We start from the raw sequence: 122,962 nt of genomic DNA, 5'->3' as shown, positions 1-122,962 counted from the left end.
TTTGTAACATCCAACCTAAGATCCAGTGTAATACTTTTTCTTCACCATCTGCACAATAGTACTTGTTACTCATTGAACGTTTAAGGATAACGCCAGATATAGTAGAGATAATGAACGTGAAGATCAATCGACACGATAAGATACAAAGGGACCAGAATTCAAGTTCCAACATTGTTTATATTAAGTTAAATGAGTTGAAAATGACACATGGAATTTTTATGACGAATTATTCAATTAGTTACGACGTCAGTGTGAAACGACATGCAGCGCAACAACGTACAGTGCGGTCCCCCTGTGCTGTAGTGTACTGTATTTATTTTTAGGATCAGACAGGAATGCTCAGTTGTTCTTTCCTGCTATAATCAGACAAAGTTCAGTGATATTTTTTCTTTCATTTTCAGCAGATGTTAACTTGGCTTCACATGCCACTGTAGCCATGATGTAATCTCCTGCTTGGCAAATGGGGAATGAAAATTTCACTTGGTTGTCCCCTGCTGTATTTGTACGATCCGACGATCACTACAGCTTTTCTTCCATGAGGTAAAGTGGAATTATAAGTTTCCATCAGTTTTATTTTTCAATCATAATTTATTTAAATTTCACTTTCCTTCTATCCATTCTAAATTCACATAGGAACACAAAAACAGCCAAGTGCAAAACTGTTATTGACCCCTTCACTACAGGGCTGCCACTTTCAATGCCTGTATTTTATTTAGCTAATACCAGACGATTTTATTTAGCTCAGAGGGGACCCCATACACAAGGGTTTAAAATCTGTTACTGTACTATACAGTACTGTACTATCAACATTTGAATCATTACATTGCATACAGGGTAATCCCCTCGGTTCACCCAACTGTGTATGGGTTCTTAACTTTAGAGGTGAAGTGCAAGCAGTCAAATCTAGTGTTGGCCACACTGCCTCTTTTTGTACTGTACCAAAGAGGCAGTGTGGATACAATACACACAGCCTCTAATGGATTTTTAGGCCTATAGGATTTAAAACTGTGCATGTACTCTGTTGATACCACATATGACACAGGGGTACCAGTGTAGTTTTCAAGTGAATTCATTCTTATATCTCACAAGTTACAAGGATTACGTCCAAGCAGACTGGCCCTTACCCACGAAGAAAGAAAGAAAACTTTTCGATATACACCATGTTTATGTTTAAAAAATATAGCATCGTGAATTTTACATGTGACTGGGAAAAAATCAAGAAAAATACAATTCATAACAAAGACCCAACAAAAACATACAGTACTGTATTTGATGAAATACTTGTAGTTGTCGGGCCATTCATCTAATACACGTATTTATCTGAATGTAAACTACTGTCAGTACTAATGGGTTGACTGAATGACGGAAAGGTGTATCACGATCTGAGGTCACTGATGTCGAGCGTTAGCAGTCAAGTTTGCAAAAAAAAAAAATTATATACAGTACTATATATATATATATATATATATATATATATATATATATATATATATATATATATATATATATATATATATATATATATATATATATATATATATATTGTATGAAAATATACGGGATTCCGGGAATTTGAAAACAATAATAACGTGTAGGAAGAGATTGGGCAAAGATTAGAGTGAAGGGCAGGCATGTCACGAGTCTCTGTAGGCTACAGTACAAGTATAACCGAGAATCTATTCTCTTGAATCCCCTATAGTAGGAACTGTTCCTATGCACTTCGTTTATCTAAATTGGCGATGGAACGGAGCAGTAATATGACGTTTACTGTTTTTGGATGAAAATTTCAAAGTAAATAAATCACATGTCCTTTTAAACCTGTAACAGATATGAGATGGTCTTTGTTATTGTTGAGAAGAAATTAAAGTTTGTGGTATGTGAGGGTTAACCTCAGTCATTCATTTTGTTTTAATTCACAGCTTTTGGTTTATCTTTAATATTATATTAGTCTGAACGTTTTTTTATCGTTAATTCTATGTTTATTCTAATTTATTTGCAGTCGATTTGTGGTAGAAAGTACATGATCTGTTTAATAGTGCAAAAGACTGGTTACGTGAGGTATACAGTAACAAGAAAATAGATGACATGCAAAATTAGAGTGAACAATTAGCAAATGGATGAAACGGAAAGAACACTGAATGATATAGATCAGACTTTAAGAGTATAATGTTAGGAAAATTAAATAAATGCATGGTGAGTGAAAGCAATTTTTTGATAAGAAAAGTTGAATAATAGACAGCAACAGAAAGTAAAACGGGAAAGGAAGCAGGGCAGAGAAAGAACAACATTCTGAGAAATATGTTCCTCATAGGCCCATACTCAAGCTCATATAAGGAACATATGGAAAAAGTGCCTGTAATTAAGACAACATAAATACACAGATCACAGACTTTTAAATTTTCAAGTAAAGCGTGTTTTATGTGCGTATTGAGCAAGTGGTTTCGACAGGACACGGACTGGCTGGAGTAAGATTTCGTGTACAATTACAGGGTTCCCGATGTATGTATAGTAACGCCACTAGTTCGCTCGTTTCAGTACCGATTGTTGTCCAGCAATTAATGAATATATGAATACATAGGCCTGAGACATTTGTTCAGAATATTCGTATCATGATTCAGAATTTCAGATTTGAGTATCATAGGTGCAGAAGTCGACTTGTGAAAGAGACCTAGGGGTACTTGTAAGCCCGGACCTACGGTCTAGAAAACAGTGCGTTAATGTGCGAAATAAGCCAAATAGAGTGTTAGGTTTTATATCTAGAAGTGTAAGTAATAAGAGTGCAGAGGTCTTATTGCAACTATATCTTGCGCTAGTCAGGCCGCACCTCGATTATACGGTTCAGTTCTGGTGCCCCTATTATAGATTGGATATCAATTCACTGGAGTCGGTGCAGCGAAGAATGACGAAAATGATTCCGGGACTTAGAAACCTTCCATATCAGGATAGGTTAAAGAAACTAAACTTGCATTCCCTAGAAAGACGAAGAGTGCGGGGAGATATGATAGAAGTATTTAAGTGGGTGAAAAGAATCAATAAAGGAGATATAGATAAAGTTCTTATAGTATCCGAGCAGAATAGGACTCGTAGCAACGGATTTAAGTTGGATAAGTTTAGGAGGGAGATAGGAAGGAACTGGTTCACAAATAGGGTGGTGGGCGAGTGGAACAAGCTTAGCAACTTTATAGTAAGTGCTGGAACGCTGAAAAGTTTTAAAAGGAGGCTAGATAGATTCATGGATGATAGAGAGTGGTTGTAACTCTTGACAGGAGCTGCCATGCACAGGCCAACCAGCCTAATGCAGACTCCTTATTTTCTTATGTTCTTATATCTCTAAGGGAGGGCAAGTAGGTGGTTAGGTAAGTGAAAGGAATGGCTTTGGATTTTCATGCAAATATAATACCCTGTGTATATATATTTTTTCAACAATTGAGATCTTGTTCTTGGTATATAAGAGGCACTCCTGCGAATAAACAAGCAATCACACCCTCTGGCAAGAAAGAAAACGATAATTTCTCCGATATAGAGAAAACGGGAATGTAAGATCAATAGGTAAGAATGAGTCAGTGTGTCTGTGTTCGGGGTGGCAGTAGCTCCTCCGTTCCCAGCCATGGCTGTCGACTTCACAGCCACGTACAAGGTGTTGGTAATTGGCGATGTGAACGTAGGAAAGACGTGCCTAGTCCACAGGTTTTGTGACGAAAGGTACTATGACACATATATCTCCACAGTTGGTAAGTATAAACGGGAAAAGTCCCTCGGTGTAAATTGCATTATGCACAATTACGTCGGATCTGCACTGACTTAGGGTAAACTTGAGAGAGTTAATTATCTTCTGTGTTACAGTAGCTCTTAAGAGCTAGGAAAGAGATAGGAAAGGTTTATACGGGGGTGGAACTTAAGACTGTAGTTAGAGGTTGGCAAAGAACGAAAACAATTGGCAAACGATATGTTACTCGAACTGAATTCTTATTGATCAAACTTATCAAAGATCTGGGTTTTTGCAGCGAAGAATATATAAATAACAAAATTTATTTATCTAATCACTGTTTTACAACTGTGTTATTATAATACGTGTAAGAGTACAAAGAATAATCTATCGTTATGCCTCCTTTCATTGTTTATCATCTAAACAACACATTGCATTGCCAGAAATTTATTCTGCAGTTTTTATATCGGTAGTTCAAGATTCTGAGTACAAAACGAGTCAACAAATGTTATTGTGTGAGGTAAGGAAAAGGAAAAGTAGGTAGTTTAATGGGCATGGTATTGGTGAAGATTCAGGTACCGGTGATACACACTTTAATACTCCGACTGAGAGAGTTGAAGAGTTCAAGTAATAAGAAAAAATCACAAAGAGATGTTGTAGGAAAACGGTGTAGCTAGAGTTCGCCAGCTGGTGTAAAAGCCATTCAGCTGGTGAAATATGACCGCAAACGTTGGGAGTGACAGCAAGGTAAATATTGACCTGATATAGGGGCTGCCCCATAACCACCAGCTGCTGTAGCTGCTGGTGCTAGTAAGTGCTGCTGTTATTTCTAGGGGGTACTGCTGCTAGCGCTAGGAGGTGCTGCAGTAGCCAGTGCTAAGAGGCGATGTTGCTATTGTTTGGTGGTACTGCTAGCCCTGGAAAATATCGCCAGTACTGGGAGGGGCTGCTGCTGAGGTACTGTTGTTGGTAGCTGCTGCTTCTAACACTGGGAGGTGTTGGTGTTAGTACCAGGAGGTGTTGGTCCTTGTGCTGGGAGGTGTTGGTCCTTGTGCTGGGAGGTGTTGGTCCTTGTGCTGGGAGGTGCTACTGGTAGTTTTGTTAGGGGTTCCAATAGAACTCTGTGCACTGCGAATCTGACAGTGTGTTATTTTGTGCAGGGTGGTGATGACGTTCCAGGGAGCATAAAATAAGCTCAAAAATCTAATGACAGAAGCTGAATTCAGGTCCCCAGAGACCCCCCCTAAGGAGCATCAAAACAACACTAAAATTAAATTATAAGGTGTTATACGAGACGCCAGTACCACCCTCTATGTAACCCACCACCGGTTACTATTTTCTTGCTTATCACTATCAAAAATAACTCTTCTTGAAATTCCTGGTTTTAGAAGGCAGTGGTGTTCCTACTAGCAATAGGAGGGGGGGGGGGAGTTGATGTTAAGAGTTGATTGGTAGTGCCGTTAGTATTGCCAGGTACTACTGCTAGTGTTAGGTATTGCGGCTGTTGTTACTGCTAGTGTTAGGAGGTGTTGCTGCTGGTGTTGGAAGGTGTTGCTGCTAGTGTTAGGAGGTGTTGGTGTTGGGAGGTGTTGCTGCTAGTGTTGGGAGGTGTTGCTGCTAGTGTTGGGAGGTGTTGCTGCTAGTGTTGGGAGGTGTTGCTGCTAGTGTTAGGAGGTGTTGCTGCTGGTGTTGGGAGGTGTTGCTGCTAGTGTTGGAAGGTGTGTCGTCTGCTGCTAGTGTTACAAAGTGCGTCGTCTGCTACTAGTATTGGAAGTGCTAGTGTTGGTTGTGCGTCTTTTGCTGCAACTAGTGTTCGGAAGTGTCGCTGCTGTTGTCTTTGTTAGGAGTTGTTACTGGTGGTAAATATTGCTCTTGACAGTGTTGAGGTGATTTTGTTGTTACTGCTAGCCTTGAGAAATGCTTCAGTTTAGGTTGAGAAACAGTTCTGCTAGTTGGGAGAGCCACCACTACTTGTACAAGAGTTTGGAAGTGGTGTGTTAGTTGGACTCATATAAGTAGATTTTGACACCAGAGGGACATGCCACTTTTTGTTGGCACAGTTGGGTATTACGCTCTTTGCTAACACCTAGAGGTGCTGTGGCTTCCTCATGTTAGTAGAAGTGCTGCACTTTCTGGTAGAACAAAGAGATGCTATTGTTCATTCTAGCACCAAGCTTTTATTCTTTTGGTAGAAATGTGATATTTTGCTTTTGTTGTATGTTCAGGGAGGTTCTTCTGTTACTACCTCTGGAAAGGGATGTTGTAGGTGCTGAACACGATGCTTCCTTCAGCACTGAGAGGCCCTGCTGTTAGCTCTAGACTGTGTTGATTTTTTACTAGTACTAGGAGGTGGTGGTGTTAGCACTAGACTGTGTGTCTTCTAGTATCACTGAAAGGTGCCGCTGCTAGACCTGGGCAGTGTTGATACTTCAGTAAACATTGTGAAGTGTTGTTGCTGTTAAGACTGGGAAGTTCTTTCACTAGATTTAAAAAATTTCTTATGCTGGCACAGGACAGTACTGACGCTGCTGCTATCGCTACCACTAGAATATGTTGCTATGCTGCCGCTGCTAACACTAGAATGTACTACTGATACTGCTAGCACTAGGATATGCTATAGTTGTCATTAATGCTAGAAAGTGCTGCGAATTGTACTAGCACTGTAGTCTACATTCAGAGATGTAAATTGTATGTGACTGGAGAGAAGGAAGAGGACAGAGTTCCTTAAAGTGTGAGGAATGAAGATGGAGAAGTGGCATGAATGACGTGTTGTGTCTAGGACTGAAAGGATAAGGAAATGTTGGTCTTCATGTTCACTGACCATGGAAACGACAGTAAAAAAATGAGAAAGGAGAAAGTAAAGAGACAGGTTTTTAGATATGAATGGAATATAAGGAGGAAATAAGAGACGGTTTATTGATGAGGCAAGAATCATTAAGATAACACATGTAGTATATTGTTTTAAAAGTACAGTATCATGTAGGAGCGTCAGCGTAGTATTATATTGTAAAGACGGACGTGGGGGTTATTGTAAAGGATATTATTTTTTTTTTAGAAAGTAAGATATTAAAGAACGCTCAAAAGGGAAACACTGGATGGTCTTTTGTTATAGTTAGACCGATGATATTGACACTTAGTGGCTGGTATAATAGAGATGTTGTCGAGTGGAAAATGTGGAGGCTGTAGGAAATAATCTTGTTTGCAGGAGGCATTAAGAGAGTGTGGCTAAATGACAGTGAATGTAAGTAGGCTGTGTGTGTATGTGTGTGTGTGTGTGTGCCCACCCCGCTGAGCTATGGTATGGTTGTTGTGATACCGGAGCGGAGAAGAGCCGAGGGTGTGGTAGGGTGTGGAAGTGTTCTTGGGATGGATCAGTTGGTTTTACGCCCAGAAAGATTCACCAGTTGTGGGTCTTGAGTGAAGATTAAATTCTGGTTTAGAGAGAAGATTAATTGTTTTGTGATGCTTTATGTTTCTCCTTGGCACGGGTAATGGTTTGGTTTGATTAACAGTAGGTGAAATAAGCTGGGGTTTCTAGTGCTTATTAGGTCCGTCAAGACTGATTGTGTAATAATAATAATAATAAATATTTACATGAGGATAAAGTAGAGAGATTAGGTTAATATTTATGTTGTTGTAAAAGGCAGAATATTTTATTTGTTCTTGCAAAACTGTCGCCATTTGTATATCATGTACAAATCATTAAAAATAAAATGCTACACTGTATTCATAAGTTAAGTATCTTTTAATTTTGACGTCGTATTCAGACTGCCGTAGCCGAAAGGTAGCCAATGTGAATTAAGTACAGTATTATTCATTTCTAGCATACACTTCGACGGAGGAAGTTTTCAAATGTGTTGGTGAAAGCATTTTTATTTTTTTTTTTTACGGGTATTAGCCCACCCGGGCACAGGTCACTGACCCACATCGGGGCCTGGGGGGCGAAAATGTAATAATAATAATTCATAGTAAATAAATTTTATAATAAAAAATAAATAAAATAAAATAATAAAAAATAATGATAATAATAATAATAATAATAATACTAATACTAATAATAATAATAATGATAATAAAGAACCACAAAGAAATACAAAAATGAAAAAAAAGATCAAAAGTGAGAAACAATATATGTATATTGTGTTGTCAATAGTAAGAGAAACAATTGAGACCCTGCAATTGTGAGTAAATGAGGCAGAAAGTCAGATCAGCAACCTGGGACTTGGTCACATATGGCAGCAGGGTCTACCATTAGACAACACATTATGCTTCCAATATCTTCCCAGGCGGTAGTACCTCCCTGTTGATAGCTGCCTACTACCTAGCATACAATATAGTGCCAATATTTCTTTGTTTATATACAGTTTATGGTTAAAGGCAGTTTACGAATTCGAAGTATTGAAGTCAATCCTAATGTCTTTGGTAATTTATATGTACTGAAAACGTCATCCAAATATTTCACGGACAAATATATTCACATGTAATATTTATGTATATATGTAAATTGTAAAATTTTAAATAAATGATAAAAAAGAAAACGTCATCAGCATAGTATCTTTTTTTTTAGTTATATTTTGTTCTTTTATCAGATAGGATGAGCTGGCAAAGGAGGGAATAAGATTAATTAACTATACAAGGAAGTAAATAAACGGAAAACCGAAATTAGTTGGAGGTTGAATTCACGTTACGAAACTCAGTTATCATACGTATCTTCTCTGCCCTCTTAAATTACCTCATTAACTCTAAATTACTAATTACTCCGTCTCCCTTTCTCTCTCATTCGTATACTAATAACATCTCTTTGTATCTGTCTGTATGTTAGCATTAAAACTCAAAGTGACGGGAAAATATCATAAAAGTCATACATTTAATTTTGATTTAGTTGATATGAAAATAAAAATCATGAACTAATTAACATTAATTATAAATGACTAATTATTTCTAATGTTCAGCTCATATAATTAATTATTTATGCATGCATCAAGATAATCAGTTGTTTGTACGTTAGCCAGCGGGACTATGTGCTGCAATAAATTATGCTCTCAAAAAATATTAGCACATTTCCCTCGTGGAGATTATAGAAAATTTAATATTATTTAATCTCATAATTTTTGAGACTACCATAAAAATTCTATCATAAGTTTAAGCTAATTATCCAATCAGGGCCGTCGTTTGCATGAGTGTATGTATGTCACTGCGTTGTTTACTTGGTTATTTAACTAAGGGAACCGGTTTAGTGTTTATTGTTTAGTGCAGTACTAGTCTTAAGTAAACACATCGAGCAAATGTATTTTAATTTTCACCGTGGCCGCATGAGGGCGTAAACCTTATGTACCGGTATTTGTCAAATTGCTTCTGTGGTAGGCAACATTTGTACTGAATCAAAGACTACGTAATTAATTAAGCATAATGTTCCATTCTCTTAGAGCGTATCCCGGATTATGTTCCTTGGCTTAAAGCTTGATAGGCAAGATTCTCTCTCTTATGTCGTAAAAGGAAATGACACAGTAAAATACACACAAAATGGTGCAGAGCTATGGTAAGGAGTTGCCAGGAGGCGAGTGGGAAAAAAGTCACAAAGTCAGTGTTAGATAGGTAAGGTTAGGTGACTTTTTTCCCCTTGATTTGTTCAGACATTAGTATATGGTGCGCGGTGTTATTGTTCTCACTACTGGGAACATCTCGCTGGCAGGTAGTGAGGGAAATGAAGTTACGAGTGAGGGAGGTTGAGGACTCCCGCCCACTTCTACCCCACTAATCCCCTCCTCCTCCTCCTCCCAGTGGAAGTTCTGTTGTATTTGTTCATTTTGCACTCGTGGGCTTCTTTATATCCTCTGGCTCATTGGGGGGGGTCTTAGGAGGCACCCGGACTAATACAAAGCCTCGGACTTTGAACCCTTGACATACTCGGGAATAACGCCCCCGCCCGCCCTTCCTTTGAACTAATATTCTGAATGTGCTGCTCTGACAGGGTTATAGAAGGACATAAAGGGAAGGAGGGTTGGGATTACGATGTATAAGAAATGAGACTATTCGAATTTTTTCTGTATTCTACGGTGAGGTTTACTTTACATGAGGTTCCCTATGAGTAAAATTTAAATGTTTCAAGTCCTAAGTTATCTTAATTTAGAAGAGCTGGCTTTTAATATTAGTGTTTGATGCGACTACCGAGGTATGATTCAGCTCAAGGTCAAACGGGCATTAAATTTTGGTGACGTTGAGTAAAACGTCAGCGTCATAGATCAAAGTCAGGCGTTGACCTTTGACAAAACATCAAAAACTACTGGACTGAATTTGATGATATCTGGAGGATGAAGGTCACAGCATAAAGTAGGCGTTCTGTACCTGGTGGAGGCTTACACGTCGAGGAGAAACTTGCTAGTTACCTGACAGTTAAATAAAACATATGACTACCAAGAATTACCGGTAGTCAAAGGATTGTACACGTGGGATTTACCTTTTAATTCTATTTTTGTATTAAAGAAATTTTTTCGTTTGTAGTTTTGTGTTCACGATTTCGGTCATAGCAACAGTAATCGTAAAACGTCATGTATCACTCGCTGTATTGCTACCTCGTACTTTACCTCGAGTATTATAACATTATCTTTTGTCTACCACACTTCTGCCCAAAAAACAATAACTTCACTCATGATTCTGCGTAGAATTTCATGAAATGAGTACAAATTCTCCCCATTATGCCGTGACTGTGTAAATCATGGCAGCACTTGTGATCCCGCGCGTTCTAACCCATGTCGTGCACGCCTGAAGTAATTGAGGTCTCCCATGCAAAATCCTACCCTGTGTGCAGTTGTGAGGTAGCGCTGGGGAGCTTTACAAAAGGTTCCTGTATGGATTTGTTGACTTGACACGTTTCATGCATTTATAGTGGAATTCCGTGTATTTACATATATACACACAATCGTATATGCAATTTTGTATATCTACACATACGCTCTACAGTATATACATATATATTGTATGTGTTTCAACTGAACTAACATAAGATTTGTATACGTAATGATTTGCTTAACTTATCAACAACTTTAATCGTACATATGGTAAATGTTGGATATTTTGAAAGATAAGATCCGTTTATGTCCAACGTTACGAGTTACAAGAATAGTCACACCATTATTAAAACGTTGTCAATAATTCGGATAGGATTTTCGTGTATTGGTTTGGTTTATTATCAGTGATTCGTGTATTGGTTTGGTTTATTATCAGTGATTCGTGTATTGGTTTGGTTTATTATCAGTGATTCGTGTATTGGTTTGGTTTATTATCAGTGATTCGTGTATTGGTTTGGTTTATTATCAGTGACTCGTGTATTGGTTTGGTTTATTATCAGTGACTCGTGTATTGGTTTGGTTTATTATCAGTGACTCGTGTATTGGTTTGGTTTATTATCAGTGATTGGTGTAATTTTCAGAAGGGAAATATTTAACCCTACACCTGGTTTAAGTTTTAATGACAGTGACACAGTGAATGTAAGTTTATTGTAAATCAGCATTTATCGTTCTTGCCTAAAACTAAACCATTACCCGTAAGTTAACCCGAGGTAAGGCTAGGTTATAATGAACGATACCTACATTATCATTATTAAAGATTCAGGTAACGCCCATAATTTTAATTTTTATATTAATAACATGATATCGTGCCGAAAAAATTAAACGGGTAATGTTTTTTTCTTCATATTTTTAACAGAAAATTACGTAACCTGTCGAATATGCCTTTGAGGTTTTTCTTAGTGCTGTCGACGTCAAACTAGGCTTCTGTGCTAAATCAGCCGCGTCAATAGAATATGTATAGGCCTACTGTGTTGTGTTAAAGATTTTCATTTAGGGGGAAGTTTTGCATTGACTCCCATATGTGTCCAGGTTTATATTAATGGCGTATTTCAACACACCCTCAAAAAATATCGCAACACTCAACCACGTTTTTAAAAATTAACTAGAATGTAGAAGCGACTGCATAAAGCAGGTGGGGGGTTGACGTCAGCTGAAGGAGCAAAAGAGATTTTTTTTTTTCAACTGAGGAGTAAAATGGAGCGTAGAATCGTAGTCCATTGTCTGCCTGTTTAGTGTATCGATTTCTGAACCATAACTCAGGTGCCCATGAAGTGATCAAGGCGATGTAGCACAGGTACCTTGTCCCCTGCAATGTGAAGGTCTCTCTCTATTGATTTTGGGGGCTTCACTAGGTCACTGTACACGGGGTTATTGTTGCTTAAACCAGAACTTTAGTTGGTGAGTCATAAACTGGGCGTCCCATATACTGAGGAACAGAATATCACTAGATTACTTCGCCTCCTGGGAGAAAGAGTTCCTTCATAAATCTGGTGTTACTTGACATGCCGTTTCCGATCTCTTTTGAAAGTAGAGTCTGTATAAATTCAAGCTTTAGTTCGTTAGATTAAACTTAATGCATTTGTCGTAAAGTAAAAACATTTGGTTGGACGTTGATTAGTTCACTAGTTTTCCATATAAATAGACGTTTTGGCAACCACCAGACTGAGTGAGGCTGAAGAGATAGGTCTAGACTGTACTCAGTGCCCTTTCAGTTTTCGTGACATTGTTTCATGTTACTGTATTTTAGCCTAATAGGGTTTTTTACATTGAATTGTTTGATTTTCATTTATATATTTACATCAGATAAAAACGATGAAACAGTTTGACTTCAATGAAAATTCTTCGATTCCCTCTGATGACGTCATAAGAGTTCGTAAAGGTTGTCAGCTAGTTATTTTTAAACGAAATTTACACCCAAAGTATGCCACATATATTTATCTATTATTTTGTATCAATTTTATAGAAAAATACAACAACAATACAAAAAAAAAATGGAACTGCAGTTGACCTTTAAGTTCTACATTAATATTCCTTGCTGTGTTTCCGCTCACGAGTCATACCCAAACTTTTTCCTTTTTTTATATTCTGTTTATTATTTATATACAGTATACTTCTTAACTGTGTCGCTTTAGTGTTACGGAATGAGGAAATTTGGAGACGTTATTCCTGCATCTTAAGGAAATCTTAGGCAAAGTTTTAATAACATTTCAATCTAATTTGTTAAGGAACTGGAGACTAACTTAATAAAATCTTATGGCGGAAGTGTAAAAAGAAATATCCCATGAATTTTGTTTTATTTATTTATTTGCCATTATGTTCACCTCGAGAGTGAATAAAAACAACTGGTGTGTTTTATTTTGCTTGACGTGCCCAGATTCATGTTTTAATTAACACTGATACTAACGACGTCGAGTAAGATGATCGGTTCCATATTTACTATATATAATGAACCCCCCCCCCCATCAGATTTCACCTTGCTCCTGTGAACCTGCATTTTGTTAATCGCTTTTGTTTAACTTTTGAATTTGTTTTCTTGTTATCTTAACTTTTATTACTAAAAGTTTCAACCCGATGGACTGAAGGTAACACACAAATTCGTGGTCATACACCGTGAACCGTAATTTCAAACACAATAGAATTAACACACCTCATATTTAATGTTATGTGATGTATTAATGCTTTCAAAACTGGATTAAATTCTGCGTATGTAAAACAGAATATATTTTACATTCCTCACCAGGAGACTATTTCACTAGTCTTTCATGTTATTGGTGAATTTGATGCTGATACGAGATCTGTTATTATTAGTACAGTCTGTCATGTTTGACCGTCATAGAAAACGTAAATCATGTTGAAACTTCATGTTGGTATTTCATTATTATTTCACATGTAAAATATACGGTAAATAATTTGATATTATAGTCGAACGAATATGTAACATTCATAGCCAACAGTAGCTTCCTAAATCAATCCTTTTAATATTACATTTGAATTATGAGAATGAATTCATATTTCAACAGTATTTGCTAACATATTAAATGTGTTGTACTCATATAGGAAACATGTAAATATGAATATCGAATTATATATGTATGTCTCCTAGTTACAAATGCATGATAAATATTGCGTATTGTCGTTAAAAGAAAGTTATGAGCTAATTCCTGGACAATATGTTTGGTTGATGAAGTGAGGGTTTTATATATTAGTAAGTTAATTATATGATACTCTAGGTTATTACGTCAGCTGTAAAACTATTAAAATTTGAGGAAATTATATGCGAGTCTACAGATTATGAAGGCAGGTGCAATTATTGTATATAGAAAGGTGCTGTATATATTTCACATTCAAATTTCAAAGTCAGATATAAGATGATAAATCAGATATACATGTATATAAACTTTTAAGTCATGATACAGTATACATATACTGTTTGTATGTGTCCCTTTGTTGACGAGTCAGATATCTGCATTTACCTGGGTCGATATAAATAAATCCGGGTCACACAACCAGATGTTCTTAAATACTAAAGATAGACAACTAATTATGTGGATTAAATCTTGTCAGTTTGTCTTTAGGGTGACGCCACATATTCGTATGTGTCTCAGTTAGTAAACATAATATTAGTCTTCAAATATCAACTGAATTTATGGCTCAGTGTTACCATGTCTATGTCCGTGAGAGTGTCAGTGCCCTTTCTTTTAATGCCTGAGAACGATATATATAGTGAGACATATTCTAGCATCAGGTACAATAACATTTAAAGGTCAAAGGAGTCTTTTTCTTCTTCTTGAAATAATACTGTACATGGGAAAATGTGCATGACAGCGACAGAACAAAGCTCCAGGCTGTCGACACCTGTCCTACACCCCGCGGAGGAAAACATCAATTTGAGGAAGTTAGGAGGTGTCTATTATGACCTACACCTGAAGTGTTGCAAGTGTGTAGTACCACTAGTGTGTGTCACCTCCCCGTCCCTCTCTTCTTTATGTTGTTAACTCCAAAAGAAAATGTATTTTATTTTTCTTAATATATATAGTGGGGTTAATTTTTTTTAAGGCTGCTCCATAATTTTTAATTATTATATAACCCATGAACATTAAGTGACAAAGGATAGTTTTTTTCATGTGGTGTTAATTTTTATACTCGGGTGAACTGTGAACTTTGGTGCTAGTTAGCTGCAGTGCCCTGACGAGGCTGTGTGGTAGACCAACTTAGTGCTTTTACCAACAAAACACTTACGCACTAATTACGTATCAATGTACACGATACATGCACTCAAGCACCTATCTAGTTAGGGATGTTGTCTTCATGATAGGGTTTATTATACGTATTTCCTCGAAGCGTAGAAGCAGGTTGTTTACCCTCACACACTTCAGATTGACTTAAGTGTGTGAGGGGGAATTCTTATATCACTGTTGGGACCATACTTCACCTTGTAATGTGTTCGTAGACGACTTTCTGCTCTTTTGAGAATATACGCCTCTCTCTCTCTCTCTCTCTCTCTCTCTCAGTAGTGCCATGGGTGAAATGGGAAGATGAAGGTTTAGGAGAAGTGAAAATTCAAGGAAAATAAAGGAATACGAGAGGAAGGAAGGGAGGGGAGAGAAAATTAAAAATAGCCGTGTGGAAAGGAATTGATGAGACAGGCAAGGAAGGGGAAGATTGGACCAAAAAGAAGGAAAATAAGACTAAAGAGGGTGGAAGAAAAGGAGGATGATGGAAGGAGATAGAGGCAACAGGTAAAGAGACATGGAGAGAAGGGAGAAGGAAGTAAGAATTGGGTGAATGGAAGTACAGGTAAGAAAGACTAGAAGAGTGGATAATGAGAAGGAAGGAAGTAAGGAATGAAGGAAATAAGAGTGTGGTTGGAGGGAAGGACAGGTAAGAGATTTGGTGGGAGGGAGGGAGAGACGGAGGGAGAGGGAGGGAGGAAGGGAGGGAGGGAGGGAGGGAGGGAGGGAGGGATCACGGGAAGGGAAGGGAGGTGAGCTCTTAAACCTGACCTACGGAAACAAAATATTACCGTCGTAGTACTGGAGAGGTCCAGGAGGTGATGCACTGTAGCCCACACACACACCTACACTATGAATGACACACACACACACACACACACACACACACACTATGATGACTGGCAATATGTCTTACCTATCCACTAAGGTGTGTCTTTACAACATGTCTACCTGTCAAAAAGCCATTTGTATCTTGCTGTCTGTCTGTCTGTCTGTCTGTCTGTCTGTCTGTCTGTCTGTCTATTATATATAAAAAAATATATTAAAAAAAACAGATAAAACAAAACAAAACACAATATAGAAAACATACAACAGCGGGTAACCATTACAGCAACAAATGAAACAAGGCAATTGAAGACTAAATTATAGTTAAGATACGTAGGTCCATAAGAGGCACTGAGCTTCACTTAGGTGAGGGAGAGAGGGAGAGAGGGAGGGAGAGGGAGGGAGAGTTGGTGAGGGAGAGAGGAGGGAGGGAGAGTAGGTAGGTGAGGGAGGGAGGAAGTAGTCGAGGTGAGGAGGGAGGAGGGAGTAGTCGGTGGGGGAGGGAGAGAGTTGGTGAGGAGGGAGGGAGGGAGGGAGAGTAGTAGGTGAGGAGGGAGGAGAGTAGTCAGTGAGGAGGAGGAGAGTGTGTGAGGAGGGAGGGAGAGTGTGTGAGGGAGGGGGAGGGAGAGAGAGTAGTCAGTGAGGGGGAGAGTGTGAGGGAGGGAGGGAGGAGAGTAGTCAGTGAGGGGAGTGGGCAGGTGGGGAGAGAGGAGGAGGAGGAGTGGTGAAGTGGGTGAAGGAGGGAGGTAGTCGGTGGGGGAGGGAGGGAGAGTAGTCGGTGAGGGAGGGAGGGAGAGTAGGTGAGGAGGGAGGAGAGTAGGTGAGGAGGGAGGAGGTGTGTGAGGGAGGGAGGGAGGGAGTAGTCAGTGAGGGGGGAGGGAGGAGGAGTGGTGGTAGGTGAAGGAGGAGGGAGGAGGAGAGTGAGTAGCGGTGGCGAGGGAGGTAGTAGGCAAGAGAGGGAGGGAGGGAGGGAGGGAGAGTAATAGGTGAAGGAGGTAGGGGGGCAGGGAGTGTAACAGGTAAGGGAGGGAGGAAGGGAGACTAGTAGGCGTGGGAGGGAGGGAAGGAGTGTAGCAAGTGAGGGAGGGAGTATTAAGGGAGAGAAGCAGTGTTAAGGGAGGGAAACAGCATATTTAAGCAGGGAGAAATATGTGTCCAAGCAGGTAGAGACACACTGTAACCAGCCAGGGAGGATGAGAGGATAGGGAGGAAGGGGGAAAGGAATGCAGGAAGGATAGAAGGGAGTGGGATAAAAATGAGAGAGAGAGAGAGAGAGAGAGAGAGAGAGAGAGAGAGAGAGAGAGAGAGAGAGAGAGAGAGAGAGGACCCATCAAGCGAAACACATACAAGAAACACCAAGATCTATCGCTCGTTGCAGGTAAAGAAGGTGTGGTAGTTCTTGAGGCTATCATTCACAACACGATGGCCGCTCACCTGTCACACTCATATTATTTTTAACACCTCCCTAAAATTTATTTATTATTTATATAAACGATAATAATCTATCATATCTGCCCTAAAAAAGAAAGAAGATAAATTTATGTTAAGTTTACAAGGTATTAAATAGCTTCTGTAGGTAAATACAATGGAGAGGTGATAATTGAATGGGTCTTATTTTAGGCTCACAATATGGGGGTGGGGAGAGGGGGCGAGGGGGGGAGTGGTAATGATGTAATTGTGGTGGGGTGGTGGGGGGGTGGGGGGGGTATTGTTAGGGTAGTATTTTTTCGTACTTATTTTGACACTATTGTTGCTAAGATGAATATTGAACTGACTTTTATTTAGTATATGTGTGTGTGTGTGTGTGTGTGTGTGTGTGTGTGTGTGTGTGTGTGTGTTGAAGGGAAGAAGGAGAGAGTGTTCTTTACACCTGTACTAAGATCAACACCTGTTATAGCTAGTACTTCACACCTGGTACTAAGATAAACACCTGTAACATGCTACACCTCGCCTCTGTACAAGTGACTATCTCTATCCTCTAATTCTGTGTTGAGAGAGAGAGAGAGAGAGAGAGAGAGAGAGAGAGAGAGAGAGAGAGAGAGAGAGAGAGAGAGAGAGGCTTAGTGTTAGCTGTATGTTTACCATGGTGCTGTGTTGAGTGGGTGTGGGTGGGCGGTAGGGTGGTGTGTGGATGAGTGGGTGGGTGGGTGGTGAGTGGATGGATGTTATGTGGATTGATTGTCGTGTATTAAAATTCAATAACAGTATTCTACATCCTCATCTCTTCCTCCTTCCTTCACCTCCTCTTTGTCTGTTTTCTCCTATCTCCTCCTTTCTCTCCCCTCCCTCCCCTCCACTCACTCCACCGCCCCCAAAAAAGTTAAGTTGCTTTTTGTTCAACAGATGATTATGAACCTGGTTTGAATACATGTAATTAGTTTTCAGTACAAATACGAATAAATTAATTTACCTGTACTTTTACCTGTAATTTTACCTGTAGTCTTGTTGTTTCTGAATATTGTTGTATATGTTAATTAATGTTATGGTATGAGTGAGAGAGATGGGTTATGTGTGTGTGTGTGTGTGTGTGTGTGTGTGTGTTGACCTGCAGATGACCTGGGTTGGCTGGATGGGGGACAGTATTAAGCGAGGGTGAGGCGCTTAAGGGAGTCCTAAACATCTTCACTACATCACCACCAGAGGGAGTAATAAGCGGAGTCTTGAACCTTCACCCCAACATCAAACTTCAGGGAATAAAAGTTATACCGTGGATTATTTTATCCCTGATGTATAAATAGTAATAAATTCTACCAATGTTGTATTTATTTATTAGAGTAATGATGACGTTGACTAATTTACTGTATATACATGGAGATCTATTACCCCTAAAAGGCCATTTCTAAACTAATGTATTCAGGGAGTGGTCATTTGCCCTGAGGTACGCGGGGTCAAATACTTTCTTTCTTTGATTATTTTTTTTTTACACTGATTATTTCCGAGTCTACCTAGAGCATATTATACAGTCTCTCGTTAAGTATTGGTCCAAGCTAAGGTGTAGAGAGCGCTGGTTTACCTTATTTTAAACACACACACACACACACACACACACACATATTGGCAGATTTAAACCAAAACATTACTGCAAAATATTTAGGCCAAGTATTGTTTATCGTCTTCCCCCGTCCCTCCTTCCTTCCCTCCTTCCCTCCTTCCTTCCCTCCTAGACTCAGGTGCACCGCTGGGTCTCTTAACTTATCCTCAGCCAGATTCCCCAAATAATTTACGATAAACATTATGATCAGAAAATTATCCTAACATCTTGTGATAATGTTTCTCTTCAATAGTTGGGTCGTTCATTTTGATAGCTGATACGCGCGAACATCGTGACGCTAGATTGAAGTGGGTTAAAGAGGGTGATAGTTCCGGTCTTCTCTAAGTAAACAAAACAATCAAAAGATGCCTTAGATTGATGGTCAATTTTGTCATGAACTCTACAGGAAGGTTTGAGTGTTGGTGGTTATGGGGAATCTGTTTAATGTTGAAGTAAATAGGTCAAAGGTCACGGTCAAATGGCTGGTATTTGTGTCTTGTGTTGGTCAGCTTTTTACACTACTACTGATAGGGACTTGAGTACACCAAGCCGCCGGTGATAATTCTGGGAGAGCCAAGATTCCCCGAAGTAGTTCCCGACATTTGGAGCTGTAACTCGTGTGGCTGTGTCTGTTAGAGACTGGAGGTACACATACATGTACACCTGTGCAAACTTAAAGCCACAGTGACAGGGAGAGGGACCCATGTGGGACAGGCAACACGGCGGCTGTATTATCAATTTACATCCTATTGTTGTGTTAACACTCGCTGGACGGAGGGAATTTTCTCATGTTGTATTCATGGCTTGATCACTGTACACTTAGGCTCAATTATTGTCCAGCTGTACGGATAATGCCTCGGTATTCTTAGAACATCCGGGACTTAAAGGGATCAAGGAATTAGTGGAACACATCCGAGATGATAAACGCCTTCCCTCGGTTCATACTTAAGACGACGGGATATTACACCCCTCCTTCCCTCCCCACCTTCCCCTGCGCTCCCCAGGTCGTGGTGTAGACAGTTTAGCATCATATCCTCGATTGATTTTTTCATAAATACAAAGTTTTGGGGGTTTAAGAGTGCACGCCACACGTACTTTATAAATACCCTTTATTATTTATCTACATTCCCAAATTTTCGTAAGACACAAGTAAGTGAGGGTGAGTGTGGGGAGGGCAACGGTAGGTATATGTGACCCAGAGTTAACGAAGCTTTAGATGAAGTTAGTGGAAAGGGTCACTCAGCTCCCGTTCTATAGGTTAATACAATCAAGACTAATAATGACCACCAGGACACACAATTTCTCGTGTCCAGGGGGTGTGTGTGTCCAAGGAGGTGTGTATGTCCAGGGGGTGTGTGTCCAAGGGGGTGTCTGTCCAGGGGTGTATGTCCAGGGGTGTGTGTCCAAGGGGTGTATGGGGGTGTATGTCCAGGGGTGTTAATTTAAGCCCGGGAACAACTGACCCACTACACAGGGATGTCCAGCACAACACCTTCAAGACCCCACCCAGGTCAAGAGGTTCAGTGTTTTACCCTCTTCGTGTGGTGGTGGTGTACTGTTCCAGAGAGAAGAAACGGCTCCTTGTTTTGTTCTTGGAAAGGAGGTGATGGGGGGAGGGACGTGGGTTGATGTGTGGGGAGAGGGACGTGGGGTTGATGTGTGGGGGAGAGGGACGTGGGTTGATGTGTGGGGGAGAGGGAAATTGATGTGTGGGGAGAGGACGTGGGTTGGATGTGGGGAGAGGACTTGGGTTGATGTGTGGGGAGAGGGACGTGGTTTGGTGTGGGGGAGGGGGGAGAGGGACGTGGGTTAATGTGTGGGGAGAGGGACGTGGGGTTGATGTGTGGGGAGAGGGACGTGGGTTGATGTGTGTGGGGAGAGGGACGTGGGTTGATGTGTGGGGGAGGGACGTGGGTTGTGTGTGTGGGGAGGGGATGTGTGGGGAGAGGGACGTGGGTTGATGTGTGGGGAGAGGGAATGTGTGGGTTGATGTGGGGAGAGGGACGTGGGTTGATGTGTGGGGAGAGGGACGTGGGGTTGATGTGTGGGGGAGAGGGACGTGGGTTGATGTGTGGGGAGAGGGACGTGGGTTGATGTGTGGGGAGAGGGACGGGTTGATGTGTGGGGAGAGGGACGTGGGTTGATGTGGGGGAGAGGGACGGGGTTGATGTGTGGGGGAGAGGGACGTGGGTTGATGTGTGGGGAGAGGACGTGGTTGATGTGGATGTGTGGGGAGAGGGACGGGGTTGTTGTGTGGAGAGAGACGTGGTTTGTTGTGTGGGGAGGGGGGAGAGGGACGTGGGGTTGATGTGTGGAGAGGGACGTGGTTTGTCGTGTGGGGGAGAGGGACGTGGTTTGTTGTGTGGGGGAGGGGGGGAGAGGGACGTGGGTTGATGTGTGGGGGAGAGGGACGTGGATGGTGGTCTGCCAGAGCACTGAGGTCAGCAACCTCAGAGTTGTGGAGGTGAAACAAGGTTAGACTAGGTTAGGTTAGACTAGGTTAGGTTAGACTAGGTTAGGCTAGACTAGGCTAGGCTAGACTAGGTTAGGCTAGACTAGGTTAGGCTAGACTAGGCTAGGTTAGGTTAGGTTAGGTTAGGTTAGGTTAGGCCAGGTCGGCTAAAATTACAGAGATAAATTTTAAGCAATAATATACACAGCCTCTTAGTGACTGGTTAGTTTAAACTACTCCAGTGTTGTGATATATCATAAAGATGTATCGCAGAACTCAACAACAACAACAACATGCCTTAACTTAACTAATATCGGTTTAATGACAAATTACAAGAACGGAGTTAATATTAAGACGGAATATTCAACTACCAACCGTTGCCTTGGTGATCAAATGTATCGTACTCAATTGTGATGATCTTAATAACAGTTTAAAGTTAATGGTAGTAAACTGTTTGTTGTTCTGGTGAAGTCTTATCAAGCGGAGTTTTGATGATTTTATATTAAGTTTAGCAGACGACATGTTAAATAATGCTTAATATTTAACAAAGTATTATTAGTCTCTCCTGACCTGGCATAATTAAATGGAGGTCGAAGTCCTTTAAATAAACCCTAGATACACGTAGTATATATCCTTTATGTAGTAATATGTAGCTAATAAATACACACTATAAATTATTGCTTAAAATACATGTTCTGTGCACTTGTATACTAATAAATCACATGGTAACTTTGTTTTAAATGACAAGACAATTTATAATCACAAAATTCAATGTCTGTTTGATAATAGAAAGCATTGTATTGTACCTGTGGGATAGTTTGATCACGTCAAGATGTGTTTAACTTTACATGATGTCACCAGGTCATCTTTAGTAAAGCTTCATCTCATTAAGTAACAAAGAGTAATGATAAATCAGTCTTAAGCTGCGTCAACATGGGATGGTGGGAGGAGGCTGGATACTGTGCCCCTATTATAGAATGGATATAAATTCACTAGAGTCGGTGCAGCGAAGAATGACAAAAATGATTCAGGGACTTAGAAACCTTCCATATCAGGATAGGTTAAAGAAACTTAACTTGCATTCCCTAGAAAGACGAAGAGTGCGGGGAGATATGATAGAAGTATTTAAGTGGGTGAAAGGAATCAATAAAGGGGATATAGATAAAGTTCTTATAATATCCGAGCAGGATAGGACTCGGAGCAACGGATTCAAGTTGGATAAGTTTAGGTTTAGGAGGGAGATAGGAAGGAAACTGGTTCACAAATAGGGTGGTGGACGAGTGGAACAAGCTTAGCAACTTTGTAGTAAGTGCGGGAACTCTGGAAAGTTTCAAAAGGAGGCTAGATAGATTCATGGATGATAGAGAATGGTAGTAACTCTCGACAGGAGCTGCCATGCACAGGCCAACCGGCCTATTGCAGACTCCTTATTTTCTTATGTTCTTATGTTCTTCTTATTAGTTGGCCAAGTTAACAAAACACATTTACACCTGTATATTTTTAATTAAAGCTTTGGACCACCTGTAGATTAAATAACCTAACCTTACCTTAATTATACACCTGTCAACAACTCACCATTATACACCTCTGTTGAACCATGCAAAAACGTATCTCCGTAAGTGTGTGTGTGGCTGTCAGTCAAGGATGGTCTCCAAAGATGATCTATTTCTGAATTTCCATATTTGGCGTTGAGTACAGCGCGAGAACTTAGTAGAGTCAACAGGAGGGACAGTGTGGCCAGGCGTACATATTTTTAAACCTAAGTAAAGAGTTGTAGAGCACATCTGGGTTCACACGTACTGCCTGCCATAGTAAGTTTAGGACTAACAAACAAACGGAAGCGCTTTATCTGGGGGGGTCTCTGTTGTTATTCTTGTAACTTGTGTTTGTCGTGATAAACTAAAGTGATAATTCTGTTTAAACTCCAACTCTACTGTTATGAATGTTTATCCAAATTGTAACTCTGGGCTCTATACTCTATCATCTTAATCTGCTACGTGGATGTCTGGTAATGTCTCGAAGGTCAAACAACACATTTGTAAACATGGTTACCTATCCATTGCGTCCATTTTAATATAATGTATTTCTGCGTTTCGGTAACTATAGGATCTTTCAGCACGTCTTCTCGGAGGGGAGGGGAAGGGGGAGAGTAGGACCCGCTAGCTTGAGTGACCAGCAGACAGGGTACAAGAAATGTCCTCTGACCTGAACACAAACGGTCATAAGGCTTCAACATTCCCACCTGTGTCCCTGCTACGTGTTGGCGTGGATAGTGGTGGAGATCCTCTTGTCTGGCGTCTCGTTAAATTAATCCAACTTTTTTAGCTTTATCCTAACTACGGTAATTAATACATTGATGGTAAAATTAACTTTATTTCATCCGTGTATCAAGAATTTATTGTACTTTTTTAAAAAATTTAGTTTTGTGTTTATATTGTGAAACATAGGTTATTAACTAGATTACCTGTAGAAATATGTAATGTAATCTACGATACTTTGATATAATTTGTTGTTATTACTTTGTTTAATACTTTGCTATCAATAGTTTTATGATAAATTCGTCAACTTTGTTTATATAACTTTGCTTCAGTCTTATTTGTACAACTTTTCTACCCACAACCCGTTACTTTCTTACTATTATTACTTTTGCTTATCTAACTTTGATTCAACTTTCTGTAATCTTTTTGTCAACTTTCCTTGTTTTTACTTGTAGTCGACTTTCATTAGGTAACTTTTTTCTCCAAACTGTCTGTATCTGTCAGCTGTGATTGTTCTCGTAATGCTTTCTTTAAATTTCTCCGCACAAACACAGACTCGTTCAGTGTATCAAGACAAACGTTTTCTCTCTATTAATTTTATCTTCCTTATTTTGTTTTCATCACCAATGTTTCTCCTCACCAAACGTTTTCCTCCACAAACGTTAACTTCACAAACGTTTTCCTTCACAAACGTTTACAATGACAAACATTTTCCTTCAGTTTTTCTTGTTGGTTCCTGTCGGCGGAGGAACTAGGTCAAATAGGCGTGGTTTGAACCCTAATTGGTTTTTAAAAGTTTTATAATTAGTTACCGAATGTGTGTTTCTCCCACCCCAAGCCCCGTGTGTGTGTGTGTGTGTGAGGGCGTGTGTGTGAGTGCGTGTGTGTGAGGGCGTGTGTGTGAGGGCGTGTTTGTGAGGGCGTGTGTGAGCGTGTGTGAGTGTGTGAGCGTGTGTGTGCGTGTTTGTGTTTGAGTCCACTTGTATTTGTCAGTCATCTTCTTGCAGGTACACACACACACACACACACACACACACACACACAAACGCATACCTGTCACGTGGCTTAAACGATGACCACGGCTGTAGGTTAAGGCTGTTAGCTAAAGGTTAAAGCTCTCAGTTGGCGGTTAAGACTCTCAGCTGGAGGTTAAGACTTTCAGCTGAGGCTAAAGCTCTCACCTAAACGTTAAAGTTCTCAGCTCGCTGTTAAGGCTCTCTCTCAGCTGGAAGTTAAGGCTCTCAGCTGGAAGATAAAGCTCTCAGCTGGCGGTTAAGGCTCTCAGCAGTATTCAGCTGTTTGTCAAGACCTAGGTGAAGAGGCCAGTCAGTGCTGTCAGCGGGAGATCAATACTTACAGGTCAAGGATATGAGCTGTAGTCAAGACCCAGTTATAGGTCAAGGCTATGTAGTCAAGATTCAGTTATAGGTCAAGGTTCTGAGCTGGTGGTTAAGAAGGGTGACCAGGCCCCCTCACCCTCCCCTCTCCCCCTCACCCCCCTCTCACCCCCCTCACCCCCCCTCACCCCCCCTCCTAGACATGGGGCGCGGGTTGTTCACCATGAGTGAGTGAGAGAGGTCTGGGAGGCACATATACCTCACTTCCTACTGTGCCTCACTCCTCCTTCCTCACTTCTCCTTCCTCACTCCTCCTGCCTCACTCCTCCTTCCTCACTCCTCCTTCCTCACTTCCTCACCTTCCCTTCCTCACTCCTCCTTCCCCACTCTCCTTCCTCTACTCCTTCCTCACCTCCCTCACTCCCTCCTTCCCCTCACTCCCTCCTTCCTCACCTCCCTACCTCCTTCCTACTCTCTCCTTCCCTCTTCCTCTTCCATCTATTTTTCCTTCTTCCTCCTTATCCTCCTATCATATCATCATCATCATCATCATCATCATCACATCATCATCATCATCATCATCATCATCATCATCATCATCATCATCGTCATCTCTGCATTTATTATTATTCATATATTTCTCCTTTACTATATTTTTCCACTCTTCTCTTCTTTGTCCTCCTCCTCCTCCTCCTCCCCCTCCTCCTCCTCCTCCTCTTCCTTCTTCTTCCTCCTCCTCCTCCTCCTCCTCCTCCTCCTCCTCCTCCTCTTCCTTCTTCCCTTTTCGTTATCATGTTTCTTATCTCCCACCATAATGCCACGTCTCTCCTCTCCTCTTCCACTCAGCACCTTCCCACTCATCACCCACTCGCTCTTCTTCCGCCCCTCTCCAGAAAACACATTCCCACTCACCTCCTCTCCGCTAACACCCTCTCACTCACCTCCCACTCGCCTCCTCTCCCACTCAACACCTTCCCACTCACCTCCCACTCGCACTAACACCTCCCACTCACCTCTCCCACTAACACCTTCCCATTCACCTCCTTTCCTATCTAACTCCTCTTCTAATCTCCAAACTACCTTCTTTCATCTTTCTTACTCCCTCCCTCTCCCCCCCTCCTCCCCTCCCTCCTCCTCCCTCCTCCTCCCTTCTACCTCCTGACTTCCCACACGTACCTCTTCTTCCTCCTGACCTCCTCCTCCTGACCCCTTCCTCCTCCTCCTGACCTCATTCTCTACCTCCCTGATCCCTTCTGTCCTGACTCTCTCTCCATCTATCTTCTGTCCCCTTCCTCCTCCTGACCCCTTCTTCCTCCTGACCTCTTCTCCATCTATCTCCTGTCCCCTTCCTCCTCCTGACCCCTTCTTCCTCTTGACCTCTTCCTCATCTACCTACCTGACCACTTCCTCCTCCTGACCTCTTCCCATCTACCTCCTGACCTCCTACACTCACCGGCTTCCTATAATTGATTAAGACACGCCCCTCTGCGTCAGGGTGTTCCTCCCCACCAGCACTATACACACGCAGGACATACAGGGGTGTTCCAGGAAAATGTCTCTTGTTGATAATGTCCTTGTGTGTGTGAACGTGTGTCTTGCATTCACTTCCTTGTGTGTTTGTGTGAGAGAGAGAGAGAGAGAGAGAGAGAGAGAGAGAGAGAGAGAGAGTGTTTGCCTTGTGTCCATTTCCTTGTGTGTGAACGTTTGTTGTGTGTGTGTGTGTGAACGTTTGTCGTGTGTGTGTGCGTGTGTGTATGAACGTTTATCTTACGTTCAATTCCTTGTGTGTGTGTGTGTGTGTGAACGTTTGTCTTGTGTTCAATTCCTTGTGTGTATGTAAACGTTTGTGCTGTGTTCAATTCCTTTTGTGTATGTGAACGTTTGTTTTAGTGTTCATTTCCTTCCAGTAGTGTACTTAAATAACACGCCTAACTTTTAAGAGATTTTTTGGGGGGTGCTTCTGTGTATACTGTTCAGTCGTAAGGAATATATCAAACAGAACACTCGCATTCGGGTTTATATACAAATATATACATATAAACTCATGCTTGGAGGCACGTATATGCGTATAAACACACACACACACACACACACACACACACACACACACACACACACACACACACACACACACACACACACACACACACACACACACACACACACTAATCACATTTGGGAATGCCGACTTCGCCAGTCCCGTGATGCCTTGGGGAGCACTGAGAGCTTGTGCTGGGTTAGTGAGCCTGAGCAGTCTCTCTCTCTCTCTCTCTCTCTCTCTCTCTCTCTCTCTCTCTCTCTCTCTTTCTCTTGCAGTTCAGTTTATGCATTTTATTTATTCATGGGTTATAAAAATACAGGAAAAGACTTGACCCTCACGCCCTCTCTGTTACTACTTTTACGTGGCAGAGAGAGAGAGAGGGAGAGAGAGAGAGAGAGAGAGAGAGAGAGAGAGAGAGAGAGAGAGAGGGGACACATGTGCCTTAATCGGTCAAGAGGTCTCCCTTAGTCACTTCAACTAAGAGCTTCTAACCAGGAAGAAGGAGTCTACATCATCCACGCCCTTCTTTCTTCCTCCTTAATATATCTTCCTTCTTAATATATCTTCCTTATTCTCTCTTTATCTCGAGTTACTTACCTTCTTAAAGTAATATTTCCTATCTTGTGTCTTCCTTGCTGTTGTTGGGAAGACTATCACTATTTCATCCAGCCTATGTCCTTGTAATGCTGTATAATTGCAATCTTGTTTTCGTGTAAAGGGATGATAAACTTTTATTCAGTGTAAAGCATTTTTTTTCATTTAATATTATCATGCCTCTTTCATCACCGGGGTCTGTTGTGTGGCTTCTGCTAAGGTATGTTATCGTACAGCCACTGCACAGTCTCAAGGTTCTGAGATTCACGAGTCTGGCCAACCACCGGTGACAAGGGACAAAATCTCCCCCGCGGGAAGACTAACTTTCTTAAACTAACTTGACTCACACACATACACTTATTGTTAAGATGTTTTAAAAATGAGGAGCCAATATGAGACGCGTTGTTTTGAGTTTAAAAAGACAAACCAATATCCGAAGTTCGTTGTTTTGTGTTGAAAGGAAACAAACCGAACTGAGATGTATTATTTTCGCCGTTAAAAAGACCTCGGCAATCAGAGGTCCAACGATCGGAGTTGTAAGGAAGTCAACATATAATGATACACCAGTTTAACTATTTCATACTGTCGTAAATAAATATTAATACAATAATAATCAACCCAACTGGAGATGTATTATAGATAACGCCTGTATGTTAGTTTAAACTAGTGTAAGATCTCACCACCAAATGTCGAGGCCAGGTGTGTAGTGGTGGGCCATAATCCCCAACCCTCAGACCTGATGATACCACCTTAATAGACTGACGAAGGAGTTAGTAAAGATCTCAGAGTTAGAAGAATATTGCCTTGTGGATCCTCATACAGGTAAAGGTTTCCAGGTGTGGATATATAGTGATTGTATTAATAAAGTATGTGGATGTATTGACGTCTGCCTCAGGGTCATTGAGTAGCTTGTCAGTCCGATTAAAATCACTGGCGAGGAGGAGGAGGAAGGGGGAAGAGGAGCAGGAGGAGGAGGAGGAAGAAGAAGAGGAGCAGGAGGAGGAAGAGGAAGAAGAAGAGGAGCAGGAGGAGGAAGAAGGGGAGGGGGTAGGAGATGGAGGAAGGTAAGCAGGAGGAAGAAGAGGAAAGTTTGGCATTTGAAGGACATTTTTACCTATTTTGACGTTGCCATGAAAGGAGATTGATGGCGAAGATGATGATTGGCTAAGACAGTCTTGTTTGGGAGGATAAATGAACCCGTGGACAACATTTTCAAGGGCATCGGGGCCAACTTAAGCGTGTCAGAGGCAACTTAACTGCGCCAGAAGCAGATTTAAACGTGTCAGAACCAAATTTAAGCTTGTCAGAGGCACCTTAAGCGTGTCAGAGGCAACTTTAAGTGCGCCAGAAGCAACTTAAGCTTGTCAGAGGCAACTTTAAGCTTGACAGTGGCAACTTCAGCTCGCCAAAAGCAAATTTAAGCTTCTCAGGGGCAACTTTAAGCGTGTCAGAGGCAACTTAATCCTGCCGATGGAACTTTTAACCATCTCGGTGTCGTCATGGTAAACTTTTAACATTTCAGGGAAAACCTAGACTCGTTTACCTCGCCCTTATGGACCCGTGTGTGTGTGTGTGTGTGTGTGTGTGTGTGTGTGTGTGTGTGTGTGTGTGTGTGTGTGTGACCAATTATATATGCATACCAAGGCCACATCTGAATGAATTAACGTAGCGTGAGTATACTGAACCTCTCTCTCTCTCTCTCTCTCTCTCTCTCTCTCTGCGTGAGTGAGTGTCATCAAGGGCATCACATCCTCGCTGTTGTGTGTTGTTGGCTGGTGAGGTCATGAGAGGCAGGAAGGAGGTCAGCTGATGATGTAGGTGAAATATAACAATATCCCTCCTCCTAGTGACAGGCCTGGCACTTGACGTTATTAGGGACCTGCCACGCTTTGCCATAAACAGATGAAATGTACCGGGAATTTTCCCCCCATACACTCATCATTCTGTAACTTAATGTAACTTGCTGACAAAACCTATGACCCTTCAGGCTCTTACGTCCTTAATGCACGAGTCATAAAGGCAACCATGAACTTAGCATGCTTCCCAGATGGGCGCTGTAAACACTTCTGCGCTTCACCTTGCACAGGATGTAAGGGGGTGCCCAATAAACTAGTCCCTTCCGGGGTAATCTAATCTAAAAAAAATCTAACAATAAATAAGAAATAACGAAAGAAAATGTAGACGAGTTGAAAATAATAACTCAGGTTTCAGAGGATTAATTCTATAAGAGAGACAAAGAATTAATTATACTGGTTTGTTTATTGAATCAGCTGATGAGTTGTGTGTTTATGCTAGTATGAATAATGGTGAATAATGGTCTTTAATAAATTTCCGAAAGAGTTATCATGTCTTCCTGCAGTTTAATCCTGAATGACTTACATAAAATAAATACTGTATCGACCCACGTATAAGATATCCTCACTATACAGGCTAATAACGTTCTCTTACTAAATAATTCACTCTGGGTTAATATTCAGTGTTCCATGAGCCAAGTTTATTGCTCACTAATTCATGTCTTGGGGGAAGCGAGTCTGGGTAAAGGCTGTCTGTTTAAAGTAATGAGAAGCTAAAAATATCTGTGTTGTATGGTTATCTTGTGTGTGTGTGTGTGTGTGTGTGTGTGAGAGAGCTTGAAGAGAGGAAGGCAAGCAGACAGTCAGTCAGACAGCGAACATGGGGAGGGAGTGGGGGGGGAGGGGTGTGGGGCTTCAGGCAGCAAGCAGACAAGGAAACAAGAAAACAGTCAGACAAGCAAGCAGGAAGGAAGGCGGGGAGACAATAGCCCCCTCTTCCCCCTTACCGCCCTCCCTCCCCCCTCAATCCCTCCCTCCCTCCACCCCCCTCCAACCCCTCCAGCTGGGCGGCGACTGTGACCTGTATGTGATCCAAAGTGGAGGTAACTTAAGGTGGATATAGTCCCTTCTCGTGTCCAGCTCAACCCCCCAGAGAACCCCAACTAACCCTAACCCCCACCTAAACTTTCCTCTCACGCTGGGTGGACAAGGGGCCGCACAATTTCTCGGATTGTGGGACCTCTCTGATGGCAGGATTCCCCCACAGTTGCATCAAGTTACTGGCTGCCACGGGTGACTCTCCCAACCAGCCAGCCCTCTCCTACACACGAGGCCCATGGAGACTATAGGGAGGAGAGGAGTCATGCTATAGGGAGGAGAGGAGTCATGCTATAGGGAGGAGAGGAGTCATGCTATAGGGAGGAGAGGGATCATGCTATAGGGAGGAGAGGGATCATGCTATAGGGAGGAGAGGGATCATGCTATAGGGAGGAGAGGAGTCATGCTATAGGGAGGAGAGGAATCGTGCTATAGGGAGGAGAGGAATCATGCTATAGGGAGAAGAGGAGTCATGCTATAGGCAGGAGAGGAGTCATGGTATAGGGAGGAGAGGAGTCATGGTATAGGGAGGAGAGGAATCCTGCTCTAGGAGAGGAGTCACGTTAAAATGTATATGTAAATAAATAAATTTACTAATAACTCAGTAACAGAGATAAAAAAATATACCAAAATAATATAAATCTGGTGTATATAAACTTGACACAATTTAAATAGACGATTTATAAAGAAATACGAATATGGGAATAATTTAATAGACTCGAGGAAGATAAACGTAATTTATCTCATCAGTATAAATATATATGTAAATTATTCAACATTATCCAGATATTTACGAGTGAATGAGTGATAATAGAGACATCCGGTTAACGTTCCTATATTTAACCTCTCGTGGATAATGTGTGTAAGAGGTCTTGGATAATTTAACTTAAAGAATGAGTTTATTTATCCAGTGAAGTCATAAACATTTGAGGGATAAGTGTATGGCTTCTGTTTATAAGGACCATAACTATAATATATAATTTGATATAAGTTTAGTTAGTTGGGTCGTTATATAAGGTTTGTTTTGATTATAGGGCGAAATATATAGTAATGTTTAGTAAGGTTGTAGAGTGTAAGTAAGAGTTTAGTTCATTAGTTGTTTTTGATTCATATGTATTGATTAGTTTTTGTCTTAGGAATTTGTTTACGTTGATTGATTGTTTTTTTTTGCTTGTTTGTCTTTCCATACAGACTATTATTTTTTTTTTGACGAGTGGGGAGGGGAGGGGGGTGGATGGGGTGGTGTAGGTTGGGGGTGGTGTAGGTTGGGGGGTGGTAATGGATGGCGTATATTTTTTCCAGGGATAAACAAGACACTCGTACGTGACCTTTATGGGAAAAAATCTCCCAGACGTGTCACAGTATTAAAGGGACTCAGGTAGGAGACAGGTGTTAAAACTCAGGTGTGTCATAGGGTTTGGAGACAATTAGGCCTCCTCTCACCTGGACATACCCTTCTAGGACTCTACCTGTATACTGTATCTACCTAATTCCTGGAACCTTGTTGATCCATCTGTGTTTGATTTTTGGACGTAGGAGTAAGATTACAGATTAACTTTACGTAGTTTCATTACATTAAAGTTACCAGGTTTAATTTTTCTTGTGAGGTGTTGTGTTACCTCGCGGAGTCTTGTGATGCACTACGTTATAATTTTACTTAACTAATAACTTTAAAGTTAATTTGGGTTAATATGTTTTATTTTTCTTGGGGATTTAGAATACATCAGCTCATGGGGTCTCGCTTATCCCGGGGAAAACTCGCTGAGTGGGTTGGGTGAGCGCGGGAGGAGTCACGCTGCCGTCGCCAGTATGTCTGTGGCGTGGCGCCTGATGCCAGCCATCCAATCAAAATATTATCTCCTCTGGCAATGTTTATTGATTGACCAACTACCCTAATCCATTTTAACTTCTTGAATTAGCTGCGTCGTGTCGTTAAGTTCTAAAAGGAAGCTTTAATACAGTGAAGGAATCCTGTTGTTGAAATAAATAGAACGTCAGGTGCATGTACAGTAAGTAGGTGTGGAGGCTATTGGTGTGTGGAGGTGCGCATGAGCCGGAGAGTTACCCGCGTCCACTGGCCTCTGAGACACTGTCAGCAGTCTCCTAGAGGCAGAAGCAGACCGCCAAAGACACAGTTGGTTTAGGGGTCTAGAAGATCACCCTGGGACCTAGATACTGCTAGAATTAATGACTAGAAAAGTAGATGAATTGGTGTAACTCACTGATGGGTAGAAAAAGAAGTCCATGATAACAAACAGACAATACGTACTACGATTTGATGACAAAACTCAAGTTCAAGACATGACTGTGTCTTTGCAACTGCACTTCTGGCCACCACTGCAGTGCTACTACACACACTTCTATCGACAAGTGTGAGAAGACCGAAGAGTAGTATACTGTATTTTGTATTGACGGATAGAGTACTGTATTTATGTTGTAATATTGATGAATAAAAACAAGACCAGATAGATATATAAAATTCCAATATTATCACTACAATGACTCACTCGTATCAACAACATATATTTATAAAGTTACATTTCAATCTATGAACGACAGACAGAAGAGACAGGGATGAAGCAACATTCTAACCTTGACTGTTGGGTCATAAAGCAACGATGCATCAAGAAAAAAGCTTCTGGATCTAGAACCATCGTACCATTTATTTATATATTTATTTATTTATTTTTGCTGTAATTCATTATTCTTGGTGAAGTGTTCAGTTATGTTGGAGAGTAAATAACCTTTAAAATTATTATGTCATCCTTGAATGGCGTCTCGTGAGCAACAACACAGTGACGTCACCAACTCCGTCATGAGCGGGGGGAAAAAAGTGGAACAATTTGCTCGGTCGTTGAACTAATATCTCCGCCCCCACACACCAGCTGACTCTCGTTACTGTGCTGATTATATTTCACACTAGTCATGATTTTATATACACAAATATATCCCTGTATACAGTATATTATTACATACATACATATACGGTATATATTTGGATACGTGACACCCAAATAACATGCATAATAGCCACTAGCCTAACTTAAACTAGGAGCCCATTCTATAAGGCTCTCACTTGGCCACTCAAATACTCATGAGACATCCGACCCATTCTAACATTTTCAAGGAACATTCTTTAGTACCTAAATCCCAGAGACAACATTCACTCAACCTCACAAATCAACACGAGTTTCAAATTATAACACACTGTATACAAACTTTTCACATAACATACTTAGTTTATGAAGAGTTAAGTATATTAAATGAATATACCGTAGTTATATGCAGTTTTGACTCGTGTGTTGATGATGTTGTTAGTGAGCTTAGCGGCAGGTGTTAGGTTAGGTTATCTGAGACGTTTTTTAATGGTTTGTTGGTGATATTGCCCGTTCCTCACGTTTAGAGGCCTTGGGTTCGAGCCTTGTTTAGTGGAGGATGTGTGTGTGTGTGTGTGTGTGTGTGTGTGTGTGTTATGGTGACATGGTATTCTTTGTCATATAATATCATGGTAGTTAGGGCATCAATGGTGTGGATGATGGTGTGGTTGTGTTGGTTGGGGTCACAAGTATAGTGTGGCTTTTATCACTACTGATATGACTGTACAGGTTGAGTGGGAATGTGATGTCAAGGTGTGGTTGTCACGAGTTCACTGACTTGGTGAGAACATCCAATCATGGTGTGGCTGTGGATTGTGGGCATGGGATGGGTGAAGGGACAGATGGATGTGTGGACATGGTGTGGCTGCTGTGAGAGGAGACATGGAGGTGAAAGGGGTGTGTGGGCATGGTGTGGCCGCGGTGATGAAAGACACAGAGGTGGAGAGGTGTGGACATGGTGTGGTCGCGGTGAGGGGAGACACGGGGTGGCGCCAGAGAGCAACGTGGCTATCGACCGTCGCTAATTCCCCTCGGACCATCGCGCCAAAATAAGCGAAAATAGTCTTTTTTTATACCATGGTAACGATGATAATAATACCGCCATTATGTGGTGTAGGGGAGAGGTGAGGTCAGAGGTCAGGAGGAGGAGGGGAGAGGGGGAGAGGTCAGGGTGAGGAGGAGAGGGTGAAGGGAGAGGTCAGGAGTGGAGAGGAGGTCAGGGGAAAGGAGGTCAGGGGAGAGGTGGAGGGATGAAGGAGAGGTGAGGGTGAGGGGGGAGGTGAGGGGTGAGGGGAGAGGTGAGGTCAGGAGGAGGAGAGAGGGTGGAGAGGAGAGAGAGGTCAGGGGGAGAGGAGAGGTCAGGGTGAGGGGAGAGGTCAAGGTGAGGGGAGAGGTCAGGTAGGTCAGGGTGAGGGAGAAAGGTCACACACACACACACAGCCTCAGGGTGTTGGTGTCAGATAAAGGTATATTCTAACAATGCAAGTCACTGTTACTGAGAGATACTGAATAAACACAAAGACTTTCTTGACATGTTGATGGTCACTGTGTGTGTTGTGTGTGTGTGTGTGTGTGTTGTGTGTGTGTGTGTGTTTTAATTTTCTATTTTGATGTTCTTTTCTCACTTGTAATACACAGGTAAACGCTTTAGTGGGGGTGAGCCAGACGCTTGATTGCTTACGTGTGTTATTTGAAGTGGCAAGTATCCGCCGTCAGACTACTGCTACCAGGCCCACCAGCATCACCCAGCGTGCGGGGGTGTATAAACTTAATGAACTTTATATACGAAGGAAAGAGGAAGGGAAGGAGGGGAGGGAGGGATAGGAAGGAGGGAGGGTGGTTGGAGGATAGGAGGGAGGGTGGACAGGAAGGAGGAAGAATAGAAGGGTGTGATGGAGGGTAGTCGAGGGTGGATAGGAGAGTAACGAGGGAGAGAAGAAGAGGAGAGAGAAAGGAAGCAATTGCCATTCAGGAGCTGTTCTCGAGGCAAGAGCTTCTTCTCCTTCTTCGTGTTTATTCTCCACTCCACTTCCATCTCAGCTCAGGGTGAAACGGCAACTAGAATCGTAGGTGTTTCTCGTAGCAGATGACTCACTAGATTGCTTTCAGACTTTTGGCAATAGACTTTTGGCAATAGTCCTCTCTCTCTCTCTACCTTGGGGTAGGGGTGGGGGTGGTGGGTGGGTGATGGTGGGGGTGGGTGATGATGGAGGTACGTGATGGGGTGAGTGTCAGAGGATGGGTGATGGGGTGGATGATGGAGGTACGTGATGGGGTGAGTGATGGGTGATGGGGGTGGATGATGGAGGTACGTGATGGGGTGAGTGTCAGAGTGGTGGGTGATGGGGGTGGATGATGGAGGTACGTGATGGGGTGAGTGTCAGAGTGATGGGTGATGGGGGTGGATGATGGAGGTGCAGAAAAGTGACCTATCTGTTTTGGTGTTTTGATAGAATTTGTAATGAGAAGGAAGACTTGGTTGATGCCTAGTATAACCTTTCAGTAATATAAGTGTTTTCTATAAGTCTTTTCATATATTCCTCCATCCTAAACGACACAAGATTTATTATAAAATATTTGAATTGGGAACGAAGTGGTCCATTGGCCGAGTGGATATAACACTCACTAAAGTATACCAAGGGTCGCTGGTTCGATCCCCGGATACTTCTAGTCTACCTACCTGTAAATTTGCACCTAACTTTACAATTGATGGAGTGAAGGTTATCGAGTACAGTACTTTTCTTCTTGTGTATCAGAGATTTAGTATAATGTGTTGTATTTAAATTTATTTACCTGGTTTACCTGATAAGCATTAATAATTAAGAGATCTCATTTATCTTTCCTTATCTATCAACTAGAGTTCATTATAAACCATTACACATTCTCTTATTTAAACTGTAATTCATTTTGTATTCATATGGTTTAGAAGTTTAATATATTGTATCTCATTTTGTTTCACAGTAATGTATAATAATTGTTACAGAATGTCTTACGTTAAGTTGAATTTGTAATTTTACCTTTTTGCTGAGTTAAGATACTGAGTGGCTTATTAACACGACCGTTTACTTCCAGGTATAGACTTCAAGCAAAAAATAGTGAACTTAGACGGCGTTCCTATCAAGCTACAAATCTGGTACGTAACAGACAAAGAGACAGATAGACAGGCATGCAGACAGACAAAAGAGAGAGAGAGAGAGAGAGAGGGGTAAGGAGAGTGAGGGGAGAGAGAGTGGAGGGGGGGGGGGTGCAACATTATCTTTAAAGGTATTGAAGACTCTAGACCAGGTATGATGCTCCCGGGGTGATCAGCTGGTGTCTGAGAACTTAAGGAAACTCCCGCTGATGAAGGCTGTAGGTGAGTTACGGCAGAATTTAACCTCAGCTTACACTACCATGCAAGCTGCTGATGTTATGAAGTACAGATAACCTTAATGAAACTTACAAAACCAGCTTAGTAAGTTGTGTTAGGTGAAAATGAAGGAATGTATTGTGTATTTGTTACCTCTTGGGGGCCCTTTTTGTCCTCCTGGGCCCCTAAATGGGTTCTTCAGGTTTAGGGGTCCCTTGATCTTTTGAGGGGCCTTCCGGGACCATCAGCTTTGAGGCCTCTTAACCTTTTGGGGCCCTTGTATCTCCTCAGCCTACCCTCCCCTCCTCCCCCTCCCCCTCCTATCCTTGGACCCATTAGCTTTGAGTCCTTCAGATCGTAACCCCACTTTGCTTCCTGATGTGGTTGTCATTCTCTTCACTTCCTCTCTCTCTCCTCTTCCCCTCCTCTCTCCCGTTCCTCTTTCCCGTTCCTCTCTCCCGTTCCTCTCCCACTCCTCTCCTCTCCCCTCTCTCTCCCTCCCTTCCCCTCCTCTCTCCCGTTCCTCTCCCCCTCCTCTCCCCCTCCTCTCTCCCGTTCCTCTCCCACTCCTCTCCCTTTCCTCTCTCTCCCTTTCCTCTCTCTCCCTTTCCTCCTTCGTTAGGGCGTCTTAAACCAACCTCCAGGGCCACCAACACCAGCAGTAGTCTAAATACGCTAATTACCTCCCCGCTGTGCAAATCTCTCTCAGTCCTTTGGTTAGATTTATGAAGAGACCACAAGACCGAATTAAAATAGTCATAGACGTTGTATTAAAAAAAAATGAATAAAAGATTAAGAAAAAGACGAATGTTATGAGGGTGGATTTTTTTTATTATCGTTCAGTGGTGTTAAATGTTCTTGTATATGTGGTTACTGTTTGGATCGGTTAGTCTCCAGGTCTACACCACACACACACACAGGTAAGAGGGGGCGTCACTGGTCAACACTATACCTGGGTTACCTTCATGAGTTATGGACGTTCACCTTTCTCTCTACACCACTGGTCGGTAGTCTGATCTAGGTGAGAGTTGGAGGAAGGAAACCCGGATGTTAAAAAGTCTCAACAAAATCAATAGGATATAATGATAAACAAAACTTATGTCATGTAATAAAAAATAAAACATTAAGTCTGTTTACCATCCTTCTCTACCTCCTCTTCCTTCTCCACCTCTTCCTTCTCCCCTCTTCTTCTTCCCCTCCTCTTCTTCCCCTTTTCGTCTTACCTCTCCTCTTCCTCCTTATCAATAGCAAGTCTACGGATTTGGCGCACCCTCATTCAACTACCCTTCTCCTCTTCCCCCTCCTCCCCTCCTTCTCCTCCTCCCCTCCTTCTCCTCCTCCCCTCCTCCCTTCCTCCCTCTCCTCCTCCTCCTCCCTCTCCTCATCCTCCCCCCTCTCCCCCCCCCACGTTTCCTCACCCCTCCTCCCCCTTCTCATCTTCCCACACCAGACACCCGAAGTGTTATAACTTGGCCTCAGGGGAACGAGACTCTTAGGCTTCAATAAATCGATCCAGCTACTGAAGGAGGAGTACAGAGACGTTTAGAACACCTGTTTATATGATAAGAAACAGACAGATAAACGAACTCACAAACCTCAAGAAAATCATAATGTGACAAAAAAAAGTTTCGTCTTCCCAGGAAATATAAGATTAATAGATAATTCGATGTTAGCAGTTTATTATATTACAAATTATTTCATCAAAACTTCTGTATTACCAAGGTATATTTTATCATAGACGAGAGTTTTTACTTGTAGTGGACACGACGGCAGGAGAAGAACTGAAGTTAAGATGATGTGTTGTGTCGAGTATATTGTTCTCAAACGACCACTGACTCTACACGGTTTTGAATCAGGGACACAGCGGGGGAGGAACGGTTCAGGACGCTCACCACCGCTTACTACCGTGGTGCCCAGGGTATTGTTCTTGTTTATGATGTTACCAACCTCGACTCCTTCAACCACCTCTCCTATTGGCTGAGAAATATTGAAGAGGTGAGTATCTGCTGCTTTAATCATTTCACCAATTGATAATAAAAAAATAACCTTAACATAATTTTTGATAACTGGTAGAATTTCAAGTTATTTTTTCTAATTTCAACGCTGTGATATTTTTTCTATTAGTTTTTATGTCAGAGTTCTCTTATTGATGTTATTTAATCTCATATCTTCCTTCTATTTGTGTTGTTGTTTGTAAATAAAAGGCTTGTTATAGAATGCGTCGCCAGAGGTGGTGAAGGTGTTGGCAGGTAACAAGTGTGAGGTGAACAATCAGCAGCGGGCCGTTGATAAGGAGAGAGGGCAGAAGGTGGGTATGTTTGGCTCTGTTACACCTCTACCACCCCAGCCACACCTCTACCACCCCAGCCACACCTCTACCGCCCCAGCCACACCTCTATTACCACTACAATCCCAGACACAACCTCTACGACCACACTCCCAATCCAGCCACACCTTTACCATCACACTGCCACCCCAGCCACACCTCTACCACCACACTCCTCTACCACACCGTCATTACCCCCTTCCCATCAATGTGTTTTTAAATATATGAACATTTTGGAAAACTGTGGCTAAATGCTCCACAAGACTAGAGTGAATATTTTTGTTTTCCTTGACTCCTGCAAAATCAATATGAATACAATTACCGTTTACAATTAAGGTTTACAATTAATATTTACAATTAATATTCACAATTAAGGTTTACAATTAAGGCTCGCAATTAACTTTACTGTCTTAGCAATGTTATTAAAGAAAAATATGATTTTGAGTTCGTAACCGTTACAGTTGGCGGAGAGCTTTGATATGCCATTGTTCGAGGTGTCCTGTCGGGGAGACGTGATGGTTCAGGACACCTTCCTCACACTAGCTCGGCTCATAAGAGACTTGAGGCAAAGACGGGTATGTTTATTAACCTCTTACTCAACATTTTTTATCTTATGAGCTTCTCTAACGTTGTCTCTTGATTGTTTTCATGTAATTCATTATCCACTGTTTCAGGATGTTAGTTTTGGTGTAAAATGTATGTAATATAAGGCTGATTGTTTAATATCAATTATAATTATATGATATTTATTCATACAAATCATGAAATTATCTTTTACTTGTATTTATTCTGTATTTAAGCTCTCGTGATCTTTTTTTCTTTCCTTCCACACATTTAATTCTCTTTCACAGTTGTCTACGTAACAAATGTCCTTAACGGTTACCAGTTTAGCACCAGGAACAACATTCTTTCTATAACTTACTCGTTAATTTTCCCTGATTCGCCCGGATGGAGGGTAGGGCTAGTGCACGACCATTCCTCGGGGCCTAGGATACCCACCCGCAGCTCCCTACTAAATATCAGTTCTCTATCTTCAAAACTGTGGACATGGGTAAGGAACACACACACATACGACGCTGTGACTGCTTAAGAAAGATATAGCCTGTCAAGTGACGTTCTAAGCTGCCAGGGAGCGTGCCAAGGAAGCCTATAAAGTTTATTTTTTTATTTTTTATTTTATTTTTTTATTTTTTTTACGGGTATTAGCCCACCCGGGCACAGATCACTGACCCACATCGGGGCCTGGGGGGCGAAAATGTAATAATAATAATACTAATAATACTAATACTAATTCATAGTAAGTAGAATTTATAATAAAAAATACAAAATTATAAAATAATAATAACAAGACTGTAATGATAAAGAAATACAAAAATGAAAATAAAATAAAAAGTGAGAAACAATATATGTATGTTGTGTTGTCAATAGTAAGAGAAACAATTGAGACCCTGCAATTGTGTCTAAATGAGGCAGAAAGTCAGATCAGCAACCTGGGACTTGGTCACAATTTTCGTGATGCCATATGGCAGCAGGGTCTACCATTAGACAACACATTATGCCTCCAATATCTTCCTAGGCGGTAGTACCTCCCTGTTTTGTACCCACTATGCTGTATACAGTATGTTAAAATTTTGCCCCTCACGGTGTCAAGGTTTGTTCTCCCCACTAAAAACTTTCTTATACCGTGAAATAGAAATGTTATGAATACCTACAGTATAATAATCTGAGTGACCAAGTTGGTGTTGCCTTGTGTCAGGGTAATAAAAAGCTCTTACCTCACACTAGGACACTGTATCACCCATGTTCAGGGATAAATGCAGACCAACAATAGGCACAAACGGAAAAGATCCCTCACCGTAACTCAAGCCAACAATGACTTGTAGGCTGTCCCCACCCTCTTGTTTGTTATTGCCTCTGATGTAACTTAATATAGTATTGACTAGTTATGTACATCTAAATATAAAAAAATCGATTACAATTATTTTTTATTTAAGCATAGTAAAAAAAAAAAGTTATTTTGATAAATCACTTTACTAATTACTTTTTAGAAGATTTTATTTATATCGTAAACCCAAGAAGTGTTGCTAGGTTATATAATGAATTTTTTTTCGACAAACTAGAGTAATGAGAGGCGGGGGATGAGATAACCATTAGAAAGTATTGTACAAATTACCGGTAGATAGTTGGGTAGTTTTCTGCTGGGTGAAAGGTTTCAACCAATCACAAAGCTGCTATGTGTTGCCACATTTGATCTCTTTCTTTATGGTCTTGGCTCTCGGTCACAGTGTTCTCGGAAGGTGCGTGAGGGAAGCATGTGCGTTCGTGATGTGGCAATGCAATCGAAAGTTTTATTCGGGGATATTGTTGGAGATTTATATATAGCGAATACAGTGAATATAATGAATGAATCCCTAGCGTTAGATAACCCATTTAACATTTGTTGATGATAAGGGCATTGACGAAACAAGAAGCAATGTTCAAGGTTAAAAGAAAGCTTCCAACAGTAAGCCATGTTGGTCACGTGTGTACTGTGTACGTCAGAACATAATTCCTGGAGCACAGATCTTATATTTTTCCCGCGCTCTGGTGGATCCAAGAACAGGACCTGGAAATAGGTGAGTACAACATTGGAACCTGTCGTAGTGTGTCGGCCGTAGTTCGAGTGTTACAGCGTTTGACATTGTGAACATAGGTCTCTACATTGACCTTGGTTACAACCGACCCGCTTGGTCCGAGCCCACCACCACGTCCACAAAAAACGCAAAAATTACACCATGACGCTTCAAAAAGCTGCTTTAATTAGTACCAGATATCAAAATAAGTACTTCGTTTAATATGGGGCGGATCCCCCCGGCTAGGAAGTTAGGTAATGTTAGGTCGGTTTCTTTGGTTGGTTAGGTCAGATTCTATTAGGTAATAGGAACTGTCGCCTCTAAAATACTGTGATAAACAACCGTCCAACACTTCCTGGGTTAAAAAAAAATATATACTCGGTGAAAGAATGTTATAATGGAGTGTAATTTAAGGCATTAACAAGCAATTCCACTGATGACTTTGCCAAATTGCTACAAGCATCCGGTAACGTGTCTGAATGTAAAATTTTCCATGCTGGGCGTGTGGCACCTCGTAATGACCTACAGTATAAGAGGGCCTGGAAGCGGCTCGTGGTGCTTCAGCCTATAGATGAACTACTGTACTCCGTATAGAACAGCTTAACAACCCGAGCTGCTAGCATTTCCATTGTGACCTAAGTTAGCAAATCTCATCATACTGTAGATTGGGCGATGGAAAGTTTTTGGCAAAGGTGCGCTCTGAATGGGTTATTAAGAAGCAAAATGTACTCTTGTATTTAACGGGCGAGACTGGGAACTTGTCGAAGAACCAGATGCTGCTACATTATATAAAATGACCCAAACTAACCTACCTAACTCAGCCTATTGAAACATGAGCTTCACCGTAACATTATTCTTTGATTTAGGTTAAGTTAGGTAAGTTAGTTTGGTTCATTTTAAGAATGATAAATCATGTAATACAAGATTAACAAGCAAAATAATAAGTCTTAATACTAAAATAATATTAACTGTCAGGAATTTTGGAATATTGGTTTTTGGCATCACAAAAATTGTGACCAAGTCCCAGGTTGCTGATCTGACTTTCTGCCTCATTTGCATACAATTGCAGGGTCTCAATTGTTTCTCTTACTTTTGACAACACAACATACATATACAGTACTGTATTGTTTCTCACTATTGGTCATTTTTTTAATTTTGTATTTCTTTATGGTTCTTTATTATTATTATTATTATTATTATTATTATTATTATTATATTTTGAATTGAGTTTTTTATATTACAATTTATTTACTATGAATTAATAATAATAATTATTATTATTATTATTATTATTATTATTATTATTATTATTATTATTATTATTATTATTACGACTACATTTTCGCCCCCCAGGCCCCGCTGTGGGTCAGTGACCTGTGCCCGGGTGGGCTAATACCCGTAAAACAAAAAAAATGAACGGCCGACGTTGCATCCTGTCTCAATAATACATGGTATAACTCCAGTGTTCTCTTACACCACCATAAGATGTGGCCAAAACATTGTCCCAACTGAACTGTACCTGTGTATTAACACCAGTGACAACACACAGGCAGGTTTAGGCAGCCCTACCCTGAAATATAACACTGCATGTGTGTTTTTTTTAGCTCGGATGGTGAAATATAATTTTGGACCACTGGGCTGGTGTTGACTTTACGCCATGGTGGCTTCAATAGTTGTTGGGACGTTCATGCTTTTATTAAGTCTTGGTATAAACTTAAATGGACTTATTCTCGGTTCATAGAAGTTACTAGAACTAGTGGTTGGGAAGTCAACGGATAGTCTCCATCGCCCGAGGGATGATGAAGGTGTGACGGCTAAATTCGCAGGAAAATGTCTTGGGCCTAAAATTGATTTATCTGGTAAGCTATAAATTATATGACCCTGTGCTGTCAAAACGTTAGAGCAATAAACAGCTCCTGCTGTCTCCTTGGCTTCTTTCCACCATCTCTATTGCCATAATTGATTGTATTTGGTAAACTTATTATTTCATTACGAAGTACTGTACTGTCTTATTAAACATGGTAATTAAACAAGTCATTAGAACTTTAGAAGATAGGAATTTCACCTCCCGCTAATATGATTCCTTTCTTATTACTCATTCGAGCTGTACACTTAATATAAGCACATTGGTTTTTTTCGTCCGAATAGCTATTACAGGAACATAATATTATAATGAACTTAATACTGTATTCTAATACTCTATTTAGTATAAATGTTTGCAATTATATTTACCAATATCGCGATACTTTTTGCGACATTAACAACTCTTCTTTGGTAATGACGTTGGTGACAGGAGGGTATGCTAGTCCCCCTTCTGGTTAATGCTAAGCAGGAAAACTTTAGAACTAAATAGGCTTCTCTCGACAGGCGAGTTTGTTCGAGGAGCGAGAACGGCAGAACGAAAATGTCAAGTTGGAAGCGGACCAGAAGGGCGAAAATGGAGCTTCAGCCTGTGCGTCCTGCTGAGCCTTGAAACTGTGGGCGTGTTGCTAAGACACCTTCACGTTCACCCGTGTGTGTCCCCCCCCTCCCTCCCTGATACCTACACCTGTGTCCTGCTCAGCTTTCCACACCTACCATCATTGACCTGCACCTGTAATCTCACTTTTAAAAGCTGGGAGTAAAGAGCACTAACATGTATAGAAAGTGATCTCAATGGATGTTAAATTGTCTAAGAGGGAGATAGACTGTCCCCAAAATGTAGATAAGGAAATAAATAAGAAGGAAGATACGGAAATGTAAGAACGTGAAGAACGGACACAGAAGCAGCAATTAATATTAAGGTAAATGAAGACGGAATGACAGAATGCAATCAGTGTACCTCAAGTAGATTTATGACAATGAAAGAAACTTTGTTTTTAGTTTTAATCATAATTTCTCCGTGTAAATAAGCCTATAGGTGGTGTTTAAATGTTAATGGTAACACAAGCACTGCTTTTAAAAGATTTAGATGAATGTATGGGATGGAAGGGGTTTTAGACTGTCAAATATGTATTACAATATGTAGTCAGTACACGTTTCACTGGCTGCTAAATTTATAAATTGTAGACAGCACAGTATTGTCTCGTATGCGTGCATTATTCATTCCTTAAATTTTGTCACATGTGTTTACGACCACTGATGCAGAAAAACTTAAAATCGAATCTTTGAGCACCAAGCATATAGCGATTTCTTGCAAACTGTACAGGGGACGAGAAGCTACAATGGTAAAAGAAAATTACCAAATACCTTACCAGTTAGTTAAATTTCTTCTCCATTATATATCAAAGTTATCACATATAAACTTCATGATATAAGATATGTATATAAGATATGCTATATACATCTGTCTCTCCCCAGAAACTCCCTTGCTAATTTGACCATAGTATGCGAGAAGGTGTCGAGACGAACCACTGAGACGATTAAATAATAAGGAATCAAGAGGTGTTGTTGCCTACTCGTCACATCCTTCGCGTAGAACAGAAATAAAGATTGTTGGTACAGGTGTTGGTGGTGGACAGTGTTGATGGGCGGAGGCGAACATACACACGCTTACAGTTCAAGGCCCATTAACTTCAAGCATCCTGTAACCGATTCAGAAGTTCGTACGTTAATTACTAGACCACACACACTTCCCAGTCATTTAATATTTGAGACAGACATTGTGGCATCCAAAAGAAAAACCTAACTCAATAGTTTTTAAAATAATTTCATTTGGTTTATCACTTAATTAAAATTATAAGGCATGAGAGTGGTCACAGTAGTCTAGAATTCCCTGCGTTTGTAGCGTAGCAGAGCATTTATCTATATAGGTTTGGGAGGAAGGATGGTGAAGAGCTGGCAAATGTGTGTTTGTATACCAGTTCTACCTTAGTGTTAATCTCAAATGTTGAGGCTAATAATATATTTTTAAAAATATTTTCATTGTTTTTAATGCCATTTGTTTTTAATGTTATTAGCAATGCTATTGTTATTATTGTAATGAGATTATTACGGTTTATTTTGATTATTTTGTCGGCACTTTTGCATCTTCGTAACAATGCAATATGACTATAATTACATAAGGAGGGTTAAACAAAAGCAATTTATTTTTTCTCATACTCTTGGTGATCGAATGTGAACTTTGACATGGGCGTACTAAAATGTTTTCTTAAATCTGCTTATAAGAATATGGTAGAAATTTATTTCCCTTATCAAGATTAGCCATCCATCAGGTATTCACTAATTATAATTAATCACAAATTCAATGGAGGTTACCCATTATTACAACAGATAAAGTAACATGTGATAATAATACACAATTGTGAATAAATGTGAGAGGTGAGCCTGAGGGATGTGTTCAGCGTGTTTCCAGTATATCATTACAAAATTATATATAAGTACATTCCCAATTTTTAGGAAATGGAGTCGAGTGTAACAGTATAGCTTTAATGTTTCAGCACACTAAATTACGTTGTTTACATGCTTGTATAGACAGGTACTGTTTGTTAATTCATATTTGCCTCATTAGATATTAAGAAACATATGACTGCTTACTGACAGCATTTAAAGTGCACAAATGAATGTCTACTTAGCAACACATATAAGAGAAGACTTGCAGCATAGCTCCTCTCACTTTTAACTACACATTAAAATTTCCATCTCCATTCACTCAGCAATTACTATAAAGATCGCCGTTAACACTATTGGTTAATTTATGGCATATTTGATATGTGTAACTTCCGTTAATTTACAGCTGACAGTCTACTTTTTTCATTCACTGCATGTTGATGCATACATAATCTTCAATAAATACTTAAGTAATTGATACATTTCCACATAGTATAGTTGGTAAGGTCGTGTTGTAAGATCAAGCGAAGATTCGAGAGTCCAACAAGAATTACCGGTGTGTCGTAGTGTGAATTACTATGATTGGGTCGTGTGGCTCATGTCCCATACGCAGAAGTTTCAAGCTCTCATGAATACCCGGGATAGTCATACACACTATGACGATATGAGCAATACTGTCTGGAAATATTGCCACTTACTGTAATCGTGTTCTAGTATTCACAATAAGACGGCACTGCATGCTACCATGGTGATGCATAAGAGTATAGACATTTAAGGTGTGAGAGTTCCCATTTTCACGTGATTTATGTGTGCTGAATATAATCTCTTTTTTTGTATAATAATATAAAGGGTAAAATCATTTATATTATATTATTTTCAGGGAATATGTATACATATACTATACTATACGGAGGAGACATGGGTGGTCCGATCCAACCCAGGGAGGGATACAGTTCCAAAAATAATCTGCTTGAAATAGGCGGGTACTGGTATTTGCACTGTGAACCTGTTAAAATAAGAACTAAACCTATTGACAGTCAGTACAAAGACGTCATCTGTTAATGGCTTTAATAATTACAAATCAGGTTTTTATTAATGGACGTGTCTGTTGCTTTATTTTAATACTACGAGTACACGGCATCAGGCGACCTATGTTGTGGTTCACCAGGATCATAGTGTTATGTACAATAGGAGTTCAGTTGTTTTATTAAAAATAATATTGATAATGGGTTAAATTTGTTGTATTAGAAGAATATGAAGATATTTTTATTATGTACAGAATTTAAAATCTATTTCTTGTTTGAATGAATTCTAATGTATGTTAAACCCAGCCATGTACATTTACCGGTATTTTCTTTTTATGATGGTAAGGTGGACTAAGGATGATGCTGAGGTACCCTGCCAGAGGGAGTTTTATACGGTGTCGTGTGGACAAGAATATGTTTTTGTTGATAGGAAAATGCTCATGCTTAATGAAGATGAGAGAACTTTTTTAAAACCTCAAGTGAATTTTACATTTGTGGTGTCACAATGATAAGTTGTGGACTAATTGATTAGGCTACTCGTATACTTGAGGAGGGTTGGACACTTCTAATACACACTTAACAGAATCACTGAAAGCCTATTTCACTTCAGCTCTGAACTTCTCTTTGCATTGTACAATGCATTACGATTTTCTTTTGTATAAGATGGTATATTATACCTATGCTACTGTGCTTTCAATTTATTGTGCTGGAGTCTGGAATGCAACTGAATTTTTGAGACAATATTAATATAGTATTTTTACTATGTAATTTTTGGTGATGTAGTAGACGTGTCAGTAAAATGTAAAAACTGATTTACAACAGATGCATCAGTTGAGTCCTCCATAATATGATGTATGTCAGAGGGCTCAATAATGGTGCATTTCACAAACCTGTGCCCTTCTGAGAGGGACTCTTGTCTCATTGGAAGTCATTTCCCTTGCCTCATTTCCTTCCTGTACAGTACAGGATCGAATACCCTTGCCTCATTATATTCCTGCAGAGCAAAGGATGGGGAATCCTTGCCTCATTATAAACTCCTTACAAAATATATGTGATGTATTATTCCTGAAGTAAGTTAGCACATGTTCATTTCATTTCTGTGATATTTTTTTATATACAGTGTGACCCTGCTATAGAGCAACCTACTTAAAAGCAAATACTGTATGTTGCAGTCAGCACCCATTAAAGGTGAAAATATGAACCGGTAATAATTGCAACATCTTTTTGTAATTAATTAAAAGTGAAAATGCTTAACACTAGATCAATTATTAGGAGTGTTTTATCACACTAGTACAGTATAAGAGGAGGACTCCTGTACCCCTTCGTCGTGCACACATCCTCCTTCAGCACAAAGGGTCCCTGCTTCATTGTTGCCACTTAGTAGGGCAAGGTATATCTGTTCGATAAGTACAGTATTATGAATTAGAGCTTGTAAAGTGAATCTGTTAGCACTTAGTCATAAGCAAATGACAAGATATGTTAACTGTAGTGTACCCTGTACCAAAGATCATATACCGAAGTGGAACCGCCTTTGAGTAGAATTGACTTTAGCACAGTCCAACCAATTGGCAAATGGCTTGTTGCATTTAGATGTTATGTTATAAAACATGTTGTCATCCGTATCCGAATACTTTGGTTGTATTTTTATAAATAAAGTAATGTTTTGGAAATAAAACTGCTGTTAAATTTTAAGGAATTATAGTAACATTAGGTTTGAACAGATGTTTGTAATTAAAGTGAAATTTATATTCGTTTAGTTATGGTGATTAGTGCATGAAATTATGCACTGGTATTCGGTCAACATCCTTGTACATATATATCAGACAGGTTTGTTGAAAAGCCACCTGGAATGACGTCAACAGAGGCTTTCAACTCTGTAACCAGAAGGCAAATCCAGGACAAACTTGCTTAATGTTTTCTCCTGAGTTGTACAGTCCATCTTTTATATATATGATCTTTGCCTGTACTTATCAACTTATCTGAGTGTCTTATCAAGCTAACTTCCTCATGTAAAAGATGTTCATTTAATCTCATGATGTCATGGTGGATTTTATTTGTAATAAAATTTTGTCTTAATGACTTGAGGATATTTGAAGTGTTTCAGCTGCCTTGGACACTTAGAAATGGCATCACTCATGAGACAAGGGCAAACAGGTTTTGAGTTCCTTTATTTTTCTCCCAAGATATATAGATCTTAATAACTGTTTTTGTACCGACTGACCCAAGCATATTTGATACTGCACAAAAATCCTGTCACTGTGAAACTGAAAAAAAAAAAAATTGGTTGGGTCTCACAAATGAACAGTGTCATTTTACAATATTTTTTCCATTTTTATGTTTCCCAGTGTTAAGGTCAATTGTTTGTTCTTATCTAAATCTTAAATGGTTATGGATAACTGACAACATAAGATAAAAAAAATAGCAATAAATGAAATGCAAACTTTTTGTTTGGTTGAAATAATATAAATTAGTTATTCTTCTCCAGATAAAGTATAATTTCTGTTTGGCTCATTTCATATGGCCATAAATATTGTGACTAAAAAGATTCTTGGATTTATTTTCTTTATTTTTTCAATACTGTAGTCTGAAGCCACATCAAGTTTTATACCGTTAACCCCTAGGACCTACCACATAAATCTCAATAGTTTCAGAATATGTACAGTATCAGCAGTTCTTATTACCATGTCCTTGATTACTTCAGGCCCAAAATTTATAAAATCGTTATTATTTACACCTTGACAATCTGGGACCAAAATATTTCAATATTTTTTCTCTTGGATTAATGTTTCCAGCGCTGTAATATTGGGACGACATGAATCCTAGGAAATAATTTGTACGTCCAATAGTGTTACTCTTAATCGAAAACTAGAGTAGTATGAGCTACTGTAGATTAACAGGAATTTGTTGGGATTTATTCTGGTTTGAGTCTTGATTAATTAGGCTTTAATAACTTGTGCCATGGTTATCTAGGTTTTTGTTAGATGGTTTCTGCTTCTTTGAGAGCTGATCTGTTTCCTGAGTAGTTATGTAAGATTTGTTTGGGTGATTCCTAAATGTTTATGATTTTGTAGTTTGTGTTCCGCTCCTGTAGAATTGGTCATCTAGGTCTTGGTTAGGTTAAATTTGATTGTTTTGGACCTTAACTAGAGATGGTAATAAAGAGCATGGTAATTAACAGGAAATTAATTAGAGTAAAATTGTAATAGAGAACATGATAAGCATGAAAAAAGAAACGTATTTTCTAGACCCGTGTATGACTTACAGTATCGGTACAATACAGTACTGTAATTATCCAAGGACTTTTATACTGTATACCTTAGCCCTTTCTCCCCCTCTCCTCACTTGAGCTGGAATAGCCTCTTCAGGTTATGTAAACCTAGATTTTTTATCTAAGTATTTTATACCTAATATTCTCATATTTTTTCATTATAATAACTAATAAATTTAAGTTAGCAACCATACTGTGTTTTGGTTGTATATATTTACTAGAATGTAATTCAAGTGTCTACCATCACCATATGTTTGCTAAAATGATTATTAATCTGACACCCGTGACCCACAACAAGACAAAGAGCTAGGCATCTTCTAAATAAACGATATTGTTAAAATTCACTTTCACTCCATAACCATATTTTTATTTACTGACCGATGCTCCTTTGTCGGGAATACTATAGACCACCAAGAAATAACACCACCAGTTATACAGTACTATTTAATTTATACTTATTAAAGCTGTGTGAAGCAACTCGTCTCGTCCACTGACCCACCAAACTCATTCGCACTGTCCTTCAGATTTACAATTGCTGGAAAATTGTATCATTGCCATTTATTTTAGAATAACCCCTTTCTAGTATCACCATCTAGAATTTTAGTACAGTATTTCATTTTCAGTAAGCTAGGCCACTGAAGAGTGAGGGTAGTTAGCTAATTCATATAATTTAACATGTAACGAAGACTCGAGTTACCTCTTCCATATTTAGTCTGTCTAGTTTTGTTTTTCTTTACTTTTATTAAGTTAACAAAGGTCCTTTTCCATTTTCTTCTTGGTGGAGGAACTGACCGAAAATTTTTGGCTCATAGACTAGCAAAAGTTGACTGAAGTGAGGGAAAAAAATAGTGAGAAAAATATGCCAGAATTTCTAAATCACGATGAACAATATTGTATTGCTTAACCTGCAGTAAAATAGAGAGGTGATAGATATATAGCCCACCTTAAACTCCCGCTTGAGGCATGTACTAGGAGCTAACAGGTAGTTCTCTGAGCTAAACCAAGCCTTGGACATAAAAGACTTCTGAAAAGTTTAAGAATGAGAGGGCATAAACTCAAACTAGGAACTTATAATGTGAGGGCATCATTATGAAGGCGGGAAGTGTGCATGCTCTATGTTTGAAGGGAGAGGAAATGGTTGCAGTGGAACATTGAGGTTACGTGAGATAAGTAAGACAGGTCCAAACAGCAGTAGTGTGAGATCTTTTAAGTTTAGCCATTCAATGGATGTTTAATTATAATGGACCATTTTAATGCAATGGTCGGGAAGAGACCACGAGCACATCGGTTGGGTAATGAATATTAAAGAGGAGGAAAGTTGGTTAATTTAAAAAAAAAATTATAATTATTAAATGTACTGTACATGGTTTGAACATTACCCGAGGTATCATTATACGTGGACATATCTCCAGGATAATGAAAATACTATTGGCAGGAATCAGATAGATCGCAGTTTTATTTCAAGAAAAAAAAATCGGTATTTCAAACCAAGACCTACCGTAGGCTTCCCAGGGTCAGATCGTGGGCCAGACCATACCCCAGTACTGTAATGAGTTCAGCGAGGCTAAAACTTAACAGGTTAAAATGGAAAATGTTGGATATCTTACTGGAATTTAGAAAGCTGAAAACAGAAGCAGGGATATAAATTGATACAACAAACACACTGTATCACAATTGAGTGATTCAAAGTACTAATATGAGATTGGGACAGAGTGGGTGTCCAGGCTTTAACTTGACCAGACAGAACCTACTGCACTGTAAAGAAAACGGTATGGATTTTTGTTTAACTAATTATATTTAAAAAGTTGTCGACAAGAATTAATAAGAATACAGGAAGGTTTGAGATTTTGTTAAAAAAAAAAAAAGATATGCCATATGGCATCACAAAAATTGTGACCAAGTCCCAGGTTGCTGATCTGACTTTCTGCCTCATTTACACACAATTGCAGGGTCTCAAGTGTTTCTCTTACTTTAACAACACAACATACATATACATATATCATTAATCACTCTTGACTTTTTTATTTTTTTATTTATGGCTCTTTATTATTTTTATTATATATATTTTTATTAATTTGATTACTATTATTATTATTATTTTTTATTATACAGTACTGTAATTGTTACTTATTTGTATATATTTTTATTATTATTATTAATATTATTATTATTATTATAATTATAATAATTATAATTATTATTATTATTATTAATAATAATAATATTATTATTATTATTATTATTATTATTATTATTATTATTATTATTATTATTATTATTATTATTATTATTATTATATTTTCGCCCCCAGGCCTTGATTGTGGGTCATTAAAAACGACCTTTACCTGGGTGAGTACAAAAAAAACCTTTTACCTGGGTGAGTACAAAAAAAAATACAGATGGATTAAATACAGGAATAAAGAAAAAGACGATGGTGTGGAACCTTACAAAAGACAGATGATAAAGGTCCTGTTTTGGGCAGGAGTAAAGAGAAACGTGATCAGAGTACTGTACTGTATATAGACGGAATATACAATGATAATAAATTGAAGTTAATGAAGAAAAGGGAAATAAAACTCCAGCTACTGTAACATGCATGGGAACTAGTTGAAACAGCTGCTAACAAAAGAGAAATGATAAACACAAAAACTGGATAGAGGAAAAAAAAAAAAAAAAAATTATATATTGTTAAAAAAATGGGTTGTGAAAGTTATGGTAAATTTGTCAATGGATGAAATTGGGGGTCAGGGGGTGCCAAGGTGAGGCAGAAACCTGAGAGATGAATGAAAATTAAAAGTTGGGTACAGACGAGGAGGACTGGTAGAAGCAGGACCAAGAGGAATTAAAAGTTCGGTAGATTGTGTATTATAATATATTTGGAATTTCTTGAGATACATATCTGATGTATTGTCAAGAGATAAGTAACAATAACATCGAATAAAGTTTAAATTTACAACAACATAGAAGAGACACGGTAAATAAGATTCCATAAAAGTTGTTGTTGATTATCATTAAATAAAAGTCGAATACCAATCTGATAATTATTGGACTTGGAATTTTTTTAATTAATGTCGCTTTAATTGTATTACCTTTTCCTATACGTAAAAAATGCCACAATATATTAAGGCAATAATGAGTTGTTTTTTCTTCTAATTATTTCAAAGTTCAATACATACTGGTAGAATCACCGTAAGCAGGTATAATGATGTTAAACAACCAATATTCTTAACCTGTTTGTTCCTATAATAATATAATTTACTGATCCGTCCTGTCTTTGGCGTTTTACCAAATGTACTAAGAGCTGCAATTATTCAAGAGTCATGTAAGACCAAGTTTGTAAGAGTCCTTATCATATATACTCAGGAAGCCACATAACATATTCTATTCCACCACTAAACACACACACACACACACACACACACACAAGGAGGTATTTTTCACATAGATAACCAACTGTAAGTGAACATTACATTATAGAAATCGTAAACATTTCACCATGTTTAGACGAAAAGGAATCTATTTAGGACAATAAATCTAAAGCATTGAAAACCATATTTGGTGAATTTATATCATTTGGCAAAAGAGGAAGAGCTGGCAATTTTCTGTATATAGGTACAGTATTCTTATATATATATACAAGGATATTATCTTCATGGAAATAACAACCTTAACAGTACTGGAAGAACAAGCAATAGTAAAAACATTAAATAGACATCAGTATCCGGGCCATAGTACACAAAGGGCCGATGGCAATTACGTAGATGTGTTTGAGGTAAGGTAATGCTATCAGTGAGGTTTGTTGAAGGTGTCAGTGATGTAACTAATATCATCAGTTATGTATCCCATGTGCCGTGGCTGACATCAGATATTGTAACGATTATTATCAGGTTACTGGTAAACATCTGGGAGTTATAAGAGATGTAGAATGTCTCTTAACACCATTACACGCAGAAATAATCAAGTGCCTATTACTTCAGTCCCATTTGGATGATGCACAATCTACTATGATCCCACTCGAAAAAAAAAAATATTGTACTGTATTGCTATTTATTGTAATTGGCCCTTTCTTACACTCGGCCCATAGGTCATAGAACACCGTATATAAATCTACAATGTTACTAGTAATTGTGAACCTATCTGTTTGGCAATCTGTGTTTCAAAGGGTAAAATACATGAAGCAATCACATAAATCTTTGTTGATTATATGAGGATAGTTATAAATCCTTCAGTTCATGTAGTTGACTGAAGCCTCGTTAAAAAACAAAAGGAGTCTGGTAACCGAGAGTATTCATATGAAACTATATTATCTCACAAAGCACATCTACAGCAGTTTGGATTAGGATATAAACATTATCTGTTTGAGGTGGAAGGCACTGTTACACTAGGAAAAGTTTCTACAGTCATAACCAATAAAATATGACCTAAAAATTGCCCCATGATATAATCGATATGGAGATTCTTTACGTAAATATCTCGGAAACTCATCACCTGTTACTGAGAAATGTATTAGCACACCGATGATGGTTCCTTGGACCTGATATGTTCTCTGTACTGTATATAACTCACAGAATCATTGAGTTATGTGAAGTCACCCTTGGGCATTATATTTACAAGATTTCCTTTTATTTTGTGATTGAGCGCGAGTTCAAGATCAACCATCACCTAACTCAGCTTAGACTCTCGGGATGTTTCCTCGGTGGTAAGATGGTAACAATAATCTGAGAGGTTTTCTTATCACCGTAATGCAGAGTGGCAGCTTATGTTGTTATTGGTACATTATGACCATAACAATTGGTCGTATGTAGCCTTCATTATAAACTACAGCGACATTACCTAACATACTGTCTAAATCTCGCAACCAAATTTAATAAGTAATATTTCACTTGTGATCTTGACATTTGACCTTGACGGATTGCCTTGGGGCGCCTCGTGATGGTACATATATCCGGCTTAAACAAAGGGTAAGAGTTGGGACCTATAGATCAGGCCGAAAAGGTGGATAAACTAGTGATTCATACCACTCAGCATTTATTTTTACCAAGTCCTTGTACTGTAGTTTCACGAGAAGAGGAAAATGAGATGGGAGAATAGCGTCACGTATCTTCAGGTTCTTCAGAGTGATCGTCGTCGGGAGGTGTAGGAGGTGGTTGGTCACGGAGGGGCAATCTCTGGCAAAAGTCATACTTGGTGTGTTTTGAGATGAAGACCAAAAAATCTTGCTTCATACACCCGTAGCTGGCGAGGGGAAAACCCGCGTACAGCATCTGTGTCTTTTGGTATATCTGAAATTAAAACACATTAAATATTATCGATTTAATGTAGTTTACGTGATGTACAGTGTATAGAAACTACGGCCCCTATCTCTGGTGCCATTTTTCCTGGTAAAATCTTATTGTGAGTTGTAAAAAGTGATTTCTAAGATACATTAGTTACCCTGTGTTTCGTCGTGCTCTGTAGTGTTGACCAAAAGAGAAAACGTGAGGAATACAACACGTGGATTTAGTGACAGAGTGCTGGAAAGTGTCCATACAAAACAGAGGTAGCTGGCAGCAGTCTGTATAGAGATGTGTGTTTGTTAGGTTAAACCCCTCACTACGGAACGCTACAGTTAAGGGGTTAACAGTGAAAAGTGAGAGAATATTGGTCAGTCAGTCAGTGTTGCGATTGGGGGAATGCCGCCAATGTTGACGACTACAGTAAATGAAAGGATTGGACTCCAGTGTCGACGGTGTGTGAACAGTAAGAATATTACAGATTTTTCTCAGAAGACAGTGGAAAAAAATGTAAGAGAAGTAATATTAAAGGCATGCGGGTAAAGAAAACAGTTATGCTACAGTTGTTTAGTGTAATTATATTTTAAGTCTGTATCGTAAGTGACAAAATAGATAAGTTCATGACATTTGTAGGTGAAACAACTGCAGCAAATATTAAAATTAATGGAAACATTTAGATGGACGTTGTGTTTTCAGTGTTTGTGTTGTTTAGATTGACATTGTTACTAATTAATTTTTCTCTCGTTTACAAAGGTTTGTGATTATATCAAGTTAATTTTATATGCAAAGCTATAAAAAATTCGAATTACCCAGATTATTTATATTAGTGTTTGATAGGGTTAGTCAGTTTAAGCCAGATATTAAGTTCCTTCGCATGCAATATATATTCCCACCTTATACCCTGTGAAATGTAAATAGTGAGAGGATACAATCTTTTTTGCATAATGAGGAGGTAGTCAAAACTCACCAGCACCATGCCCACCCTAATCTGTCCCCCGTTGAGGATGGTGGGTTGGGCTCCCCGCCTCTCCTTTCGCTTGCCTTTGGTCTTGGCCACGTCGTACTTGATGAAGGCTAGGGATGGTTCGCTGGGGCTCTGCAGGCATGGCCGAAGGCCAGGCAGGTTCAGGGCTGTGTACACCGCCTGGATCAGGGACTCGCCACCCACCACTACCGACCTCTGGCTGGTGCGTGGCGTAAGGGAGTTAGTGTGGCCATGTTATAGATAACTTTGCTACTGGATATATAATGAAGAACCTTAAGGGGTAAGTCAGTAACAATCACACCATGACAGTATTCAGTAAAAAGTGTTTCGTAAGATGATGCATGTTGTATTGTTAGTTATAATACGGTATAGTTTCATATATAATTCATCCCTTCATAACTTAGGACCTCCCCCCTATCCCCAGCTGGATAAATAGGAATACGTCTCACTATCATTTATTGGTACAGCATAACCATGGCGGGATGTAGGTTTTGTTTGCTTACCTTTCACTGGAGTTGGTGACGACGAGGACGATGAAGCGGTGAGCAGGGGTGAGGGCGAGCAGAGGCAGTAACTCTCGCTCCGTGATGGTCGGCACTTGGTCCTGCAGACACATACACCGACCCCAATACGGCCGATCCACCAGCCGGCTCCTGAGGGCAGCCAAGGAAGGCGAAGACATCCGGCCTCCACGACCACTCCTGTAGGAAGAAGTCTCAGGGATAGTAACTACGACACTAGACTTTGTTTATTTTCTCTCAAAATCTGTATCCGCGTTGCACGTTCCTCGCTAAACTTTTTCTCGCTCATTTCGAACTGAAATTTAACTTAAAGAAAGGCGTTACTGTGTGTGTGTGTGTGTGTGTGTGTGTGTGTGTGTGTGTGCCTTGCTCCGTTATTACTGGATACAGTATTTGCTAACGTTACTACCATGAGATTTTTTTTTTAAGATTGCCCCCGAGGGGGCTAGTTTATTGGGCACCCCCTTACATCCTGTGCAAGGTGAAGCGCATAAGCATTTACAGCGCCCATTTGGGAAGCATTTGCTTGCCTTTATGACTCATGCATTAAGGACGTAAAAGCCTGAAGGGTCATAGGTTTCGTCAGCAAGTTACATAAAGTGACAGAATGATGAGTGTATGGGGGGGAAAGTTCCGGTACATTTCATCTGTTTATGGCAAAGCGTGGCAGGTCCCTAATAATGTCAAGTGCCAGGCCTGTCACTAGGAGGAGGGATATCTGGTCAGGGAGGGAAGAGGTGTTGGTAACAGCTGGGGACCTATAGGAGGAGGTCATAGGGCAAGTGAGGATGTAGTGAGAGAGGGTGTGAGAGTCGGGTTGGCCACAAAGTTTACAAACAGTGCGGCCAGGCTCAGGGTTGCCAATGTACTCCCATAGGTACCTGGACCCTAGGCGCAGTCTCGTGTACATAATCTAACAAGGAGGAAGGTGTTTCTCGATATTAATGTGGCAGGTCAAAGGACATGAGCGAGGGCAATCTTATCTACTAAAGGAGCTTAATCGTAATTTGTTTACATACTCACGGTACATGATCCTTCTTATCGTCCATATTTTGTAGCAAGTTTTCCCTCTTTCACCAGGCTACCACGATCTCTCTCTCTCTCTCTCTCTCTCTCTCTCTCTCTCTCTCTCCTTTTATACTCATTTTATCCATTACCTGCTTTAGTGATTACCTTCCTCATGGTTTACAGGGGGTCTATAATTAACCAATAACATCTTCACAAAGGTTAAAGTACACGCTGGGAGTGGGGGAAGGCGTGTCCACTACCGAACAGTCATGAAGAATTTTACTGGCACACACACACACACACACACACACACACACAGTATTAAGGGGGAAGAGAGGAGGGGAGAACAAGACTTAAGAAACAACACTCAACTGGTAAAATTGTATATAATTAATACTAGTTCCTTAATCTTCACCTTTCTGGTTATTTCTTCACGTATTCTTTCCTCCTTGTCGTAGCCACACCGAGTCTCCCTTCCCCCTCCGGTGTTAATGGTAGTGGGAAGGTGATTTAGAGTCAGGGAGGGGAGAGGGGGAAGAAGGAGAGGTAATTAGAGATGGAGAGGACTCAGAGGAGGGTGATGGTTGGGGAGGATGGTGGGGAAGGCTTGGCTGGAGGACAAGGTGGAGGGGGGGGGGAGGAAAGACCTACCATCTTAACGTTGAAAGTTAATTTAAAAAAAACTCCCCCGACTTGAGAAACAACACTACATATCATCATTAAATACGGGGGGTGTCGACAGTGCCCTAACACGGAGGTTCTCAGACCAACTTGTGGGTTCTGTAGCTGGCTAGTATTGTGTATGTATGTTTACCCTGTACATGTACCTGTAACCTCTAGTTGTTTTTATAGCCTATAGCAAGAGACTTCATATAGTACCTGGTGTTTAAGGTATTGGAGAAATATGATTGGTTCTGAGGAGGGAAGGTGACTGTACAGGGTAAAGGTGATTGGTTAAGAGAAAGAGGAAAAAGTGACAGGTAGGGGTGGAGGGAGATAACTACACACCTACAGTACCAGTGAGACAGGTGTGAGAGGGGAAGGTGACAGGTGTGGTAAAGGGGTAAACACACAGGTGGGAGGTTATGATAAGAGTGAGAGTTATGGCTGAGGGAAGACCACTAAATGGGATGTGTGTGATGATGACTGGAATTAGAATAGAAGATAACAGGTGAGGTAAAGGTACGATAGATCACATAGAACAACATCGAAAAAGTAAAAATTATAAATGGTGAGGAAAAGGATAACGTTCGGGGTTGAGAAGTGAAGACAAGAATGACAAGTAAAATTGACGTGTGAGGTAAATATTGAGATATAACCAGTGACGTAGTTAGGATAAGGGGAACATCTCCTGAAGGTAGTATAGGGACTTACCTGGTGGGGGGCCTGAGTTGAGTACATAGTTGTCGTAGCACCTGAGGACACGCTGCTACACATTCCACATCTTTCTCCGTCTCCTCCTCCTCCTGTTCACGCATCTCAACTCTAACAGGTGGACGGGAAGACAGACATACACTCATATTAATATAGGCTGTTAACTAATCGGTAACACTGTAAAAAAATGCATTACAAATCCTGCTCCACAAATAAGCAATTGATTTCCTATAATTAAGTTAGGAACATCACCAAATTACCGAGAGTTGTTCTTTAATATTCTGTACATCTCTTCCTTTGGTATTCATTCTGTAGATGTACTAAACCTATAACAGTACACCTCTACACTTATGTACTACAGCGTGGTCTATGTAATGATCGTCTCTCTGATGTACTGTAACTCATTTTAGCTTTACAAGAAACAACAACTGTATTCTTAAGTTCCTTTCATCGATTAAGTGATCACATGTTGCCCGGTCGTAGAGTAGTTAAGTATTAAAATATATTAAATCGCTGCCTCGTTAGATAAATATTCAGACTCTGGCCAATGAGAGTATAATTATGAGGTGTGGTTGTCATATAGGATGATAGACCCATAGAGGGTGATAATGACGTAGATAGTGATAATGACGTAGTGGTAATGACGTAGTGATAATGACGTAGTGGTAATGACGTAGATAGTGATAATGACATAGAGAGTGATGATGACGTTGATAGTGATAATGGTGAGTGGCGAGGGGGAGAGATGAATGTGAACTTACCGACACAGTCTCCTGACGGGGCTGATCCTGACGAAGATATCCTGCTTGGAGTGGCCGCTCTCCTCCACCACGTCCTCCGTCATTCCTCCCCGCCACCGCTGCTGTTGTTAAATTCGCCTACTTCCTGCTGTCGCTTCTCCTGCTTCCTCCCGCCACCGCTGCTGTTGTTAAATTCGCCTACTTCCTGCTGTCGCTTCTCCTGCTTCCTCCTGTTAGAATTACTGTCGTTACACCTGCTACCTGCCGTTATTGTCGTTACACCTGCTTCCTGCTGTTATTGCTACTGGTGTTGGCGTTAGCTGTAGTCACGCTTCTTTTGTTGATTCTCCCTCAGCTGTTGTTGTTGGTGGTGGTGGTGGTGACGTGCCGAGGTAAGCTGAAGAAGAAGAAAGATTAAATAAAATAATATCATAATATATCATAATAACAACTAAACTATAATAGCTAATTTAAACTTTTCTTATTTAATCAAACTTTTACAAATGTACGAAACCAAACTGACACATTAGTATTTCCTGTAAAAAAAAATAAATAGCAGTTTGTTAGTTATTTCTTGCTTACGCTAATAGTCAGAGCCTATAACACGATATAGGAGGAAAAGAGGACAATAGATATTATATACTTAGTCTTTACGGTATTTAGCTTAATTCGATAAAGAGAGGAAAGGAGAAGATGGCAAAGGAAGATTATAGAAGGAATAGTGTGTGTGTGTGTGTGTGTGTGTGTGTGTGTGTGTGTTCGTCCTTGACACACATGGTTTACTACTGTACACATCCTGCTGCACCATAAACCCCCTTTCTCCCTTATTACTCTTAATGGTTTAATGCTGCTAATGGTACACTGAAGATGTAACCGTTACTTCAGTTAGACTTTTCTTAATACACCATGGAAGGTTCTAGAGTCGTGTATTGTGTATGTTCATGTGGTGTTTTTAGCTACCTGGTGTGTGTGTATTTCTGCATTTATACTCGTTGATGACTTGTGTGTTTAGTAATTTAGAAACATGTGCTTAAAGACCCTAGTTGTTGAAGTGTAGTTATACAATATAACATCCATGACTCAGTGTTGATAAAGTACATGGCGCAGTGAACGTGACGCAGCACATAATGACCTATACTAATTATCGCCAATTATCACGACCTGTGGGGGAGTTATTACCTGCAGCCTCTGTCTAATTGATGTGATTAGTACCAGGTAACATGATGCCGTCTGTGCGTCGGTCGATGTCGTGACAAAGTTGTCATCATATGGTCAAGTTATAATTTAGCAAAGTTGTTATGACGCGGGGAAGTTGTTATTATGTCGAAAAGTTGTTATCGCGTGAAGTTATCAGTATATAAAAGTTGTTATCATGTGGAAAAGTTATCATGTGGTAAACTTGTTGTCACGCCACAAAGTTGTTATCACGCCACAAAGTTGTTATCACGTGGGAAAGTTATTATCACCTGGGGAAGTTGTCATCACGTGGGAAAGTTATCAGTCTGTAAAAGTTATTATCACGGAAAAGTTATCATGTGGGAAAGTTTTTATCACGTGGGAAAGTTGTTATCACGCGGGAAAGTTATCATCATAGGCTAAAGTTACCTGCATTACCTGTCGACCTTAACAATCAGTATAATAGTCACAAGATCAACTTTTATTTACACAGACACGATATTGTAGGAACCACTAAGTTAACCCCTAAACTTAACAATCACCTTACATTATATAAACTAAAGACACTGATCGAATAGGCCAAAACTTCACTAATGTCAGAAGGTCACAGGCCAACATATTGTCTTGAGCTGAGATGTTCGCTTGGAAAATGGTAATTCACCTTTTGTAAACTCGTACGTTGTGTTAATACTAAAATATTATTGTCTTGAGTTGAGCAGTACAATGACACCTTTCCTTCCTAGCTGCATGACTGGGGATGTTGTGTGGTGGGGGTCAGTTATGTGTGAAACGTCATGCAACCTGTGGCCGGTACAGAAATACGGTTCGATATTACACCTGTATAGTTTAAGACGCTGCACTGAATACAATAAACTTCAGTCTCTGGATTCTCGTACTGTATACTGTATTGTTTAACCTAACCTAACCTAATCTAACCTAGACTGGCCGTAGCTGTGGAAGTACAATAACAAGACGTGACCGCAGACTGACTCACCTGGCTCTCTATAATGTGCTTCTAATTTACTGTTCACTGTATACTGTGGTGGATATAGAACTGGTGAGGCCGAGTTTATAGTTGTGTTATAGTCAGGCGGTAAAGAATTGTGTTGGGGCATAGAAGGTATTTTATGTATTTTATTTCACTCATTTGCTTATAGAAAAAAAAAATGTTTGGAAATAAAATACACAATTATCATTTTACATTTTCATCCTTCAGATCTAAGAAAACGCCACTTTTCATTTTGCATGAGTGTATAACATAGTCATACACATTATCATTACATATGTGTGAATGGTTATGTCACCTGTGCCACCCAACAAAGCTGCTCTCTACCTACTTGTCACACATTTGATTATTAGTTGAGCGAGGAAAGGAATAACTAACAGAAGCAAAACATGTAAATACTAAGAACACTCACATATATTATTAAAAACTATCCCTGCAAGACATGAATTTTTTCAGGGTCATCACAAAACAGTAAGCAATAACGCCATAACGTTTGTAAGACATGGAAATAATTAATTCCAACTGCCTGTGTATTATATTCACACGTTATCCCGTATACAAGAAATAATACGACTTGATCAGATATTAAGGCAGCCATTTCTATTATAGTGATCGTCAATTTAATGCTGTACGTGTCCTATATTAAGTTAATCTAAAGTAATATGATACAGGTAGTCCATGTTTAGTTTATTACCACTCTACTCACCTGTTCTGATAAACAACAACAGAGGGAAAATACAAATTGAAGTAGGAACTAGTATATCTATGTTATTATCTCAATATTGCAATATCAACTGACCTGTTAGCATCTTTGGGGAGAAATGGAACCTTACTTATCTCTTATTGATAGTATTAATTTTACGGTAAACATTGCAGACGACGCACCAGAGATCACAGCGCCATCTCTTATCTAAACGTAACATACCAAGGGATTTCTAATGGTCATTGGGAGTCATAATTCCATTCTTTATATAACTTTGTTTTGATAAATTGATTTGACTTATGTAGAACCTCGAGAGTTAGTTGTTAAAGCGCAGTAATAACATTATAACAACAACAACAACTGCGTAATTCAGTAGCTGCCAGAGATTCACAGGTGGATATATCTTTGTCTTTTCCGTTTTCTCGTGTTTTAGAGAAGCCGAGTGTCTGTGATAATGGAAACTGGAAAAACTACTGTTGTTGAGAGGTTTGTGATACATGTTTTGTTGTAGCGATATTTAGGGCTTTCGTGTTGCTTATTTTGAGTTTATTTCATTGTTTATATCTGGTTTATTAATGGTGATGTAATGTTCATTATTCTTTCCGTTTATTTTTGTATTTTTCATTCTTTGTTTATTTGTAATTAGTCTATTAAAATACTCACGAGATATAATATATATTTCTTAGCAATTGTAGACTAGATTAAAAAGTAAACAGTAGTAAATCACCTAACTATTACAAACAACAATTACTACCCGGTAACTATGGGGCAATGCTGTTCGTTCAGTGTTGGGAGATTTCTGTCATGTTTATATATGTAGAGAGGTAGTTCAGTTATCTTTTACGGCTGGCGTCTAAGTTTGAGTTTTCCTACTTGGTATCTGACGTGGTAAAGGCACTTGTCCTAAAACCTCACCAGTAGATGATAAGTGGCGAAGGAACAACTAGCGAACGATATCTGCGGTGTACGATAAAAATGTCCCTGCCTCCCTGTCTACACCCTGCTTGCCTCTTCCTCCTGCCTGTTCCCTTAGTTACTGTGAGCTGGAGGGAAGGAGGGAGGCAAGGACATTTTTTTCTAGGACACCCCTTAGAATGAATCCTTAAACTAGCCCATTTTTTTTACCATTGCCAACCACAAAATAGTATATAATCTAGTCACATCTAATAGTCAAAATTTACCTAACTAAAATATGTAATGAGAATCAAGTTACGTTTCCATTGTTCCTGAAAATTTTAAAAGCATTTCGAAATTACGTATCAAGAAACCTAATTCTCCATGGTTTTATTTTACCAGCGTTAGTATATCGTATTTTATCCCATCGTATACAGGTCCCTCAAACACACACTCAATATACTGTAATGCTTAACCCATCAACACAACACACAGGTCAACACGAAGCCTTTGGAGGTAGAATTTAAAAACAAAAAACAAATTGGAGGTAAATTATAGGAGAAATTTCCTGTGGGACTCGTTGCATGATGGTACAGGCTGAGAAGAGTTGGTGGGAGGGAGGAACAATATAAGGAGGAGGAGGAGAGAGAAAGGAACAGGAAAAGAGAAAGAGAGGAGGAGGGAGGGCAAAATAAAGAGAGAGAGAGAGAGAGAGAGAGAGAGAGAGAGGACTATGAAGGTAGAGAACTTGGTGTTTGCTTGATCGTCATTGACCAACTGATGTGTATAAATATAATGAAAAATAAATGTTAACTAGGAAATAATTCTCATCAGACTAAATAATCATAAAATTAGGATATTAATTATTGTTACGGACTAATTTTCATTGTGTTTATGTAACTACTATTATAACTATGATTGATATTTAAATGTTTTCATCTTTATTTACAGTTTGGTGTGGAGTGAGGAGGTGGTCTGTTGTGAGTCATGTACACCGCGAAAGGAAGGTCTCCACAGCAGATGGTCAAGGTGAGTGTAAACTTGTAGGCAGTAAGAGATAAGATTAGGCTTTATTTTGAGTTAGGTAAAGAAATTAGTTCACTGAGGTACAGTCAGCCAAAGATGCACTCGGCTCTCGTGCTCGCAATTTTACCTGGCAATACTTGGTAAAGGAAGGCTGTATGTAAAGGTGATTGTGATTGGTGGATCTGTTTTCGGCTGTATCACTGTCAGGATAAATATTAAACAAACCAAAGTTAACATATTTATAATAATAAACTGTTCATTGTTATTAAGGTCATGAGAAGTTTCCAAATGTTTGTATATTTGTTTAAATAATGAAGAAAATTTGATGTGAGAATCTTGTGGCAGCTGTGGTTGATTGTACAATGAAAGACAAAAGTCGTGTCGTGAATTTGGTGAAAACATATGCCGAAGGGTTAAACTTTTGGTGCGCTCTGCCTTGTGGTAGGGGCTCTCATAATGTTTCACGAGTTATATTTAATCTTCGGACAAAACCGCGACACGACTTTTGTCTTTGACTGTACATGTAGATGGAGTACAGTACTTTCTTCCTGTTACCGTGACTCGTCAGAGATGCCTAACAATGATCTTAAGAATTGGTGGATAGCTTCTATGGAATAATTAGTGACTCGTGATTCGTGGGAAACATCCTTCTTTTGGCCCATTCCTCTAAAAAAAAATATATATTTAGTAATAGTAACGATAGTAAATGAAGATTACTATAAACATGAGGTTATTCTTAATTCGTCTGGGGAACGGGACAGTGAAACGAGACGCCAATCTCCAGTAGACCATGACCCTTTTATTACGGGGACACCACTTTTAATATTTGGCTAACGCTGGAGTCTGGGCCTAGGCTGCCCCTCATCTCTTTCGTGTTTCTTTTTAGTGTGTGTGTGTGTGTGTGTGTGTGTGTGTGTGTGTGTGTGTGTGTGTGTGTGTGTGTGTAGAAGAACGCATGGAACTTTTGTCTTCAAGAATGTCCGTTTTATTTGACTGCGGGTCTGTTACACACAACACTTAGGGTCCATTTACGTTAGGGTCTGTTTAGTCAGTCTTGCTTCTGGTTATGGATGTTAATATGTTGTGTTAAAACGATAAACATTCACTAAAAGAAGTACAGGAGTGACTGTCATGTATAGTCAGGTAATGAGGGCCTAGCCATCTTCACCACCCACCTTGGTTTATGGTGGTCGATAATGCAATATAAAGTTTATTGCTTGGGGGGGGGGAAGGAGGTGCACCAGGCCTCATGAAGGACAAAAATTCCAATTTATTAATTATCGAGACAGTTTAAGCCTTGTGTGAGGAGGATGTTGCCGCCACCAGCCAGCCGCCGCGCCCGGGCCACCAACCTCCCTCCCTCCCTCCCTCACGCGACACAATAACTTGAGCAATCAGCAAAAAGCTAGGCGGAGAAGCTCTGAATGAGACAAATAATTACCATTAGCCACCACCAGCGGACAATAGCAGGCAGTATAGTGCTTCTGTTAACACCTCACGCACACCCAAGACCAGGCCAAGGGACTAAATCTGCGTCGTACTGGTATCCCTGGCGGTAAGGTAGCCAATATATCCGTTGTCAAGTCAATGAATGAGGTACTGTTGTTTTCGCAAGTCAGTGACACAGGATGATAGTAACAAGATTATTAGTGAGGGATGCGGACCCCACATTCCTATACAACTCAGTTTCGTGTCAATAAGCATCATCGCAGTTGTTGTTAGTCAGCTTTTATAGGTTCGGGCTGTTGCGAGTAAAAGAATAATTACATTTGACTTTTATATATCAACTACACAGGCCCTTAGTGTATATATTACAGATACACAAACTGCTGTCTTGTTCCTCAAAATTAACAAATCACTACCACTGTTTTATGCGTCAGGTACACCCCTTATTAGTACTGTATAATTTACTGTACATCACCTGTTTACAATGTCTGGTCTATATCCTAAACAAAAAAAATCAATATTACTATACATAAGAAAGTCAAAGTATTGCTTCGTTCGTCATGCACTTAACTGGGAGTCTTTTGTTCAGACACAGAAAGTTTTACTGTAATGTTTAGCGAGCAATTTGGTTAGGTTAGGTTATGACTGTAAATGGCCTCAAGCATGCAAGCTGTCGTTCTCTTACATACGTCAAACTCGATGTTACTCTCTTTGTATTTTTAAGGCTTGTGTATTGTTTTACTTATACATCTGGCATGCAAACAGCTGTTCTCATTAGTCATGCATGCAAACAAATTATTCTCGTTAGTCAGACATGCAAGAATCTCTTCTCCTGAGTAAGGGATGCGAGAATTTGTTTCCATAAGCTACGTTTCCAATATTAGATCAGGTAAATCAGATAGGAACAATATAAATCTTACAGGCACCTCAAGACTCATCAGTCATCAGGCACCTCAAGACTCTATATCAGTACATCAAGCACCCAGACTCTATATCAGTACATCAAGCACCCAGACTATATCAGTTCATCAGGCACCTCAAGACTCTATATCAGTTCACCAGGCACCTCAAGACTCTATATCAGTACATCAGGCCAACAATATTTTTCTCCGTACATCAGCTATATATATATATATACTTTATTCTTCTCATAAATATTACATAAATCGTTAATCCGGTACAATAATCCTGTAATTATTGTCTTAGGTCGTTAGGTCCATCACGTATTATGATTGCAATATGATGTCAGGTCAGGCGACGCTCACTAGGTGATGTCATCGTCACCTGAGAATAACCCGAGTGATGTCTTCTATGGTGTTACGTCACGATAGCCGAATATTCTCGTTAGTTATAGCAGGTCAGCAAAGGTTATTGGTACGAGGGTGGTGGCGTGGGTTGGGTGGTGACGTGGGTTGGGTGATGGCGTGGGTTGGGTGGTCCCTTCACCCACCATCTACCTCGTCTTAATTAAATCCACCAAACCAGGTAAGATGCCCATTACAAATTAAATATCTTTTCCCGTTAAGGTGATATTTTGGTGTTTATAATTAAATGCTTTAATTTATATCAATATTTTATTTTTTTGTTTTTGCCATAAAGTAAACAGCGAAAAAAAGGTTTATTCCATAATGTGATTTTGTTCTCGTGTAGTGACGGTGGGTGGGAGGATGTGTGTTTACCTGAAGTGAAGCTTAATTTAATCATTTCACTCAAATTTCACGTGTTTATCAGTTTTATTTATTATTTAAACGATGTTGTTATTATAATTTTCCTATTTGAGTTTTGTTAAATATTTTATTATTTTTTTTTTTTTTACTTTTTATCGAGTTAGTAATTTTTTTTCCCAGTTGAGTCGAGAATATATATATTTTTCTATTTTTATTGAGAGGAAAGTTTGGTAACCCTCTCCTAGCCGCTAGTCACTTGTTTCTTCTGTGGGATTTGACATTGACAATTCTCTTCATTCCTCAGTTAATAAGCCGCTTCCCTGGGGTGTCACAAAGCATGTTTCCTGTGACACTTAATGATTTTCCTTTGACACGACATATGACAATCAGGCTTTAACATATTCATTCTTCAGATACTAGACACAGTGTAAACCATCTGTCAGTGTTTGATGTGTGTGTGTGTGTGTGTGTGTGTGTGTGTGTGTGTGTCAGTCACGAATACCAGTCATGAGTTCCTAACACCGTCAAATATCACTGAGCATTTAACATCATCATTACTTTTTGTCTAATATTTATCAAACTTAACATTACCAAAACATTATTATAACTTGACCCAAAATATCGTAACATCAGACCATAAATATTGTAACATTCCTCTTAACATTTCAGCACCACCACCACCACTACACATTCTAAGACATTCACTTGACCTGACATAACCTTACCAGTTCCCTCACCCAGAACGCCATAAACCTTCCCCCCTCCCCCAGGTCAACAGAGGGAAGGGCGGGGGAGTAGCTTAGCGTACACTCGGTCTCACCATTACCTGAAGCAGAAGGACGTCTTGCTTCACCTTTTTTTATGACTCGTTAAGAGCGTTTAATTAGATGTTCGTCCCAGGTAATGAAAACACACTGGGAGTTTTGGTGGCAGTGTGACGGTCGCGTGGATGACGGGGGCCAGGTGTGTGTGTGTGTGTGTGGGATTCACCTTCACCTTCACCACGACGTGTCACTGTAATGATTGTGTTCACTGTACCGTATATATACAGTGTTTACATATATGTGTATACTGAGTCATCGGGAAAACATCGGCCTAGATTTTAATATATGTCTAAAATTTTGATACAATTTACTGATGAATTATACTTCTGTTTTCTTGCAATAGAGAGAAGGAAATTTTGAAGAGTTAATGGGACTTTATACCCATTTATATTTAGAATTATGTGCGTTCATGTTAGACAAAGAAAGGAAACTGCTATTATTTTTTTTTAATATTTCGAGATTTTTTTTTTACGGTTTACTACAAAGGACTTTTCGAAACTGTTGAGTATTGTGATGCTGTACTACACTGTATTGTGATGCTGTACTACACTGTATTGTGGTGCTGTACTACACTGTATTTTTGATGGTGTGTTCGTGTTAGAAAGAAGAAGGCAGTGAAATTTCTTAGTAATTCGATTAAAGTGAACACCGCTGCTGTGTTGAGGGTCAGGGCAGGAAGGAAGGAAGGAAGGAAGGATTCTTTTGTAATCACGTATGGCTGACGGTGTTAGCGGTATCTGGCTGTATTAAACCTTTTGTTCTTCTCTAAGTAACAAAGAACTGGAATCTTAAGCGGCTTTTACCATGACGCAAAACATTATCATGATCTACAAAAAAAAAAAAGAAAATACAAAAAATATCTAAAAGGCTTCCACATTATTATACTTAATGCTCCTTCATCCTACAAAAAAATAGTTACGACCAAATATCCAACTCTAGTGTATGTTCAAGGCGTTTGTTCATACTAGATAAAGAAAATATAATTGGAAACTTAAGGTAACTTGTATCTAATTTCCTCTCACCTGTACTCATCCAATTCCAATGTAATTTCATCTATGTTTATTTATACTAGTAAAAAAAAAATAATTGGGAGACTTTGAATAATTTTTAGCCAATTTCGTCTCATTTGTGTTGTCCAGCAGATGGCAGCAATATATATTTATACAGCGAAAACCAAATGAGAAATGTTAATCCCAGAAAAGGAGACAGTGTGAGCCTGACATACGTTCTGTCAGCCCTTGCTTATCATATCAGCCGAGGCAGCAAGAAATATAACTCAAGCTGTTAGGAATTTCCGGATAAAGTGTTGGTGTGATGTGCACTGCAGGTATGTTGCAAGATTAGGGATGTGATGTGTGTGTGTTGCAAGGTTAGGGGATGTGTTGAGTGTGTTGCAAGGTTAGGGTTGTGTTTGTGTGTGTATGTTGCAAGGTTAGGGTTGTGTTTGTGTGTGTTGCAAGGTTAGGGTTGTGTTTGTGTGTGTATGTTGCAAGGTTAGGGTTGTGTTTGTGTGTGTTGCAAGGTTAGGGGATGTGTTGAGTGTGTTGCAAGGTTAGGGTTGTGTTTGTGTGTGTATGTTGCAAGGTTAGGGGATGTGTGTGTGTGTGTGTGTTGCAAGGTTTGAAATTATCCCTGCAAGTATGTGCAACGTTAGATATGTGGGGGTTTTGTTACATTGCAAGGTCAGTGATGTGCAATGTGCAGTGGGAAATACAATGCGATATTTATAATGGTTTAAATATAGGTATGTTGCACAAGGTGAGAGATATATTGCATAACTGTTGCAGGTTGACTTATATATACTGTTGACAAGTGAGAGTTGTGTCTTGGCATTATCTTCACTCGTGCATTAAAAGGACAATGAGCTTTGTATATTTATAACACATGCGAAAGAGGTTATCTCTGTCATAATGGAAGTAAGCGACAGTTATCTGGTATGTAATTGCAACTAAAACATCTCATTATCCAGCTAAACAACAACAAAAAAGGCATTTAGGGAAGAGAGAAAGACAGTTGTTAAGTGAGTTAGTTTTTGGGGTAAACAGGTAAACACAACTTAGACCCCCCACAAGATGGCGTGTCCCAGACTGTTGCGTAGATTATATTGCGGTGTACTGGTAATTCTTAAGTGAGAGGACCTTGCCCCTTCCATTCGTCTCCTTCCCGATCCTCCTTGCCCTTCCTTTGTGATTCCCCCCCCCCGTCCCGTTCCTACATTCCGCCCCGCCTTTTTCCCTGTTCCCGCCCCGTCTCCGCCCTGTCCCCCATCTCTTTCCTCGCCCCGTCTCCCTCTCTACCCACCCCACCCCACCCCTGCCCTCTACCCCGTTCCAACCCTCCGTTCCATCCCGCCCTCCTCCCCTGCTGTGGCCCGGAAGGACTTGAGGCAAAAGACTTAACATAAGAAGTGTTTGACAAGTGTGTGTTGATTTTCTCGTTTACTTATTCATTTGTCTAATTCCTCTCTCCTTTCTTTGTCTTTAGTCACCATTAATCATTTACCTGTCCCTAATTTTCGTTTCGTTTATCATTTACTTTTTTTTTTTGGCCTGACGTATTTTTTTCTCTACGTATTTACAATTGGGATTAAGAGCGCCAGTGTGTGTGTGTGTGTCGTTTAGTTGTGTCGAGTCAGGTCTGTTTATGCCTGTCCTAGCCTGACTGACTGTGCCTTTTGTGTGTGAGGGATGTTATTATTAGTGGCAGTTTGACGTAGCCAGTGATAGGTTGTGATCTGTAGGTAAATATTAATTAAATCAAATGTATTAGAGGAACAGGTGTGTATAGGTCCCTTGTATACCAGGTGTGTCGGTCCCTCGTACACCACACACACATACACACACACACACATACACACTCACATACACATTCACACACACACACACACACACGATGTTGACGTGAATAGAAACACAGGAAAAGTTAACAATTTAGTTTACACACAGACGAAATAGATGTGATTCCCAGGATGAACAAGGCCATTTTTTTACATTGAATACTAAGTACACATCCCAGGATAAACACCAATAAACTCATTCGAATTTAAATATTCCTAGGATAAATAATACCAACGTCTATATAATAACATTCCTAGGATGAACACTGACAAATCTATAGCGAATATAACCATCCTAGGAAAAATAACACCACTATAGCCTTCACAAGAGGAAAAATCCCCACGTGTAAAGGATATAATTAATTCCAGGATGAAGGAGACTAAAATATAACACTTATAGGATGAACTACGCCTGTTATTACAAGTATGAACTCCCCAGGGTAAGTAACACTCGATCTTATATCAGAGGATCAACTCACGTGTCCTCGGTAGTAGCCAGAAGGAGAGGCGAGTATGTGGCGAAGCGGAGCGTGGCGCAGTGGTCACAACACTGCCACTATACCGCTACCGCACCACCACGCTCCTTCCCACCCACACACACAAACACAAACACACACACACACACACACGCGCGTGTTCTTCGACGTAGGGAAAACGTTCCTCCTATCCACCTTCGCTCACTATGAACGTAATTTCTCATCCATTGTCGTTCACTTCTTACGTAAACGAGTCATTTGTCTCAGTTTGTTTGTGTGGTAAATTTGGCGCGTGATTTACATGTGTGGTGAGGAACTATTACACCACTGAGGTAATTAATAACGTTATTATTGTATATTATGATGTTATTAGTAATCAGACTTAATTATAACTCGCATTTATCTTCATTTGTGATCGATAATTACATACTAAAATAAATGGATCACCTAAAGAATCTCCATCCCAGCTTATTTCACCTGAAGATTAACCACCCTAACGATATTTGGGGGAATGAGGTTAGGTTAGGTTAGGTTAGGTTTGTGTTAGGATGGTCAATCTTTAGGTGAAATGAACTGGGGTAGAGATTCTTCAGGTGATGGAAATATTTTTATCCTGATATATATTTATTAGGACACCTAGCGTGATATAATGGACTACTAGCGGATCATGATAAAGTTGGTGCATAATGATAAGATAATACAGGTACAGTTCTGTTCAGAAGTTCGTGGTACACTGACGGTGAAGGGTGCATAGCCTGTTGTACCCTTCCTGGACGACAGGTCACTACGCCGACCCTCCCACCAACACACACAGTGGAAATGGCAACGGAGCAGTGTGACTCGAACGAATACTCATCAAAAGGAGATGGGAAGGATATTAATATGAATATCCTGCTGACGAGAGAAGAAAACTGTAGTGATAGGAGTATCCAGTCGAATATCAAAATACAATAGGGAAATTGGTTTCGAATGAACACCATGAGAATTAAGTGAACAGAGGTCAAACATTTTATGGGCCAGTCACTCGCGGCGCAGCCCCCCTCCGCTCAACTGACGGTAACCTCATAATTAAAGACGATGGGCCTTCAGCACTGCAAAGAGCACTACCATTCATTGCTCAACCGAAACACCGATGGATGTCCTGACTACCCAGCAGGTCCCCCCAGCATCCAGAGCTGACCCACCTCAGCTATCCTCCATCCCTGGATGAGGTAGCTACTGCCATCAAACAGATGAAAAATTACAAAGCCTCAGGACCTGATGGAATCCCAACCGAGGTGTATAAAGCAGGGGACCTCAGCTTACCAGCCGTCTCCACTCTCTCCTGGAGAATGTTTGGGAAAAGGAGGAAATCCCCAAGCTTTTAAAGACGCCTCCATTGTCATTATTTATAAGAGCAAGGGAGACCGGTCAGACTGTGGCAACTACCGTGGGATCTCGGTTAAGCAAGGGTGTGTACTAGTACCAACTCTCTTTTCCATCTTCTTGGCTGCCTTCCTTACTCGTGCCAGTGCCAATTTAGCCAGCGGGGTGAACATCCAGTACCAGGTGAAGGGGGGTCTTTTCAACATAAGACGATTCCAGGCAAGAACAATGGTGTCGGCAGCTTCCATTACTGAGCTTCAGTATGCAGACGACCTCACCCTTGTTGCTCACACTGAACACGACCTACAGGAGATCCTGAACACCTATGCAGATGCCTATGCACACTTCGGCCTTGAGGTGAATGTATGTATGACTCAGATTCTCTTTCAATCTGCCCCTGGTTCAGACACACCTCCACCATCCATCCAGTTTAACGGTACTACCCTCTCTAATGTTACCCACTTTCGGTATCTCGGCCCCCACCTGTCCACCACCGCAGACATCGATGAAGAGATTTAGCATCGGCTCAGATGTGCATTTCAAGCCTTGGGCGGACTCCAGACAACAGACTATGCACTCTTCACCGCCAGTGTACCACGAACTTCTGAACGGAACTGTACATCTCTCTTGTATTTGAACACTGAGTAAGACTACACACACACACACACACTGTATCTTATGAGAGAGAGATAAGAAGCTACGTATAGTGTAGCTTAAAATCCTCAAAGCCATAAATCCCAGTAATGATGTTGTCGGCCAGGGACACACAAAGCAACGGCACAAACTAATCCCTTAGAACTTTTCAGCCTACAAACGCCATTATAAGCTGTAAAGGCAAGGTAAGGCGGCGCTTAAGTACAGGTAAACCCTTAACTATTCTCTCACTGATTATGGTGTGTGCAATTCATATGTTTGTAAGAATATTAAATACGGTGTGTCAGTTTGAGCCCCGATAGTATTTTGGTTAATTAATTATCGAATAATCTGTAAGGACCCGGTTATTAAGGAGTTAAATGATATAGGTAATGACCATTAATCCCGTTAGTGGTGAGGGCAAGATGGTCTCAGGTAATGGTGTGGGTTTTTTTTCCTCGCGTGACTTGTGGCGGGTATGAACCAAGCTCCACGCCAGCCAGCTATTAGTCAGGACGCAACGGACGCTCGCTACACCCTCTAATGACGCCATCTTTCACATCTAGTAAACGTTGTTGTGATGTTGTATTTGTTTTTCTTCACAGGATGATCTGCTATGTAGGTCATTGAACGAGTATATAAGCTCTATGCTGTCACCAAACATCCACTGTCACCACCCCACCACTGTCACCATCCACCCACCATCACTACCCACCCACTGTCACCATCCACCCACCATCACTACCCACCCACCATCACCACCACCACCCACCATCACCATCACCCCACCACTGTCACCATCCACCCACCATCACTACCCACCCACTGTCACCATCCACCCACCATCACTACCCACCCACCATCACCATCTAGGAGAAGCTTACCGTTACTATCAATAATATGATATTGAGCCATAACCTTTAATTAGAGTTTACCTGCCTAATACCTGAATACATTACACTTACCTGCGGTCAAAGTGATATTAGTGTTTGATTTGGGAATTAAGCCGTTTCTTTTATTGTTATTTTTTGTTATTATTGTTTTTGTTACTTTTCTTCTTATTCTTCTTATTCTTCTTATTATTCTTATTCTTCTTATTATTTATTCATTCACGTGGTGCAAGGTGAGTGTGTGTTTTATATCACCAAGTCTTATACCTCTATTCTTCATTCTTGTTATTTCTACATTCGTATTGTATGTGTGTTTGCCATTACCATCACTTCATTATCACTACATATAACTTAAAAGGTCGACAGCAATACAAAAACGATAATATATGGAAAAATAAATAAATCAGATAAGGTTTAGAAATATGACTGGTGTTGTCAAAATTGTCGAGGGAATTATGTTCGTAACCTGTACAGTGATTTTTCGTGTTGGGTGTCTGTAGGTTATTAGGATCATCACACTGACATGTCTAGGTTGATACAGGGATACATACACGCTGATACAGGGATACATACACGCTGATATACTGACATACACATGCAGACACTGACATACGAGTGCACACGCTGATACACTGACATTCACACACTGACACATACACACTGACTGACACATACATGCTGACACACTGACATACACGTTGGCACACTGATACATATACTCGCTGACACACTGATACACATGCTGACACACTGACATACACGTTGACACACTGATACATGCACACTGACACGCAGACACATACTGACACGTAGACCCCACGCAAGTATCCATCTTTAGTCCATCCTTATAACTTTGCTCTTTTACCTGTCGACTCAAACACCTGTCTTAATAACGGACCACCAAGAGCTTGTTAATTTAAGCAAGATCCACCAATCAATACCTTTCTTGTCGCCACATACACCCCCTAACCCCTTGTCTCTTCCATCCTTCCATTTCTTAACCCCTTTGAGTACGATATTTTAACTGTGTCCTCAAAGGGTTAAATTCCTCCACTACCTCTCCAACACTAGCTGCTATTTAAACAGAGGAGTGTTTTAAGCCAGTCTCGTATGTACTACTACTACTGCAGAAGGGACCCGAGACTCCCTTGGGTCTTCTCACGCCACCCTGCAGGAGGCTTCGTCATCTTTTATAAACACATGATAGAGTATTCTAAAGATGATTACCTGCAGAGATAAACCTACCTGGCGTTGTCTTTCTGGTCATCTGTTAATTAAACTAAGTAAACTGCGGCGTTGTTAGGGTGTGATCATTAATACCACTCGTCCCTCTTGTTGGAAGTAATTAACAGATATGAGAAGGAATTAAATATTGTGAGAAGATATTAAGACATACAGGAAGGAACTAAGATGTGACGAGAAATTTACTCTGGTAATTTATTATTATTATTATTACCACATTTAACCTCTCTGTGCATGGTGTTGTCTTGAAGTCTCTCCTTTCATCAATTTTCAGTTTCTTTGATGGGCTACACTAGACACCACCAAATAATACTAATAATATTAATAATAAAGATATTAATTGTAGTATTTATTCATCAAAATCGTCCGTCATACAAGTTTACAATTAGTTGGCGTATAATTGTATTCAAACGATTCAGATATACACTTCAGCATGTGTATAAATGACCCAGGTATACAACACACTGTACAGAGATCATACAGGTATACAATACAGTGTACAGTGGCTTCCCAGGTTTGATGTTACGCCTCACTTCCGTGCCTCCCTTGTTCATGTGGCACCGTGGCTCTACTCGTGTGGCTAGTATAGGGAACTGGTTGATAGCGCTGTTTCCTAGTACGCGTCTTTGCTAGTATTTATATACATGTATTAATATTTAAAACAATAATCTTCAAGGGATTTAATACAACGAAAGGAAAGGAGGAGGCAGCGGGGATGGGAGAGGCATGGGGAGTGTGACCTATTTTCCAGTGTTTTTGTTATTATACATTGTAAAAGTTTTATTATGATTTACTTTAATATAATCAGTCTTGTAACTCGTATTGGTTATCGAAAACTTGTCGACTTTATTAGATTTATCCATTTTATATATTAAGCATTACAGGTTTTAGAGTTAATACTTGAATATATTGAACTATTTAAATGTGGTGGATAAAAAAATAATACTGGATGCTATAATTATTACTTAAATATTTTTTCTCACTAACAAAATGAATGTAGCTGACTAGTGAACTAATATGATTCATGTATACAGCTTAACGGTAACTAATTGCAATTGTGAAAGAATGCATCCTTCCACCAATCAGTGATGCCTATACAATTAATATTTCCCTTCATTCAAATTTTTAATACACACTAGTAAAAAAAATCATTGCTTCCAAATGTCTCCACAATTTCCGGGGACTTGGGAATTTTTTTTCTGAGTTACATATTGATGCTTCCCTCACATTAATTTTCTATACATGAAAATAAAGATAGTTTCTCATTGGGAAATCAAAGTATCGTGTTTTAGATGCTGAAGAGATATGATTTAACTGCTATTAAAACAATGTCGACTTATACAGTAAAAAAGAAAACGGAGAAACACGATATAAGAGAGAACGGAGAGAGGGTAACCAGCGTAAAAGAAAAAAAATGCGTTCCATCCCCCTTACATGTTCATTCATTCAGGCTTAACAATTAACACTGCCACCAACTTGATTAACTTTTAACGACACCAGTAATTTGTTATATAAAGAGCTTAACATCAGAGTAGTATTAGTGTGATGCAGGGAAATTAACATGTTGGCGCAGTGATAAAAATAGTATTATATTTCATTTATTCTTCATGAGTGTGAAATACCTCGTTTATAAACACTCAGGATTATTTTGTTATAATATTTTTATATATGTTCATAATTCTAATTTTACTGAGCAATTAAGAGATATTATTCATTTTACAGAGCAATAAAGAGAGTCTAACTCATAATTGAGCAACTAAGTAATACCTGCTTTTCATTACATCACTGATCGTCGGCCGGTACCAGGAGAGGAGGTACCAGCAAATTGGTCAGGGGTTATTAGGGGCCTGGCCATGTGCGTGTCTGACCATTGCCTGCCCTATACTATTGATGCGGTTGATTTATTGATCCCAGAGAACCCATTAACCCCATTTAGATTCACGAGAGTTCAGCTAGTGACATATTGAACTGTATCTTAGATTTCTATTATTAACTGGGATGAATGTTTAACGATTTTATTATGGGGTCGTCGAATACACTTTGTTTATGCCTCACAAACTTAAACAAAAACAAAGCGATACGATTTTTATGTACGCCTTATATAAATGACTTGTTTTTATCTTAATTATGTTTATTTCGTCAATATAGTATAAGAGGAATACATGAAACCTTTGATTAATAAAGAGTTCTTCCATCTGTTGCAGGAGAGTGTGGAGGGGTTCCGAATAGTTGAGTTAATGAAAGTAATAATAGTCAACATGGAGTCCCGTTGTTTGGTGATGGCTGACAGACTACTCGAAGCTGTCAAGGTTGGGTGTCCCTTGGGGTAGAAGGTCTTAATCTTCAACACGTGGCCACGTCTTCTTAAAAAAAGGTAAGGAAGAGGTTTTTCATTGTGTGCAAGGGATTAAATCTCCTGGGTGAGTGACGACCTTTTGTTAACAGGTGGGAGGTGCTCTTGTTAACAGGTGAGGAAGTGCTCTTGTTAACTGGTGGGAGGTGCTCTTGTTAACAGGTGAGGAAGTGCTCTTGTTAACTGGTGGGAGGTGCTCTTGTTAACAGGTGAGGAAGTGCTCTTGTTAACAGGTGAGGAAGTGCTCTTGTTAACAGGTGGGAGGTGTTCTTGTTAACAGGTGAGGAAGTGCTCTTGTTAACAGGTGGGAGGTGCTCTTGTTAACAGGTGAGGAAGTGCTCTTGTTAACTGGTGGGAGGTGTTCTTGTTAACAGGTGAGGAAGTGCTCTTGTTAACTGGTGGGAGTGCTCTTGTTAACAGGTGAGGTGGGAGGTGCTCTTGTTAACAGGTGAGGAAGTGGTTAACAGGTGGGAGTGCTCTTGTTAACAGTGCTTGTTAATGGAGGTGCTCTTGTTAACAGAGGAAGTTGTTAACTGGTGGGAGGTGTGTTAACAGGTGAAAGTGCTCTGTTAACTGGTGGAGGTGCTCTTGTTAACAGTGAGGAAGTGCTCTTGTTAACTGGGGTGGAGGCTCTTGTTAACTCTTGTTAACAGATGAGAGAAGTGCTCTTGTTAACTGGTGGGAGGTGTTGGTCTCTGTTAACAGGTGCTCTGTTAACAGGTGAGGAAGTGCTCTTGTTAACAGGTGGGAGGTGTTCTTGTTAACAGATGAGGAAGTGCTCTTGTTAAAGTGCTCTTGTTAACTGGTGGGAGGTGCTCTTGTTAACAGGTGAGGAAGTGTTAACTCTTGTTAACAGGTGAGGAAGTGCTCTTGTTAACAGGTGAGGAAGTGCTCTTGTTAACAGGTGAGGAGGAAGGTGTGCTCTTGTTAACAGGTGAGGAAGTGCTCTTGTTAACAGGTGGGGAAGTGCTTATTAACAGGTGGGGAACAGGCTAGATTACCCAAAAAAAAAACCTGAGAAAGAATGAACAGTTTGAACACCCAAATCACAACAAATGACTATAGGGTTGTGAAGTATTACCCGGTTGTAATGTGGTAAACCGGTAGAGTATTGCGTAAAGGATATGTTAATTGCTATAGTTTGGAGCCCACAACAAGCCCCTTGATTCGCTAGTGTTAAGTCGGTGTGTAATAACAATAAATAAATAATGTTAATAATAATAAAAAGAAATAATAATAATAATAATAATAGTAATAATAATAATAATAATAATAATAATAATAATAATAATAATAGTAATAATAATAATAATAACGCAACACAATTATAATTTAAGATATTGTGTTTTTATCTCAGAAAGTACCTTAAGATAAATTCCTCGGTTTTGTTTTTGTGTTTTGTTTTTTACATATGATGGGTTTACTTTTCTAAACCCAGGTGCTAAAACAGACATGACCCTCCCCCCCCCTTCCCTTCTTCACGTCTAATTATAATTATAACCTAACCTAACCACCCAGGTAAGATTAGGTAGTCAGCATCAGAGATTAGAATCACACTAGATAGAAATTTTTTTAGTGAGTAATTGTACACACACACACACACACACACATACACACACACACACACACACACACACACACACACACACACACACACACACACACACACCATTACGTGATACGGCAGGGTGGTCAGACACACCCGGGATATAACACTACTGCATAATAATGTATCGCGTCACAGACTAAGGTGTAGTGACTCACGCAAGCGACGACCCCGTACTGTGATGGTTGGTGGTGGTCATGGTCGTGATTGCTGTGTGGCGGTTGTGTGGTGATGGTTTATGGTGCTGGTGGTCGTGTGATCGTGGTGCTGGTGGTCGTGTGGTCGTGGTGCTGGTGGTCGTGTGGTCGTGGTGTTGGTGCAGTGATCGTGTGGTTGTGGTGCTGGTGGTCAGGGGTGTTGGTGCTGGTGGTCGCGTGGCCGTGTGGTCGTGGGTACTGCTGGTCGTGTGGTCGTGGTGCTGGTGGTCGTGGTCGTGGTGTTGGTGCTGGTGGTGGTGGTCTGGTGGTCGTGTGGTCGTGGTGTTGGTGCTGGTGGTCGGTGTTGGTGCTGGTGGTCGTGGTGGTGCTGGTGGTCGTCGTGGTCGTGGTCGTGGTGCTGGTGCTGCTGGTCGTGGTCGGTGCTGCTAGTCGTGGTCGGTGTTGGTGGTCGGTGCTGGTGGTCGTGGTGTTGGTGGTCGTGGTCGTGGTGCTGGTGGTCGGTGTTGGTGCTGGTGGTCGGTGCTGGTATGTGGTCGTGGTGCTGCTGGTCGTGTGGTGTTGGTGCTGGTGGTCGTGGTGCTGGCGGTCGTGTGGTCGTGGTCGTACCGGCATCTGATCTCATGATGTTGAAGATCATCCCACGTGTACGCTATCCTATAATACTTACGGTAATATTTTTTATATGTTACGCAGTATGCTGTAATCTTACTGGTATAATACTTAGCAGGGCCCTCACCCTAGCGTTACCACACCTTACCCGAGGGGGCCCTCACCCTAGCGTTACCACATCTTACCTAGGAGGGCCCTCACCCTAGCGTTACCACACCTTACCCGGGGGCCTCACCCTAGCGTTACCACACCTACCTTAGGAGGAGGGCCCTCACCCTAGCGTTACTCTTACCCCCTCACCCTAGCGTTACCACATCTTACCCAAGGGGACCTTCACCCTAGCGTTGCCACACCTTACCCGAGGGGAGGGCCCTCACCCTAGCGTTACCACATCTTTCACCCTAGCCGAGAGGGCCCTCACCCTAGCGTTACCACATCTTACCCGAGGGGGCCCTCACCCTAGCGTCGCCACACCTTACCCGAGGGGACCCTCACCCTAGCGTTACCACATCTTACCTCAGAGGCCCCCTTCACCGTAACTCCTACTCACGGTACATACTTCCCTCTCGCTCTGTGATGTGTGACGTGATGCTGTGTGTCGGCGGCGGGAATTAACATAATCACGACTCACTAGAAATCAATGCCCCAATATTGGCCCTGAGAGACTTGGCTGAGTTATGCCCTAGTTCACCCCCCTCTCTCTCTCTCTCTCTCTCTCTCTCTACCTGATTAGCTACTCTTACACTTTCCAATCCTAGCCACCTCCATCTCCTCGTGTTCTCCATCATTATCATTTGTTTCGTTCATCATCATCATCATCATCATCATCATCATCTTCCCCAGTTGCTGCTAACGCTTAAGGAGACATAATTATAAGCTGAGATTGCTATTTGTGTGTGTGTGTGTGTGTGTGTGTGTGTGTGTGTCCCCCTTGAATAAACTTTCCTGAGTGATGTTATCCTTTACAGGAAATTGTGCATATACCTGTATACATTTCATCATCAATATCTTTACTCTGTTTCCCGGACCAATAAACTCAAAAACTAGTAAAGCTATATGTGTTTTTTTTTTCCCCATAACAGGACAGGCGTATGAATTTGCCTTCGGTGGTTCCCTTAACACAAACACAGCCCCCACCCCCGGATGTGACGTCAAAGTTGAATTGTGTTTTAATCATAAGGAAATGTGGTTTACGGTTCGTGGTCTCTCTCAAGCATTTTACCTTCCTCGGCTCTCTGTCTCCCTTCTTCCTGGTCACCATTATCGATCAGTGGTGAAATACATATAGGATTTTTGTACAGTATCTCGAGTTTGAATCCTGAAAATAGTCTAGAGTTGTTTTGCTGTTGTTTCGTACCTTAAGTTAGCTAGTTAGATGGTATTTGATGGCGCCAAATTGGAAAGGAAATAATTTGAAAATCTTTGAGAGTCGGGAAGACGAAATGCAGTTATAGTTAGATGAATCACCTCACCTCACCTCACCTCGCCTCACCTCACCTCACCATGCATCGCCAGGCTATACAGTGAGGAAGGCCAACCTGTTGCTCTCCCGCTGGGGGGGGGGGAGGAGGGGCCACCAGGCACACACCGCCCCACGACACCCTCAGCCCCCGGCACTTATGACCAATACACCGTTCCCGTCCTTCCCTTAAGAGCCAATATGTGGGAGTTCACAAAATCGATAAATATTTTGAAGTTAGTCCCGTTCTCCGTAAAGTGATAAGAGGTCAGACAAGGAAATTGACTTTAGTTTACACTCGCTGTAGGATAAGAATTAATATTAACTTGTGATGAAGGTAGCAGTTGGTTGAATAATAAAGTCGATATAAATTCTCGAACACCTGTGGCGTTTCCTTGACGACGGGGCGTGAGTGGTGTTGACTGCGCAGACCCAAGCAGTGGTGGCGGTGGTTGGTACAGTATATCTACACCGGAGATAAACCTTCAACTTTATTGTTTACATCCTCAGGTGTGGAGGTGTGTGTGTGTCTGTGTGTCTGTCTGTGGGTGAAAACTTACTTTACCCGCCTGATACTTTTGTTACTTACAGAAAAGTTAACGATAGTGTTGATGTAACTCGTTACTGTTACAAGGTAGTTACTGTACTGAAACTTTTTGTAAAACATGTGTGTCTTAGTGAGGACGTATTGGAATGTTTATAAGTCGATATATTTAACATTAAAGCCTGAAGTTAATGTACGTTTGAGAGGTTTGGTAAGTTATGAAAACAAGGCTCAATTAACCATGTTTAGATTATGTGAGTTGTTAATAATTCTAACATTTACTAGATTATGACAGAGGAATAATTATATAAGATTAACTTTTATCGTAAGTTTTCATGTTTTTCTAGGAAGTCAATGATAAAAAAGTTTGAGTCATGAACTAACTGGTTTAGAGAGAGAGAGAGAGAGAGAGAGAGAGAGAGAGAGAGAGAGAGAGTAAAAAGCCTGTAGCCAATCATACACCACGTGTCACTGTATCAATACTTCATACACCACGTGTCACTGTATCAGGCACTGTAGTCATGTTACACTTAAAAAAAATGATGCAACTTCCCCCACAAAATCCACGTGTTTGCGGGCATAAGCACTCTTGATTGGTCCTTGTCTATTATGCCTTCTGCTAGGTTCAGTTTAACTAGGAAGATTAGGTTAGGTTAAGTTGGGTTAGGTTTAGATGGGTTAGTTTAGATTAGATTAAAATAAGTTAGTTCAGAGTTAATTTGGTTAGGTTAGGTTAGGTTAGGTTTGGTTAGGTTAGGTTAGGTTTGGTTAGGTTTGGTTAGGTTTGGTTAGGAAAAGTTTTGAGTCACTTTATAATTAGACATCCCAGTTTAATTCACCTGGAGATTATCCGCCGTATTGCTAACTGGGATGGGTGTGGTTAAGTTGGTCAATCATCAGGTGAGGTAAGATCACTGTCTTAATCTTTGAGGTGATCCAGAGTTTTCACCATAAAAATAAGAATTGTACGTGAAGAACTATAGATGATATAAGGATAAAGATATTAAGATTAAGAAAAGAGGCAGATAGAAAACGGTCCTCTGAACATGACATCACTTACAGGAAACGAATGGCCAACTCTTCCACGAATGATGAGCTCTTTCCTCCTAATAACATAACTCTGAGTCTCTTACCTGCCCAACCATCTCCCTTATTAGTCCATGAGTCTACCTGGGATTATATATATTTTTTACCTTATTTCCCCGGAGTGTAGTGAGGATGTTGGTCATGATTTGTTTTATTTATTGAAGTGACTCGGTAGTTTAGATTATCTCATTCAGCTCCCAGGAAAAGGTGAGGTTGTGGGGTTTCCATTTTTTACGTGATTCAGTGCAGGAAAAAAAAAGTTGATTTCCAGCATTACTCGTTCATAAGGATATCGCATTATTTTCCTTCTGTAGATATGTCCACTGTAGCATCACCTTCAGGCATCCTACATCAGTCTACAAGGGCATCGTCATCAAAAAAAAAACGGAATTAAAAGTTGTGTCCAATAACCATCATTACGGTTGAAATGATATACAGCTATATTAAATTACACTCTAATTGCCATTTCACCTTGATCGTTAGGAAATAATTATCCAGACTTGTTCCGTCTTATTATCCACGAATATAACAGAAAGAGGTAGTTATTGTCTAGCTTATGACGTATACTAATTGCTAAATTACCTTTGTTGTTGGTAGCACAGACATACATACACAAGTTAATTTGGTATTATAGTCTCTAAATAAGTGAGGAATAGAGTTCATATCTGTGTAAAGTGAAGTATATATGAAGCCCTTGTTGTAGCTATATACTTTAGGTTAGGTTAGTTTAGGTCAGGTTAGGTTAGGTTAGGTTAGGTCAGGTTAGGTTAGGTCAGGTTAGGTTAGGTAGGATAAATTTGGGTTATCCCTATTTTATCGTGTATAATTAGAGAGAGAAGGAAGGTTACCGTGTGTCGTTTCCTGTTCGGTGGCAGGTGGGCGGCGGGTGATCAATAAGCACTTACATCACAGTAGCTCGATATCGGCATAAGTGTGTTTGTGAGTGTGTGTGTGGGGGGGGGGGAGTCTTATTAACAACACACAGGCCTTCCTCTAATGGGTTTCAATCAATCTCGTGTGCGGATAGAATCACTTCAAATAACTTCCTACTTAACGAAATTCCACGGCTTAAATTAAACCAAAATCCCACGAAGAAAATATCAATAAAATCCCCTTACCAAAAGAATGAAGAGCATTAAGATTATAGTTAACGTCATCCACAAAACAGACTCTTATTACCCTCAAGTGCTTCCAGTCGTATACCCAAGTAATGCATAGATTAATATATTCTTGACGATGGCTTTGTGTGAGCTAGTTCCTCTTAATACTATGATAGGGGGTTGGGGTCGGAGCTTGTGTCTAGGTTAGGTTAGGTTGGGTAGGTTAGGTTAGTTGGGTAGGTTAGGTTAGGTTGGGTTAGGTTAGGTAGGTAGGTTAGGTTAGGTTAGGTTAGGTTAGGTTGGGTAGGTAGGTAGTATGAGGTACTGTGTGTAGGAACTATTAATAAATAGTAATGAAGACCAGTCCCTTTGTTTTGTTTTGGGAATGATCAGTGATAAGTGAGGAGGTGTTAAGAATCATTATCTTGTGAGTGGTTGTATAGATCCCCGGACAGGGTGAAACTATGGGCAAGTTTCTTTACACCATTTGCCTCTGTCTACCCAGCAGTAATTGGGGACCTGGATGTTAATCGATTTGTGGATCGTGTTCCGAGGTAATGGTTAGCCAGTGCAGTTGGCGAGTTGTCCGGTCTTCTCGGGCTATTCCTTGACACTGGGTCATGCAGCTCGTTAACCCAGGGTGTGGTTGTTGTGTTGGCGACAGCTTCTACATCTTAAACAAATTCACGCCTAGGTGGCCCTTGGGCCGGCCATCCTCGTTACACAAGGGGCACCCATTATTATGCCATGGCCAGGAAGTATGTTGATGATGATGACTCCCATGAGCCTTCTTCTTCTTCACGAGGTCTTGTGAAGTGATCTTGAACATCTTTCGTCCTTGGGGCTTCTCACTTTAATTATCTTGCTAGATGTCTCAAGGTCACGTTAGCTCACCACACGGACGATCGACCAGTGTCAGGATGTCTGTCAGTCATCTTCATCCGTCCACCATCTTTGGACGCCGCTGTAGGTTAAGGTGAGGTTGTTATGCACTTGAGAGCTTAAAGCCTTCCATTGTCCGCCACAGTTAGGTTACTGGGGCTATACTGGGGAGCATCACCAGTCGGTCCGCTGCGTCCTCAACTGTCTATCGTGTTGCTTATCATAGCAACATCTGCATATTTGTCAAGCAATAAGTTTTTACTCTCAGCCGACGGAAATATTGACACAATTAATTTTTTTTATAACTAATCCCAGCTCTTGATATAAACCAAAGTGGTAAGTTGTATTAGTTTCTCTGTCTGTGTGTCAGGAAATACGAAGTCAAAACACCTCGATTCCTGGATAGCAGATAACCCCGCTCTCTCTTCTCTTGCCTCACCCATCGACAACCTGGGTACCTAAATTTCGTCACTTATTTTGGTCAGATTAGTCACTTATTTTTCCTCCAGGTGGTCAGAGTGTTGTAAAAGTCGACAGGTCATCCAATTACGTTTAATTTCTGTAAGGTGAACCAAAGTTAATGGTTCGAGTGATCCTTGACCTGCTTGATCTTGGTTATTTTTAGCCAACACATCCTCAGCGTCAACTTTCATCACAGCCGATAAACACAAATTCAAATATGTACCAGAAGTGGGTTTGCGTGGGTGTGGAGAGGTGTGGGGTGGGTTTGTGTGGGTATGGAGAGCTGTGGGGTGAGTTTGCGTGGGTATGGAGAGCTGTGGGGTGAGTTTGCGTGGGTATGGAGAGCTGTGGGGTGAGTTTGCGTGGGTATGGAGAGCTGTGGGGTGAGTTTGCGTGGGTATGGAGAGCTGTGGGGTGAGTTTGCGTGGGTGTGGAGAGGTGTGTCTGTGCGTGGGTGTGGAGAGGTGTGTGTGTGTGTGTGGCACTAACTATAGATAGGCATCTGATAGCCACCTTATTTCTTATCACCTGACGTGTTTGGTGTCGTATAAAAAGGTGTTAGTGGATTCCTGCTGTTTCCTTGTTTTTGATGAGCATTAAACGTCACTGAAACTCTTTACACTTCCCATATAATAATTTATCTCATACTACCAAGCAACAGGAACCAAAACATGTCACTACCATTTTTTTTTCAAAGATATTTTTTTAAAGGTACAGAAGTTACTCAAATCTATTACTCAGCCTCTATATGAACTTTCAGCTCCACACTATCAAAAGCGACCTATAGTACTATACCTCTGTTTGGTAGTCAGCTTCCTTCCTTCCTTCCTTCCTTCCTTCCTTCCTTCCTTCCAAAACAACTTCATGTGCATGTCCAACTCAATGATTAAGTTTAGTACTCAGTTCCATATCTTGTTTTCAGAGTTGTTGCTTCAAGGGAGAGGTAAAAGAGGAGGATTCTGGACTTCACCGACTTCACCGTCAGTACAGGGAGGACCAGACTAGAGGCGACGCAGCAGTGAACAGTCTCAAGATACAAGAGAGAGAGAGAGAGAGAGAGAGAGAATTAGTTTTTATCATGCCCATTCGCGGTCGCCCCTCACCCTCTATGAATACCCGCAGACTACCACCGCTCCCGCAAGGTGAGTGTCCCGCGCTATTTCTTCACCCTGTCTCTTTACCCTGTTCCTCTGTCTGTGTACCCCCTTCCTCCTGTCTCTATACCCCCTTCCTCCTGTCTCTATTCCCCCTTTGATTCTCCGACATATATCATCATTATTTTGGCTGGAATAGACAATAAGATAATTATATAAGAGTAAGAAAATGAGAACCTTATTTGATCTTCGTCTTGTCTCCCTCACCCAGGCCAAGAGAACAGCCCCCAGGACAGTCCCTCTCATCTACGCCCCTCCCGTTACCACAAGTGAGTTAGTGGTATTCTTAAGTCCACGTTATTAGTATTTCAAGAACCAGGTTAGGTGACCAATCATTACGTTTCGATTTTATGACGTCGCTCAACATGGCACTGATTGGTTAGGTGAATCAACCAATAGGGATACTTTTTAATACCTCGTCGCCATTTTACATCTCGTGACTCGTCCATCACACTTCTGAAAATGTTATCAAGCTTTACATTCCTGCCATCACCCTCTTGTAGCCTCATGTATTTTGTAAGGATCTCACTTTTGTTTGTGGGAGATAGACGTAACGCTATTTACAGGTCGGCAATATATTTTATGGGAAAGATCCAAGCTGAGACAAATGTGCTTGGTGGCAAAATACTGTAAACTTAATTTTTTTTCTTAGGTAAATAAATTATGTATTGTAAACATAACTAAATGGAACTTATTGCCCCGATGTTTAAAAAATGACCGTTATTGTGTCCTTTTTCCTTGTATCTTATTGGCCAGGCGAATCGACCAATGACAACAGGCGAGTGAGTCACTATAGAGAGGATGATCAGACAAAACAAACACACTCAGGTCTTAACTATCGTCTTTACCTGGTGATTAGCCTCGTTAATTAAGTTTTCCCCGGACCGTGTTCCATATTCAATAATTATTAAGTAGATTATCATTATTATCATAAAATCTGAGCAAAATATATGTACAAAAGACAACCATTAACTTGTTCTAGACGTAATTATAACATTTTACTGTAATAACAATAAATTAATTATGTATCGCAAATAGAAAAGTCTTCAGGTATATTCATATATTTATTTATTTATGTGTTTATTTATTTATTTACTTATACGCCATCTGTCTCAGTTCAGCCAACATTGACGGGCACAAACCTCGACGTGACACCTGTCTTTCCTCCTGACGGGGCTGAAGGTGGTGGTGGTGGTGGTGGTGGTGAATGTTATGTAAGGTATATTAGAGTCCCCTTATTTATACACCCAATTACCTGAGCTTAGTCGACCCGCACAGGTGATGTGGAAAGTACCTGCCATCTGTGAAATTGACGTTCATAAATGTGTAAATCGATGTAATTTACTGAGTTATATTCCTAATTTAAGTTAATGTAAATCCAATTAAATTATATACTACCACTTATAGGTCACAAGAAACGAATATATCATGTAGATTTTTTTTTCGGTTATCGTGATTTAATATTCATAAACATCTTTCTAACAACATATTTCAATGATTAACATGATGATTATTTTAACAGCGTAGTAAACAAAAGCTCATGAAGAAATGTTTGATCCTAATTTAGCTAATATCAATGGACGCCTGATTTTACAGTTTAGGAAGTTAAGGTCATCTAGTGTAGTGACGCTGTCTCCTTGAATACCGAAAGTATGCGCTATGGGACTTATCTTCATTATGTTATACCAATTCGTTGTAAACTTGGCGGTGAATTAGTGGTCTCTTGGGTGAGTGAGGCTTGGTGTGGTAGCTATGGTCCCTTACGGTCTAGCTCTCGTGAGAAGTACGATGAACAAAAAGATCCACTATTGAAGTTCATGGTTTAATGTTTATAAATTATAATGTATTATTTAATTCATATATTTATTTGTCTTATTGTTGAAATCAAATTGTGAGATGTAACAAAGAGTGAAGTAACTTTGGTTTGTGTTGATGTCAGTGTGAATTAAAAGGGATCTCCTCTGGTGATGTCATAACTAGTCTCTCTGGTTGAGTTTATTAACAGGCAACTAAATACTAATGTTCTTGTAATACATATAATAATTTTCTAATCATATATATTTTGATTTACTTATAATACTTACAGTATATTAATTTTCTTGTCATACTTATATTAATTTTCTTGTAATTTTTTTAGAATTATTTTCTTGTTTGTGTTCAGCAAGTGCATCAAGGTACCCGAGACTGATACAGGAGGCGCTAAATCACCCCGATTATCACAGAGACAAACGCCCAGCAATGGTGAGTACCCGGCCCTGCCTTGTATTGTTCCTGCTCTACTGTACCTCGCCCTCTTATAGGTTATTCCAGAGGTTTAAGTAAGTCATGGCTGTCTGTTTCAACCTGTAATTCTCCAGGTTGATCCTCCTCTTCCACAGCACCTACTATGTCAGATTAATGTACGGGTCTTCCTGAGTGGGAGGTCGTTGGGCTATGTTTACATCTCGCCTCGATGGACTTTCAGTGTACCTTAGTGACATTTAGTACAGTATTTACATCTTCATAACTATATTTATTTAAAGTGTCGTCTCGTTCGTATCTTCCCCTCGATCCCTCCCTGCATTTTTAGTTTCGCACACCATTAGATATTTATTCCTTTTCTCCTTTAGATCTACATTATCAGTCTTCGCCCTATTTCTCCTATACAGTTGTTGTTTTTCTACCATTATTTAGGCCTTTCTACCATTATTTAGGCCTTTCTACCATTATTTAGGCCTTTCTACCATTATTTAGGCCTCCCTACCATTACTTAGGCCTTCTTATCATTATTTAGGCCTTCCTACCATTATTTAGGCCTTTCTACCATTATTTAGGCCTCCCTACCATTACTTAGGCCTTCTTATCATTATTTAGGCCTTCCTACCATTATTTAGGCCTTTCTACCATTATTTAGGCCTCCCTACCATTATTTAGCTCTTCACCCTTCCTCTGCATCTTCGCTCTACAACATACGGGAAGTAAATAGAGAGTGAGACATTCACTTAGCGCCGCTCATATATTGTTTTTCTTAATTTTCCCTTACTTCTTCAAGTTTTCCTTCCCCTTCCGCCATCTCGATTTACCTGATATAAAGCTGTTCCCCTGTTGTCGTGTGATAAGCGTCCCTGAGGCTGCCAGCAAAATCTTCTTAACATAAGTGAATTATGATTTTCCAGCAAAGAATTTTGTTTGAGGTGACTTTTTAATATTCTGCTATTTTTATTCTGGTGCATTATGATCATTTCTGAAATTGGATAACAAGTCTACTTTTTACCGTTTTTGCCGTGATTTATACACCGTTACCTTCAACATTTAATGTAAAATTATTTAATTTTGCCTTCGTACCGATCGGAATGGCTCCATTTTCTTCAAAATAGAGATATTGATTATGTCCATTCAAACATATACCAATAACCATTGTCCTAATATTTGTGAATTATAAACTGCATCTAATTGTCAGAGTACCATTGATTTGAATTAAAATATATAACTATAGTAACATGGATTGAAGGAAAAAGATTTAGTTACTCCTCTCAGGAACTTATTTTCTTTAAACACGAACAGCATGATTGTAGAAAATGTATACCAGGTAAACTATAGTATTTTTGTTGTCTTCCTTGGTGAAGACTTAAATAATGAAAAATTTACCTTACAGTAGAAGCGGATTATTATTTTTTTAATTTTACCATTTTATCATAATCACATTAGACTACGTTCCATACTTGCCGTCTTATAATACCTGGGGTCACAGCTCAAGGTTGAAGAAACCACAAGTCCAGAAAACTGTGAGGGCAAACTTTATTGGAGAGAGAATTGTGAACTCTTGGAACAACCTGCCAGAGAGTGTTGTGACGGCACCGAATGTGAGCTCTTTCAAGACCAGACTTGACCAACACTGGGGCAGGTTCAGATACATTCAGGAGCCAGTGCATGTCCGGTATTTACCAACAGTGCGTAACAGACGTGACCGACAATATACTAACCACTCGGGCTGTCGGTCAGTGTCGTTGTTCACTTGAAGGATTGGTGGTAATTCTCTCTCTTTCTCTCGAAAAATTTTGGGTTCCTGGTCACGTGGTGAGAGTGTAGTACCGTGCTGAAAATGTTCTGAGCTTGAGCAGTTCCATCAAAACATTATAGATAGCTTAAAGTGTGGTGAGAATAAATGGTTAGGTTAGGTTAGGTTAGGTTAGGTTAGTAATGGTGATATCAAGTTAATAAGAAAGGATTCGGGTGTTAATGTGGAGTATAGACTTATCTTCCCTCCTGCCATTCATTATGTGCCCTACGAAACACAAAACTAAAAAAACAAATAAGTAAAGGTTATAATTAGTCTTCGCTGCTCATAATAATCTTGACTTAATCTCGAGGCATCGCGGCGGTGTCTTACGCTATACAAGACTGTACTAATGTGTTGTGGTAGAGGTAACGTAGATCCAGAGAGGCAGAAATGTTTAATGAGAGGCAGAAATGTTGAATGAGGTAGATTGTCAGATGTCATATTTTTAGCAGAGGTTTTTAAATAAAGCTGCTAATTTCAGCTAGTGGTCCCTCAGTGAGTCTCTTCTTGTCGTCATCAAAGGAGCTGTGTCATTTACCCAGCCTTATTTACGATCCATCCGAGCAACTGAGAAGCTAATCCCGACCGGCAGGGGGCTCTACACACACACACACACACACACACACACACACACACACACACACACACACACACACACACACACACACACACACACACACACACACACACACACACACACACATTTTTATACATTTCATTAACAAAATATCCTTTCACATTACAACACAATTTGTCACTGCAGCTTTTTCCTGAGTTGGGAATATGTTCAGGTGGTGTTTATAAGCGTTCGAGATTCGTAGCATCGTTATTAAATACACAAAAATCACACATTGTATTTCTGCCTTGTAAATAATCACCAATAAAGACTTGACGTAATACAAGTCATCAGTGTTTGTTCAGGGTGACTTGGTGATGAGGCCATATTGTTTACATTCTGGAGGTGATCGCTTACTCTCCATCCACGGGGCGCTGAGATGGTGTTTACCAGACTGCCAAGCGGAGAGGCGTGAAGGACCATAACAAATGGGTTCGCTTAGGCAAATTCCCTCTCCTCCTTCCCCCCCGTCAGGAGTGAAAATTTCCTGAAGAACAAACACACTCTGTCTCCTCCAGCTTCTAGTAATTTATTTAAGTTCCTGTTTTTTGTACGTCCTAAAATAAAGTAATTAGTTAGGGTGACGTGAAAGAAGGATGGTGATTCAGTGTAAATGAGGAAGAGATGGAACACTGAATGGTGATCTCTTCGTGGTGAATTAGGTTAGGTTAGGTTTGGTGAGCAAGACTCTAAGGATGTTGGAAAGTTCCTCCATTAACGTCACTATTAGCTGATTGGATGGGGGGGCGATCTAGATAATTATTTACCTTTACCTGCATGACTCTCGCCGATCTGTCTTCTCCCATCATGTGTGCTGATTGGTTCTTGCTTATCATGTCGTCTGTTGATTGGTTCTTGCTCATCATGTCGTCTGTTGATTGGTTCTTGCTCATCATGACGTCTGTTGATTGGTTCTTGCTTATCATGACGTCTCTGCTGATTGGTCCTTGTTCATCATGACGTCTCTGCTGATTGGTCCTTGTTCATCATGAAGTCTCTACTAATTGGTCCTTGCTTAGCATGACGTGTACTAGTGTTTATAAGTTATCATATTTAATAAAATGAATTACTAACTGAAATAAAATAAAGAGACGAAAAGTATGAATGAATAATAATCTTAGTGAATAAATGAACCTGAGTTAATAATCATATTTACAATAAAAACATGAAAAAAATTTAAAGTTTACCATTTTCACTTTTTTTTTATTTCTGGTTTTTTATTCATTATATATACAGGGTGATCAAAAAGGAATATCCTGATTTTAATGTAAAGGTATATACAAAAGGGGTTACTCTTTTCCATCACCCTGTGCATATTTTTTAGTGACATATCCCTTCAAAATGTCGTCACAACACCGAGGAATGTATATATCATCGTTAAAAAAAGGGTTATTTTAATGAGGTTGTTTTTAGGTAGACAGTAAGGTGTATTGTTTGGTATCTCCCGTCTGCTTACCTGGATGGAAATTTATAACAAGCATTAATTAACTCAGGTAAGTTGGGCGCACTACCTTTCCCGGATATTTTCTGGTGAGCAGGTGTTAAGGTGATTAGCTGGTGGGGTGATTAGCTGTTAGGGTGATTAGTTGTAAGGATGATTAGCTAGTAAGGTGATTAGTTGCTAGGGTGATCAGCTGTTTGGGTGGTCAGCTGTGTGGGTGGTCAGTTGGGTGAGGTGATTAGTTTTTAGGGTGATTAGGTGTTAGGGTGTTTAGCTGGTGAGGTGATTAGCTGTTAGGATGATGAGCTGGTGAGGTGATTAGCTGCTAGGGTGATTAACTGTTAAGGTGATCAACTAATATGGTGATATATTGATAAATATTAGGGTCATCGGCTAGGCAGGGTCATGTCAGGTCAGTTCTGTATGTATGTATGGTCATGTAAATACGTCGTGTATGTGGTGTCGCATATACAGTTACGGGCAAAATTACTTGAACACTTGTTAATATCTGGCTCCTATTTCTGGCTCATATATATTATTGTTTTTTTTTATGTAATTACTCTTTTTCTTTTCTTTTTTATTATATCAAAAACAAAGAATTTAAAACAAAATCCTGAATACCGAGAAAAATCTGAGAAAATGCTTAAACATCCCAATTCTCTTCGTGAAGTGATGTCAAATGTCCAGGGAATTTTGTCCGCAACTGTACATATGTTAGGTCAAGTTGGCACTATAGCATAAATGTACGTCATATATATGTGTACGTAATATAGTCGTATGTGATGTGTATATGAAGTCTTGTACACATAAAGACAATAGTAGAGTGTGTGTATTATAGATATTATATAAACGTACGTGTGTGTGTGTGTATGGAAAGGGGCCCTGGTAGCATGCTAGATGGAGACTTGCCACTGATTAAGTCTCTATATTTAGGGAGTTAGTGAGAGGCATGAAGAATGATCAATCCTGGGTCAATATTTCATCATGAGTCCTGACCTACACGTCAACCCTCTCTCTCTCTCTCTCTCTCTCTCTCTCTCTCTCTCTCTCTCTCTCTCTCTCTCTCTCTCTCTCCGCTTAGGCTTCGTAGGATATATAAAAAAAAAAGATGATGATGATTGAGATGTGAAAAATGATAATATTTCCATTAATTAATTCACTCGTTAAGGCAATGCAGTGAAAGACTTGTCCAGTTTTGGTAACAAGAACGAAGCGAAGTGCGTACCGTATTAAAGCCTATGACGTCACATGGGTTTTAGAGAGAGAGAGAGAGAGAGAGGGCTGGGGGTGAGGGTGGGGGTGCGGGGGGGTGGGGGTGGTGGGAGTAGTAGTATAGGCGGTGACGTTAGTTGGGGGTCAGTTTTTGGGGGGAGGTTAATTAGCTGATATTAAGGTAATCAATGGTGATTAATCTACCTGCCCACGTATTGGATTTTTCTGTAGTTAGGCAGGGCACATGGCTCGGGTTAAGTTATTCAGCCCTCCTCCTCCTCCTCCCACTCTCCCCTCTCCCCTCTCCCTCTCCTCCCCTCTTCTCCCTCCCCCCCCCTTCCTTCCTCCCAGGGCAGAAGAGGTCATGAATGTCAATCTTGGTGAGTTAAGGTGAAATCGGTTCATGGTGAAGGAAGGTGGATTAGCGACCTGTGAGAGTTAATGATTGGATTTTCTTTTGTTCCAATCAGGGAAGAGTAATCCTCCAGGGTAAATGTTCACACACACACACACACACACACACACACACACACACACACACACACACACACACACACACACACACACACACACACATCCTCCGTGTTTCATTGAGGTGTTCGAAGTGTTGTAGATAAAAAAAATAAGTATTGTTAATTTCTCTAAACACTTGGATTTTAATATTTGTGTTAAAATTTTTTATGTGTCTTCATAACTGAGACATCTTGTTAACTTTTAAATTCTTAATCTGTCATAATTACTGTGTAAATGAACTACTAATAAGGTCAAAGTATATAGACATCTGTACCTAACCTAACCTAACCTAACCTAAGTTTCTTTACCTCCATCTGAAACACTCTAAGGACTTTCATTCTTTCTTAATTCCCTTGACAAGACTTCGTTAGCGTGAATTTGTCTGTATGTGAGTCGGGATTAGCGTATGTGAGTCAGATTGGCATGGGTGAGTCAGGTTGGCGTGGTGAGTCAGGTTAGCATGGTGTGAGTCAGGCTTGATGCAGGAATTCTAAAAAAAAAAAAGAAAAATCGAGCTAAATAAGGAATTTCATATACGTCAATGACACTTCAAGTTACTAAACACAAGTCGCTCTACCCCTGAATTCCTGTAATCGTTCTTAGTCATGTCATCTGTTAACCAGCTGACACCTGCTCCCACCCCACCTCCTCCCCCCCGTCACAGGTGAGAGTGTCAGGCGTGTTGATGAGGGCCGTCATCAATCTCATTAACACCTGATCTACCTGTACATGTCGTGTAGTCATCAATCATACCCGTCTGTTATAATCTTAGCGATGAGCACTGGTTTATCCTGGACCCCCTCTCTCTCTCTCTCTCTCTCTCCTACCTGTAACTGGGGTTCAGGTCAGGTTAGGATAGGTTAGGTTAGGTTTCCATGAGGGTGAAATAAACTTGGGGTGATCCTAATCTTAGCGTTATCTCAGCATTAACTTTTATTTATTCAAAACGAATCTTAATTTAGATGTGAATTTTGATAGTGTGTGTTAGTCCTGGGAGGGAGAGGACTCGCGTGCTGCACTAAATTTACAGTAGTTCGGGTGAGAGGTGACAGGTCGAGTAAAGTTTCGATGGCAGGGTCGTGTTGACACCTGGATTGCGGGAGGGAAGGGGGAGGTAGTCTGGTTACCTTTACTCTCTCTCACTCTCACTCTCACTCTCACTCTCACTCTCTCTCTCTCTCTTACCGTAACACTTCCTCCTCCTCCTCCTCCTCCACCTTCATATCCCTCTTCTGCTTCTTCTTTTCCTGCTACTTCTTCCGATTCTCCTGCTTCTCCGTCCTTTTCTCCTGATTTTTCCTCCTTTTCTTCTGGTTTATCTCCTCTTCTTCCTCTTTCGTCCTCTTCTGTTACTTCTCCCCCTCTTCTTTCTGTTCTTATTCTCCTCTCCTCCTCCTCCTCCTAGTTTTTCCCCAACACCTCGTGACGACAGGTGTACCATATCACCTGTATTCCTCCTACACACCTGTTACGTGTGTGTGTGTGTGTGTGTGTGTGTGTGTGTGTGTGTGTCAGCCAGGTAAATCAAGGCTTTTCTCACCATTTTTTTTTACCCTTAAACTTTACGATTTTTTTTTTACCATTTTCTTGTTTCTTAAGTAAAATTTGAACTTTTTGGCATCAGATGAGAACTTGATGTAATGTTTGGATAATTTACAGAAGGAGAATAGGAATGCATTGCTATTTTTTCTAGCTAGTAGTTTATATTAGGTCTATCAATGTGACCTTACCAAAAGAAGGTTAAATTTCTCCACTGATGTTTATATTTCACGCCACCAATAATTATATACATGTATTACAGGGACTAGTTAATAGGACGTGATCCCTTGACAAATATAATTGCTATTAATGATGTGGAATTAATGCTAGTTGGAGATTTGGGTCTTGGGAATTATTATGTGAATATTTGTTTAGGATAATGACGTCATTGTATGATTGTGTTGCTATGTGAATATAAGCACTCACACTCACACACACACACACACACACACATCTGTTCCTCTTCACTGCCTCTTACAATTGCCAGATGGATCATGACACTTGTGTTGACATTACAAGCCAACTGAGCCGGTCACAAGAAAGTCAGTCAGCCAGCCAGTCAGTCAGTCAGTCAGTCAGTCAGTCAGTAGCAACAAGTTTATAGAGAGACGACCCATCGCTGGAGTTAAGTCTGTCGTAATAACACGTTGAGATAGACAATAATAATAATAATAATCTCAGTCCCTTATGTTGTAGCTGTAAAGATAATGTTACTTAAAGTGTCATATTAATAATATTGTCCACAAACGTATATAAAACAAAGTAGAAAGAAAAGGTTCCATTAACAAAATATCTGAAAAACATATTGTACCTTTGCTTCACATTTTATCATTGTTTGATTTGTGTCTTTGTAAGAATATCGTTCCCAAATAACATACGGAACTTTATTAGAATATCTAGATTATGTTTATCACAAAAACTCACTCGATAAACATTTCTCCGTGGACCAGGATGATTAAAAACACACAACAATAGCATTCTTGACGGCAATTTATGATAAAAAATAGAAATGGTGACATAGTAAACATATTCAATTCCTCTTAAGTTATTGTCTTCCTTCACATATGAGTAGGAGACTTTATTTAATTAGTGGTAAAGCCTAGGTAATGCTTCGCCTCCTCTCCATAATGTTGATTCCTTCGTCTTGCGGCCTTTAAAGTGTACCAGGTAGATATTGTACTCTAGGTGTTAAGTCATCGTACTCAAGAGGTCAAGTTATTGTACTCTAGGTGTTAAGTCATCGTACTCAAGGGGTCAAGTTATTGTACTGTAGGTGTTAAGTTATCGTACTCAAGGGGTCAAGTTATTGTACTCTAGGTGTTAAGTCATCGTAGTCAAGGTGTTATGTTATCGTACTCAAGGGATCAAGTTATTGTACTCTAGGTGTTAAGTCATCGTAGTCAAGGGGTCAAGTTATTGTACTCTAGGTGTTAAGTTATCGTACTCAGGGGATTAAGTTATTGTACTCTAGGTGTTAAGTTATCGTACTCAGGGGATTAAGTGTACGTGTGTGAGATTAGTTCATCTTGGGTGAGTGATTGACATGGAGTCAGTGAGGAAATTACCTGGAGAGAATGACGTAGAGCATATTACCTGTCTCTCTCTCTCTCTCTTTCTTTAGTTTTCTCTCTAATTTTATCTTTCTTTTTCTCTTTCTTTCGGTTTCTCTCTAGTTTTCTTTTTTCACTTTTTCTCTTTTTGTATCTCTCTCTCTCTCTCTCTCTCTCTCTCTCTCTCTCTCAAAGTATTTACAGTGGACATAACTCATTTCACCTCGACTCTCATTATAGACAAGAAGACTCCTCTGTTCCGGAGCCTTATAGCTAGCATGACTACTTCCCTCTAATACCTTATAAACAAGACAGCCACCTGACACTACGACAGGAACAGGGGGAGGGGGAAGCTGTCACAATACCTTTCCTCGTAGCTGATGTCCTTTTGTCTCATCTGCATCAGTCACGCCCCTCTGTCATGTCAGTATTAGTCACGATCCTCTAGTCATGTCAACACGTTCTCCATCGTCACCCCTCACCTCCACCCCTCACCTCCACCCCTCACAGGAGATACAATCTGTTTTATTTATGAGAAATATCAAATAGTCCCGCCCTCTTTCTCTCGTCTTGGCTTGTAATTGGCCAGTTAGAAAACAAATAATTATCCAATCACAAAACCATATGTCAAATTCCTGGGCGAGGTCGAGTGTGATGAATGATGAACAGATTACAGTTGCTAATGAACCATGGTAGGAGAGAGTCGCGTTATTGTAAACTCAGGAAATATTTCAAGATCGGGAATAAATCCAGTTTGGTTGGGTTTGATTAGTGTATAGAATGTCCTGTGTGTTTACCCATTAAAAGGTGTATTTTGAAGTGTTAATTAGTCATATTGGGAATTCAGTATCGTTAATTAATCAAGATATTTAGAGAAATATATCTAATGTCACTCGAGTTTAGGTGAATATTTTGTTATTATGGAATTTTTTTGTCATAGTGGGATATTGTATTATCAGTGACTTAAGATTCTTCAGTTAATAGACAAAATTAACATTATTGCAATAGAAAAAAACACATACGGGATAATCTACCAAATAGCACATCTTACTAAAAAAAAAAAAGAAGCTTATACACAAAGCTTTTCAACAAATTCGTCTCCATAAATATATTCCTTCACAGCACGTCATCTCACCTCCGAGGAATGAAAGCACACGACACCAAGCACAAAAAAAGGTCTATTGTGGTGAAAACTAACAGTGCTTTTACAATACACACAAAAAAGTATAATAAAAATAAAAATCCTCGCCAGAAAGTTTGTGGTGAAAACTTTTAAAGAAATTACCCGTGGGAGCTGTTCCACTCCTCGCTCACTCTCCCTGTAGACACTGCGGCAGTCAGGTGTTACACTAACCCCTTTCTGTGTCTACCTGTACAGTACGTCATTAATTACGTAGGTCCTGTCTGTAATCTGTTATCTACTTATTACGCCTCGCACACACACACACACACGCACACATACACACGCACACACAAATACACATATACACACACACAAATACACATATACACACACACACACACACATACACACACACACATACACCCACACCAGCTACCTCACGCCCACTCCAACTTCCTCACACCAACTACCCTACATCCACGCCAATAGCCTACTCATTACCCCGAACAAGACACTGTCAAGTAGTCTAGATACAGTGAACGACCTACAACCTGAGACGCAAAACTGACCCTCATAAAAGACGAAGACAGAACACCCGGGACTTAGGACCACAAAGAGGGATTTGAGGAGGGGGGGGTCTTTTACTGCCATTAAGACCATTGTAACCCATCTGTGTACATTCAAGCGTAGGTATTGTGGATATTGTGTACGTATTAAGGATATTGTGTAGGTATTGTGGATATTGTGTAGGTATTAAGGATATTGTGTACGTATTAAGGAGTTTGTGTAGGTATTAAGGACATAGTGTAGGTATTAAAGATATTGTGTAGGTATTGAGGACATTGTGTAGGTATTTAGGACATTGTCGAGCAGTAAACCACATGGACACAGTGTTTCTCTGCATTACCTGTGCTGATGTATGGTAGTGTAGGGAACTGAAGGAGAGAGAGAGGGGGAGGATGAGGGAAGGAGTGAGAAGAAGAGGGAGAGGAGGAGAAGGAGAAAGACTAACGAATGGGAGTGAAGTTGAGAGGGAGATTGGAAGGATGTCGTGTATGTGTGAGAGAGAGAGATGGAGATAAGTTATAGAGAGAGGGAAGAGAGAGAGAGGGAGAAGAGAGGGGTGAGAGAGAGGTGAGAGAGAGGTGAGAGAGAGTGAGAGCGCGTGTGTGAGGTAGGGCAGGTACAGAGGTCCCAGGGAAGAGCACCATCACACACACTGGGTGGCGCTGTCGTAGCCTGCACAGGTGAGCTGCCCCCCGAGCCTCGCCTCACGCCCACTCCCCCCTTGCCTTCAGCACCTCCTAACAAGTCGCTCCTCGCCCACCACACCTTCAGGAGGGAGAACCAGTAGCTACTTATTAATGCCTCTCCTGTAGTAGTGGGTGAAGGAGAGGAGGGGACGGATCTTTTGTCAACAAGTGGCTATGTTCAAGACTTGTTTGTGAGAGACAGTTGAAACTTACAGGTGAAACTTATCGCGTGTGTCTGTGTGTGTGTGTAGTGAAACGGAAAGTGAACCTCCAAAAGAAGAAAAATATATTTGTTTTCAGATCTGTTTTAGTCTAGCGTTGGGGTGAAACTTTCCGAGCTGTGAAGAAAGTTTCAGAAAACGAGAGATCTTCATGGAGACTTTGACAACTTTCTCTACTAATTACCCCGTGAGTACGCGAAGAGGGAGGTAGGAGGAACTAATGAGTGATGCTGCGTTCGAGTATCAGTCAGTCTTCGGTGGCGTGAGTATGAGATGACTGTGTGAGGAGGGTCGTGTAGATGAGGGAGAGAGACGTGAGTGAGTGAGGTGAGGGAGGGAGACGTGAGTGAGTGAGGTGACGTGACGGTGAGGAGAGACGTGAGTGAGTGAGGTGAGAGGGAGACGTGAGACGTGTGAGTGAGTGAGGTGAGGAGAGACGAGAGACGTGAGTGAGTGAGGTGAGGGAGGAGACGGAGAGTGAGTGAGTGAGGTGAGGGAGGGAGACGTGAGTGAGTGAGGTGAGGGAGGGAGACGTGAGTGAGTGAGGTGAGGGAGGGAGACGTGAGTGAGTGAGGTGAGGGAGGGAGGGAGACGTGAGTGAGTGAGGTGAGGGAGGGAGACGTGAGTGAGTGAGGTGAAGGAGGGAGGATGTGTATCAGAGGATGTTTTATCTTTCGGGTTACTAAACTTATGACAGGTGCCAGTATTTATAGCGCTACAGACCGACACACAAACCCCTCTCTCTCCGTGTTTATGCAGACCCTAAGTGTTAAATTAGTTGACTCCGGTGATAACACAAGACCCACCCCTCTCTCCCTCCCTGCCAAGACTGTGATGTTATATAACCACACACTACCCCTATGGTTCACCCTCTTGATGGATGAGGTGTAAACAAGACGTACTGGTGTATATGCAAGAGTGCTTATGGAGTTGACGTCAGTGTGTACTCTTTTAGTGGGTGTGGATTGGATAGAACTAACTTAAGACCTGGAATGGTTAATGGTGATTGACTTGTGAGATATACCACTGACACACCTGGGCAGTGTAGGCACAGGTGTGGTATTTCAGAAAGCCAGGTGTTGTTTGAATTTGTAAGTTTTCTCGTTTTGTCTTACGTTCTTCGTTTTCTCCGCTTCCGCTCTCAGCCAGCCAGTGTCTCTCTCTCTCTCTCTCTCTCTCTCTCTCTCTCTCTCATCTTCTCTCAGATTTTTTATTTTTCTTATTATCCTTCTGCTTCACTTTGCTTATCGTCCTCTATCTACCCAGTCTCTTATTACATCTATTCCTACCATAAATAAGTCTCAATGTATTTTTACTTATTAGAAAAAAAAAGCCAGACATTATGAAAAAGAGTTAAAAAAAAACCATTTACAGGATGAACAAAAAGTCGCCTTATTTTAAAGTGGAAGTTTTAATAGTTAGGTTTAATATAAATACGTTACTTAGTCCAGTCCAGTCCACTAACAGGTAATTAATCCAAGCAGTAACCCTGTGTTTTGGGGAGGCTTTGTTTACCGTAGGAGTCAAAACTAAGGTGCAATGTGTGTGTGTACCTGTGTGGCTTCGGGGTCGGGGAGGGAAGGGGAGGAACCTACTAACGACGGAGCTCCAGGTGTAATTCAATAATGACCCTTAATATTGGTGGTCACTAGAGATGGTAGTTGGTATGAGTAGGTTTAGTTAATCACCTGAATGGAGGGAAGGGAAGAGTTGAGGTGGAAGTGGGGGGAAGGAAGAAGCTTACAATACCGAGACACACCTTCAGGAATCTCAACTTAAGTACGAGAATGTCACCGTCAGCAGTTCGGGGTATTCAAATGGTACAGCAGTTAGATGGAGTGATAGTTGAGCTCCTCGCTTGTGTAACTACCAAGATCCGGAGAGAGAGAGAGAGAGAGGGAGACTTACCAGGGATATATTTCTTTCGGTACCGCTAGTAAACCTAACCTAACCTATCTTGTGACGCAATACAACCACGATGATGGACAGTACTTGATATGGAGCTCAAAGAATTATGATAGAATAATAAAACTGTTCTTTGTGTGTTTTATCTTTGTCTTATAATGAAAAAAAAAACTTTTATGTGAGGGGGGGAAATATTATGTTATTCTTAAGGCTGTACCGTACGAGTAATTCAGTGGTGACAGCTCATGAGTGTCAGTCAGGTGAAGGAGCTGTGGTGTAGGTTGACCACAAGATAAGGAGAGAGGCGGACTAGCTGAAGATTACCTGAGAATATGCAGATAGCGGCTACTGGTGGTGACAGAGACCCCCTCACACTCTCCTTGCTGGGGTGGGTAGGGCGTCTTCTTATTATGGCGGAACAAACACCTCATCATCCCTGCTTCAAGTTATGGATTCCTTTCCCGGAGAGATAGAACAAAGGTCTTCATATTGTTTACGGATTTAAGCTGCAAAACAAAGATGGCGGCCCAAAAACAATGCAGAAATTGATATTATGGGAAAAAAGTTTTAGGTTCGTATACATCAGTTGGTAACGAGTGTTTGATTGGCTGAAATTTATGTGACGTCATATTTTGTTTATCGTTGCCTCAAAAATTAATGAGTAATATTGATAATGATAATAATTATAATGATAAGATAATGATAATAGTAATGATGATATTACTAATGTATCACTGTATCAACAATGATTTTCCCTCGTGAAGACTTGCCATCAGTAGCTCATTAGAGACCAATTGTAATAATAACTGACATCCTTCCTGGTTTTGATGACACTTGGTCTGGTTCATACTTCACTGGCACACACTCAGTCGGGTGATAGAGAGAGAGAGAGAGAGAGAGATATAATCATCGGCTTGCTCATCAGCTCATACGAACACCAGCTGAAACAAACACTAATTAACGATCTTAAGTGATTTAAAGGCATTAACTATCAAGATTAATGACGTATTTACTTAATGATGTGGTTAATTAGTGAGCTTTTAAACGTTAGAAATGTTTACGGCGTTATTTATTTGTAACTCATTCGTTTGCCTCATTTAAGCCTTCAAGATGTTTCCTCAGGTTAAGAACATCCTCCAACATCTCTCTCTCTCTCTCTCTCTCTCTCTCTCTCTCTCTTGCTAGCAGATGTCAAAACACAGTCTTAAGTTCATCTCTTTGTCAAAAATCCTCCTCCTCTTCCTCCTCCTCCTCCTTCTCTTCCTCCTCCTCCTCCTCCTCCTTCTCTTCCTCCTCCCCCTCCTCCTCTTCCTCCTCCTCTTCCTCCTCCTCCTCCTCCTCTTCTTCCTCCATGTTCGTCGTGATGAATGAGACTGAGACAGCTTGTTGATGAAAAGACCCTTACCTCATGGCGGCTGCTTGTTAAGAGGATTTTCCATGGAGATCACTAGAGCTCCTTGGCTTTTAGAAAAGATATTAAGAGTTTGTTCCTCCTCTTTATATATGGAACAAGTTATTAACGACCCTGAGAGACATTGAAGTTACATTACGGGAAAGGATCTTGGACTTATTGAAAGGATCTTGGACTTACTGAATGGATCGTGGACTTGGCTCGTTTTCCTCTCAGTGGTTGAATCTGGAGTCGTGGTCAGGTCAGGGAATATGTACACACCTGACGACCTTCTCTATTATTATGACGAGGAGGTGTTGGTGGAGGTGACATACAGCAGCAGCTTCACATCTTGACCTTAAGGGGCATCAACTGTGTAGTGTGTAAGGGAGATGTAAGGGAGAGACAGGGAGATAGTCTTGTGTAAGGGAGAGAGACCTACAGGGAGGTGATCTTAGTATTAATGTATGAATGGTGACTGAGGAGGCTAAAGGAGGAGAGATCACTATCCAGATTTATAATGAACCTTTTTTTGTGATGAGCAACTTTGGCCTCACGTCGGTAGAGGCGCTGTCATCGACCATTACGTCCTTTTATGTCTTTATTGGTGTCTTATCTTGGCTGTGGTTGATGAACTTTTAACCCCTCACTCCCTCACCTTGTCAATAGTTACAAAGATAAACCCGTAACTAGTAATTGTATCATTTTTGGGGTATTTTTACTCCATAGTTAATACAGTACATAGTAGAATTATGTTAAGACTCTTCCAAAAATAATTGCTGCTGTTAATGGTCTGAGATAAATATTAAACATCGTCCCACCGCCTACGACACAACTAACACACATCATGTCGTTGAGTTTGGTATAAATTTTTTCCTTAATTTCCACGAGTAATTGACATTCACATTTTCTTTCGGATTATGGGGATTAGTTTCATTATATACTTCCCCTCAACAGTTCAAAGACGAAGAAAGCAAGATAGGAGAAAGCATCGCAGTTGGATTAGAAAGTATATATATAAAAAAAAAAAATGTTTATCGGTCACAAATAACTCTTGGTTGATCTTGTAAAACAGACCAATTAGAATCCGTAGATTTTTATAGAAACTTGAATCTTAAATTATTGGCCGTAGACTTGTAAAGGGTGAAAAAAGTGTGTGTGTATGTGTGTGTGTGTGTTTATCAGATTACACTGTACTTACAATGATTAGAGATGGGACACACACACACACACACACACACACACACACACACAACTACACCTTGTTGACACCTGGCCTGACCTTCATTTGCCATAGGAAAGGTTTCTGTTTTTTTTATCTCTTGCTTCTATTGTTCTTTTCTGTTCTTTATGTTTTGTTTTTGTTTTTTTATATTACTTAAGTTTTTCTATTATTCTGTTGACGTTTTTCTGTTGCTATTGTCTCTTGTTTTTCTATCATCATCATTATTGTCATTATCATTGTTATCGTCATTGTTGCCATGGAGACGCAAAAACCCCTTGTTTTGTATTACTGGGAATTACTGATTACCTTCACTATCCTGTTAAGAGAGAGAGAGAGAGAGAGAGAGAGAGAGAGAGAGAGAGAGAGAATGTTTGTTACACCTCACAATAATGAACAGGTAAATCCAGGCGTCCTAGTTCAGGATACACAAGTTGGCATCACCTGTACACCATCGGCATCACCTGTACACCATCGGCATCACCTGTACACCACCTGTACACCATCGGCATCACCTGTACACCACCTGTACACCATCGGCATCACCTGTACACCTGTACACCATCGGCATCACCTGTACACCACCTGTACACCATCAGCATCACCTACACCACCTGTACACCATCGGCATCACCGTACACCATCGGCATCACCTGTACACCACCTGGCACACCATCGGCATCACCTGTACACCATCGGCATCACCCTGTACACCACCTGTACACCATCGGCATCACCTGTACACCATCGGCATCACCTGTACACCATCGGCATCACCTGTACACCATCGGCATCACCTGTACACCACCTGGCATCACCTGTACACCATCGGCATCACCTGTACACCATCGGCATCACCTGTACACCATCGGCATCACCTGTACACCATTGGCGTCATCTGTACACCTTGACATCACCTGGAAGCACTTGATTGAAACCTCAGTGTATTGATGCAAAGTGTAATTAATCTCTCATCCCTCTAATTAATTAGATATTCAGGTAAATTAGTATCCTCGTTTACCTGGGGCTGAATACCTCCCGAATCCTTATATGAGCGTAAATATCCGAACCTGAATTAGAAAAGAAAGATTCGATGAAGATTAATTAAAAAAAATACAAGCGTGTGGTCGGATGGCTCAGCACAACAATATCCTAACATCTGACTTAAGGTGGGATCGAACGTGACTCGGAGAGGGAGAGAATTGAGCCAGTTATCCGCTCCTCCACCACCCGATACCATCAACACGATGATTTCTATTCATTTCTATATGTTATTGCTGCTCATTTGCATAATATCTCCTCCCGACTCAAGCTTTGTACTCTCGATTGCATACCATAATAGCATTGCCTTTAACCCGGAAAAAATATCCCTTACTACAATCTTAATTCCTTCGTTGGTTCAGGGTCACATTGTTGAAGTATTTTTTTATAAGTGGTCAAAAAGGTGTTAAGTTGTTATATAAGTGTGACTGTAAATATTTGGGTGGGGGAGTGTTGTTGTTGTTGTTGTTGTTGTGTGGAGTCTTCTACTTTAGTTTTTCACTTAACAGAGAGTGCATGGGAGTGGATTCTCTCTACTTACTGATGTGGATCAATCTAATCCACTTAATGATGTTTCTGTTCTCTCTCTCTCCCTCTCTCTCTCTCTTGTTTCTCTCTATCTTTTATTTTTCCCTCTCTTTTTTTCTCCCTCTCGTTTATTTCTCCCTCTCATTTGTCTCTCCCTCTCATTTGTCTCTCCCCCTCTTTTGTCTCTCCCTCTCTTTTGTCTCTCCATTTCTTTTGTCTCTCTCCCATCTCTCTGTCTCTCTCTTACGCCGTCATTACATAGTTCTCTCGACGCTGAGGCTAACCAGACTTGCGTTTCTAAATGCCACAGACAAAGAGAGAGAGAGAGAGAGAGAGAGAGAGAGAGAGAGAAAGAGAGAGAGAGAGAGAGAGAGAGAGACACCACCAATAAACAAAAAACTCATAAGTAGTCACATTTTCCCAGACGAATTAAGCATCATGTTTGGTTTATCCAGGTAACACAGGTAACACAGGTAACACAGGTAACATTCTCTCGGTGCACCTGTTAACCAGAGAGCCAGAGTGGTTGTGGTGGTGGTGGTGGTATCTCTATAGGGGCCTTAAGACGCAGGTAGGTAAGAGTTGTATACTAATGGGGGTGTCTGGTAGTTGGACGGGTCTGGCTCACTGTAGTAGGCCACTTGGGTGCAACAAATATACCTACCGACGGACAACCAGAGATATACGGTACCATTATATTTCAAGGGCCTGGACAGTGTCGGTGGTAGAGGGGGTAGGAACACACACACACACACACACACACACACACACACACACACACACACCTCAAAACACTTTCTCGGGTAAGCTTTTCCAACGAAGAATAATTTTTTGCTTTCTCCTCAGCTTAGTCTTCATAAAGCTTAGAATCATCGTCTTAGGGAATCTTGTGACGTCATTACTAGACGTCAGTCATCATTACACTAGGTCCTCGTGTGTCCCGGTGATAGTCATCGTTGGTCGTCTGTGTATACCTTCGATGATGGTGGTGTATGGTCAGGGGATAGTGTATGACGTCAAGTGTATGATAGTGTATACGTGATATGACGGGTGTATGACGTGTATGACGTCAGGGGATAGTGTATGACGGAATACTGTATGACGTCACGGGGATAGTGTATGACGTCAGGGGATAGTGTATGACGTCAAGGAATACTGTATGACGTCAGGGGATAGTGTATGACGTCAGGGGATAGTGTATGACGTCAGGGGATAGTGTATTACGCCTCATAAAACCACCTGTATTTGTAAGGACTTCATTTGCACTATTGTCGCAGGGAATCTGAATTCAGAGAGGAGTATTAATGTGGTAATCCCAGCGTGGCCGGGCGGGGCGACGGGGCGGGGCGGGGTGGGGCGAGGAAGGGAGGGGAGTGGTGTAGTCATTGTATATGGAATATGTGTATAATGGAGACAGAGTGTCATGTCTCTCTCTCTCTCTCTCTCTCTCTCTCTCTCTCTCTCTGTAGGTGGAGGACTCATCCACCCGACACCTCAGCACACAGGTCAAAAGTTATTAATATATATGTTGGTGTGACGACAAGGGCCCCATCGCCACCACTCCTAGACCCGGAACTGTGGCTCTCTGGCTCACCTGCTGTGTTGGCTGTGACTCACCTGCTGTGTTGGCTGTGACTCACCTGCTGTGTTGGTTGTGGCTCACCTGCTGTGTTGGCTGTGGCTCACCCTGCTGTGTTGGCTGTGACTCACCTGCTGTGTTGGCTGTGGCTCACCTGCTGTGTTGGCTGTGGGCTCACCTGCTGTGTTGGCTGTGGCTCACCTGCTGTGTTGGCTGTGACCACCTGCTGTGTTGGCTGTGGCTCACCTGCTGTGTTGGCTGTGGCTCACCTGCTGTGTTGGCTGTGACTCACCTGCTGTGTTGGCTGTGACTCACCTGCTGGCTGTGTGGCTCACCTGCTGTGTTGGCTGTGGCTCACCTGCTGCTGACCACCTGCTGTGTTGGCTGTGACTCACCTGCTGTGTTGGCTGTGACTCACCTGCTGTGTTGGCTGTGGCTCACCTGCTGTGTTGGCTGTGGCTCACCTGCTGTGTTGGCTGTGGCTCACCTGCTGTGTTGGCTGTGGCTCACCTGCTGTGTTGGCTGTGGCTCACCTGCTGTGTTGGCTGTGACTCACCTGCTGTGTTGGCTGTGACTTACCTGCTGTGTGTGTGTGCGAGACAGACAGACAGACAGACAGACAGACAGATTTAAGAAGCAATATATAAAAGAAACAATAAAATAAATGAATTCTCAACAAAACACAACAAGAATGAAATTAACAAAAGAATAAAGCCACTGATAGAAGAATACACAGGGAGGCATTACAGAACCATTATGTCCTGTAATACCCCTTTTATCCACTGGCTACACAAACGAACGATACATCATTACAGTAGGGACTCGTATTACAGCAGGGTGGTGTAACACGACGCTTAATTATTACAGGTAAACTAGATTATAATTATCAATGAATCTGTGAAGAAAAAAATCGTAATACATTTATTATAATTTTTTTTTTTAGTAAGATATGTTTTTTTTTCAAGGGTTGGTAATTTATTTTGATTTAAGTCAGATTTATTTGTTTTATTCGATTTATTTTAATTATTACCCATGTTTAAGATACATTGAAACAAGTAACAAAGATTATTTTCATTACTGTAAGTTCCTGTACCAATGATAATACGAAGTAATTGAAATAAACTATTGTATTAGCTATTTAAACAGTTAAGTTCTAAGTTTATTTTCATTCCTTATTTGTCACCTAAACTGTTCTGATTATATAGTTTTTCCTCACATACTGATAAAAAATAAATTAACCATCCATGAAAAGAGTAAATTATTTTTATTTTAAGTCTGAGTCACTGTTTACATGATCGAAATATGTAAACAAAATGTATCAGAAAATGTAAACACAATGCTTAACAGATTTGCCTCTAGATGGCCTGAAAACTTGTATTATAAAAGAAACATTGTTCTCACGTATACCAGACCATCATACAAGAATACACCATGAAAATCTGTATGGCATTGTGTATATATATATTTTTTAGGAGACATTATGGCCGATTAATGAATTATACAAGACAAACGAATACATTTTATGGGTGTGTTAGTTTAGGTTATGGCTACGTTAGGTTATAGTTAGGTTAGATTACGTTAGGTTAGGTTGAGAAGATTACTGTTACATCGTGTGAGTTTAGCAATGACGTTATCTATTACCAGGTGTCCTTAGTGTACAGGATGCGTCGCTATAGCAGCCTCTGGTGTGAGTCTCCTTCACTCATAGCACTGTTCACGAGACACACCTGTTGTGAAAACCTGTCTAGTGAACAAAATAACATACCTGTACAGTACTATGTTTCTTACCTGTTGTGTTTATTCCATACCTGTTGTGTTGGGTCATTTTCCATACCTGTTGTGTTGGGTCATTTTCCATACCTGTTGTGTTGGGTCATTTTCCATACCTGTTGTGTTGGGTCATTTTCCATACCTGTTGTGTTGGGTCATTTTCCATACCTGTTGTGTTGGGTCATTTTCCATACCTGTTGTGTTGGGTCATTTTCCATACCTGTTGTGTTGGGTCATTTTCCATACCTGTTGTGTTGGGTCATTTTCCATACCTGTTGTGTTTCTGTTTTGCTTATAATTTTTAACACGTTTTTTTTTCTGCTATAAAAAAAAATCTTTCAAGAGTTATTTAGAATTTTTTTTTAAGTAAATTTTTCATCCTTGCATTAAGCTGATTTACTAACGCTACAACACCTAAGTTCCCTACCTGAATAACATTTAATTTACTCTAAGACTCTTACCTTAAATTAGAAACCTACTCTTGTTCCCAGGTAAAGGTGTAAAAACAAACCAGATTTACCTGTACTATTAGGCCACCCAGCTTATATCACCTGAGGATTACACTCCCTAATTTTACCCTGTTAGGTTAGGTTAGGTTAGGTTAAATTAAAGTTAGCATTAAGGTCTTTAATCGTCATATATACTTATTTCTCTGGGTGCCTAATCTTCATGTGAGCCAAAGAACTTTTTTTTTTTTTAAGAATTTTTAGTAACGTGGAAACTGATGATTGTCCTGAGGTTACGATCAATAAAATAGATCCACGGAAACTCCTGCAAATATATCCACGGAAGCTCCTGCAAATATATCCTTGGAGGCTCCTTCGTTTAGTAAAAGGAGAAGGCTTAGGACGTGGGCAAGGGATTTAGCGCACGGAATTAGAATCCTTTGTTGGACGGGTGGAAGAGTATCGGGTCGCTTATACCTGTACAGTCAGGGAGAAGGAAATGAAAGATTGACTCGTAACCGTAAAGAAAAAAGGAAAAAAAAATCAGGAAAAATAGTCGATAAAAAATTGATTAAAAAAAGTAGATAAAAGAAGTGAATATTGACCATTAAAAAAAGCATAAGTCCTTCTCTTCTCTCTCTTCCTTTTTTTATTATTTATAATATTTTAAACTTTGACTTTTTAAGGATAAATAAAAGAAAATTAAAAAAAAGGGAGGATTTGTTGTTGTATGAGCTCTGGAATTTGTTTATGACTCAGTGAGAAGTGATGGACGTTGTAATAACCTCACTGCTAGATCACTTGGGTCACTGTTGGGTCACTGGGGTCACTGTTGGGTCACTAGGGTCACTGTTAGGTCACTAGGGTCACTGTTAGGTCACTAGGGTCACTGTTGGGTCACTAGGGTCACTGTTGGGTCACTGTTGGGTCACTAGGGTCACTGTTGGGTCACTGTTGGGTCACTAGGGTCACTGTTGGGTCACTAGGGTCACTGTTAGGTCACTAGGGTCACTGTTAGGTCACTAGGGTCACCGTTGGGTCACTAGGGTCACTGTTAGGTCACTAGGGTCACTGTTAGGTCACTGTTAGGTCACTAGGGTTACTGTTAGGTCACTGGGGTCACTGTTAGGTCACTAGGATCACTGTCGAAAGCTGAAGTAAGAGAGTTTCGACTGAGGAAAAAATTAATGGTTGGACACAGACACGAAATGGAGAAGTCATGTCTGTAAATTTGTCTCGGGTTGTGTAAATATCTCCCAGGATGTAAAAAATATCATTCTGTGTAAATATTACCCCGTGTAAATATCACCCAGATTGTAAAAAAAAAAAAAAAATCTCACCCACCCTGTGTAAATATCACCCTTACTGTAAAAAAAATTCCCCCTTGTCTGTGTAAATGTCAGTGTGGCTACTCATTACATTTACGGACAGGTGAGTGAGGTTGGTGACCTGTAGGCTGGCACTGGTGAAATAAAAACATCAATCATTATGGTGACCTGGAGCTGCTACAGGTGTACAGGTAACAGGTGTATGTAAATACGGGTTATGTAGTTTGGGTTAATTAGTTTCTTAAAGAGGATGGAAAGCAAGAGACACACCTGGATGTAGAGACGAATTGAAAGCAAAATAATACAAACAACAACAACAACAACAACAACAACAACAACAACAACAATAATAATAATAATAATACTCTGCAATGTGTGTGCTTTGATTTAAGTTAGGTTAGTTAGGTTAGGTTGGGTTGGGTTAGGTTAGGTTATTCAGAAAGGAGTTTTGTTTAACTTGAGTCCAAACTTAAAAAGGATTCGACTGCTGTTTGGTGTTTAATTGAGAAGTTTGAGTGCTTTGAAGGAGGAGGAAGAGGTGGAGGTGGAGGGAAGAGAGAGGAAGAGGTGGAGGGGAGGGAGAGAAGTGGAGAGAGAGGAGGAGGAGGAAGAGGTGGAGGTGGAGGAAGAAGAGAGAGGAAGAGGTGGAGGAAGAAGGGAGGGGAGAAGGGAGAGGAGGAGGAGGAGGAGGAAGAGGTAGATCACTTATATAACAAATGGGTTAAGACATTACCGGAGCTATAGTCATGATTATGTGTGTGTGTGTGTGTGTGTGTATGTGTGTAAACCTCAGCTACTCAAGAAACCGCTAATGAATAATATTATTAACTGTTTATTCATTTGATATTAACACCATGGGTTTTAGATTAAATAATGACCCATTACAGTGTGATAAATGCCTCAGTGCAGCTCTTCCATTATATAACATGACAGCGTAATACCTTCCTTCACTTACCTACGCTAATTGATGACGCTGTCCTCTCTAGTAATTGGCTCTATGACAAATGGAGTACTAATCTGTGAAGTATTGATGTCCTCTAATATATAATTATTACTATAGGAGGGTCTCTAATCCCAAATGTATAGGACTAATTATAATGTAACCCACAGTTAGCACGAACAAACGTGGAGAAATATATAGATACGGGATATGATATTTTTTTTTAAAGAGTTTGGATTGACGACGTGGAATTGTGGTTCTTTGTTTACATTTGTGTGTCGGGCGGCGGAGGGCTTGGAACATACGAGGCTATGCACGTAGATACAACTTTACGTTTATTTATCTTTTGAATAGTTAGAACAAGTTAGTGGAAATTATAACATAACATAGTTTAGGTATATATAACTTCCTAATTTGTACAATATCACTCGTGACTATTGTATACTTTCAACGACTGAGGGGTTGGTAAAGGGACAGACGTACAGGACACGTTATATAATGCTCGGGTAATTATAGTGACAGGATATCGGTTAGGTTAGGTTAGGTAACGTGACAGCTTCCGTCTTCTCAGCTCGTCATGCTTAGTAGTTTAGTGGAAGTTCTTGCAAGTCCATTAAGGGAATTACAGCTTATAATGTGTGTGTGTGTGTGTGTGTGTGTGTGTGTAGATGGAGCGAAAGTTAACGCGGCTCCTACTCTCTCTCTCTTTCTCAGTATTATTGCGTTTTATCTCGTCTTTAATAACATCTTCAGTGTTTCTCGTCTCACCACACTTTATACTCACTAAAACCATACAGACACTGACAGACACTCACACAGGCACTCACTGACACTCATAGACACTTACAGACACAACCATACACACGACACACCACCCCCCACACACACTGAGACCCTCCAGACTATCCTCCACACACAGACGATCCTTCTTCACTGGGGCTGAGTGGAATGGACTCAGTGAAAATGTATTCAACAGCCTCTGAGCATTTTGGACAGTCAAAGGTTGCATCTCTCACTCTACACCGGCCCACAAAAGCCAGTTGCCTCCTCTTCTTCTCGCCATGGCTTAATCTACTGTGAAAGAGCGCCCCCCCCCCAAAAAAAAGATATACAAACTGTATAGAAAATTATATATGTACACACACACACACACACACTACTACTACTACTACTTTTTTTTTTTTTTTAACTACTACTACTACTTTGCTGTCACTAGGAGTCGATTATGACTATCATCCAGCTATGATACAATGATATAAGTTATTAAGGATGTCACCTTCGTTGATGATCTCTGAAGTGACTACAGAGGCCGATACGGGACTGGCAGGGTCGTTCACAGATGTTGCACATGTGGAGGGCTACATCTAGTGCGGGAGGGGCGGCTGCAGCGTGTTTCCAGCGTTGGCGCTTGTTTGCCTCGTTATGCAGTCGAGCTAACTCGAAAATATTGACACCTTTTCGTGTGGTGCTCCTCCAAGCGTTACGGTGTGGAGTAATCGTCTCCCAGGTGAAGGGGTCGACTTGACAGGTTTTCAGGTTTGTCTTCAGACTATCCTTATATTTTTTCAATTGTCCGCCAGCGTTACGTTTACCATTCATTAGGTGACTGTAAAGTAGCTGCTTTGGCAGTCTACTGTCTTCCATGCGGGTAACATGGCCAGTCCAACGTAGTTGTTCATGGGTAATGGTAGCCTCGATGCTTGTACAGTTCGTGTCAGCAAGAATACTGGTATCCGTTCTCTTGTCTTCCCAGCTAACTCAAGTGCCTTGAGGTGCCTCCTGTATGTGACCCATGCCTCGCTGCAGTGACAGACCTGACATCTTCACACAGAAACGCTAAAGTCATATAATTATGTCTGAGTTAATGTTATGATCATTGTTATGTTCAAATGAGTTATCTTCGTATTGAAAACAAAAGTATTATTCAAAATTAATTACCTTGCCTTTACACTTGTCCTTTTCTTTCAATAATCCTCTTATATTAAGTAAACAAAACAAAACGATAAGACGCTCTTGTTGACCATTGTTCACTATATTATATTTTTTACAAAGTCTCAGATCAAAGCAAAAGCTGCCAACTAGTGACTGGCCAACAACACCACTATTATTATTGTGTTGGTCTCTCCTCCTGGCACAAGACAATGCACGATATAATGACCCCCCCCCCCTCCCCCGTGTCCTTCCTCCCAGTGAACGTCTGGCGATATTGGGGTAACTCCATCACCACAGCTGACTCATTAACCTGGCAGTAAAAGATGTGATGATAGTGGCAGAGACTGTGTGGTGGAGTGGTGTAGATGGGGTAAGTTTGGTGGTAGGCTGTGGTGTAGGGTGTGGTGTAGGTATGGTGATGCCTGTGGTGTACTGGGCTGTGGTGTGGTGGGTAGATGGTGTTATAAAATCAATGGCGTCGATACTAACGAGAGAGCAACACTTTATTCCGATTCTATTATGCCTCTTATTTTCCCCTATATACAATTCCCTTTATAAACCTAATAGGGAAATTACAATGACATATGTATTAATTATGTACAGAAGCCCAAGGGATAAGCAGGACCTTCTCCCAGAGGCGACAAAATTATTACTGTAGGTCGATAACTAAGGTCTTTAAACACGTAACAAGGTCAATATTTACTCTAGTTTATCACCAAATCAATATTATGAGAGATGGAACTCCCTATATCGTCAAAGCATTTATGAATTTTTTAATACATTATCAAAAAAAAAAAGTTTATCTCTGTTAAATTTTTGTTTGGAATGTTAATGTTTAATATAATAATTGTTTTTTGCATTTACGAATAAATCGACGAATGTTATTATCGGTGTTTGGTCGTCAGTATATTTTATTTTCATCCTTTTCCTCCATCAGCACATGCCGGGTCAGTGTACTAGTGTGTCCAATTTACAACCGTATCATGATTCCTTTCTGTGTTGTTACAAATATTTCATGTAAGGTTATATCCACATTCTCTTTGTTTAGTCAATAAATATTCGGTCGGTTTGGTAACAATATTGGCCTGCAGGTACAGTACACATCGTTATTGAACATTGTTTTGTTTTACTACTGAACTTACAATGAAATTTCGACTTGGTGTTTGTTGTTTTAAATTCTATCTCGGTATGGAACAACACAAACACTCTTTTTATCCTTCTCGCTATTGCTGTCTCAACCTAATGTACTCTACTCTAGTCTTCCTCTTCCACAGCAACACACCAGCAACCTTTCCCTCCCCTCCCATTGCCCCACACTGCACCCGAGCAACACACACCAACACCCTCCTCCCAAGCAACACACACCAACACCCTCCCAACACATACCAACACCCTCCCAACACATACCAACACCCTCCCAACAACACACACCAAGAGCAAGATGTGTTCCCCCCACAAAACCACTCTGACGATCTGCCTGTCCAGTTAGTCAGTCTTACACACCACTGGGTCTTGAATGTCTTTCCTTCTTCCAAGCCAATAATTCCCACCCTCATCCCCCCTTCTCTCTCCTCCTATGCCACCTTTTACCATGACCGTCTCTATCTCATACCTCTCTCAGCTTCACTATCTCTTCTCTTCTCTTCTCTTCTCGTTTCCTTTCTCTTGTTGATGTCTTCATGTCCGTCTTGAAGTATAAGCGCCCGGGGTCCAGTGTGTGTGTGTGTGTGTGTGTGTGTGTGTCTGGTTCATAGCAACAGTAACCTTCATACACAACTACGAATGACAATATAGTATTTAACTGGTATTTATCTGTCATAATTTATCTAATGTAATGTTAAGGTAGTACAGGACACCACAATAATGATATGGTTAGTTACACCACACCACCACCGCCAACACCACCACAGCAGGAGGGAGGAGCAGTAAACAGGTCGGCGGTGGTGGAAGTGTTCAGTAATCCTGACGGGGAGGGCGACGCCATCCCCTGAGGGATGTGAGCGCCAACCAGAGGCTTCAGAACTCTTAGGTTTTGATCCGCCGACACTGCCTGTCCCTCCACAAAAGATTCTTACGATAAATATTCCTCGTAAGTGTAAATATAGAATTCACTTGTAGAATCTTACGCCAAAACACGTTAATATATAATAAAAAGAGTATTGGTAATTATAACGTGAGACTGTAAAGTAAATAAGTATATTATTTAAACAGGAAAAAATTACTGTACATTATTAATCTCTTGGTTTTTCCCCGTAAATGGTGTTATATTGAACCTAACCAGTAAAGGCAGAGTTGTAATGTAATTCTGGTCCTATTTTCGAATGCTACGTTTTTGCGATTTTTTTATCCAGTTCCCTAACCTAAGCTAACCTAACCTAACCTAACCAAACCTAACCCAACCTAACCTAACCAGTAAACGGCATTATTACATCTTTACTAAAGGAGAAATTTACTTCATACGAAACCTTCTTAAACACCTGAGTAAATTCATTATTCACAACAGGTGGAGGGAAGGGGGAGGGGGGGGGGGTAGAGGGAGGGAAGTGAGGGGGGAGAGGGAGGGATCCGGTGTTGTGAGGGAAAGGTTTACCTCACCAGGTAGACGCCGCGCTTAAAGACTAAAGGGCGTCAGTGAAGGATGAACAAAAAAATAAAAATAAAAAAACAACTGGTGATCTGGTGTAGCCTCTGTAAGCGTGATATTTTAGGGTGGTGAGAGGAAAGGCTTGTTGAGACCGCTGAATGCTTGTGCTAGCGTGTGTTTTATTTTGTGTTGCGTGTAGATGTGTGTGTGTGTGTGTGTGTGTGTGTGTGTGTAAGAGAGAGCGAGAGACCCTGATGTGTTTTGTCTGGGTAAAGTTGTCGGTGAATCGTTGTAACTCAGAATGTGAAAATATAGATATGGTCGCCTGTCTACCACTACACACTACCTTCTCACGACCACACCCTCTTCCTACGACTACAAACTACCTTCCCATGACCACATCCTCTTCCTACGACTACACACTACCTTCCCATGACCACATCCTCTTCCTACGACTACAAACTACCTTCCCATGACCACATCCTCTTCCTACGACTACACACTACCTTCCCATGACCACATCCTCTTCCTCCTCTTCCCATGACCACATCCTCTTCCCGACTACACACTACCTTCCCATGACCACATCCTCTTCCTACGACTACCTTCCCATGACCACATCCTCTTCCTACGACTACACACTACCTTCCCATGACCACATCCTCTTCCTACGACTACATGCTACCTTCCCATGACCACATCCCCTTCCTACGACTACACACTACCTTCCCATGACCACATCCTCTTCCTACGACTACAAACTACCTTCCCATGACCACATCCTCTTCCTACGACTACACACTACCTTCCCATGACCACATCCTCTTCCTACGACTACACACTACCTTCCCATGACCACATCCTCTTCCTACGACTACACACTACCTTCCCATGACCACATCCTCTTCCTACGACTACAAACTACCTTCCCATGACCACATCCTCTTCCTACGACTACACACTACCTTCCCATGACCACATCCTCTTCCTACGACTACAAACTACCTTCCCATGACCACATCCTCTTCCTACGACTACACACTACCTTCTCACGACCACACCCCTCCCCCACGACCTTCAAGCTAAACTGAAGGCTCAAGTATCTGCCTCCATGAAGGTCAAGTTCTAGGTGTAGCTCAAGGGCTTAACGTGATCCTCCAGTGAGTCATTGCTTCCAAAACATCACCATCATCACCATCAATCATCATCAATCGTCATCATCCCCCAAACACCACCACCATCTTACCCGGTCACATATCACTATCACCATCCTTCCCCCGCAAAACCACCACCACCACCACCATCCCCCCACTACCTACCCCACCCCATCCCCCTCACCTACCCACCCCCACCCCCACCCACGAGGCAAAGACACGCCTAGTCCTATATTTTTAAGAAATGTGGTTTGACGTATTGGGGATATGTGAGGCGGAAAGAAATAGCGTAAAACAGCAAAATGGAACAATGGCATCAAAGACGGACATTCACAGATCACAGGACACACTGAATGAACCGTGTAGGGCCTCTCAATACTCGCGAGGTATTGAGGGAAAGAGAACTTTTGATTATTGGGTTTCTTTCAATTTGATCTTTTTTGTAGAAGTTTTGAAGTTGGGAAAGTATTGTATATATATATATTTACTGGTGCCTCCATTATTTTTTTCCAAGATTTGTCGAGTAAAGGTGATTTTTTTTTATTAGATTTGTCATATGTTTTTTATTATTGATATTGTTGTTGTTGTTGTTATTGTTAATGTTGTTGTTGTTATTATTGTTTTTGTTGCTATTCTTCTTCTTCTTATTATTATTATTATTATTATTATTATTATTATTATTATTATTGTCATTATCATTATTATTGTTATATCCTGAATTTGTTCGAAGGATCTTACTCTTGGGGGGTCCTTGCCATCACAACTTCGTCCGTGTCCGTGTGGTGTCCGTAGCGTGTCCGTGTGGTGTCCGTGTGGTGTCCGTAGCGTGTCCGTGTGGTGTCCGTAGCGTGTCCGTAGCGTGTCCGTGTAGTGTCCGTGTGGTGTCCGTAGCGTGTCCGTGGTGCTAGTTAGATCCACATGTCTAGGCATTTAACCCTTTCATGTTTATACCCGACAGTGTACACATAGTAACTGCCTGTGCCATGTTGGTCTTAGTGCCATGTTGGTCTTAGCGTCATGTTGGTCTTAGCGTCATGTTGGTCTTAATGACATGTTGGTCTTAGCGTCATGTTGAACTCCGCCGGTTATCATGTGGTGACTTATATGAAGTCTTCTCTGCATTTATATCACGTTAAAACCACCATTTCCTGTTTTAATTACATGTATCGTGTTATGTTTTGCTGTACTGCCTATGTGTGTGTCTGTGTGTGTGTGTCTCTCTCTCTCTCTCTCTCTCTCTCTCTCTCGCTTGCAGTATTGACGTCATTTAACCTAACCTAACCAAACCTAACCCAACCTAATAAAGCGATTTTATTCCAGCGATAAAATTGTCTGGCATAATTCGGCCGATGGGAAATTTCTATCCAATATCGTCCATGAACCGTCGGTGGGATTTTTTGCTGTCAGAGTTAGGGAGGGTTGGGGTGTGTGGGCGTGGGCGTGGGAGGGGTGTGTTGGGAGTGTGAGTGTGTGTGTGTGTGAGGAGGGGGGGGGCAGGTGCTGTTCCTCCAATATAGGTGAGATAATGAGGTAGAGAGAGTGAAGAAACACCCAATCTTCCTCCAAGCTGATGGAATGTTACCTAAAATGTGTTGTCAGTTTAGAAGTGAATGTCTTCCTGGGAGAATATTTCAGTTTGAAGTGAAGTTTGGGGTAAAGTTTATTGAAGTTTGTGTATAAGTGAACGTTTGTGTGAGAGTTCTATAAACTTAAGTAGAGTTTAGTGGCGGAATCTTTACTTACGAGTGGGTGATTTTTTGTTTGGGTTATAATAATAAGTCGGATTTTTTGTTTCGGCTTGAAGTGATGAATTTATTGGTATGGATTTTTTTTGAAGGTGTGTGTGTGTGTGTGTGTGTGTGTGTGTGTGTGTGTGTAATAAAATAATAATAATAATAATAATTAACGGTTTATTGAAAAAATTCTGCAGCCCGAAGGCTGAAAATATACATTGGACATAAATGACTTATTACTTACATTGGTGGTTTAACAAAAGCCTTCATTAGAGAAAGGTAAAGGAACATACAGTGAACATAGAGATTAATGTAGGTGTTGAACAGCAAACTCGTAGTGTAGTAACTCCCTCCCAGATGGTGTTAGGAGGAACTCACGTGGTGTAGTAGTTCCCTCAGATGGTGTTATGAGGGACCTGGCGTGGTGTAGTAATTCCCTCGCAGATGGTGTTATGAGGGACCTGGCGTGGTGTAGTAATTCCCTCACAGATGGTGTTATGAGGGACCTCACGTGGTGTAGTAATTCCCTCGCTGATGGTGTTATGAGGGGCCTCACGTGGTGTAGTAATTCCCTCACAGATGGTGTTATGAGGGACTTGACGTGGTGTAGAAATTCCCTCACAGATGGTGTATATGAGTGAGGTGTGTGTGTGTGTGTGTGTGCGTGCAAGTAAATATTTTGATATGTATGTGAGTATTTGTGGGTCATTAAGGAAATTTTTATTTTTATTTTTTTTTGGTATTTTACGTTTTATTTTATATTTTTTTAATATGCAGAAAATTGAAAGTAAGATTTCTTGACCATTATATAACCTCATGAGTAATTAAACGTGTTGCTGGATTTAATTAAGGATGGAAGCCTTTGACACAGTTGGTAATTATTATATTATGAGTGTGTAACCGCCCCCCCCCCACCACCACCCACCCACCCACCACCCACTTACCCACTTACCCACCTCAACACGCACCCGCCCACCACCCACTTACCCACCTCAACACCCACTCACCACCACCCACTTACCCACCCCAACACCCACCCATCCAACACCCACCCACCCATCCCCCACCCCATCTCCCACCCACTCCACAGTAACTTAACGGTGTCCACTTAGAGACTGATAATGAGACAATTATACTCCATGACTAATTATACTCCACCCCAGGATTCTATTACACTCAGTCATTAAAATACCTTACAGTCAGATACATAATGAGAACATATTACAGTAGAGAATAGTTAACGCTAACCGACTGTATCTGTACTGTATTTTGAGTCTTAAAGAAACGTTTTACCTGAAGATTAGGTAACCTAGTTTATTTCACCTGATTATTAAATACCCTAACCTAACCTAACCTAACCTCCCACAGGTAACGTAAAGGTGTTTAATCATCAGGTGAAATAAGCTGAGGTGGGTTAATTTTCAGGTAATCTAATTAAAGTAATCTTTCTTCACCTGATTAAACTCACTAATGCTACCTGGGAGGGGAGGGGGGAGTTAGCTTAGGTTAGGTTAGCTTAGGTTAGGTTAGCTTAGGTTAGGTTAGGTTAATTCAAGTCAGATTAGGCCACATCCAATACACTAAACATCTGGTCGTTATGTAAAATGACTGACTGTAATATAGACTGATAAGACATAACCTATATATATATATACTCGTGGGATTATTGAGCAATTACCTTGATGAGATTACCTGTATATTCACCCCCAGGTATTTTTACCTGAAGATTAACCACCCTAACGCTACCTGGGAGGGGGTTAGGTTAGGTTATGGTTAGGGTAAGTAAGTTTAGGTTAAGTAAGGTTAGGTTAGGTTAGATATGGTTAAAGTTAGCATTAAAAACAATAATAATAATAACATTACTACTACTACTACTACTACTACTACTACTAATGACAGTAATACTAGCACTAAAATAAAACAAAACAATAATAATAACAATACTAATAAAAAAAATAATAATAATAAAAATAAAATTATCAGGAACAATAACAGGAACAATAACAGGGGGGGGCACTGGAGGGGGGAGGCAGGCACTAAGGACAGGTACTGGCCAGGCAGGGGGGCACTAAGGACAGGTACTGGCCAGGCAGGGGGGGGCACCATGGGATGGGTACTGGCCAGGCAGGGGGGGCACTGGGACAGGTACTGGCAGGCAGGCAGGCAGGGGGGGCACACTAAGGACAGGTACTGGCCAGGCAGGGGGGGGCACTAAGGACAGGCACTGGGCCAGGCAGGGGGGCACTAAGGACAGGTACTGGCCAGGCAGGGGGGGCACTATGAGGCAGGGCACTAAGGACAGGTGCAGCAGGCCCAGGGGGGCTCTGGGACAGGTACTGGCCAGGCAGGGGGGGCACTGGACAGGTACTGGCCAGGCAGGGGGGGTGATGTACTGGAGGCAGGCAGGGGGGCCAGGCAGGGGGCAC

At 40.6% G+C, this 122,962-nt stretch overlaps 2 protein-coding genes across 2 annotated transcripts; one reads left to right on the top strand and one right to left on the bottom strand.

The window, feature by feature from the left end:
- The first annotated feature begins 3,579 nt into the window (after positions 1-3,579).
- Positions 3,580-50,319, top strand: LOC121865674 (ras-related protein Rab-8A-like). The gene is made up of 6 exons (XM_042365200.1): positions 3,580-3,731; positions 36,164-36,224; positions 38,297-38,435; positions 38,656-38,748; positions 39,228-39,341; positions 43,746-50,319. Exons 1-6 carry the CDS (start codon positions 3,608-3,610, stop codon positions 43,842-43,844), a joined length of 630 nt encoding a protein of 209 aa, XP_042221134.1. The 5' UTR covers positions 3,580-3,607; the 3' UTR covers positions 43,845-50,319.
- Positions 50,320-52,957: 2,638 nt separating this feature from the next.
- Positions 52,958-56,713, bottom strand: LOC121865638. The gene is made up of 3 exons (XM_042365162.1): positions 56,703-56,713; positions 56,220-56,436; positions 52,958-55,261 (listed from the first exon to the last, which is right to left on the bottom strand). The coding sequence occupies exons 1-3, from the start codon at positions 56,711-56,713 to the stop codon at positions 55,073-55,075; spliced, it is 417 nt and encodes a 138-aa protein (XP_042221096.1). The 3' UTR covers positions 52,958-55,072.
- Positions 56,714-122,962: the final 66,249 nt, after the last annotated feature.

The sequence above is a fragment of the Homarus americanus genome, unplaced genomic scaffold (genome assembly GCF_018991925.1).
Source record: "Homarus americanus isolate GMGI-L3 unplaced genomic scaffold, GMGI_Hamer_2.0 scaffold44651, whole genome shotgun sequence".
Classification (NCBI taxonomy): Eukaryota; Metazoa; Arthropoda; class Malacostraca; order Decapoda; family Nephropidae; genus Homarus; species Homarus americanus.
This window is presented reverse-complemented; position numbering and strand designations above follow the sequence as displayed.

Coding starts and splice junctions, on each gene's coding strand:
- LOC121865674 (XM_042365200.1), top strand. CDS start 3,608: ATGGCTGTCGACTTCACAGCCACGTACAAGGTGTTGGTAATTGGCGAT. Junction 38,436..38,655: donor GGCTGAGAAATATTGAAGAG/GTGAGTATCTGC, acceptor GGCTTGTTATAG/AATGCGTCGCCAGAGGTGGT. Junction 39,342..43,745: donor GAGACTTGAGGCAAAGACGG/GTATGTTTATTA, acceptor TTCTCTCGACAG/GCGAGTTTGTTCGAGGAGCG.
- LOC121865638 (XM_042365162.1), bottom strand. Junction 55,262..56,219: donor TTAGGGTGGGCATGGTGCTG/GTGAGTTTTGAC, acceptor TTTTAATTTCAG/ATATACCAAAAGACACAGAT.